Genomic DNA, 118,210 nt, shown 5'->3' on the forward strand with positions numbered 1-118,210 from the left:
TTTCCATTGATCTGGGAACTCCCTCGTCATGGCTTTAAGGGGGCACAGCAAAACCAACCACTTCCATTGTAATAACCATTTCTCTCTCAGCTCTCGGGCGCTCAAGACGCTTCACGAGCTGGGGCATCCCCTCTCCCCTGGCATCCTGTCCTGTCCATCAGTACCGCAGCCAGGGCTCACCACCCACAAGGGCGACCCGTTGCTCCGACGGGCGAGCGGTCCAAGCCCAGGGTCCCCGCTTCGGACTCCACTTCCTAAGACCATCAGTCAACACCATCAGTCTTAAGGGGGCTCCTGAGAAGCAACCATGAAACCAGGATTTATGTGCTCCCAGAGGGTGTCGCAGTTAGGGAAGTGAGACGGGACAGGAGAGGAAGCAAAGGAAAGGTGAGACCTCAAGCAAAATCCTGCAGAGATGCCTCGCTGGGATCCCACAGGCCAACTTAGGTGTAATTCACATCTCTGAGCTGTCCTGACTGGAAGGGGGAGAGCTTGGCTTGCAGCCTCCTCCCATATCTGCCTCTCATGGGGCAGAGCCACCACTGGGGAGGCACTCCTCAGGCAGGCTCAGTTCCCTGAATCCAGGGGTCAAGGGGCTCCAGCAGCCCCCCACACCCCGCTGCCGAGTCATCCAGCGAAGGAGAGTTGAGGGCGGGACTGTTGGAAGCAAAAGCTGCATAATAGCGGGCCACAAGAACGTTAAGAAGGGGATCTGAGAGCATGTGACTTGTTGAGTCTTGGAACCAAGGGGTCTCAGGGCTGGGAGGGGCCTGCTGGGCCTCACAACTCTCCTCCAAGGGGCCTCCACACCAGCACACCCGCCGCTGTCACTGCCTTCCACTCTCCTCTTGGACTGGACTGCTGCAGAGCTTGTCCTGAGGAGCTGCCAAACCCGGCCCCTTCCTTCCCAGGAGGGTTTTATCAGATTCACCCATCCCCTGCCAAGGCTCCTCAGGCTAGAAGGAAAGGCCTGAATACTAAGTTGCCTCTAGAGCAACCAGGAAAAAGTTACAGTCCCATAAAATCCAGAGGCGGGGAGTTCCTGCTGTGGCTCAGCAGAAACAAACCCGGCTAGTAGCCGTGAGGATGTGGGTTCCATCCCTGGCCTTGCTCAAGGGGTTAAGGATCCGGCATTGCCATGAGCTGTGGTGTAGGTTGGCAGTGGCAGCTTGATTCGACCCCCAGCCTGGGAAGCTCCATATGCCTTGGGTGCAGCCCTAAAAAGAAAAAGATAAATAAATAAATCCAGAGGTGAAAACACAAAGACAGGACAATGTATTTCCTCATTTTTATTGATTTTTCATTGGTGGTTTCTCACTTACCAACACATTTGTAAAAAGCGGCAGGCTGTGTTAGTAAAGGAGAAGCAGGGAGGGGAGGGGGCAGCATCTAAAGAGCCACACGTGGGGCATCAGGAGCAGGAAGCACTTGGGGCCCGAGGTGACAGGTGCCCCCCCCCCATCCTGCCTTCCCACAAGGCATCAGCAATGGCGGCTGCTCTTCCAGACCCCAGGCCTTTTCAAAACTGTCATAAATAGCATTTCTGTTGCCACCAATCCTTGTCCCCCCCATTCTCCCTCTGACCCCCCCATTCTCCCTCTGACCCCCAGCTGCTCAGGCCAGCCCTCTGCAAAGCCTGGCCCAGGAGAACCCTGGCTCGGTCCCTGGACACGCATCTGAGAGAGGAGGCCAGGGTGGGGCTCCCTGCAGCTCTTTGGGGGATGGAGGGGCCACATTTTAGGACCTCGGACAGCACTCCCAGAAGGCCCTCTCCCCAGCCACCCTGTCTTCTTCAAAACGACCTCTGGGAGCTGCTGTGGGCTTGGGAACGCTGAGGAAAAGAAGCCTAGAGCCGGCCCTGGAGGCTTGCCTGGGTGGCCCCGGAGGGAAGGTGTCACCATCACCCAGAGTGGACTTCTTGGCATTTGCACACTGACCCAGCGGACACTCTGACCCTGTGTTTACGAACACAAACATTTTAATCAGGATTATATCCACCCTGAATTTTCATTCTAGAAAGTATTTTCAAGGCAAACGCCACGGAGGACAATTTAATGCCTCGATCCGTTTTCTACGTAGTGCAGAGAAATTTCCTTTATTCTCCTATTTTTTTTCCCTTGAAATCATTTGCGCCAGGGCCAAATCCTTTTCATGTGCGTTTCACCACGGATAGTGGCTTCCCTGGTTACTGTTCGATCTGCATCGGATGCCACCAAGTGTCTCGTCTTGTCATGGGAAGGTCTCGCCTGTGGCTCTCATTTCCAGTAAGTCCAGTTTTTCCCGGGGGGAGCCTTCGGTCGACTTCTTACCTGTAGGTACCTGACCACGAATTTGAGCGCTGTGCTGTTTGTACTGATGTGCAACATCTGTGCTGTTTTAGCCTCGTCGACTTTCCCTTGGGGAACGTCTCTGAGGATGAATCCGGCCGACCACTCAGCGGACCCGAAAGACGGATGGCAGCCCTTTCCCAGCGCCTGGCCGGGGTGGCCCGGGACGCCGGGCTGGGCTCAAGACGTCCCAGCGGGCGCGGCGCGTGCCCGGTGGCGGGAGGCGGCGCCCTCCCCGACCGCAGCCCCGGTCTTCCGCCCCCGCCCCCGGCTCACGGTGCCTTGTCCGCCGCCGGCTCGGAGCGCGGGGCCCCGCCGGCGGCCGCGCGCGCGCCGCGGAGCAGGCCCAGGCCCCGGGAGCGGCCGGCGCCGTGCAGCTGGCGCTCGTGGCGGCGGATCTGCACCTTGTGGCGGAAGCGCTCGCCGCAGTCCTCGCACACGTAGGGCCGCTCGCCCGAGTGCGTGCGGCGGTGGCGCAGCAGGTTGGACGAGACGCTGAAGCGCTTGCCGCAGTCGCCGCAGGCGTAGGGCCGCTCGCCCGTGTGCGTGCGCTGGTGCTGCACGAGCGCCGAGCTCTCGCTGAAGCGCTTGGCGCAGTAGGGGCACGCGTAGGGCTTCTCGCCCGTGTGGATGCGCTGGTGCGTCACCAGGTTCGAGTGCTGCGAGAAGCTCTTGCCGCACTCGCCGCAGCGGTGGGGCCGCTCGCCCGTGTGCGTGGCCTGGTGCCGCACCAGGTCCGTGCTGCGGCTGAAGCCCTTGCCGCACTCGCCGCAGATGGTCGGCCGGTCCCGGGCGCGCCGCCGCCTCCGCTGCCGGGCCGGCATCAGGGCCGCGCTGCCCGCCGGGCCCGGGATGGCCACCACCGAGGGCGCCGACACGGCGGGCAGCACCATGAGCTCCTGCAGCACCACGTACCCCGGGGGGGCCACCACGACCGCGGCGGGCGCCCCCGGGACGGCGGCCCCGCCGCCCCCCGCGGCGGGCACCAGCTCCAGCTGCAGCTCCGGCTGCACTGGGGTCAGCTCTAGCTGAACCTCTGGCGGCGGGGCCCCCAGCTGCACCGGGGTCAGCTCCAGCTGCACCTCCTGCTGCTCCTCCAGCTGCCGCTGCTGCTGCTCCAGCTGCTTTTCCAGCTGCTGCAGCTGCTCCTGCAGTTTGAGCTGCAGCTGCCGCTGCTCTTGTTGTCTCTCCAGCTCCTGCTGCCGCTGCAGCTCCTGCCGCTGCAGCTCCTGCCGCTGCTGCTCCACTTCCTGCTCAGAACCCAGGTCCACTGGCATGAGCTCCAGCTCCACCTCTTCCTCCTCCTCTGGCTCCAGTGGCCGCGGCTGCAGCTGCTGCTGCAGCTGTTCTTGCTGCTGTTGCAACAGCTGCCGCTGCTGTAGCTGTTGCTGATGCAACAGCTGCTGCTGTAACTGTTCTTGCTGCTGCTGCAATAGCTGTAACTGTTCTTGCTGCTGCAGCAATAGCTGTTGCTGTAATTGTTCTTGCTGCTGCTGCAGCAGCCGCTGCTGCTGTAACTGTTGCTGCTGCAGCTGCTGCAATTGTTCCTGCTGCTGCAGCTGTAACTGTTGCTGCTGCAGCTGCTGCTGTAGCTGTAACTGTTGCTGCTGCAACTGTAACTGTTCGTGTGGTTGTAACTGCTGCTGCGGCTGCGGCTGTGGCTGTTCCTGCTGTTTCTGCTGTTGCATCTGCTGCGGTTGCTGTGGCAGCTGCTGTGATTGTGACTGTTCCGGCTGTTGCTGGGACAGCTGGGGCTCTTGCACTGGCTGCTCCTGTGATTGTTCCTGCTTTTGCATCTGCTGAGGCAGTGGTTTCTGCTGCTCATATTGCACAGATTGGGCCTTTCCCTGTCTTTCTTGCTGCTGTTGAGGCAGCTGCTGTTGCCCATCCTTCTGTGGCTCTAACTGTTCCTCCGGTTGCTGTGACAGCTGTTGCTCTTGCTCGTTCTGCTCTTGTAACCGTTCCCTCTGTTGCCTTGGCTGCAGCTGTGGTTTCAGTGGCTCCTGTTGCACAGACTGGGGTTTTTCCTGCAGCTCCTGCTGTGATGGAGGCGGCTGCTCTTGCCCATCTCGCTGTTGCTGCTGCTGCTGTGATGCTGGCTGATGTCCCAACACTTGGTTTCCTGGTTGTGGCTGTTGCAGCCGCTCCTGCTGTGGCTGTTGCTGCAGCTCTGGCTGCTGTTCTGATTGTTGGGGTTGCAAGTCCTGCTGTTCTGGCTGGGCTTTCTTAGCCATTTCACAGGCCCCCTTCCGGGCTGAGACTGCTGGCCGCGATGGGCTGCTGCTCCTCTCCTGCGCCTCCTCTTCCTGCTGACTCTCACTCCCACCGCTGCCACCTGTAGTGGAAATGGCAGGAAGCCAGGAGAGAAAGATCTTCAAGCAGCTGTCTGGACCAGACCCCAGGGTCTCCCCTCTTACCCAGCCCCATGGACAGTCACTCTAGGATACACTCTTGAGCTCTCAGCAAGGACCCCAAAAACACTGAACCAAGTGACAATGGCTCCAAGCTTAGGTCTCAGTGGTGACATCACCGTGGGTGCCTGGGGCTCCCCAGCACCACTCTTTGAGAAGTCCTTTGTGCTTAACCTCCATCCAGTAGGAATCAGTGAACCGGCCATTCCGACAGCTAAGCCACAAGCTGTGCTGAACTCTGACCTCCGTCAGGGTCACATCTTAAACCAATCAAACTCGCCTTCTCTGTACATGACAAAGAGTTTCGGTAAGGCCGCCTGGAAGTGTTTCCGCAGCTGCTTCTAAAAGCCAGCAAAGTGGCCGAGAGAACACGATATTTCCGAGTGGGAAGTCCTCAGTTCAGGCTAATCCTACCAGTTAGCAGCTATCCAACCACCTGCAGGCTCAGAACCCTCCTTGTCTATAAACGAGCTTAAGGAGTGAAGCAGGAAGGGCCCTGGTGTAACCCCTAGTGGGTGCTTGACAAATCCCTCTCCCTAGGGTTAGGAATTAGTTTGAAAATCAGCAAGCAGTTGGGAAATACCGAGGTTCCAACTAGCTCCATCTGAAAGAGCTTTTAGGCTGGAAGTGTTTGAGATTGTTATTCTGGACCGGAAAGGACTAACAGCCCCAAGTCATCAAGGCAACCAGTCAGCGACTTAACCTCTGGGAACCTGAGTTTCTCCATCTGCTGATGGAGATAAATCCCTTCGGGGGCAAATGTGAGACGGGCGGGGATGACCCTGCAGCCCCAGCATCGCACGCAGCGCTGTGAGCTCTGCTGGACAGGACCCACTCCATTGCTGTGTTTCACTTTCTGCACAACAGCCTCCTGTAATTTCTCACTTTGAGCATCCCTGCTGTGTTATCAGACAATCCGAAGAGGCAGTCTCCATCCCCCAGTCTGCTTTCCACATCTGTCCTTCCTACAGCATCCTATTTTCAATTTTATAATGGAAAGCAAGGGTTCGATGTATAAAAACCTTTGCCACGTTTCCAGGAACATATTGATTTAATAAAAGGTACAGCATATCCACAGGTAAATCCTTCCCTTTTAAGGCACTATTCCCAATAACCGTTGCTTAGGCTGATGGATGGGCGAATGCATTTTTCCTACGCGCACACACACCAGGCGGGAGTGTGCAGGAAATGAGACAAGAGAGCCGTGGACACCTGCCCGCTCAGCAAATCCCTTCTCCTACCACCTCTGGGAGTGGCAGGAAGGCATCACGCCTCTGTGTGCGACCTCACATCTCCAGGACAGCGCTTGGCCATATGGCCAAGCTCAACTTCTTATGGCATTTTAAATGTCAGCGACGATGTTTTAGTAAATGTATAATTAAGTGTCATCTGATGGGTCTGCCCTTGCAAGATTTTTGTCAGTTAAATATTTAAGCCGAAAGCCTCCTAGTGTAGTCCACACATCCTCGGCCAACCCCTCCGATGCTCTTGGTCCTTTTCATGCTCCGTTCAACTCTGCCCCAGCCCCTCCCTCAGCGCCCTCAAAGCACAGAGTGGGAGGCCAGCCACCAGGATAGATTCACTCAGAGTGGGTCCCAGAGAGAGAGGGGGTCTTGGAAGGTTCTGCAGGGCCACACTGGCCTCTGGGCAAGAGAGGAGAAAGATGGATGGAAGCAGAGGTCAAGGAAAAGTGGCCACGGTCAGAGGCCACAGGGAAAAGGAAAGCCACGAGGCTAATGACAAGAGGGGCCCTGGCCCCCGAATTCAATCTATAAACTGGGGTCGGGAGCCCGGGACAAGTGGGAGGACAATGAAGGCTTCCTGAGCGCTGGGGAAACAGCAGCAGGGCCCAGCCAGCGCATATCCCGGTTGGGGGCAGGAGCTGAGAATGTCCACACTGCCAGGCAGCCCCTCACCAACAAGACTGCAGCCTGACTTCCCTGCCCTGAAACCGCCAGGTGGGCGCCCCTCCAGACAGCAGGCTGCCCGCCACCCTTCAGGGCCCTCGAAGGATCCTCGCTGGGGACCTCAGGACCATCTCCCCCGTTTAGGAGGTTAGACCACCCCCCCAGCCCCTCACCTGAGGGGGTGTCAGGCCCTGGGCCCCCATCTTTAAGACACCGAAGCTCCGGCCTGAAGGTCTTGGTTGCCGGCCCCACCTCCATCCTGGCTGTCAGACTGAGATCCCCCGGAGCCGGCTGTGCTGAGAGGAAGGAAGGAAGGTGTTCAGATGGGCAGGAGTGCTGGGAGCCCCGGCCCCAGGGGCACTGACTGCCTGAGAGCCCTCCCCTCCGCCTTGGTTTCCCCCCAGAGCCGGCAGCCTCACTCCTCCTGGAAAGGAGGCTGATGCAGCCAGGACAGGGACGCGTTGCCTCCCAGGGCCCTCTGCTCTGCACAAGGGGTCCTCCCTCTGCTGACTTTCTGCAGGGCCCACATTCAGCCCCATGCCCAGGGGCAGCCTGGGCAGGTGCTTCGACCGAGAGGTGACGGTGGGAGTCGGACCTTCACCAAAGTGGACAGCTCCCACCCCAGGAGGGACATTTGGGGAAGTGTGCAGTAAACAGAGCGACCCTTGCACAGTCCCCCATCCCCACCTGCCCACATCTCCCACCCCTCAAAGCATGGACGTGTCTGTTCAGTTCCCTGGTCTCTTGCCTCCAGACTGCTCTGGGGGGTTGTCCCATCCAGACTTCCCAGGCCACCAGCAGGCCAGAGGTTCCAGGCCATGAGTGTCCGTCCAGGTGCCACCTCAGCTCCCAGGAAGGCAGGTTTCCAGAGCACCAGCCATGGACCTGGCGGACTGCCGGCCTGGCCCTGTGCCCTGGCGATCCTGAGGTCTGGAGGGTTCGCCACCTCCCTCCTGCGTCCACTCTGGCCCCTGCAGAGGTGTCCCCACACCCAGGCCTCCCTCGCCTCCTAACAGGTCCCTCTGGCCTTCAGAATCCGCTCCAAAACCTCTTAAGCGAGGCGTCTCTAGGTTCAGGCAGCTGTCCTCCTCGCCGGGCCTCACCTGGTACAGCATTTCCTGCTCCTCGCGCAGCCTCTGCGCTACGGGAGGTGTGGTCAGCAGGGGCTGCAAGGTGAAGGCCAAAGCGTTCAGCCAGCTCCTTCCCGAGGCGCCTCCATCCAGAAGGACCCGAGGAGGCGGCCGGCCGCCCGGGGACCCTTCTGGTCACTCAGGAGGGTCTGCCGCCGTCAGGGTTGTCGAGGTCGCCCTGGGCCAAAAGAAGGGGAAGAGCGGAGTTCTAGAGAAGTTGGCGCCGGCTCCCTGGGGCGAGGGCGGGAGGAGGCAGAGCCCCGAACCAGCGCCAGTTCAGGGCCGGCGGCGCGGGACCATCGCCGGCGCTGGGGCGGCCCCGAGGGCGGAGCGGGTGGGCGGCCCGGCCCGAGGTCGGCGGGGCCGGGGGACACCGCTGTCCTTTCAGCCCGGGGCCCGCCGGCGGCCACAGGTGCCCGGAGCCCGCGGCCGGGCGGGCGGCCTGCGCCGGGCGGCGCGGGGGGCGGGCGCCGCGGCCGGGCCGGGCCGGGGTCCCCGTTCGCTCGCCCGCCCGCCCGAGCGTGCGTCCGGCCGGCCGTGCGTCCGTGCGGGCAGCGGCCGGGCCGGGGGCGGGGGCGGCGGGGGCCGGCACAGGAAGTCCCCCCGGCATCCGCATCCTGTCCCCCGCCCGCCGCCCGCGCGGCCCCGCGCCCCGGCCCCCGGCGCTGCCGCCGCCGCCGCCGCTGCCGCCGCCGCTCTAGGCAGCCGTGAGCTCGGTGGGCTTAACCCTTCCTGGCCCGGCCACTCACCCCGCGCGGGGGGCGGGAGCCGGGCCGGCGGGGGCCGAGCGCAGCGCGCTCCGCCGCATCCCTGGGTGCGCGCGTCCGCGCCGGCGTTGGCGACGATCGCGGCAGGAGTGCCGGGGAAGCGAAGAGCGCCGGCCCTGCCACCCGCCCCCCGAAGGGCAGGCGCGCCTCGGGGCGCCCCGGGCCGGGGCACGGATCGGACTTAACTAGCACTCGATTAGATGACAGTCAGTTGAGGAAGCCCCGTCCCCGGCCGCCGAGCAGACCCCGAAGAAGCCCCCCTCCTCACCTTGGATCCCTCCTCCTGGACATGCCGCGGCGGGGACAGGCAGGGGACAGCAGAGTTGCTGCAGCCAGGACGGTGGGAGTAGACCCCAGAGGACCAGAAGGGGATGTCGGGGCTACCCCTCTGGCCACCCTGGCCAACTGGAGGGCTGCTAAGTTCGCCCCTCTCCGCGCCCCCTGCCTGCTTCCTCTGTGCACAAGGCCCGGTGGTCAGTCCCCCTGCGCCGCCCCCAGGCTCTGCCCTCTCCAGTCCCCTACCCAGCAGAGCGTGGCAGCAGGTTCCCTGGACCTGCCTCGCGGCTTCCTGGCTGGTCAGGGGTCCCTCCATGTCAATGTCCTCCCCTTCCTTTGCTGCACTGTTCTCTCCAACCGAGAGGAGTTCACAGTGAAATCGAGAACTCCAGATTTCTCTCGAAAAAGCCGAAAGCTGGCCCTAGAGAGCTGCTCCTGAAGTGAAGAGGGATGCCCCACTGGATGCCCCATTGGGCCCTCATGGTCACAGACCCCTCCCCCCCCTACCGTCTCCACACCCACAAAGCTGCCACACATGTGGCCCCCTAGTTCCATTTTTGCTTCCTCCTGGTCCTCAGGCAATGGAGTTTGGGGCTTCTCCTCTGGCCCAGGCCTGAAAAGCCTGTACTCTGTCTGGCAGCTTCACCCCCCCACACACACACACCCATCACCCCCCTAACCCCCGTGCCTCCCCGGGACACACGAGGAGGCCCAGAGGGCAGAGGCCGCATCTACCTCCCCAGGGGAACATGTGCAGCAAGCGCCTACCTTTGGAGGCAGAAAAATCTGGGTTCCTGGGGCGCAGGTGGGCTCTTCTAGCTGTGGGATGAGGCAGATTACTGCCTTCCACCTGCAGAGTGGTGACAGCCCCCTGCCAGCCGGGTGTCTGAGGATAAGGGATCGTCTCCCCCCTGCACAGAGTAGGTACACACCTTCCCCTCCCCCAGGAGGGCCAAGAGCAGAGCTGTCTCTGCCTCCTGGGAGGCCTCGGCCCAGAGGATCCACTCACTCCCCCTCTGCTGGTGTCTTTCCAACAGAATTTGCTCATTCTCGTGGCCCTCCCATCTTAAAAACCTGCAATCCCCTCTCTCCTGCCCTTGGTGGCCAAATTTCCTGGAGGGAGGCCCCATGGTGGTTCTCTCTCCCCACCAGCCGGTCCCTCCTCCCTCTCTGCAGCCTGGCCGTGGCCCCATCACTCCACCCAGATAGCTCCTTCTAAGGTCACCCGGGACCTCCACGGCAATAAATCTCTCAGCTTCTTCCACCTCTAGGCAACTATGGACGTTTCCCCAGTGGCTGCTGGGAGGACACCCTCAGTCCGCCCCCGCCCCCGTCTTCCCAGTCCGCTGCCTTTACAAGCTCTGCTTCCTTCCTCAGGCTCATCACTCACCTTTACGAAACGCAACCCTGCAGGAAGGTGTCTCCCCAGATCAGCGGTTTTCTCCCTATGAGCATCTTTCCTGTCCACACCTGAGCACCTGGCTCCACTGCAACCACTCTTTCTTTTTCTTCTTTTTTCCTTTAATTTTATTTTTCTTTTTAGGGCCACACCTGCGGCACGTGGACATTCCCAGGCTAGGGGTCGAGTCAGAGCTACAGCTGCCCGCCTACACCACGGCCACAGCAACACTGGATCTGGGATCTGAGCTGCGTCTGTGACCTACACCACAGCTCACAGCAACACTGGATCCTTAACCCACTGAGCGAGGCCAGGGATCAAACCCATGTCCTCATGGACACGAATCGGATTTGTTTCTGCTGCACCACAATGAGAACTCCATCCCTTTAATTTTTTTTTTTTTAATCAAGGTAACAACCATTCAAGTCGAGTTAAGTCAAATTGGTCTATGAAATCTGTAGCAATGAGAGTAATTTCTCCTCACTTCTGAGTCCACCCCATTTCTTTGGCTATCTCTTGCCATATTTCTAAATAACATGCTTAAAATACTAAGGAAGGATGTCAAGTTCCCAAATCTTCACTTGGGAAGGTGAAGATTTAACTTTTTTTTTAGGGCCACACTCGCGACATATGGAGTTTCCCAGGCTAGGGGTCTAATCAGAGCTATAGCTGCCGGCCTACACCACAGCCACAGCAACATCAGATCCTTAACCCACTGAGAGAGGCTAGGTATTGAACCAGAAACCTCATGGTTCCCAGTCAGATTCATTTCCACTGTGCCACAACGGGAACTCCATAACTCTTTTTTTTTTTTTTTTGGTCTTTTTTGCCATTTCTTGGACTGCTCGCGTGGCATATGGAGGTTCCCAGGCTAGGGGTCGAATCGGAGCTGTAGCCACCGCCTACACCAGAGCCACAGCAACTTGGTATCCGAGCCTCGTCTGCGACCTACACCACAGCTCACAGTAACGCCAGATCCTTAACCTACTGAGCAAGGCCGGGGACCGAACCCACAACCTTATGGTTCACTAGTCGGATTCGTTAACGACTGAACCACTACGGGAACTCCTCCATAACTCTTGTAATCACACAGACACATGCATACTTCCCTTCCAGCCTCCTGTTGTGCAACGCTTTGGCCTTTATCCCGTTTTCCGGGATAGGGCCTCAAACCCCTGGCATTTCCCCGGGATAGGAATGTCTTTGTTATTCCTGCTGGACCCCTGGATAGCTTCAGGATGGAGGCTAGCCTTACCTGAAAGACCAACCATGTGATGACAGGATTGAAGCTTTGAGCAAACGGTATCAACCCATCCTCAAGGGAAGAAGAGGGGGGGGTTGGAGATTAGGCCAATTTCATGGCCAATGATTCCGTCCGTCATGCCCAGTTAATGAAACCCCAACAAAAACTCTGGACACTGAGCTCACCTGAGCTTCCTGGTTGGTGCTGAACAGAGGAGAGGGATGCAATTCTGATTCCACAGAGAGAGGATACAGAAAGCTCCAGATGAGAGACTCTCCCAGACCGGGGGTCTCTTCATGTCCCCATGGCTGGTCCTGATTCGTAGACTTTATAATAAAACTGATAGTCATAAGTATAGCGCTTTCTTGAATTCTGTGAGTTGCTCTAATGCTTTATGGAACCCACGTGGGTCACAGGAACCCCTGCATTTGTAGCCGGTTGGTCAGACGTCTGGGTGGCCTGGGGACGTCAGCTGCTCAGAAGTGTGGGTGCCTGGGGACCTCCAACCCAGGCCTCGCCTCTGGTTCTCTTACTCTCTCTCTCTCTCTCTCATTGCATCACACCGTGTCTTTCTCCTTCTCATTGTAATAGAGACCCTTTGGGCTTAACAAATATTCCAAATGCTCCCCTATATTTCCGGGTCTTCCATGCAGCTACATCAGGGTCAAAGGATTACTTTGGCCAAGGGATTATGAAAGGAAGTGACACACACGACTTCTAAGCCCAAGCTCCCGAGACCTGGTGTGTCCCCTGCATCTCACTTTTCGGCCACCGTGTGGCCTTGGAGGAGATGTGTTCCAGATGCTGCAACTACAAGACAGTGGACTCTCGGTCAGCCTAAGGCCCAGAAAGTCCACTCAGGAAAACAGCAGACTTCTCAAAGTATTCAACATAACATTTAATGCAGGAAAATGGTTACCAACATGTTAAAAGGGCTTGAGTATGACTCAGAGCTTCGTACCCTCAGGGCTGGAGGAGCGAAAAGGGAAAAACAATATTTACACGGAGCTTATCACGGACGCCGGGGTGGCCACTGCTGGAACGGTGAGTCTGAAGCCCCCCCAGCCACCACTGAGGGCACCCCAGATGCGGGAGACCTGTCTCTTCCCTCCCGAATTCTGATCTCTCATTAGTGCTTCTCATTAGTAGAATCTCGCCTGAGGCCAAGACAAAGGAGCCTGGGGAATGCTGCTTGCAATCTCCCAGCAGAAAAAGAAGTACAGGGAGAGCAAACTTGGGGGGAAATCTCGTGGGCCAAAAGCTGTCATTCTCACGTGACAGAGTTCAGATGTACGGATTATGGATGGGCAACTGTTTTTTCTCCTCAGAATTTTCAAAAGACAAGGCTTCATTGGTTTTTGACTTCCCCAGTACTGCTACTGGGGATGTCCAGGGCCATTCTGACGCCTGATTCATTGCATGTAACTGGTATTTTTTTCTCTGGAAGCTGGTAAATCTTTTTTTTTTTTTTTTTTTTTTTTTTTTGGTTTGTTTGTTTTTTGTTTTTGTCTTTTTTGTCTTTTCTAGGGCCACACCCACGGCATATGGAGGTTCCCAGACTAGGGGTCTAATCGAAGCTGTAGCCACCAGCCTACACCACAGCCACAGCAACGTGGGATCCGAGCCACGTCTGTGACCTACACCTCAGCTCACGGCAACGCCAGATCCTCAACCCACTGAGCAAAGCCAGGGATCGAACCCGCAACCTCATGGTTCCTAGTCGGATTCGTTAACCACTGAGCCACGACGGGAACTCCTGGTAAATCTTTTTTAAAAAAACCTGTGTTCTTAAATTCCGTAATGGATACTCAGATGGCCAGTCTGGAAATTCATGTTTTTCCCTCTGACTTTGAGTTACTTATTTGATAGTGTCCCCCTTCCATTTCTCCCCCCTTTTCTGGAATTCCGATTCTTCAAATATTGGAGCTTCTTCTCCCACCCCTTCTCAGGGCATTTTAACTTCTCCTCCACTTGTCATCACCACACCTCTCAGGACACTTTCTAGAGCATTTTCTCTTCATTATCTTCTTCTTCTTCTTCTTTTTGTCTTTTTGCCTTTTCTAGGGCCGCTCCTGCAGCATATGGAGGTTCCCAGGCTAGGGGTCCAATTGGAGCTGTAGCCACAGGCCTACGCCAGAGCCACAACAATGAGGGATCCCAGCTGAGTCTGTAGCCCACACCACAGCTCACGGCAACGCTGGATCCTTGCTCGACCCACCGAGCAAGGCCCGGGATGGAACCCACAATGTCATGGTTCCTAGTTGGATTTGATAACCACTGTGCCACCAAGGGAACTCCTTCTCTTCATTATCTTCTAACCTTTCTGTTGAATGTTTTTATTTCTGCTCTCATGTCTTTAGTTTCCCAGAGCATCCTTATCCTCAAACTGTTGCTTTTCTTATATATGCTATTCTTGTTTCATGACTGCAATACTTGCTCTCACCTCTCTAAGGACAGTTAACTTTGCTCCTGTTCACTTTTTTTTTTTTTTCCTGCTTTTTAGGGCCACACCTGTGGCATATGGAGGGTCCCAGGCTAGGGGTTTAGTGGGAGCTACAGCTGCCGGCTTACACCACAGCCACAGCAATGCGGGATCCAGTTTGCATCTGCGACCCACACCATAGCTCACGGATCCTTAATCCACGGAATGAGGCCAGGGATTGAACCTGAAACCTCATAATTCCTAGTCAGATTTGTTTCCACTGCGCCATGAGAGGAACGCCTCCAGTTCACTTTTTTTGGTGTTTTTTTCTTGCTTCCTAGTGCCTTTTTAAAAATTAACTTATTTTTCTTATTACAGTTTATTTACAATGTTGTGCCAATTTCTGCTGTATTTTTTTTAATGGGTTTATTTCGTTTCTCCTGTGGGAGGATTTCCTACCGTGTCAGGTGACTGTGGGCTGTTCAGCCTATGACTGTGGAGTGAGTCATTTGCATACAAGGGCGGTCCTCAAACACCTGGAGAACTTCGCCGGGGAGGGATGTCTCTAACACCTGTTAGTATTTTCGCATGGGCCACTCTGTTTTTCTAGAAAGGACTTATTTCATCTCCAGCCTGGAAAAGTAACATAATCATGAGCATTCTAGGCGCCCAACAGGGAAAAGAGAGGGGAAGAGGTTTCTCATGTTACAGCAAGAAGATTTCTTTCTTTTCTTTTTTTTTTTAGGGCCACACCCTTGGCCTATGGAGGTTCCTAGGCTTGGGGTCTAAGGGGAGCTACAGCTGCCGGCCTATGCCAGAGCCACAGCGAGGCCAGATCCGAGCCCTGTCTGTGACCTACGCACCACAGCTCACAGCAATGTTGGATCCTTAACACACTGAGGGAGGCCAGGGATCGAACCTGCGTCCTCATGGATACCAGTCAGATTTGAGAAAGCAGATTTCATTAAATCCCCTGCTTTCGAGATGAACTCTCCCTGCCTTGGTCTCAGGTGTCTGCTCAGGTGGAGGAGAAGGTGTCTCCCAGCCGGATAAGAAGGGGGAAGGCAGGTCTGGGGGCCCACTGGATTCACCACTTGGTACCAGTCTTCCTGGTTTCAGCTGTCCTGGGAGCCCTGGATTCTGCAGGCTTTCTTGGGGCGGGGGAGGGTCCTGCGGAGATCAGATGGCTCCTTGGCTTCGCCCTCTGATGGCTCAGCCGTCAGATTGCTCTGCTCTGCTAAGTCAGTTCCACTGAATCATCTGTGTCCCAGTTTCTAAAATCTGGTGTGTTGGTGCTTTTCATTTTCTGTGAGAGCAACAGAGATGGTGAGCCCAAGACAGAGAGGGAGGGATGGAGGGAGAACAGGACCAGGGGGTGCAGGGGGGGTGGTGGAACGGCACAGACCCACACCAGAAGCTGCATCTCCCTCCGGGGATGATGGAGCAGGTCTGCAAACGCTCTGGGGAAGACTGACCAATGGGAGAGCGGCATGGACCGCCCAGGGTGCGGGTAAAGCCTGCAGGTCGGTGACCAGTGGGCAAATGTCAAGTGTCACTCCCCCAAGTCCACCCCCGCCCCAGCCCCAGGTTCACTCTCAGAGCCCCAGGACCTGCGACACTCTGTGTGGTTCGGAGTTGAAATCTGATGGGGGCTGGAAGTCAGCACTTCCCATGGCTGATGTTCTTGGCCACCACATTTCAACTCCTGGAAAAGGAGTTCCCTTCGTGGCTTAGTGGCTTAACGAACCCAACTAGGATCCGTAAGGATGCAGGTTCCATCCCCGGCCTTGCTCAATGGGTTAAGGAGCCCGTGTTGCCGTGAGCTGCAGTGTAGGGCACAGACGAGGCTCAGATCCTGTGTTGCTGTGGCTGTGGGGTAGGCTGGGAGCTACAGCTCCGATTCGACCCCTAGCCTGGGAACCTCCGTATGCCGAGGGAGTGGCCCTAAAACAAAGAAACCAAAAAAAGGGCAAAAATAATAAACTCCCAGGAAAGACTCCAAGCAGCCCAGCTCAGTTCCGCTGTCCAATCCACACTGCCCGGGGTACTGGGATCTCCTGACAGGGAGGCTGGGAAAAGGAATGCAGTGGTGTGTTCAGCTATCTCCTCCTCACGGTAGAAGGAGAGGATGGGTTTGGTGGACAGCTAGCATCTCAGCTCCATCAGCTTAGAGGGAGAGCTGCACCTTAGGACTCAGTGGTAACTCAGGCCTGGGGAACAGAGAGGCAGGAGTTCTCCTTTCTTTTTGTTTTTGCTTTTTTTCTGTTTTGGCCACTTCGCAGCATATGGAGTTCCTGGGCCAGGGATCAGATCCGAGCCGTAGTTGCAACCTAAGCCGCAACAATGCTGGATCCTTAACCCACTGTGCTGGGCTGGGGATCGAACTGGCGCCCCAGCGCTCCCAAGACACTGCCGATCCCGCTGTGCCACCGTGGGAACACTGGGGAGTTCTCCCTTCAAAGCCCTTAGTCAAGCTACATCTTGCAGCTTGTGCCCCATTTTGTGGCTAAAGACATCAGGGCTCAGAGGGTTTAAACTAACTCCTCCGGGGCCACCAAGGGGCCAGCTGGAGTCAGACCTCTCCACCTGACTAATTCCCAACCCAGCAGTTAATGTAAAATCCCAGGGGCTGAGGGGTGACTGAGGTCACCATGAAACTATCAGCAACTGCGTTAAACACTTCTCAATTTTTTCTTTATCTGATCACAAAGTTGATACCGCAGGTTGCAGACATTTTAAACATTATATTCATTTAACAAAGATTTGCAGGTTGGCTTTCATGTGCTCTCTATTCTAGCCCTAACAGAGGTATGATGTGAGATGCAAGCCATTTAAAAAGAATTGAACATTTTGTTTCAGTGCCACATTCAGAGGATTGAAAAGAAATAGGTGAGATTAATTTTAGTAACATATTTTATTTAACCCCATATAGCCAAAATTTCAATTTGTAATTGTCTCATTCCAATGCGTAATTGATTTTTACAATGATCAGTGAGGATGTTTATGTTCTTTTTTTTTTTTTTTTTTTTTTTGTCTTTTGTCTTTTTAGGGCTGCACCTGAGGCATATGGAGGTTCCCAGGCCAGGGGTCTAGTGGGAGCTACAGCTGTCAGCCTACACCACAGCCACAGCAACACCAGATCCAAGCCACGTCTTCGACCTACACACAACTCACGGCAACGCAGGATCCTTAACCCAGGGAGCGAGGCCAGGGATCGAACCCACAACCTCACGGTACCTAGTTGGACTGGTTTCCACTGTGCCACGAGGGGAACTCCTACCTTCTTTTTCAATGCCTTCTGCATGTACATCAGTCTCCATCTGGCCACATTTCGAGGGCTCAACCATCACACTGGCTACAGGTGACCACGTTGGCAGCAAAACCATGATTTAGAAAGGTTCACTCTCCTAAAATCCCAACCTCCAGAGACAACCACTTTTTTTGTTTGTTATTTGAGGTCCAAATCTGAGGCATATGGAGGTTCCCAGGCGAGGGGTTGAATCAGAGCTGCAGCTGCCGGCCTCTGCCACAGCCATAGACATGTGGGATCCAGATGCATCTTCAACCTACACACAGCTCACGGCACCGCCAAATCTTTAACCCACCAAGCAAGGCCAGGGATTGAACCCTCTTTGTCATGGATCCTAGCTGGGTTTGTAACTGCTGAGCCATGAAGGGAACTCCCAGAAACAATCACCCTTCACAGCTAATAACACAGTCTTCCAGAGGTTTCTTGTAAAAACCCATCAGTGTATATGTTTGTGAATTCATCAGGAATCTTTCAGTTGCATGGGAAAGAAAACCACCCTGAAATGACTTGAGGAAAAAGAGAAAGTTAGGAAGCATCTACTGACTCCTAATTTCAAAGCCCAGGGCACAGAAAGCATATGCAGTCAAGTCAAGATCCAGGGCACACGCGTCCTTGTCGGGACCTGCGACCCTTCGCTTCTCAGCTCTCCGGCGGCCTCGCGGCGCCCCAACCCCCAACTACAGCTTCAAGTGAAAAGAGAGATTCTCTGCGTTTCCATCGTGGCACAGCGGAAATGAATCTGACTAGCATCCGTGAGGACACAGGTTGGATCCCCAGCCTCGTTCAGTGGATGAAGGATCTGGCGTTGCCGTGAGCTGCAGTGTAGGTTGCAGACGAGGCTGGGATCCCGTGTTGCTGTGGCTGTGGTGTAGGCCGGTGGCTACAGCTCTGATTGGACCCCTAGCCTGGGAACCTCCGTGTGCCGCAGGTACGGCCCTAAGAAGACACACACACACACACACACACACACACACACACACACACACACACAAGAAGATGAAAGAAGGAAAAGAGAGGTTCTCTTTCCAGGGGTTCTGGCTCAAGTGTGCAACTGGGTTTCATTAGGGTTCACGGGCCCCTCTTCAGACAATCACCCTCAGCTATGCCAGGCCTGGGTCCTGAGTCCATGCCCTCTGGTGTCATGGCTGGAGCCAGGGCCTGAGGGGTGACATCAGGATGCTACCCCTCGCAGGAAAAGAGGGGTTGGGTGTGGGATGGGCCGAAACAAGAGGGGTCCGTTCTAGCCAGAAGATGGGGTCATTTATCCATAATGCGCTTACACAGATGAGACTGTAATTTGCACACTGATTTGCAACAACCTGCTCTGTAAACCCCGTCTTTCCAGTGGAGCTCCTGCTGGGGCGCAGTGGGTTAAGAACCCGACTACAGCGGCTGGGGCCTCTGAGGAGGTGCCGGTTCAATCTCTGGCCCCGTGCAGTGGGTTAAAGGATTCAGCACTGCTGCAGGTGCAGCTCAGACTCAATCCCCGGCCTGGGAATTTCCATAGGCCATGGGTGCAGCCATTGATAAAAAAAATTAAACTACATCTTTCCAGAGTTCCCTGGTGGCGCAGGGGGGTTAGGGATCCAGCGTTGTCACTACTGCGGCACGTGTTAGATCCCTGGCCTGGGCACTTCTGCGTGCTGTGAGTGTGGCCAAAACAAACCCAAAAAACAAAACCCCAAACAAACAAAACCTACACCTTTTCATGCAGGACGAATATCTTTAGGAAAAAACTTCCCCTTAGTCTCCTGTTGCGAGGATATACCTAAATTTACTTAACTGGACCCACATTGATGAATATCTACGCTGTTTCTCATCTTTTACTCCTGCAAATATGCTTCCCCATGAAATTTAGTTTAACTGTGACAGCTCTTCTGTGAGATGTATCCCTAGCTGTGTCATTACTTCTCAAGGGAAATAAGTATTGGAGTTCTTTGCTGTGGTGCAGCAGGGTGGGTGGTGTCTTGGGAGCACCTGGTTGCAGGTTCAATATCCGGCCCAGGACAGTGGGGTAAGAATCTGGCGTTACCACCACTGTGGTGTAGGTTGCGACTATGGCTCAGAGCAGATCCCTGGCCTGGGACTCCATGTGCCAAGGGATGGCCAAAAATGGGAAAAAAAGGGGGGGGGGGCGGGGGATAGATATTTAAGGGGATTTTTTTTTGGCCATTCCCACGGCATGCAGAAGTTCCCAGGCCAGGGATGGAACCTATGCTGCAGCAGTGACAAGGCTGACAACGTGACTCACTTGCTGAGCCACAAGAGAACTCTGATACTTGAGCTGTGATAGCTATTGCCCTGACAAAGTTGTATCAATTTAAACCATCCCTAGCCAGATAAAAGTGCCTGTGTCCCCACCACACTGACATATCAAGGATACCCTTAGGTCTAAATTCCAGAAATAACTGAAACTGGCTTAGAGAAGAAAACACTGTTATCTCATGGAACGAGGAGGGCAATGGTGAGAGGTTCTAGGGTGACCCATTCAGTGGTCCAAGGACACCTCGGTGACCCAGAGGAGCGGCTCCACCTCCTTCATCGCCGTGTCCAGTCAACACCAAAGCAGAGGTGTCCCCGCTCCTGCTCCCTTTGGGTTCGAGAACGTTCCAGGAAGCCATTCTCTTAGACCTGCCTCCAAACTGGCCAAATCACATCCACCTCCCAAATTCTTTTTTTTTTTTTTTTTCTTTTTCTTTTTCAGCCACCCCTGGACCAGGGATTACATCCGAGCTGGAGCTGCAACCTACACCACTGCGCTGGGCCAGGAATCAAACTGGCACCTCCCCAGACACAAGCCTGGTCGCATTAATCCACTGTGCCATGGAGGGGACATAACCAAATTCTGCCCAGCAGTGCGGAAGGACGTGCTGGTTTAGACCGATCACCATTCACTCCAAGGAGGGGCCCAGCGTCCTGGGAGCAGGTTCCGGTCAAGTATCTGCCCCAGATGAGGCTCTTTCTCAAGGAGAAGGATGGCTGGTCCGTATGGCTAATAATTCTGCCACATACACTTGCTAATAACCACACTTGCTTTTTAACAACCGACTAGGCGATGGGCCAAAATGACCTCATTGCTTTAATTTTCTTTTTTTTTTCTCTCTCTCTCTCTCTCTTTTGTCTTTTTAGGGCCGCCCCTGCGGCACATGGAGGGTCCCAGGCTAGGGGTTGAATTGGAGCTACAGCTGCCAGCCACAGCCACAGCCACAGCCACATGGGATCCGAGCCAGGTCTGCGACCTACATCACAGCTCATGGCAACGCTGGATCCTTAACCCAGCCAGGGATCGAACCCACTCCTCATGGATACTAGTCGGGTTCACTAACCACTGAGCCACGACAGGAACTCATTTGCATTTTTAAAAAATCGTGGTGATGTCCAAGAGTATTTCATAAGCGGAAGACGGCATAGGTATATCATTCACATACTATATTTTAAAGCAACTGGAAAATTTCTCATGAAGGCTGGTCGGGTTCATTAACCACTGAGGCATGACGGGAAGTCCACTAGCTTTCTTTCTGCAATCTGCCACGTAATTTACAATTCCTTCTTCCCTGTAGATAGTCTCACATTTGTCTTTTATTCCTTTAAACAAAGTGAGCATGATGGTTTCAGTCCGACCTTGACAACTGTGACACTGCAAGACTTTCTGAGCCCGTTTCTGTCACTTGCACCTGCAGGTTCCCACTCTTGGCACCTGGCTCATTGCTCACTGTGTCGCTACCAGGCGGTGTCTCGGACAATCATTTGCGGGCTGAGCCTGGGAGTGTTTGCTCCTGCTGAGGTCACAGCGGGAGGCGCCCAGGGGTAACCAGTAACGGGGGGGGGGGGGGGGGGGGGGTAACCAGTGCTGTTAAGCAGGACAGGAGTGTGTCTGTGTGTCCCTGGTCCTCATGGCTCAGGAACCAGAGGAGGGGTGTGTGCGTGTGCGTGTGCGTGTGCCTGCCCCCTCGTCCTCATGGCTCAGGAACCAGACTTTCCTTTTTTGTTTTTTTTTCCAGGCTCTGCCCAGTGCCAGGGCAACCTTCCCTGCCATCTTCTGTTCGTACTGAAGGTGCAGCCCTGGGGGTCCCAGCACAATGCAAAGAGGGTCTCCTAGCAGACCCCCCCAACTTTGAACCCTTAATCCTGGAGGTGCTCAGGGCAGAAATGCCTCAGTGCACCTGAGCTGCTCTCCCTCAGCACCTGCCCTGGCCCTTCTTTACAACCTGCCGGCTCATCAGCATATTTCTGTATTTTGTCCAGCATTTTAAATTAAGGCAGAGGGTTGGTCTGAAAAGCCTGGCCGATCACTACGAGCAACAGAAGCTCTAAAATCCACTTAAAAAAATTGACTTTTGGAGTTCCTGTTGTGGCTCAGTGGTTAATAAATCCGACTAGGAACCATGAGGTTGTGGGATCAATCCCTGGCCTTGTTCACTGGGTTAGGGATCCAGCGTTGCTGTGAGCTGTGGTGTAGATTGAAGACGCAGCTTGGATCCCGAGTTGCTGTGGCTGTGGTGTAGGCCGGCGGCTACAGCTCTAATTAGACCCCTAGTCTGGGAACCTCCTTATACCACGGGTGCAGCCCCAGAAAAGATAAAAAAAAAAAAATTGACTTTTAATTAGATAAGTAACATGTGAATATACCAGCCTTATAAAAACATAAAATAGATGCAATGTTGGCTAGTACATAATACCGACGCAGGCTTCTCTTGCTTAAGTCAGGGGCTGACTCAAGTCCTTCATTATGACTCAGAATATTTTTAAAATTAAGAATTAAAATAACCAAATGGAGACTTTCAAACTGTACAGGCAAGGCAAGGTCTCCTTGGACTGTCAGCCCACTTGCAGGACCCTCCCCAGAGGTCTCCACTGTCTTCAGCTTGGTGTCTATCATCTTCTAATGCATTTACATACACAGCCGTGGGTATATGTACCGGTGGGAAAGCTGTAGCATCATCTTGTCTGAGTTTTTATTTTTTTGTCTTTCTGCCTTTTCTAGGGCCGCTCCTGTGGCACATGGAGGTTCCCAGGCGAGGGGTCGAATCGGAGCTGTAGCTGCCGGCCTACGCCACAGCCACAGCCATGCAGGGTCTGAGTCCCGTCTGCAACCCACACCCCAGCTCCACAATGGGAACTCTTTGTCTGAGCTTTTACATTGTACCTGTGTGGCATGAGGTACTACCCTTTTTTCTTTTGGCCGCACCTGCAGCATGTAGAAATTCCTGGGCCAGGGATCGAACCCGTGCCACAGCGGGAGCCATGCCAGATCTCTAACCCGCTGTGCCACAAGGAAGTTCCGAGGCGCTACACCCCTCATAATGGTACCCAAGCTTTGACTGAGCAAAGCTTCTGGAGGATCTTTCCATGTCCGGAGCCCAACAGGCAGAAAAGGAAATCTGGTTAGTGAGTATGGTAAGGACAGCCCAAGCGGTGCTGTAGGGCTTCGTGGGGAGAAGCACCTGTTAATATAACACATGGAAAAGCACACACACCCGTGTAACCAGCCTCGTCCAAGTCACGACCCACCCTCCACCACCATCTTCATTTTGAACAGCATAGACTCTTTTCCCAACGTGGTTTTTATTTTTATTTATTTGTATTTATTTATTTATTTTTGTCTTTTTGCCTTTTCTAGGGCTGCTCCTGAGGCATATGGAGGTTCCCAGGCTAGGGGTCCAATTAGAGCCAGAGCCAGAGCCACAGCCACAGTCACAACCACGCTATATCCGAGCCGCGTCTGCGACGCACACCACAGCTCACAGCAATGCCGCATCCTTAACCCACTGAGTGAGGCCAGGGATCGAACCCGCAACCTCATGGCTCCCAGTCGGATTCGCTAACCACTGTGCCATGACGGGAACTCCCCAACATGGTTTTTAAATTAAGAAAATACAACCTTAAAAATCATACTTCCATCTTCCCCGAAAACTCAGAAGGCCTGGCAACATTCATTGTCATTAAGCCATGGTGAAGACCAGCTCTGGATGTTCTCAGAACCCAGCCTAGCACAGAACTCAGGCCTCACTGGCGTCTAATTCTGGAAGCTTCACCCACTGACGTCACCCACCTGTTCCTAGAGACGTTGCGTTTACAAGTCCTAGTTGGTCAGTCCTCGACTGATGGCTATTCAAGCTATTGTAGACTTTCCTTATCAAAAAATATAACACATCAGCAGAAACAAATCTGACGAGCATCCATGAAGATGCAGGATCGAGCCCTGGTCTCACTCAGTGGGTTAAGGATCTGGCATTGCCGTGAGCTGTGGTGAAGGTCGCAGACACAGCTTGGATCTGGCATTGCTGTGGCTGTGGTGTAGGCAGGTAGCTACAGCAATTCGACCCCTACCCTGGAAAACCTCCATATGCCGCAGGTGCAGCCCTAAAAAGACCGAAAAAGAAAAAAGAAAAAATACGACACACAGCATTTTCATATACGTGTGTACACGTATGTGTCTATCTATCTCTGTCTCTGAGGGAATCACAAATCTACGTTCACACAAACCTTGTAAACAAACATTCATAGCAGCAATATTCAGAAGAGCCAAAGGGTTCATCTGTCTTATCAACTAATAAATGGATGAACAAAATGTGGTCCATCCATCTCCTGGAACACTACCTGGCCCTCAAAACGCATGAAGAACGGATGCTTTACAAGGTGGATGAAGCTCGTACACATGATGCGAATTGAAACAAGCCAGTCACAAAAGGGCATAGAACGGTATGACTCCATTTAAAGGAAATGCCCAGAAAAGGCAAATCCATAGAGAGACCAAGTAGACGAGCGGACGCCAGCGGCTAGGAGGAGGCGGGGTTGGTGACCAGCAATGGGGACAGGCTTCTTTGGGGGGTGGTGAAGTGTCCTGAGATAGACAGGGGTGATGGCCCCGCAACTCTGTAAATAAACTGAAAAGCACTGAACTGTACGCTTTCAATGAGTGGACCGGGCATGTGAGCTCTCTCTCCCTGACGCTGTTACTTAAAAAGCAAACAACACAGCCCTGAACAGCCTGCCACACCTCTGTTTCCAGCATCACTGGGTCACAGGGTCATTTAATCTTCGCATTTCCCCAGAGGGGCTAAACCACACACCGTGACCCGTCTCTCCTAACATCTCTGGGGATCTTTTCCACTCTGTGGATTTGACGGGTAAGTGAAAAAAGGGCATCTCGCTTTGTTTCCCTGGTTACCAGTGTTAAGATCTTTTCATATTTATTGGCCGTTTGTTTGTTTTTGTCTTCTGTGCTTTTAGGCCCACACCTGAGGCATACGGAGCTTCCCAGGCTAGGGGTCGAATTGGAGCTGTAGCCACCGGCCTACACCACAGCCACAGCCACACCAGATCCGAGGTGCGTCTGCCACCTACACCACAGCTCACGGCAAGGTCGGATCCTTAACCCTCTGAGCGAGGCCAGGGATGGAACCTGCAACCTCATGGTTCCTTGTCGGATTCGTTTCCACTGCGCCACGATGGGAACTCCTATATTTTCTCTTCCGTGAATTTTCTGCTCATGTCCTTCACTCATTTTTTTTTTGTTCTCTTTACGGCCACACCTACAGCATATGGAAGTTCCTGCACCAGAGGTGGAATCTGAGCCAGAGCTGCAAGCTACGTCGCAGCAGCAGCAACGCTGGATCCTTAACCCACCGAGTGAGGCCAGGAATCGAAACTGCATCCTCACAGAGACAACGCTGGGTCTGAACCTGCTGAGCCACAATGGGAACTCTTTTCACTCATTTTTAAAATTCAAATGTCTTGATTAATATGTAGTTTTTACACATCCTTGGCAGATACATTTTACTTTATGCACTGCCTCATATTTTCTCATACATCAATTTTTTTTTTTTTGTGATCACGCCTGCGGCATGTGGAAGTTCCTGGGCCAGGGATTGAACCCTTGCCACGGCAGCAATGGGAGCCACGGCAGCAACAATGCCAGATCCTTACCCTGCGGGGCCACCAGGGAACTCCCTCTCGATGATGTATTTATTTATTTTTTGCTTTTTAGGGCCGCACCCGTGGCATACAGAGCTTCCCAGGCTAGATTCCCAATCTATAGGAATATAGATTCCCTGAACCACAGCTGCAGCAACACCAGATCCAAGCCACATCTTTGACCTATATACCACAGCTCACAGTAATACCAGATCCTTAACCCACTAAGGCCAGGGATCAAACCCATGTCCTCACGGATACTAGTCGGGTTCGTTACAGTGAGGAGGCCACGATGGGGACTCCCTCATCAATTTTTAACAAATGTAAAACACTTAGCAATTGCCTGGCACATAATCACTAAATAGGAGGTAATCAGGTTTAATAGGTTGACTGAATTGCCCACAGGCTGCTACGCACACCACAAAAGAAGTCTGTGGCTCTACTGGCTTTATCCTCTCGGTTTTTTCCCTTCTTTTTTCCCCTAAATTTGGGCACAAATCACCTTGGGCCTGAGGGAAGCTAAGCACATCTAGCCCTGAACACGGGTGGTGACGGCCACCTTCAGAGACAGAGCCAGGCTCAGAGACCCTCTCTAACCAGGAAGCCACGCGGGAGCTCCCTTTTCACCCTGGGAAACACTTGGTACCAGAGTTAAACACCAAAACCCGGCAGGTGCTCGTCTCCTTGGCTTCGTGGGTGCGTCCCGCCGAGAGGGACGGACGCAGAGACTTGACTTTGGTTCCGGTCCTGACCTCAGTAGATTTAGACATCAACAGGAAACACGAGGATAACGAAATCGAACTCCAAGAAAAGGACATTTCCTGTCTGGTGCGTGGCTCTCAAAAGCCAGTGAAAAACAGATTCCTGACCGGCTTTGCATGCGGGCCGCGGCCCACGGAAGACCTGAGGACACACGTGGTGGTGGCCCTTGACAGGGCAACCGCACATCACACACACACACACACACACACGTTTGGTCTGGTCTTCCAGGTCACAGCCCTCAGCCGGCCACAGGAGGGGAACCCACCCCCAGGTTAAATTCCATCGCAGGCCTTCACGCGCCCTGGCAGCTGTCACCAGCTCTCGCCCCTCTCGCCCAGCCTCGGGGTGCCCAGCGGGTGGTTGCTGATTCTCCTCCCTTCCCCCCCCAAACAAGAAAGTGAGAAAGAACTCAAGGGAGACACCCTCCCATCTCGAGCTAGAGAAAACGCCCCAAGCCCGAGCTTTGCTCCTGAGGGAAGAGACCACCCGTACGGAGGCAGACGGACCTGGCAGACAGACCCCCGGAGCCTGCCCGGGGCGGGTCAGCGGCGGGGCTGCGGAAGGAATGGGGAAAGCTGCTTGCCATCCTCGCAGCAGGATCACCGCCGACCGGGAGACCACCAGAGACCACTGAGGCCTGCGGTTACTGAGATTCTGAAACACATTCCAGACAGTCTATAAAACCGTTTAGAAAAAAATTTATTTGAACATACGAAAGGACAATTTAGAGACCCCAATAAAATGGCCGAGTTCCTTTCCTCGGTGACGGGGCAAGGCTCACAGGTTTCCCCGACTGGCACCCGTGCTGTGGGTAAGCTTGTGATGCCAACGCTTCGGCGTGGAGCTCCCGGGCTGTGCAAGTGGCCTGTGTTTATCGGGGCCACAGCCCGTTCGCAGGGAGGGAAGCCAGGCGGGTGGACTGCAGACGCTGCTTCCCCGTCGGTGCCCCGACAGCGCAGGCTCAGAGCGTGTGTCTGCAATGACACACCAGGAGACACACAGGCCCACAGACGCCCGCACGGCTCCGCTGATGGCTGGACGTTTTTCCTTTCATCCATCCCACCTGGACGTTTACGAACGTGGCCGGGTAGCAGGTGCCTGGTTGGCGACGTCGCAGAACTTCTGCCCCAACACAGATCTGCCAGGGAGGAGGGTCGCCTGCCGCGCCCACTCCGAGGCCCTCTTCCCCGGGAAGGCTGCCTCCAAGCCAGGCGAGAAGGCACGGGCCGCTCGGCGGTCCTCGGGTCAGCCTAGCGGATGGGCCTGAATGGAAACGTCATGCCCGAGATGAAGGTGTGCCCGGGGTGTGTGGGCAGGGCGGGGTGGGCGGCGGGGTGGGCTGGCACGGCCCCGTAGCCCAGCGGGGGCGTGTGGATGTGGGGGTAGAAGCCGGGAGGGAGCGCCGCGTGGGGCGACTGCTGCACGGGGCCCGAGATCACCAGCTGGAGCAGGCTGCAAACACAGGAGAAGGGTTAGGACACGCCGGATCCACCTGACGCGGGGCGTCGGGCGGGCCCTTGGGACCTGGTACTCAGGGAGGCGGGGGAGAGAAGGCTGGCACACCCTGGTGACCCCCCCCCGGCTCCGCAAGCGCAGGGACAGGTGCCAGATCGGGCACAGGGCAGGAAGCTTTCCAGTCGGGGCAAACTGAGCCCAGGGAAGATGGGGGGTGGCTCCTGGCCAGGCAGCAGCGAGAAAAGGTGACCTGGAGGTGGCAGGAGCAGACTGGGGCCTGGAGAAAGGGGCCAGGCTGGGAAAAGACAGGACCCGCAGGCAACAAGGGGGAGGTCACAGAAGCTCCGGACGCAGCATCAGCGTCCGCGGCACGGCGACTAGGGCAGGTCAGCATCTGATTCAGCCTTAGGTGTCTACACCTCCGAGGGTCGTGACTGAGGCACCCCAGTGAAAATGACAGAAGGCCACACTCCTCAAAGGCATTTTTTTTTTTTCCGTCCTAGGGCTGCACCTGCAGCGTGTGGAAATTCCCAGGCTGGGGTCGAATCAGAACTGCAGCTGCAACACCGGATCTGAGCTGCGTCTGCACCTACGCCACAGCTCATGGCAACGCCTGATCCTTAACCCACTGAGGGAGGGCAGGGATCAAACCCTCGTCCTCACAGACATTCCAGGTCTTCTTTTTTTTTTTTGGTCTTGTTCTAGGCCACACTCGCAGCATGTGGAGATTCCCAGATTCCCAGGATAGGGGACTAATCGGAGCTGTAGCCACCGACCTACACCACAGCCATAGCAACACGGGAACCAAGCTGCCTCTGCGACTTACACCACAGCTCACGGCAACACCAGATCCTTAACCCACTGAGCGAGGCCAAGGACTGAACCCACAACCTCATGGTTCCTAGTCGGATTCGTTACCCACTGCGCCACAACGGGAACTCCCCTCCAGGTCTATTTTAATGACCAAGTCCTAAGTGAATTCCAAGCCATATGAAAGCTGGCATTTCACAGGACCGAGCTATCAAGAATCCTGTACTGGCTTGGACCCACTTTCAGGCCCCCTCCCGTCCCCTCTGCCCCCAGGAGCCTAAGTCCCCTCCCCCCAACCCACCCCCCTTTCGCCCACCCTGTGCCCCCGCCCTCACACTCCTCTCTGAGGTTCAGGACAGGACAGCCTGCCTGCGTCTCCCAGAAGCCTTCCTGCCTCCTGATTTCAATGCCACCTCCAACGCTGGTCCCTTCTGAGACTCCCCAAAGGGTTTCCGCTTATCAGTCTCGTCCTTTCTGGCGCCACTCTCCCCTCCCGGCATGATCGGCGTGTAACTTTCTCACCACCTCTAGCTTCTCCGGACTCAGCCTGAACTTAACCAACGCCGCTGGTTACGCCCCTTCGGGACAGAAGCTCCTCCGCAGCCCGGCCCGCCCCGCTGCTCCCCCGCCCCCTGCTGCGGACGCACTGGCTCCGCCCCCCCAGCCCCACCCAGGGCCACGGCTCTGGCTGGCTTCTGCGTCTCCAGTGTCTGTGCAGGCGGATCTCCCCACATCACCGAGTCCCACCTGCGGGGTCCCATTCATGCCCGCCACTCGCCCCTCGGCCTCCTTTCCCACGCCCTGCACCTGCCCCCTGCACCTGCCCTGCACGGCCGACGACTGCAGCTCCGAGACCGGGTAGGGGCGGGGTGGGAGGGCAAGGTCTTTGGCAGAGTGACCTTCACCCTTCCCCGCCTCCAAGTACAGAATCTGGTACCCGGGGCCCCCAGGAGGGGCTCGGGCACAAAACCCAGGCCTGAAGGAAGCTGGCGCCTTTTAGTGGCTCCAAGCTCCTCTGACTCCCTTTTCACTCACGTTGCTATATTTTAACTACTCTGGGTTAAAAAGCTCAATCAAATAAGCAGGCAAACAGGTCTAAGGAGGAAGCGGTGTGCAGGTAAAGTGTAGGGCGTATGTTCATTTGAACCCGCGCCCTGCCAGAGACAGAAGGGGTTTCAGCAAGTGTCCGGTCCAGGCGGGAAGATGATTAACACAAAAGAAACTATCACAAGCCAGAGAAGTATTCCAAGCGGCCTGGGCCACGCTCCCTCCCCAGGTCAGGGCCAGTCCGTCCCGGGGGCGGGGGGGGGGGGGCAGCACAGGCTCCTGGGGGTGGGGGAGCCCTTGGGGCTGTTAGAACTTCCAGAGGATTCCATGGGGACCCCCAGTTATAAGACTACGACGATAAAGGATTGACACCCTATCACGGTGTTGATGCCCTGAAAGCAGTAAACGTGGGATAAAAGCTGTGCTCCAAGAAGGAAAACATTATGAAGGGGTCACTGCAGGGAGGGGAGAGGCGCCACTGGCACAAATGATGAGCTCAAGTGCCCGGGGCTTTCTTAGAACCCAGGGGAAAAAAAAGACAGAAAAGGAGCAGCATGGGCTCCCCAGGGCGAGGTGGCCTCTGGACAAGCCATCCACCTTGCTGCCAGAATACCTCAAGGATGACACTCAGTGCCCCCAGGAACCACCTCGCCCCCGACTCCCATCACCTACCCAGAGGCTGCCCCGAGCTGCCCTTCCCCCGGAGCCCCACGCTGAGCTCCCGGCTGCAGCTCCTCTGCCGTCAGCCTGGGAGGTAGCATCTGGCCCATTTCTTGGCCTCAAAGGATGCTCAGCCTGCCACATCCACCCACACTCCCTGGCCCACACAGGGCTGGTGGGTTGGGCTCCAGGGGCTGGGAGCACACACAGTGCCATGGGCAGGTGGGCTTGCTCACCCTTTGTCCACATGGCCTGCCAACGCCAGCCCTGGAGCCCTGTCCCTGTTAAGCGACGTGACTCTGGAGAAAGAATATCACCCGACTAACTTGGCCATTTCACTCCTGTAAACGCTGCCCATGGGCACGCAGGGCAGGGGGCATGGACCTCTGCCTTCAGTTGTAAACACTTCCTCACACAGCCCCCCCAATCCCTATTTCTAGTGGACACGCAATGTTCCCACCCGCCAACAGGTCGCCACTAATTTACTGAGCAGCCCGAGGCTACAGGACGGTTAGGTTGCTTCCAGCTTTTTGCTATAATGATACAGCATTTGCAGGAAACATTCGGAGCACAAAGTCATATCGTTTTTGGCTGCTGCTTCTTTTTCTTTTTTTTTGGAGGGGGACACACCCACAGCATATGGAAGTTCCCGGGCCAGGGATCGAATCTCAGCCGCAGCTGCAACGTACATCTCAGCAACGTTGGATTATGAACCCACTGTGCCAGACTAGAAGCTCCCTTTTTCCTTCTTCTCAGATTCAATGAAATTAAGAGAAACTCCTGGAGTGTCCCCTGCGGCCCAGCGGGATTGGCTGCGTCTCTACAGCACCAGGACACAGATCTGACCCTCGGCCGGGCACAGAGGCTTAAAGAATCTGGCACGGGCGCAGCAGGTCGCAACTGTGGCTCAGAGCCTGGCCTGGGATTTCCATGTGCCTCGGAGCGCGGCAGAAAAAAGAAGGAAAACTCCTAAGATACACAAGTATCAGTAAAAGCGACAGCAGCTGACACCACACATCACGTTTTCCAGGCGCCTTCCATCTTTTTAGTCCATTCGCTCTCACCCAGGCCTACACCTGGGGTGGGGAAGGGGCCGGGAGCCCCGAGGCGGGTGCTATTATTTTCCCGCTTTTACAGAGAAAACAGGGAGAGCGGGGGATGAGGAACCTGCCCGAGGCCGGGTGGACAGGAAGGAGCAAGGCTGGAATTACCAGAAGCTGTGACCACACAGCCCCGCTTTTTACCGCTACTGTCCCTGCGCCCCCCAGTTTATGACAATAACCACCATTTATGGAGAGGGTCCTGTGCGACCCGGATAAAGAGCTTTGCAAGCACGGCCTCGGGGAACCCTCACTGCAACCCTTGCTGTCCCCATCTTACAAGGGGGACCGAGCCTCAGTGACAGGCGAAGAGACGGCCCCGGCGTCACAGCAAACCAGACGGAACCACGCTCGGAACCCAGTCTGATACCAAGGCGATGGCCTCACCGACACGCTGTGCCCAGCGCTGGCTCTCAAGGGTCTCCCTAAGGGCCCTGCAATCGCAATGCCACCAATGACGTGGGTGCACCTCCATCAGCCCGTCACACCAGCTGACACAGCGGTGACGGACACCAGGGTTCGCTCCGGCTTCTTCCTGGCCTCCTGGCAAGAGACCGCTTTTCCCACCTCTTTGATGCCTTCTCTGCTTGGACGTCCTCTCGCGTGGGTACGCTGTCCTATTCACCCCCCCCCCCCACTTCACCGTCAGGTTCTTAGGGGGCCCCCCCATATGCAGAAGCCATAGACCCTGCAAACCAGCTCTCCCCCAGGGAGCCAGGACCGGAGGCCATCCCGCCGGGCACCCCCAACCCCACCCGACGCCGGCCCGGCCAGCAATCCCAAGAGGACACTTACTTGTTATGGGGCAGCCTGGAGCACAAGGTTCTGAGGTCATCTGAAATCAAGGAGACCAGAGTAAGGAGCAGCCTGGAGACGAGGTGAGACGGTCCCTGACGCTCAAGGACCCGGGGAAGATGTGCGCCTCACGCTGCCTCTTCCCAGCATCATTTAGACACGGGTTCCCTTTTCCTTCAATTTTTGCTTTAACGAACTAGCCGCAAACAGAAGCCATGGCTTAGGGAAGGGGGCGGCTCCGTCGGCAAGGTGCCAGTCGGCTGGGCAAGGGCCCAGAGACAGCAGATCAGACGCCCAAGGCTGAGAGGGAAACCCATCACCAGGGGCCACGGCAGGGGGCCCCAGGCAATGCCTGGGAGCCAACAGTCAAAACACAACCACAATTGTGTCATAGCGCCAGCTCATTCTCCTAGGAGACGGCGAGCATGGAAATGCAGGAGAACCAAGGAGCCCTTAACACGGGTGAAGGGAATGGTTTATGCACTTACACACGTGCATCTCACTGTATGTAAATTATGCCTCAATTAAAAAAAAAAACTGCACAGAGTTCCCCTCGTAGCTCAGGGGTGAACGAACCTGACTAGCATCCATGAGGACACGGGTTCGATCCCTGGCCTCGCTCAGTGGGTTAAGGATCCGGCGTTGCCGTGAGCTATGGTGTAGGTCACAGGTACGGCCCGGATCCCTTGCTGCTGTGGCTGTGGTGTAGACTGGCGGCTACATTCCGATTCAACCCCTAGCCCAGGAACCTCCATGTGCTGCCGGTGCGGCCCTGAAAAGAAAAAAGACAAAAGCCAAAAAAAAAAAAAAGAAAGAAAGAAAAGAAAAACCATGCAGTAAAAGAAAAGATTCCAAAGAAGAAGGCTATTAAGCCATTATTATCCACACTCTGGAGGAGCCTCCGGGCCCGAGCGAGTGCGCCAGGAGGCACAGAGCCGCCGCGGCCACCTGCGATCTGTGACTCCCGCCCTCTCCCCGTGCTCACTAAGAGGAAAGATGTCTTAAAAGCAGCAGCAAACAGCATCTGTCCAGGAGCCCCTCTTTTCTTTCCGACACGTGGTGCTCTCCCCGCCCCCCGGGAGGCCCGCCTGCCGGCCCGGGACCACCCACCTCTTGTGCACAGCAGGGCTCCGGAGGCCATGGCCACCTGCAGAGCTTGTGCCAGCCGGTCCAGGGAGAGCTCGATCTCTTGGGAGGCGTTGAGGGGGTTCAGTTCATCCGCCAATCTGTTGATCTCCTCCACCAGCGGGACCATGTGGTCAAAGAGGATGAGCCCCAGGCGCCCGTACAGGTTCTTCTCGGTCAAGTGCACCTGCAGCATCATGAGGACCTGCAGGACGCTGAGGTGGAGCTTGGAGTACAAGAGGTGGGAGTCTCTGTCCATCCCCGCCGAGTCCTTCGTGACTTTGGCGGGGACGTGGCCGTTGGCTAAGGAGGGCTTCTTCTTCCGTTTATAAGCCAGAGGGGCCTTCACACACCAGCGGATCAATCCAGTGAGCGGGGTGAGCTCCAAAAATCCTATTGGGAGGTTGGCTGCAATTGGCGTGTTCAGAAAAGTGATGAGAATCAACCGCGGGTCCTCAAAAATCCAGGTGACAATCATTTCCAGCAAGTCCAACGGGGGGATGAGCTCATCTGCAAACCGAGAGGCGTCTGGTCAGCAGGGTTTTCAGCTGCGGGGACAGGAGCCGGGCGGCTGGCGGGGAGGGCGCCGGACCTCCCAGCCCACAGCGCTCACCTCTGACACCCGGGTTGCACCCCACTGTCCTCATCTGTTCTCTCTCCTTTCCCAGAACGCCCCCTCCGAGAGGCCGGGGTCCGACTCAGAGTGCGGGCCACGGTGCCAGGACTGCCCGGCCGCGGGAGGGCTTGAAAAATGGTGGTTAAATCAATAATTCCCTAGAACTCCAGTATGCCTTGAGGATCCTATGTTAATTAAATAAAAGTCCTTTTTTTTTTTTTTTTTTTTTTTTTGTCTTTTTGTGCAGTACATGAAGGTTCCCAGGTTAGGAGCTGAATCAGAGCTGCAGCTGCCGGCCTATACCACAGCCACAGCCACAGCCACGCCAGATCCGAGCCGCGTCTGCCATCTATGCCACAGCTCATGGCAACACGGGATCCTTAACCCACTGAGCGAGGCCAGGGATCAAACCTGAGCCCTCACGGATACTAGTCAGATTCGTGAACTGCTGAGCCATGACAGGAACTTCCACTTTTTTATTTTATTTTTTTCATGGCCACATCCACAGCACATGGAAGTTCCTGGACCAGGGACTGAGTCCTAAGCCACGACTTAGACCAAGTTTCGAACTGAGCTGGGACCTATGCCAGATCCTTCGACCCGCTGTGCTGGGCCTGGGGTGGAACCTGTGCCTCTGCAGAGACCCAAGCCACTGCAGCCAGATTCTTAACCCACTGCAGCACAGTGGGAACGCCAAAAGTTTACCTTTTCTGGCTGAAACTACTAGCACACTTGCTTCCCTTGTGAGGAGGTTTTGTCCCTGTGGCTAGGGTCTCCCCCACGGCATGGTGGCAGCTGTGGTGGCTGCGGGGAGCAGCTCAGGGTCCTGTCAACATCTGTCAGCTGCCACGATCCATCCCAGCCCCAAACCTGGAACCTCTGTCTAAGCAAAGCGGGGCCGCCTGTGACCCCTGAGACCGGGCACACTCTATGGCCAGACAGAGAACATTAATGCCAAACATAAACGCTGACACGGACTCCGAGTTTACGACGTGCCAGGCACGGGCGAAGCCCTTTACCCAGATTAACTCACTTAACCCTCAAACAACCTGTCTATTACACCAACGAGGAGGAAGGCGAGGCACAGCGATGTTAGGTAATTTCCTCTAGACTCATGGAAAGTGTGCAGCGGGGAGTTCCCGCTGCGGATCAGTGGTAATGAACCCGACTGTACATCCATGAGGATGCAGCTTCAATCCCTGGCCCCACTCAGTGGGCTAAGGATCCAGCGTTGCTGTGGCTGTGGTGTAGGCCGGTGGCTGAAGCTCCGATTAGACCCCTAGCCCTGGAACCTCCATATGCCACGGGTGTGGCCATAAAAGCAAAAAAAAAAAGGCATGTGGTGGGCCCAGATCTGACCCCAGCGGCTGGGCTCTTGGGCACTAGGCTGCACGGCCACCTGGGACCAGTGCGCACTGCCCTTAGGCTGGCTGTGTGCCCGGGACTGGGTCCCCAGCCTCCCATCTCAGGGCTGTGCACCCCTCGGCTCAGCTCATAAAAGTGCTTAAGGAGGATGGAGCCCCTCTGGGCTGCTGAGGCCCAGAGCCAAACATAAGGGGGGGAGGGGGGAGCGCCGAGTCAGGGCAGGGCCCCAGCTGCTCTTTCTCAGGACACACTGGCCTTTCTCCTGAGACCGTTTGGGGCTGAACCACCCCTCTCCCTTCGCTATGAAAGGACAGTGACAGGAGGCAGAAGTTGTCTCTGAGCTTTTCCTGGGAAATTACAGTGGTGACCGTGGCCCCTCGATTCCCCGAGATGTTTCTGTGTGGGCAACGCCCGTCTCAGGCCCATTCCTCTGGCACCCAGCCCCTCCCCGCGCCACACGTCTAAGCTGAGCCTGAGGCAGCGTGTGCACACGTGCTCTGTGTCCACATGTGCTCAAGTCCTCTGCACGATTCGGGCCAGAGAGGGTGCTGCTTCGTTAGGTGAGCTTCTTCCGTCATCATCTTGGGGACACAGACGCCCGAGGCATGTGCTCCTCTCGAAGCCCCAAGAGCAGTGGCAGCGGCCACGCTGACAGTGGACTCAGACCCGCCGTCTGAGCCTCCACTGGGCAGCCAGGGATTTCCGCATCTCCAAACACATCGAGTTGTGTGTACAGACACACACGTGCCGCTATCTGTATGTCAACCGTACCTCAGGAGAGTGGTGTCAAGACGAAAAAAATAAATCGGTGACATCTCCGACTGGCGATTGACTTAAGAGAAAAACGGCACGTCTCACGTCCATCCCAGCACGGGAGCGGGGTTCTCTAAACAGTACTGCCTCCCCCCAGGTGAGTTAAGCCATTCCCAACGGCAAGACCAATTTCTGTCCTTAACTGATGGCCTGCGAGGGCACCTTCTGCTATATGGGTTTAACGGGATCCTTCCTCCGGGGAAACAAAAGGCCTGAACACAGGTCCCAGCTCTTAGCGGCTCTCAGGAAGCCGGGCCGGACAGCGCGCTGCTGCTGCTGCTGCAAAAGGCAAGTACGTGATTCCACGTGGGCACGACACAACTCGAACGATCACGCTACGTCCATGCGAACTTTCTCAGAGAAGAAAAAGGTCTAGCGGCAAGGAAGGGGTTACAGAGGGAAGGCGACTCCAATGTCAGTGGGGTGCTGGTGGGAGCCGCTGCTGAGGGCTGAGCTGTCAGACCTGTCGGCCCTCTGAGCCCCTCTGAGCCCCTCCGAGCGCAGAGAAGGAGGAACCTGAACTAAAAAGCGGGCTTTGGGTCTGCCCTGCAGGGAGCGCTGCTCGCCAGGGTAAAAGGCCTGTAACTTCCCCACATGGAAAGCAAGGGCCGCTGCCCCGGGGCAGAGGCTGCACGGGCTGTGGGGGTCACACAAGGACACAGATGTAGAGGGACTCCGTGCTTGTCTGTGTTCCCTGGAACCACCCCCGGGGGAGGAGAGTGGGTGGGAGAGCCCAATGGGTGGGCTCGGAGACCCCTGCCCAATTCAACCAGGGCTGCTCGATTTGTACCCGTTTTCTTTTTGGGGGAGTCTGCAAAAAATATTCTGAGCAGGGGGCTCAGCTGCTGGACAGGCCCAAGGGACATGGGGTCTCCCAACTGAACGTGGCCTCCCGATGACCTCTCCCGGCATCAGGCTGAGGACATGACTCAGCAGGAATGAACTCAACTAGTATCAATGAGGACATGGGTTCGATCCCTGGCCTCGCTCAGTGGGTTAAGAGTCTGGTGTTGCCATGAGCTGTGGTGTAGGTCCCAGATGTGGCTGGGATCTGACGTTCTATGGCCGTGGTGGAGGCCAGCAGCTACCGCTCAGATTCGACCCCTGGCCTGGGAACCGCCATGTGCCATGGGGGCGGCCCTAGAGAAGACAAAAAACAAAACAAAACAAACATCACCAACAGTGGAACTGACACCAACGACGCCCAAGGTCTCCTGGAGAGAGCAACACACTCGGCCCGGGTAACATTGTTGCCACAAGCGTTTAACCTGAATCTTTCTTCAGGAAACAATCAGACAAACATAAGTGGAAGCACGTTTTGCAAGGTAAACATGAACTCTCAAAATACTTCAAGGTCATAGGGACCTTTTTAAATCTATGCTAGGGACTAAACGACCCAAGTGACTCGACAACCTTCGCTGACTGCATCCCAAATTCTCCGGATCCCTCAGGGGGCGGGCGGAAGCCGAGCAGGGAGATATGAGACACACTCAAGGAAATCTGAACACCGGCTAGAGAATTCCGTCAGCAAGTAACCTCTGAGATGTGAAAACGGCATCGTGGCTACGTGGGGAAACGCTCTCGGTCTTAGGAGACACACATTTAAGTACGTGGTGCACGAGATGGGCGACAAACTCAATAGTTCAGGGAAAAATCTTTGTGTGTGCGCCTAAGTGGGGACAGAAAAGGAGGAAAAGGGCAACAGAACACACGGCAAATGGGAAGAGCTGGTGAATCTCGGTGAGAGAGGGGTCTATCAAGGTTTGGTGCAATATTCTTGCAACTCTCCTGAGCTTTTGAAATTTTTCAAAATAAAACGTGAGGGATAAAAAAACAAGTCATGGAGTTCCTGTTGTGGCGCAGCGGAAACAAATCCGACTAGGAACCATGAGGTTGCGGGTTCAATCCCTGGCCTTGCTCCGTGGGTTAAGGATCCGGCGTTGCTATGAGCTGTGGTGTAGGTCGCAGACGTGACTTGGATCTGGTGTTGCTGTGGCTGTGGTGGAGGCCAGCGGCTACAGCTCCAATTACACCCCCAGCCTGGGAACCTCCATACGCCGCAGGTGTGGCCCTAAGAAGAAAAAAAAAAAGAAGCGAGTCATGTCTAGGGAGAGAGCCACCTCTCTCCCAGCTCCCAGTCCTTTGCTGTCTATCACCTGGACCATTCTGAGTCAGGCACATGGGATTGGCTAAGGAGAGGTCCCTACAGGCAAATTCCAGAAGTCCAGGTGGCCCACCCCTTCAGCTTTCGGCCTGAAATAAGCTACACATTTCAGAGAACAAAACACCCAAGTACCTGCTGGCTGGCAGAAATACACCTGGCAACCACCTGTCTGAAGCTTACCTGACGACAGGTCGTACAGCGCAGTGACTGAAGTTATGAACTGGCAGCAGAAGCGGGGGCTGGCACTGAATATCTGCTTCAGCGTCTGCACGGATCCCGGCACCAGGCAGCAGTAGTCGTCTACCAGGGCCCTGGCCAACCTCACGCAGTAGACCACGGGCGTCCGCTGCAAAGAAGCCACAGTCCACGTAACCACAGGTGTCCTGAGCCGAAGCGACCACCAGGGGTGGGCCGGCTAAAGCCCCCCCCACGCACCACCAAATCCAACCTTCCCCCTGTTTTTCTAATTTTTTATTTATTACTTTTTTTTTCTTTTTATGGCTGCACCTGCGGCATATGGAAGTTCCCAGGCTAGGGGTCGATTCAGAGCTTCAGCTGCCGGGCTACACCACAGCCACAGGAACACTGGATCCGAGTCGTGTCGGCGACCTACACCTCAGCACACAGCAACGCCGGATCCTTAACCCATGGAGCGAGGCCAGGGATCCAACCTGCATCCTCACAGACACTATGTCAGTCTCTTAACCCGCTGAGCCACAATGGGAACTCCTGATAAATAAAGGTTTATGGAAACAGGGCCCCAAGAGTTCCCGTCACGGCTCAGCGGAAGCGAATCTGACTAGTGTCCGTGAGGACGCGGGCTCGACCCCTGGATTTGTTCAGTGGGTCAAGGATCCTTTACTTTGAAGTTTACTTGCGAAAAATCATTCCCGGATTCCAGCAAAGAAAAGACAACTTTCATAATGGTGCCGGCAAGACTCTACAGGTAAAAATTAACAGTTGCTGCACCACTTTGATGGGGTTTAGGAGAGTCTGTGAATTATCATGAGACCTAGAGCAGTACTTTCTCAACTTGGCTCTCAATCTTCTCCCAGGATGGACTCTCTTAGTACTTTTGTTCCTTTTCACGGTTGCACCTGCAACATATGGCAGTTTCTGGGCTAGGAGTCTAATCGGAGCTACAGCCACGGCAAGGCCAGATCCAAGCCATGTCTGTGACCTACACCACGTCTGCGACCTACACCACAGCTCACAGCAATGCTGGATCCTCAACCCACTGAGGGAGGCAAGGGATCGAACCTGCAACCTCCTGGTTCCTAGTCGGATTCGTTAACCCCTGCGCCACGGCGGGAACTCCCCTTAATGCTTTTGATCCCTACAACCCCATCCTCTCCTTGTCCCTTCCTGCTCAGATGGCACTCTGCAGCCACACCTAACACCTGCTCAGGATGGCTAGTTCCGGGGCTGCAGCATGGCCTGCAGGGGAAACTGCAAGGGGGCATCAGGCCAGGCTGTTCATTCAGGCACCAGACCGGAGCCCCCCACCACCTTTCTCAGGAGGAAGCTGCAGCTCCAGATCCCAGTGGGGCAAACCCTGACCCAAACCACAAGTTCCTTTCCCGCTGTTCACATCTGCTTTCACTTTGCCAAAATGCCAGCACAACAGCATCCCAAGAAAGAAAGGGAAGAGGTTCCCACTGTGGCTCAGCAGAAACAAATCTGACTAGCACCCACGAGGTTCGATCCCCGGCCTCGCTCAGTGGGTTAAGGATCCAGAGCTGTCATGAGCTGTGGTGTAGGCCGGAGGCTACGGCTCCGATTCAACCCCTCGCCTGGGATCTTCCACATGCCTTGGGTACGGCGGCCCCCAAAAATAAATAAATTAATTAAATTAAAAATGTTTAAAGTTTGGAGTTCCCGTCGTGGCTCAGTGGTTAACAAATCCGACTAGGAACCATGAGGTTGCGGGTTCGATCCCTGCCCTTGCTCAGTGGGTTAAGGAGCCAGCGTTGCCATGAGCTGTGGTGTAGGTTGCAGAAGCGGCTCGGATTCCGCGTTGCTGTGGCTCTGGCATAGGCCTGTGGCTACAGCTCCGATTCCACCCCTAGCCTGGGAACCTCCATATGCCGCAGGAGCGGCCCTAGAAAAGGCAAAAAGACAAAAAAAAAGAAAAAAAAAAGTTTAAAGTTTAAAAAAGAAAGGGAAAATTATATGATGAATTACAAGATGCTAAACTTGACTTCAGGAGGTTGTCAAAGAACAGAGGTAACCTTTTTCTCCCCCTTGATCATTTTGAATTACTATTGGTTGGAAAAATTAGATTTAGACATCAAAGAGGGAACGCTCAATTGTCGAAACCATTATCTCGACACAGTCAAGAAGGAATTCTTGGGAGGTTCCACTGTGGTGTGTTAAGGACCTGGTGCTGCAGCTGCAGCTTGGATTCAATCCCTGGCCTGGCAAACTCCATATGCTTTGGATTCAGACGGAAAAAAAAAAAAAAAAGCTTTTTTTTTTAAACATTCCTTTTTTAATATTCTTTTCCATCACGGTCTCTCCCAGGAGACTGGATATACCCCCTGTGCTACACAGGGGGACCTTACTGTTGATCCATTCTAAATGTCTAGTTTGTATCCACTAACTCCCAACTCCCCGGCCATCCCACCCTCCTGCCTCCCACCCCTTGGCAACCACAAGTTCCCTTCTCTATGTGTGCAAGTCTGTTTCCGTTTCGTCAATTGGTTTATCTGGGCCATGTTTCAGACTCTACATGTAAGGGGTATCACAGGGAGAAAAATAATCTTGAGGTTAAATACAGCCCACAAGATCAATTCGGATGCCTCAGAAATCAGAATGGGGACAATCAAGCCACAGATTTTACTGATATTTACCTGTCCACTACAAAAAACAATATATATATACATATATAGGTACATGTATATATATGTGTGTGTGTGTGTGTATGTCTATATATGTTTTTATTTCTTTTGCCTACGCCCGCACATAGTATCTGGGCCAGGGATCAAACCTGCGCTATAGCAGGTCGTTCATCTGCTGAGCCACGAGGGATCTCTCGAATAACATTTACATAAACTGAAAAAACCCAAATGATTTCAAGTCCTTGGGAATGAAGCAGGTCTGAGAAACTGAATTAGTAAATTCTGTTAGCTTAGCTGAGGATGATATTAATCAACATTTTCGGTTAATAATTACTGTAAGTGGATTATCCATTTTTCAAAGATTTTCAGTAATGAAAAAGCAAAACATCTTCCAAAAAAACTATCTAATACAAAATCTACTATAAAAGTCCATTTTTCCTTTGATATTTAAAAACACTCTAGAAGCTCTTTTTTTTTTTTTTAATCAAAGTATAGTTGATGCAAAAGGTGCCAGTAGAAGGCTCTCATGCCCTCATCCATTAGAAGAGCCATCAGCTTTGTTAATAGCACCCTGAAACAATTCACACGCTTAGTCATCTAACCATAAAAAACAAGCAAACGAGTTCCCGTCATGGCTCAGCAGTAACGAACCCAACAGGACTCCTGAGGACGTGGGTTCAATCCCTGGCCTGCTCAGTGGACTGGGGGTCCAGGGTTGCCATGAGCTGTGGTGTACGTTGCAGACGCAGCTCCAATCCCCAGTTGCTGTGGCTGTGGTGTAGGCCGGCAGCAGTAGCCTGGGAACCTAGCCTGAGAACTTGACCCCTAGCCTGGGAACTTCTATATGCCACAGCTGCAGCCCTATAAGCTAAAAGCAAAACAAACAAACAAGCAATGTCACAATCTGACATATAATGATCCTTAAAAAAAAAAATCCTTTTTTTGAGGCTGCGTGCACAGCTGTTTCCGAAATCCTACCTTATTGTTTTCAACTAAGAAAAATAATTTGTCACTTGTTCTGAAGATGGAGCCTTTTAAAATTCACCTACCATTAAGAAACTACTGTTTTCCCAAGTATGGTGCTCACCTGTGAATATAGGTCTGGGTATCAGCAAACAGGGCAGTGAATCAAGGAGCTAACATGTGGAAATGGCCCCTCTAGAAATCCAATGAAGTTAAAAATCCTGATAGTAAACCCCTCCTCAGAGACCCTCAAGAGAAGAGACTCTATTTCTAGAGAAGTACCTGGAGCCAAGAGGCTGCACACTCCAACACTGGGATTCGACACACAGCCACTGCCATGGAGACCAGTTTTCCCAACAAGCTCATCCTGTTGTCATCGGCTTTGTTCCCTTGGGGGCTGAAAAGGGATGAGAAGATAATCTGCCGGACAGAATCCTTGGTTTGCTCCTGGAAATAATTGCACATGATTTCAAGAAGTTGGAGCTCCTGAAGCGAATTCAATCTCTGCAAAACAAATCCAGGAGAAGCGATGACACATTTAGCCAATCTGTTCACACAGTAAAAACACAAAATACGCTACTTTCCCCCGGGAATTGTTCACCTCTTTGAATCCCGGGTCCCCGGAGTGGAACTCTACTGTTAATCTCAGAGAATGTCACTCTATGTCATTACGCATCATCCTGGGGTGTTTTTTAGATGACCTACTGCGGCTTAAGATTCTCCGTAACAGGTCTTTAAAGTCTCTTCCTTTCAACACCAAAGAGCCATGGCTGTCACACGCCCCGCAAAACGGAGCAAGGCCAAGCGCGAGAACGGAGCCCCTGAGAGCAAGGGAGTGTGTGGTCTGGCCGATGCATGTCACCGGGAGGGGGAAAGGGAGCCGGGGTTGCTGATCCGGCCGCCCGCCGCACCTTGGGCTGCGCGCCGCGCTCCTTGGGCACCTGGAACACGAACTCCTCGAGCAGCTCCACGGGGCCCTTGTCCACGATGGGCAGCGGCGCGCTCTGCAGCTGGCTGCTAAAGTAGATGTCCAGGTGGTACAGCACCTCCTTGGCGGCGCTGAGCGCGTCGCGGCGCAGCAGCGAGTGACGGATGTCGCTCATGGTGCGGCCGCGGCGGCCCGGGGCGCCGGGAGCGCGTCGGGACTTCCGCCCCGGGCCCCGCGGTCGCGCCCGCCGCTGCGGAGACAAAGAGGTCGCGACCCGGACTCCGCCCGCCGACCCCGTGCCTGGGCCGCGGCGCCCGCCCGCCCGCCGCCACCCGCTCGGGCTTGCTCAGGGGGCCATCGCCGGCGCCGGCGGCCAGCGGGCGCCCCGGCGGTGCGACTGCGGCGCGACCGAGAGCACTGGGAACCCGCCGCCGCTGAGCCGAACGGCGGCGGAAGACCGAGCGCGGCGACGGCGGCCCGCAGGGGCCAAGCGAAGGCGGCGGCGAGGGCCCGCCCTCGGCAGGGCGCCACCTGGCGGCGCGGCCCGCGGGCGCGGAAGGGGCCGCCCTGCGCCTGGGTTCCGCGCCGCCCCGCCGAGCTGGGGTGCCACACCCACCAGTGAGGGCCCCGGGGTCTTATCGATCCCGACTCCCGCAAGAGCCGCCCGAAGCTCCCCTGGCTTCCTCTGCCTGGGGTTCAAAGCATGTGACTGCAGCGAGCTTTTCCAAGGACAGGGATGGGCAGCAGGGCCCTGGCTCAGGCCTCAGCCACTCGTCTTAAAGGTGAAGATTGCATCTCCTCTGAACTCACAGGGCTGCAGTGACAGATAAGGCAGCCTATCACAGAGTCGCTATTCCCCAGTCCCCTCCAGAGGCCCGGCCTAGCCTGGGAGAGCCATGGGAATCAGGTGTCCTGCTCCTGAAGACTAAGACCGGAAAACCTAAAAACCCTCGGCACTTTGTATGAATCTCTTCCTGCCTTCATCCTCTGCAATCAATTCACTGGATGCTTAGCATGGGATTTTAAAAACAGGGCGGAAATTACGTGAATGTGGCCGCAAGAGGCCAGTGGAGGGCGAGCAAGAAGCCACAGGAATATGCCTTCTGTGAAAGCCCATTGTGGCCTGAGGGTGGGCCTACGTGAGGATGCTGGATGTGGTTAAGATAAAAAGAGTCTAGGGGTGGGGGGGAGCCGAGGCCTTTCCCTGGGAAAGACGGAAAGGACATCAAAGAGGGTGCAGCCAAGAGCACCTCCAAGGCACTGAGGGCCTCCGGCCTGTCAGGGGACACAGCCCTAAGGCTCCTCCTGTCCAGGAGCCCAGCAGACCAGGGTCAGCTGGAACCTCTGAGAAGCCAGTGTTGATCCCCTTGGCACCAGGACTTCAGGGATGCTCCTATCCATCTGGCTGAGTGAGCAGAGGGTAAGCAAGGGGCATTTCTGCCACAGGATTTATCAGCCTGGCACCTGGCAGGGATGGAGCCCTCAGTGGACACTAGTTTTCTCCTCCCCTCCTTAGCCACTGAAAGCCGATTCCTAAGTATAGCAGAAACGAGAAAAAAAAAAACCCAAAAACCAATGCTTAGAAAGTCAGCATACATATGTATAAATAATGTAGACTATATTTAAAAGGCAGTAACACTCTCCCACCCACCCCCCTTTTTTTTCCACTTTTCAGGGCCGCACCTGTGGCATATGGAAGTTCGCAGGCTAGGGGTCCAATCGGAGCTGTAGCCACCGGCCTACACCACAGTCACAGCAACGCCAGGTCTGAGCCGTGTCTTCAACCTACACCACAGCTCACGGCAACGCCGGATCCTTAACCCACTGAGCGAGGCCAGGGACCGAACCCACCAGCTCAGGGATGTTAGTTGGGTTCGTTAACCACTGAGCCACGAAGGGAACGCCACTCTTCCCATTCTTATTTCTTCTTTCTTTCATAATGTGCAGCAGCAGGTAGAAAGATCTCCTGAAGGTTGCTCCAAAGCCCACGGCAGTACGCGTTCCGGTAAACCCGGGGCTCTGCTGATGGGGTCTGGGCCGCGTGGGGGCAATGCTGGCACCAGGCCCGGTCGCCTCGGTACCACTCGTTAGTGGTCTGGTTGGTGGCAGCCAGGTAGAGAGCAAAGCACAGGTAGCCCCCCAGGAGGAAGCTCAGCACCAGGACAAAGCCCAAAAGGAAGACGATCCTCGGGAAGGTCAGGAACAGGTACTGGGGACGAAGAGGAAGCAGCATGTTAGGCAGCGAGGCTGTGACACGCGGCAGGGCCAGCACCCACCCGCCACGGTCTGATCCACACATCTGCTCCCCAGCTCCACCTCCGTACACATCCGACCCAGCGACCGCAAGTCAGAACCATCAACGGCCCAGCAAGAAATCCTACTACGTACAGGAGTCTCACGTGGGATAAGTGCAGTATGTACGGAGAAGGAAATGGGAAAGGCAGCATACTCAGGAGACGGTGCTCTGCCAGTTAGCTGTTTACAGAGTAAACCGAGAAATAAACGTTGATCTTAGGTCAAGCGTTAACATGAATTCCAGGTGGACAGAAGAGATCATTTTCTCTGAAAACCATCTGACCACAGAAATATGGGGACAGGGGTATTCACTGTAGCACTGATTTTGTGTGTGTGTGTGCTTTGTCTCTTTAGGGCCACACCCACGGCATTTGGAGGTTCCCAGGCTAGGGGTCCAATCAGAGCTGTAGCTGCCAGCCTACACCACGGCCACAGCAACACAGGAGCCGAGCCCAATCTGCGACCTACACCACAGCTCAGGGCAACTCTGGATCCTTAACCCATTGAGTGAGGCCAGGGATCGAACCCACAACCTCATGGATACTAGTTGGGTTCGTTAACCACAATGGGAACTCCCACTGTAGCACTGATTTTTTTTTTTTTTTTTTTTTGCCTTTTCGAGGGCCGCTTCCCGCGGCATATGGAGGTTCCTAGGCTAGGGGTCGAATCAGAGCTGTAGCCACCGGCCTACGCCAGAGCCACAGCAACATGGGATCAGAGCCGCATCTGCAACCTACACCACAGCTCAAAGCAACGCCGGATCCTTAAACCACTGAGCAAGGCCAGGGATCGAACCCGCAACCTCATGGTTCCTAGGCAGATTCGTTAACCACTGCGCCACGACGGGAACTCCTGTAGCACTGATTTTAATACTCCCTCTTTCTGAAAGAAACAAGTTTAATACCCGTCTATGGAGTGGCACCATCACGGTGCAGTGGAAATGAATCTGACTAGGAAACATGAAGTTGCAGGTTCGATCCCTGGCCTCGCTCAGTGGGTGAAGGATTCGGTGTTGCTGTGAGCTATGGTGTAGGTCACAGAGGCGGCTCAGATCCTTCATTGTTGTGGCTGTGGTGCTGGCCAGCAGCTGTAGCTCCGATTGGACCCCTAGCCTGGTAACCTCCATATGCTGCAGGTGCGGCCCTAAAAAGCAAAAAAAAAAAAAAAAAAAAAAAAAAAATCCATCCACGAGGAAGAGAAAGACGCTGGACAGTCATATGATGGAACAATAAGGAGACATTACAATGAGCTCAATGTCTATGTACTAATGTGGGAAAGATGTTGGTGATATATTGCCCAATGAGAAAGACAAGATGCAAAAAATCACCATGGAATCCTATTTATATAAAAACAAAAGAAATTCAATGAAGGCGTATGGTATATATACACAGAAGGGAAAAAGCATGAAATACACACACCAAACTATAGGAACGGTTGCCTCTGGGGAGTGAAACTGTGGGAGGGGAGAGCCATCACTCCCAGCTTTCACTTCAGTGGTTTTGCAAAATGTTTTCAAGTTTCTTTTTCCCCAGCTTTACTGAGATGTAACTGACATATAATATTGCGCAAGTTCAAGGTGTACCACATACCACATAAGGACGGTGTATCAGCTCATTAGTTAACACACCTGTCACCTTACAGAGTTACAATTTGCGTATGTGTGTCTGGTGAGAGTGCTTAGGAGCAACTGTGGAATAGACAGCAAGCGCTGGTAACTATGTTGCGGTGCTGTGAGTTACCTGCCGGGACTCCAGGACTCACTCACCTTCCCGCGGGACTCTGTCCCCTCTGACTGCCTTTACTTATTTTTCCCATTGCGCCTCCTCCCCCCCATTTCATTTTAAACTGTTCTGGACCCCTTGCTTTTTTTTTTTTTTTTTTTTTTTTTTTTTGCTTTTTAGGGCCACACTTGAGGCATATGGAGATTCCCAGGCTAGGGGTTGCATTGGAGCTACAGCTGCCAGCCTACGCCACAGCCACGGCATCAGATCCGAGCCACGTCTGAGACCTACACCACAGCTCACGGCAATGCCGGATCCTTACCCCACTGAGCGAGGCCAGGGATCGACCCGCCAGCTCACGGTTCCTAGTCAGATTCGTTTCCCCTGCACCACAATGGGAACTCCCACTTGGATTTTTACAAACCATTTTTTATGACAGACAAAATAAAGATGTTTGAAAGAGTTCAGTATTTTTTAAAGTTAGCAAAAGAAAAGCAGATATTTACCAAAATTATTTATTTATTTAGCCTTTTCTAGGGCTGCTCCCACAGCATATAGAGCTTCCCAGGCTAGGGGTCCAGTTGGAGCTGTTGCCACTGGCCTATGCCAGAGCCACAGCAACTCGGGATCCGAGCTGCGTCTGTGACCCGCACCACAACTCACGGCAATGCCAGATCCTTAACCCACTGAGCAAAGCCAGGGGTCGAACCCACAACCTCATGATTCCTAGTCGGATTTGTTAACCACTGAGCCATGACGGGAATTCCACCAAAATTCTTGATGGGGGCGTATTTTCTAACTGAAGTTACAAAGAGAAGAGATGTGATGAGGAAAAATGTCTAAATATTTTTATACAAACAAAGAGACACACAAATAGAAAACAGAACAAGAAAGAACTACCATTACAATATAGACTTTCGATCAAAAGTTATCCTAATATCAAATAGATAAACAAAAGATATAACTCATGGAGTTCCTGTCATGGCGCAGAGGTGAACGGATCCGACTAGGAACCATGAGGTTGCGGGTTCGATCCCTGGCCTTGCTCCGTGGGTTAAGGATCCGGCGTTGCCGTGAGCTGTGGTGTGGGTCACAGATGCGGCTCAGATCCCGCATTGCTGTGGCTCTGGCGTAGGCTGGCAGCTACAGCTCCGATTCAACCCCTAGCCTGGGAACCTCCATGTGCCGTGGGAGTGGCCCTAGAAAAGGCAAAAAGACAAAAAGAAAAAAAAAAGACATAACTCACAAATAAGTGACAAAGAAAGTAATCAAAAGCAAAGAAGGGAGTTCTTGCTGTGGCACAGTGGGTTAAGAATCAGGTCGCTGGTGCGGTGCAGGTTCAGTCCCTGGCCCAGTGCAGTGAGTTAAAGGATCCAGGGTTGCTGTACCGTGGTGTATGTTGCAGCTGCAGTGAGGATTCAATCCCTGGCCCAGGAAATTCCATTGTGCTGCAGGTACAGCCATTTAAAAAAAATAATAAGAGTTTTAAAAAGATGCAGGTTTTAAGACTATTGTATGTTTTCCTATATGAAGACAATATCCTTCAGTTCCTATATTCTAAGTGCTTTTCTTACAATGGGGGTTGAATTTTGTGAAAGGCTTTTTATTTTTATTTATTTATTTTATCTTTGTTTTTTGCCTTTTCTGGGGCTGCTCCTGTGGCATATGGGAGGTTCCCAGGCTAGGGGTCTAATCGGAGCTATTGCTGCCGGCCTACACCACAGCCACAGCAATGCGGGATCCTAGCTGTGTCTGCAAACCACACCACAGCTCACGGCAACGCCGGATCCTTAACCCACGGAGCGAGGCCAGGGATCGAACCCGCAACCTCATGGTTCCTAGTCGGATTCGTTCACCACTGTGCCACGGCGGGAACTCCAAGGCTCTTTAGCATCTAGAGAAACAGTCATGGCATTGTTCCTTATACTTAATAACGCTGTATAAAGTATTCAATGATTTCCCAATGCTGAACCAAACCTGCATTCAGGTAATGCATCCCAATTGCTCATTTTACTTTCTTTGAAACAAAAAAGAAACAAACAAAAAAACCACTAAAGGAGCTATATAACAAAAAGACTGCTCATAAACAACTGGCTATAAATGAAATAGAAATCTCATATCAATCAAATGAGTCTTAAAAAAAAAGGCTTCAGCTTTTACATTATGGTAAATTAATTTTTGAAAAGCTGTCAAAACAATTCAATAAGCAAAAAATAGCCTTTTCAATAAATGATACTGAAACAACTGGATATCCACAAACTAAAGAATAAAGGTGTAACCCTACCTAACACAATATGTAAAAAGTCACTCAGCATGAACAAAGACCTAAATGTAAGAGCTAAAATTATAAAACACTTTGAGAATATTTAACTGTAACTCTTCATGATCTTGGATTAAGCAATCATTTCCTGGCTATGACACTAACACAAAAGCAACAAGAAATAAACTGAACATCAAAATTAAAAATTTCTGTGTTTCAAAGAAAACTAACCAAGAAATGAAAAGACAACAAACAGAATGGGAGAAATATTTGTAAGTCACGTACCTGATAAGGGCCAAGTGTCCAGAATATAAAAAGAGCTCTTGAAGTTCCTGTCATGGTGCAGTGGAAATGAATCCAACTAGGAACCATGAAGTTGTAGGTTCAATCCCTGGCCTTGCTCAGGGGGTTGGGGATCCGGCATTGCCGTGAGCTGTGGTGTGGGTTGCAGACTCGGCTTGGATCTGGCATTGTTGTGGCTGTGGCACAGGCTGGCGGCTATAGCTCTGATTCGACCCCTAGCCTGGGAACCTCCATGTGCCGCAGGTACAGCCCTAGAAAAGACATACACACAAAAAGTGAGCTTTTTCTTCTCCAAAGAAGATATACTAACGGCCAATAAAAACAGGAAAAAAAGCTCAACATCATTAGTCATTAGGACAAATGCAGAGCAAACCACAATAAGGTATCGCTTCATGCCCATAAAATGGCTATAGTCAAAAAAAAAAAAAACCAGATAATAAGTATTGATAAGGATGTGGAGAAATTAGAACCTTCATAAATTGCTGGTGGGGATGCAAAAGATGCAAATGTTTTGGAAATCAGCCAGGTAATTCCTCAATGATTACAACGGAATATTATTTAGCCATAAAAAGGAATGTAGTACTGATTCATGCTACAACATAAATGAGCTTTGAACATATGTTAAGTGAAAGAAACCAGCTCAAAGGCTACACAGTGTATGACTCCATTTATGTAAATGCCCAGAAAAGGTAAATCCATGCAGACAGAAAGTAAATTAGTGGTTGCCAGGGTCTAGGTTAAAAGGGAGGAGGAGTGACTGACTGATAATGAAAAATAGTGTCATTTGGGGATGATAAGATGTTCTGAAATTAGGCAGTGGGGATGGTTACATGACTATGTGGATATATTAAAACCACTGAATTTTTTTTTTTAGGCCGCACTCGTGGCATATGGAAGTTCCCAGGTTAGGGACTGAATCTAAGCCTCAGCTGCAACCTACGCTACAGCTGTGGCAATGCCAGATCCTTAATCCAGTATGCCAGGCCAGGGATGGAACTGCCGCCTCTGCAGCACCATGAGCCACCACAGAGACAATACCAGGTCCTTAACCCAGCAGGCCACAGTGGGAACTCCAAAAACCACAGGATTTTATGGTATGAGAATTACATAGCAACTTTTTAAAATTATATATGAATTTTTTCTAAAGGAATGCCCTCATTTGTTTTCACTGAGAAGACAAATGTCCTTTTTCCATTTTTTTTTTCTTTTTAGGGCCACACTGCAACATATGGAAGTTTCCAAGCCAGGGTCGAACTGGAGCTGCAGCTGCCAACCTATATGACAGCCACAGCAATGGAGAACTTGAGCCGTGTCTGCGACCTACACCACAGCTCATGACAATGCCGGATCCTTAACCCACTGAGCAAGGCCAGGGATTGAACCCACGTCCTCATGGATACTAGTCAGGTTCATTAGCACTGAGCCACAACGAGAAGTCCGTTTTCCAGTTCTGAAACCTGACCTCAGAAACATACAGCCCACAACACAATTACCTGATAATTAATTACCTGAACAAGAAAGACAGTGTCGACAACCTGCGAGCGTCCGAGGTCATCGATGTAAGTCTCCAGGTACAAGTCTGACCCCATCACCAACCGGACCAGAAACACGGTGCTCACCACGGCCATGGTGGCAGCCGAGGCCGTCAATGTCAAGAGGTAGAAGAGGAAGTACCTGGTGTTCCAGGCCCCGATGCAATTGTTCACCCACACACAGTGGTGGTCAAAACGGTGCACGCACCGGTTACACACACCTGCAAAGAAACGGGGCCGGGGGCGGGGGGGGGGGGGGGAAGCTGCGAGCTGACTCCTGATAACAGCCCCAGGCAGACCTAGAGGGGGTCCCACCAACGGACACCAGCAGCACGAGCTAAGGAAACAGTGGCTGCTACCAGCACACTCTCAGAACTGCAGGGTCCAATACAGAAGCCCCAGGCCACCTGAAATGTGGCTACAAGAAAAGCCTGGACGAATACTTTGTGATATTTATAATTTCAGAGCTGTTTTTCCACGTATGTGATCCTCCAGTGAGTTCACTAACATTGAGATGACAGTAGTGAGTGAACTCACCTTGGAAGGACATAATTTTAATACTGATGCTTTTGCTTAAAGTCAAATCACTTTTTCTGACAAAGATGAACATTATGTCAATGCAGATGTGGATACTAAAGGAAAATGATCTTTCAGTACTGATTTAGCCACTGAAAAAGTTTTAAGAACGTCTAAAAGAGCTTGGTTATGTGAATCTGCTCTTCCAACTGTAAAGTGTATGCAACCTAAATACAGATCAAGTATTTCCAATAAAAACTCAGTGTCTCGGAGTTCCCGCTGTGGCGCAAGGGAAACGAATCCAACTTGTAAGCATGAGGTTGCGGGTTTGATCCCTGGCCTTGCTCAGTGGGTTGGGGATCCTGCATTGCTGTGAGCTGTGACATAGGTTACAGACACAGCCCGGATTCTGCATTGCTGTGACTGTGGTGTAGGCTGGCAGCTGTGGCTCCAATTCGACCCCTAGCCTGGGAACCTCCATATGCCGCCAGTGCAGCCCTAAAAAAGAGATAAAAAAACCCCACAGAATTTAGTGTCCTAATTGAGTTGTGCTGTAAATATAAGATACATACAGAATTTCAAGGAATTATATGAAAAAGGAATATAAACTATCCATTGAACTATATTTTTACATTGCTAATGTTAAAATGGTATTTCAAATAGGTTAAACAAAACACATAATTAAAATTAATTTTGCCTATCTTTTACTTTTGCAATGTGGCTACTCAAAAATTTTAAATCACACATGTGGCTCGTTTCTCTTGGACAGGACTAATCCAGAATCTTGTCCACTCTGCAAAGCAGTAGCCCCTAGCATGACTAAAGTCTGCAACCACAACACCCCACAGAAACATCTCTTGGGTAGCAAGCTCTCCATGTGGCCAAAGGCGGGCTGTTTGACCCAGAGCCAAAGGTTGCCCACTATACAAGAACATAAGGCTTCACCTCCAGGCACCTCAAACCACTATCTAGCCCCTACTGGCAGTGGCCGCCTCATGTCTGGGGGTCAAAGGGCCCTGCTCCTGGATTTACGTAGCATTCCCTCGCAGACAAAGCCCACGTGTCTGCCGTGCGAGGGCAGAGCTGGAGCGGCCAGAGCCGGACTCACTGCAGTGCTTGGATCGTGCTGGTTTCCTCAAATCGCAAGTAGAGCAGCTCACGTTCTTCGGGAACATCACTTCATCAAATTCGTAAACCTGAAGAAACACTGATTCATTTTCTTTTGTTACTGTACCTGCAAAAAGGAAGGACAAAAGTCAGTTCTGAGCAATACAGTGGACGGGATGTTCAAACAATCTGTCCTGGGAGTTCCCGTCGTGGCGCAGTGGTTAACGAATCCGACTAGGAACCATGAGGTTGCGGGTTCGGTCCCTGCCCTTGCTCAGTGGGTTAAGGAGCCAGCGTTGCCGTGAGCTGTGGTGTAGGTCGCAGATGCGGCTCGGATCCTGCGTTGCTGTGGCTCTGGCGTAGGCCGGTGTCTACAGCTCCATTTCGACCCCTAGCCTGGGAACCTCCATGTGCCGGGGGTGCAGCCCTAGAAAAGACCAAAAAAAAAAAAAAAAAAAAAATCTGTCAAAACACAATGACAATGGCTACATTTAATTCATTTGTTATTAAATGATTCAGCAATGCTTGCTGAATAGATTTTCTTTTTCCCATTTGATGTTCTTGCCTCCCTTGTCAAAGATTAATTGACCATAGGTGTCAGGGTTTATTTCCGGGTTCTCTATTCTGTTCCATTGGTCTGTCTGTCTGTTTTGATACCAGTACCACGCTGTTTTGATGACTGTGGCTTTGTAGTATTTCTTGAAGTCTGGGAGAGTTATGCCTCCTGCTTGGTTTTTGTTTCTCAGGATTGTTTTGGCGATTCTGGGTCTTTTGTTGTTCCATATAAATGTTTGGATTGTTTGTTCTAGTTCTGTGAAAAATGTCCTGGGTAATTTGATAGGGATTGCATTGAATCTGTAGATTGCTTTGGGTAGTATGGCCATTTTTACAATATTGATTTTCCCAATCCAGGAACATGGAATATCTTTCCATTTTTTACATCTTCCTTGATTTGATTAAAGTTTTATAGTTCTCGGCATATAGGTCCTTTACCTCCTTGGTCAGGTGTATTCCGAGGTATTTGATTTTGTGAGGTGCAATTTTAAAAGGTATCGTATTTTTGTATTCCTTTTCTAATATTTCATTGCTGGTATACAGAAATGCAACTGGCTTCTGAATGTTCATCTTATAGCCTGCTACTTTGCTGAATTTATTAATCAGTTCAAGTAGTTTTGGGGTTGAGTCCTTAGGGTTTTCTATGTATAGTATCATGTCATCTGCATACAGTGACAGTTTTATCTCTTCTCTTCCTATATGGATGCCTTTTATTTCTTTTGTTTGTCTAATTGCTGTGGCTAGGACTTCCAAAACTATGTTGAAGAGCAGTGGTGAGAGTGGGCATCCCTGTCTTGTTCCAGATTTGAGTGAGAAGGCTTTCAGTTTTTCCCCATTGAGGATTATATTTGCTGTGGGTTTCTCATAAATGGCTTTGATTATGTTCAGGAATGTTCCCTCTATACCCACTTTGGCGAGGGTCTTGATCATGAATGGATGTTGGACTTCGTCAAATGCTTTTTCTGAGTCTATTGAGATGATCATATGATTTTTGACTTTTTTTTTGTTAATGTGGTGTATGATGCTGATTGATTTGCGTATGTTGAACCATCCTCGTGAACCTGGGATGAACCCAACCTGGTCATGGCGTATGATCTTTTTGATATGTTGTTGGATTCGGTTGGCTAAGATTTTGTTGAGAATTTTTGCATCTATATTCATCAATGATATTGGCCGATAGTTTTCTTTTTTGGTGGTATCTCTGTCTGGTTTTGGAATGATTTTTTAAATCAACAACTTCATTCAGATAATATTCATAAACTCAATTCACCTATTTAGAGTGGACAGTTCAATGGTTTTTATAGTCACAGAGCTGTACAATCATCACCACCATAAGCAACCAGAGAATATTCTCATCACCCCAAAAAGAAATCCGAGCACAGTCCCTCTCCATTTCTCTCTAATCCCACAGCCCCTGGCAACCATGGGTCTCCATTCTGTCTCTCTGGATTTGCCTTTTTTGGAATACTTCTTATAAGTGGATTCATACAATATGTGGTCTTTTGTATCTGGCTTCTTTCATTCACCATAATGTTTTCAAGGCTCATCTGTGTTACAGCATTCAAAAGTACTTCATTCCTTCTTATTGCTGAATAGCGTTCCATCAAATAGGTAGATCATATTTTATCTACCTGTTCATCAATTAATGGACACTTAGTCCTTCAAGGATAGAAAAGGTCAAAAGTAAAAGGATGAAGAAAAGAAAAACAAGCAAGCATCAATCAAAAAATATGTGGAGTTCCCGTTGCGGCTTAGGGGTTAACGAGCCCAACTAGCATCCATGAGGATGCAGTTTGATCCCTGGCCTCACTCAGTGGATTAAGGATCCGGCCTCGCTGTGAGCTGTGGTGTAGGTTGCAGATGCAGCTCAGATCCCAAGTTTCTGTGGCTGTGGTGAGGCCAGCAGCTGTAGCTCCAATTGGACCCCCAGCCTAGGAACCTCCATATGCTATAGGTGCGGCCCTCAAAAAATAAAAAGACAAAAAATTTTTAAAAAGGGGTAATAAGGGAGTTCCCACTGTGGCTCAGAGGTAACGAACTCAACTAGCATCCATGAGGACGCGGTTTGATCCCTGGCCTCGCTCAGTGGGTTAAGGATCCGGAATTGCCGTGAGCTGTGATGTAGGTCGCAGACTCAGCTCAGATCCCGAGTTGCTGTGGCTGTAGTGTAGGCTGGCAGCCGCAGCTCTGATTCTACCCCTAGTCTGGGAACTTACAATGCCATCATGGGTGCAATCCTATAAAGACAAAAAAAAAAAAATAGTGTAATAATATTAACATCAGACAAAGGAGACTTAAGAGCACAGAGTATTACTAGTAATGAAGAGGCTTGCTCTATTTTGAAAAGTGACTCAAGAGATAATACTAACTCTAAACTTGAATACATCTGAGTATGTATAACTATTACACACACTCATATATGTAATAGCTTCAAAATCCATAAAGGAGAAAGTCTGTCTAATCTACCATCAGAATGAGCTCACATACCTCTCTAATTGGCCAAAAAAAACCAAAAAATTAGTATGAATGTACACGATCTGAACATAATTAACATCCTGATCTGATGGATTTATATGGTTGTCTGTACCCAAAACCTAGAAAACAGACCCTCTTCTCAAGCACATATGGATCATTTACAGAAATTGACCACACGCCAGGGCATAACGCAAATATCAGAACAATTTTACCTACTTATTTTTAGGGCCACACCCACAGCAAATGGAAGTTCCCGGGCTAGGGGTGGAATCGGACCTGCAGATGCTGGCCACAACCACAGCCACATGGGATCCGAGCCACGTCTGCAACCTATACCACAGCTCATGGCAACACCAGATCCCTGACCCACTGAGCAAGGCCAGGGATCGAATCCACATCCTCATGGATACTAGTCGGATTCTTTTCCACTTCGCCACAATGGGAACTCCTCATAACAATTTTAAAAAGAAGAGTATCAGACAGACTGCAAGCTCAGTATGTAACACAATGAAGTAAAAGTATTTAAATAGTTGTAAATAATCTGTGGCACAATGAAGAAAAAAATAAAATTGGAAAACATTCAAAACTGAAAGATCATGCAAACCCTACATATCAAGTTTTTGGCAAAGTCCTCAGAAGGATCACTACTTGACTGTAGCACTGTCAGTAAGACAGTTCTACTGTCACCTCTTTCTCTTTTTTTTTGTCTTTTTTTTGCTATTTCTTGGGTCGCTCCCGCGGCATATGGAGGTTCCCAGGCTAGGGGTCCAATCAGAGCTGTAGCCACCGGCCTACGCCAGAGCCACAGCAACGCGGGATCCGAGCCACGTCTGCAACCTACACTACAGCTCACGGCAACGCCGGATCGTCAACCCACTGAGCAAGGGCAGGGACCGAACCCGCAACCTCATGGTTCCTAGTCGGATTCGTTAACCACTGCGCCACGACGGGAACTCCTACTGTCACCTCTTTCTATACTAAGAGCCTCCACTTACCAGGGTCCGTTACGCAAGTTAGGGCAAAAAAAACCAGATTGATAATCAGCAGCAGGTAAGGCAGGAAAAGGTAGTACAAGGAGAACTCCAGCTCTTGACAGAGGCCAAATATTTCCCAGGTGTATTCAGTATAAACCATTCCTTGCAAGACGAGATGCAGGATAACAAAGGTGTGGTTTCTGAAAGGAGACAGGTACACGACTTGTCCACAGGGGCTTCTCTGTGAAGAAGTCACACCATACTACGGAAGGGAACCAAGGAACAACCACTTCCTTTGGGCTTGAGATAATAGTAAGAATTACAAAGAAATCTAGTGAAACATTTTGCATACCGCCTACAACAGAGTAAGTACTCAGCAAATGTTGTCTATTGTCATCATCCATAATCTTTGCTGGGAATTGAAGTCTCGGCATCAGTGTTTATTTCCTTCTACAGAAATGCGTGTCGATACTTTCTCATTCTTTAAATATTGCTATTTAAAATTAAATATGTCAAAAGCCTGGAGACAAAAGGCAGATTATCTGCGAGTAGAGATTCTGAACCCTGGACGCCTGATCCCTCCTGCACCCTTCCTTCCCTGTACCATGCTGGAAATCGAAATAGAAACGAGGTAATATTTAAACTCTGAAGTATAAGTACCGTGTATGGAAGAGGTAATGAAGCAATCGCAGCAAGGCTCTCTGAACGCATTCTGGAATTAGATAGGAGAATATCTGGAAAAGAAAAAATGAAAGAGTCAGTTTCATTTCTCATTCCCCCCACTCCTCAACAAATTAGATGCTTCCCTTTCAGCGGCAATACTGGAGATATTAAGGTGCATTTCTGCACAGGAGTAGAGAAGAGATTTAAGGGAGAAGAAAGAGAAGGGCTTCCCTCAGCTGGCCTTCCTGTGATGCCAACTCCTTCATTTCCATCCTGACCCCAAACAAGGCACCAAGTTGGGATCTTTAAGCAAAGGGAGGTGAGCAGAAGGGATGGATAAGGTGATGCTAATGCGAACCGTTCATGTAAACTTCCCTGCCTTGGGTTCAATCCTAGGTTCCGGAGTCCACCTCCACACCACTGGGCATTAGCCCAGACGCCTCCCAAGCCAATCCCGTCCCAAGGCTGCTCACCCCAATTCTGCTCACTTTGATCCCTGGAGGAGTGTGGGCAGCCCTGTGTTTCCTGCTCATACTACCCCCAGTTTTACCCATTGGGCCCCTCCAGGCAGACACCGCCCACAACCATGCCCAATTACAGGCATCAAAGCCACAGAAAAGCAGCCAATCGTGAGAATGCTATCTTCTCTCAAGGCATCATCAAAACATTACTTTCAACAGTAACAAAACAAAAACAGAAAGACTTTCAAATATACCACAATTCTCATAAGTGAAAGAACAAGCGAACAAATAAATAAAAATGAAAAAAATGTTTAAATCTTTTGTTGTTGTTGTTCTGACAGAAAACTGGTGAGCCTTGGAAACTGGTGGTGTTCTAGTCCCGTGGTCTCTAAGCATCACTGTTACCTGTGCTCCTCCTCTGACCAGGCCTTTCAAGCAATGGATTTTCGAGCAGATGCAAATTGTAATAACACCAATTACCAACAAAGCCAGGTAGAACAAGAAGAGAAACAAAAAGTCCATCCTGGGCTACAAAGGAATAGAGAGAGTGTGACTACTACTGAGGGCTATATTCCAACACATATTCTCAGATATCAATTTCCTAAATGGCTCCCCAAACAATTCACAAGCCTTCAAGCACACACTGTCGGGAGTTCCCGTCGTGGCTCAGTGGTTAACCAATCTAAGAACCATGAGGTCGCGGGTTCCATCCCTGGCCTTGCTCAGTGGGTTAAGGATCCGGCGTTGCCGTGAGCTGTGGTGTAGGTTGCAGACATGGCTTGGATCCTGCGTTGCTGTGGCTCTGGCATAGGCCGGTGGCTGCGGCTGCGGCTCCGATTGGACCCATAGCCTGGGGACCTCCATATGCTGCGGGAGCAGCCCCAGAAAAGGCAAAAAAAAAAAAAAAAAACCACACACTGTCAATGGGGCTTCCCAGCTGGTCCTCCTTCAAAAGTTTCCTAATCAAACCACTGCGGTCTGCTCTGCAGCATCTCCTGCCTGAAAATACCAACATTTGAGGGGAATAATATGCAAAATGCACTTGCCTCCCCTGCTCCAGCAATAAATCATTCTTTTACTTTCCCAAATATAAATATTCTCAAGGACCTTGATACAAAATGTACCCCTAAAGAATTTGCTGACGATACTATTGGAAGAAGCATCCACTAGGGGCAGTCAGGGGCCCACAGCCAGAATAAGGCATGGCGTCCCAAAAAACATCCTTCCAGGACGGTGACCACAACAACCCGGCATCACCCACAGGGACCAAGGCCAAGACACAGACCTGTGTTAATAAACTGGAAACAGTTACTTTTGGCCTTAGCAAATATTCTGGGAGGGACTTCCAACTGAGATAGCTAAACGTAAAAACTCTTCATGAGATAAGATAGGAAACAAAGAGCAGCAATTCTCACGAGGTGATTCAGGATCCCCAGCCTATATATTTATTTTGTTTGCATAGCTTTCAGCCGGCAGTTCGGACATTCCTCCTTCGAACATTCACTGAGAATTCAAATGGCATCTCCTCTTGTGCAGCGGCGTACGCCTGGCACAACAGGTGGCACCCAAAACTTCAGGAGACATGATTCCTCTAGGAGACTGGATCGGGCTGCAGAGACATCAATTCGACATTCACATAACGTGACAGGCTAGGAGTCAGGGGCTGAATACAGTGTGGAAAAGAATCTGAAAGTTGGGGGGGGGGGCGCTGTTGAGACCCCGCAAGGTGAACAGAGTTATGAGATTTCGAGTGGAAAAGCTAATTGGGAGCTTCTGGATCTCTGGTGTTTATTCCTATGCCTGAGGAGTTCCCGCTGGGGACCCAACAGAAAGGCATTTCCAAGGATACTCTTGGTCCGAAGATTCCAGCAGGTGGGCCTGGCCCGTGCTTCCCCGGGGAGCTGGAACCCGGGACGGGTGAGACAAGATTACAGGGAACACTGGAGGTGTCCGGGCGCCGGGCGGGGCGAAGGCGGAGCTGCAGCCCCACACAAAAGGGGGAAGGGCGGGTCAGACAGGGAGACCAACCCCCCTGAGCCAGCAGGGGTACCTAAAAGCTAGCAGAGGCGGACTTACCGCCGGGATCCGCCAACCGCCAACTGCACCCCGCCAGCGCCTCTAGGGCGCGTCCCCAGACTTCCGGCGGAATCGTGACGTCACACGCGACGCTGGAAGGGGGGATCTAGCCCGACTTCCGGTGGAACGCCGCGGAGGGCTGTGGGGCGGGGCCTGTCGCGTTCGTCCCGCCCCTTCGACGGTGACTGTCGCTTCCCGCTGGGGCTCCTCCAGACCGCGGTCAGGTGTGACCGCTGGGAGGTCCAGTTTTACAGAACTGTTGCTGGGAATCTTCTAGGCCTGTGTGGCCAGAACGCCGAGGTTGTGGAGCGGAAGGTGCCGCCCAGCGGCCTGGGTAGAGCCCAGTCAGAGCCCGGCTCCTAGCCGAGCAGGGGCCCCGGCGGCCCAGAGCGGGCACACTTGCGGGGCTCGGACACTGTCTTCGTGGTGAACAGCTTGCTTTGCGTTCTGCCAGTCACACCGCTGGGATCTGTCCGAACCGTCCCAGTGTCTTCACTCCTGCTGTCTCGGCACAGCTGTGAACATACTGCTCCTGGGAGCATGACAATCGCTTGACTCCAAACCTGGGGAATAAGAGAGAGGGCTGTTGAGTGATAGTTGAACCTAGAGAAGAGCTGCTTCCAAACACAGCATTGAGAAGTCCCCTGTGGGGTGTTCATTTGCCCCGAACGCCTCCGAATCTGCTGAGACCACCTATTCTCAAAGGCCTCTGAACAGCTGCTTGTCACTGAGCCAGGCCAGTCCTCCCTTTGAGAAGTAATGTCTGATCTCCAAACACGAGCATTAAAGCGCCCCGCTCTTCCTGTTTTTTTGCTGCCTACCCCAGCTTCTTAAGTCCTTTTATAAAAACATACCAACCCGGGCACCTTCTGATACATTAGGTAAAAGGCCTGCATGAACTTGTGGACACAGAACTGAAAAACAAAAAGCAAAAACCAGAAAATGTGATACCACCAGGGAACCCTGTGGTTATGGATGGAACCTCATCACCTATTCAGAGGGGCTGGATTTCGTCGTGTCTCAGCTGACTCATCACCCTGCTGGTTAATTCTGAGCTGGTGGTTAAGTATTTTGATTAACTTTCTTCCCTCATAAATGCAGAACTTTATTTTTATCCCCATTTGTTTTTCTCTGGATGGTTTCAGTTGAGCCTAACTTTAAATCTTGGTTGGTCCCCTAGGGTATTTTGTGCTGGGCCACTTTTCTTTCATTTTTAAAAACGTATGCAACCAATACGATATTATGTTATCCTGGTAAGAGTCAAACTATATGAAACAAAACCAGAAATCTCCCTTGATCATCACCCCTCCCGAATCTCAGCCCCTTGACAGAATTAATCATTTAGTGTGTATCTCCCAACACTTTTACACATTTCTATATATGTACTTATTCAAGACATGTATTTAGTACCGGTATATGCCAGGCACTCTTTTAGGCACTGGAACATAGCAATAAAACAGATAAAAATCTCTGAGCTTCAGAGCTTACATTCTTGTGTAAATATACGAATATATAATTTATTGGTTACCAAAACAGGATTATTTTATACATAGTGGTTCTACGTCTTTATTTTTTGCACCCAACAATATATCTTGGTGATCTTTCCACACCACTACATATAGATGTATGATATTGTGTTTATCTCATTATATGCATTTCAGTATTTAACTGAGCCATAACTCAGCTGTCAGGGTCCAAACTCAAGGGCCTACAGGGGATTTGCAGATAACAAACCAGCAAAGTGACAATGTGGAACAGGTGTGTTTTGTCCTAAGCGGAAGTAGATATTTATACAGACCAAAGGACTGTCCACTTGAATTCCAGTGTTTTAGGAGTATTTGAAAAATCTAGATTTTTATGACATAAATCTAATTTCCGTTGGCAACTAATTCAAGATTATGAAACACCATTCCGGTTAAACACAACACACCCGCAGGACAAATTTAGTCCATGGGCTGCCAGTTTGCAACCTTTAATATAATTTCCTATTACTAAACATTTCGGTTAATTTCAGTTTCTGCTGTCACAAACAGGGCTGCAGTGGAAATACCTCCCTGACTTCATCACCCACAAATAGGTCTATTTTTCTAGGACAGCTACAGGAAGTAGAATTTCTGGGCCACAGAATACATGGGCATTTTTAATTTTAATAAATACTACTAAATTGCGCCTCGGCTACACATATGTGAGAGAGCCCATTTCTCCAAACCCTTGCCAATATTTCATAGATCAGTTCCTTTAATACATACATTCTGATGAGTGAACTGGCATTTTATTTATTTATTTACTGAACACACACTTATGTAAGACTTGTGTTCCCCGGGTACTAAGTAGTTTAAAATATTGTTTAATCTTTATAGTAACTTTAGGGGATTATTGTTATTATACCACTCTTATAAGTGAGGAAATAGAGGCATAGAGAAGTGAAAATTTTTCGTAGGATCATAGAGTTAGAAAGTATTAGAGCCACAGGGCTTAAAAATCAGTTTTCTTGAGGGAGTTCTGGTTGTGGCTCAGCAGAAGCGAATCTGACTGGTATCCACGAGGATGCAGGTTTGATCCCTGGCCTTGCTCAGTTTGTTAAGGATCCGGTTGGGAGTTCCTGTCATGGTGCAGCGGAAACAAATCTGACTAGGAGCCATGAGCTTAAGGGTTCGATCCCTGGCCTCGCTCAGTTGCTGTGAGCTGTGGTGTAGGTTGCAGACGGGGCTCAGGTTTGGTGTTGCTGCGGCTGTCGCCTAGGCCAGCGGCTACAGCTCTGATTAGACCCCTAGCCTGGGAACCTCCAAATGCCATGGGTGTGGCCCTAAAAAGACTAAATAAGTAAAAATAAAATAAAAAAAAATAAACAAAGGATCCGGTGTTGCCATGAGCCGTGGTGTAGGTCAAAGACGCAGCTCAGATCCCATGTGGCTGTGGCTGTGGCTGTGGTGTAGGCCAGCAGCTGCATCTCCAATTTGACCCCTAGCCAGGAAACTTCTATATGTTGCAGGTGCATTCCTAAAAAGTAAAAAAAAAAAAAAAACTGTTCTAGTTTACTTTGCTGGGCTTTCTTAATTACAACTGGCTGGCTTCTGATGATGGTGAACATTTTGTGTGTCAATTGCCCAATCATCTTTCCCCTTTTGTGCATTGCTTACAGTTATCCTTTGCCATTTGTATTTGGTTTGTTTACCATCTTCCTATTGCTCTGTGGTACTTACATATTTCATGTGTTTGTTAGGGAACAGGCTTAGCTGCTTCTCTTAGTTTAGGTTCCTCAAGAGCAAATCCCAAGACAAGGATTTAGTAAAAGTTGTTTGTTGGGGGAGATAGTCCCAGAAAACATGATAAGGTTGGGGAAGTGAGAAGAAAGAGTGGAAAACCAAGAAAGCAGATGTTGGCCACGTGGGGCTCGGTCCCCCTGAGTATCCTCTGAGAGGCTCCATGGAACATGGCTTGGGAATTATGCCACTGAGGGGTAGATTGTTCCAGCTGGGATAGTCATGCAGCTTCTCCTGGGGGGGCAGTAACTCCCTAATCCCTCTGATCTGCCCACACATAGGCCGGCCCAGCCCCAAGTAGAGAGCACACCCTCAGTAGACACTCAGGAAGCCCTCAGCATGTACAGGAATGGTCTGCAGGTGACCTCCATGGGAGGCTGTGGGGTTAAGTGTCTACTGTGCTGTGATAACAGAGAGACTCCAAAACACAACAGCTTCAAGAGCAAAGAAGTGTATGTCTTTCATATGCAATAGTCCAGAAGACGTAGGCAGTTCTGCTCCAGGAGAGCCACATGTTCACACAGATGAAACCAGACAACTCATCACAGGACTTAGTGTAGTTCAGGTTCTCTTTGTCTCCGCACAGAAAGAACTGAGTGAGAGAGACTGTGATGGGTAAGAAGTAGATTCGTGAGTATAGGACACCTGGGAAGCAGAAAACAGGCAGGCAAGAGAGCTCTTTCCCCGAGAACCAAGGTGGCTACACCTTTATAATCAAAGGAAAAGTGGGGAGGGACCACCTTCTTCTTCTTCCTTTGTAAAGATGTTGTAGGAAAACGGGGCACAGAGGATGGTTGTATGGAGTGGCCCCAGTGGGGTGGTTAGTTTTGATGGCCTGGGTAACTTCAGAGGGTAATGTGTGGGAGGATTATTCCAACTATTTTGGAGGAGGGGGTGGAGATTTCCAGGAATTAGACCATCGCCCACCTTTTGGCCTTCGTGGTCCGCCTTGGAACTGTCAGGACCCCTGTGAGCAAGTCCTTTAGCGTGATGATGTATTCCAGTGAGCGGATAACGACGCTCAGCCTCCACTGAAAGTCAAATCTTGGGCCTCGCCAGTTCCAACCAGGTTTTGTTAAACCCCAAAGACTGCGCCATTCTTTTATTGTTTGTTTATTAGTTTGTTGTTTTTTCATTTTGGGTGGCTCTGAAGCATAGGGAGTTCCTGAGCCAGAGATCAGATCTGAAGCACAGTCATGACCTAAGCCACAGCTGTGGCAACGCCAGATCCTCGACCCACTGTGCCGGGCCTGGGATGGAACCCTCGTCCCAGTGCTCCCAAAAAGACACCCATCCTGTTGTCTCACAGCAGGAACTCCTGTCATTCTTTAAAGGTGGTGCCTGCCTCCTTTCTTCCTGTCTCACAAGGACCCAGATTCTTCCTAGCTAGTTGTCCCTCCACTAGGTCAAACTTTCCAAACTTTCTCTAACACCTTCAGTGACTTAGAAGTCTTTTTTCACAGAGCTTCTTGGCCAAAAGAAATATCTAACAATCTCATCTCTTAAATAATTAATCTCTGAACAACTTCATAAGTATTTATGTCCTGACGACTTAGTGGCCCTTGCACAATTTATCATACTTTAAAAACAGATTGAAAACTACCATTCTCTAGGAGTTCCCATCATGGCTCAGTGGTTAACAAATCCGACCAGGAACCACGAGGTCATGGGTTCGATCCCTGACCTTGCTCAGTGGGTTAAGGATCCAGCATTGCTGTGAACTGTGGTGTAGGTCGCAGAGGTGGCTCAGATCTGGCGTTACTGTGGCTGTGGTGTAGGCCAACAGCTACAGCTCCAATTTAACTCCTAGCCTGGGAACCTCCATGTGCCATGGGTGAGGCCCTAGAAAAAGACCAAAAAAAGAAAGAAAGAAAGAAAGGAAGGAAGGAAGGAAGGAAGCTACCATTCTCATTCCTGCTCAAAGTAGATATTAATACCAGCAGCACTTGCTTTCCAAATCCGTCTTCACCAAGATCAGGAATTTATCCATCTAATGCTGGAAATGTGCACTTAAGATAGTGTTTTAGGAGTTCCCATCGTGGCGCAGTGGTTAACGAATCCGACTAGGAACCATGAGGGTGCGGGTTCGGTCCCTGCCCTTGCTCAGTGGGTTAACGATCCGGCGTTGCCATGAGCTGTGGTGTAGGTTGCAGATGCGGCTCGGATCCCGCGTTGCTGTGGCTCTGGCGTAGGCCGGTGGCTGCAGCTCCGCTTAGACCCCTGGCCTGGGAACCTCCATATGCCGCAGGAGCGGCCCAAGAAATAGCAACAACAACAACAACAACAACAATAACAACAACAAAAGAGACAAAAAAAAAAAAAGATAGTGTTTTATGTACAACACAGTTATTACTTTGTTTCCTCTAATTTTTCAGATATCCCACAGCACACCCATGAGTTTGTTCTGGCACCCGGGGGGCACTTGGGACACAGTTTGGAACCACAGCACTAGGGTGTCGTCCTTACCCCAAGTCACTACCTCCCAGCCCCTGAGTAGGAGAAAGAAGGGAAAGAAAAGCTGTTTCCTTTCAAGAAAGGAACTTGCAAATTGCACTTAGCCTTTCCTGCTCAGATCCCATTGGCCAGAACTTATTCACATGGCCATACCTGGTTGCAAGGGATGCTGGGAAATGTAGTCTCTGGCTGTACTGCCAATGCAGCTAACACTTGGAAGGTTATTATTACTAAAAGGAAGAAATAGAAATTCTTCTCTATCACATTCTGTTTATTAATCCTTTGTCTCTGATATAAATTCCAAATATTTTCTCCTACAGGCCCTACATCTGTTAACTTTGTTTATGGTGTCTTTGTCATACAGAAGTTTTAAATTCTGAAGTACTTATATTTATCAGCCTTTTCTTTTGTGGCTTTTGTTTTTGTATTGTTTTAGGAAAATATTCTTTGCTCCAACATTTACATACACCTAAAAAAAACAACACAGCACACTACACACACACACACACACACACACACACATTCTCCAATGTTTTCTATTAGTTGATTAATACTTTTATCTCTAATTCATCTAGCGTTTCTTCCCTAATAGCTGAGATCATTTCAGAGGGGAAAGGAGATATTTGAAGTGTTTAGCCAAGGCATTATGTATCTACATATCTTCCTTGACTTATAATGGGATTACCTTCCAATAAAACTGTCATAAATTGAAAATATCATCAAGTTGAAAATGCATTTGGGGAGTTCCTGTTGTGGCTCAGCGGTAACAAACCTGACTCGTGTCTGTGAGGACACAGGTTCCATCCCTGTCCTTGCTCAGTGGGTTAAGGATCCAGTGTCGCCGTGAACTGTGGTGTAGGTTGCAGATGCAGCTCGGATCTGGCTTTGCTGTGGCTGTGGTGTAGGCCAGGGGCTGTAGCTCTGAATCAACCCCTAGCCTGGGAACTTCCATATGCCCTGGGTGTGGCACTAAAAAGACAAAAAAAAAAAATGCATTTAGGGAGCTTGGGTCACTGCTGTAGCTCAGATTTGATCCCTGGCCCAGGAACTTCCTTATGCCATGCCCTGGGTGTGGCAAAAAAAAATTCATTTAGTACATCTAATTTACCAAACATCCTAAGTTAGACTGACCTACATTAAATGCCCTCAGAACACTTAACATTAGCCTACAGTTGAGCAAAATATTCCAACATGAAGTATATTTTATAATAGTATTGAATGGTATTGAATAGCTCTTGTAATTTATTGAATACTGCACTGAAAGTGAACAACAAGATGGTGGTGTAGGTACAGTATGGTTGTAAGTATATCGAGGCTGATTGGGAGCTGCAGCTCTCTGCCACTGCCCAGCATCACGAGAGAATCAAACCGTATATTGCTAGTCCAGGAAAAGATCAAAATTGAAAATTCAACATATGATTTCTACTGAATGCATATCACTTCTGCACCATCATAAGTCGAACCATTTTAAGTCAGACTGTCTATATTAAATTTTCAGGAGTTCCCATCGTGGCTCAGTGGTTAACGAATCCGACTAGGAACCATGAGGTTGCGGGTTCGGTCCTTGCCCTTGCTCAGTGGGTTAACCATCCGGCGTTGCCGTGAGCTGTGGTGTAGGCTGCAGACGCAGCTCGGATCCTGCGTTGCTGTGGCTCTGGCGTAGGCCAGTGTCTACAGCTCCAATTCGACCCCTAGCCTGGGAAATTCCATATGCTGCGGGAGTAGCCCTAGAAAAGGCAAAAAGACATAAATAAATAAATAAATTTTCAGCTGCCTTCCAACTCACATTCCTGCTTTTCGTGACAATCTTCTGCCCACACAGAGCAGAGTGGACACTGTTGTTTCCTACCCAACAAGTCACACTCCCTACACGCTCTAGGGTAGGACTGAACTACCCCCATCTCTGGGAGTGGGTCTTATTTGGTCTCAGGCAATCAGGATAATCCTATCCTCCAACACAGTGATTTTTCAAAACAAAAGCCAACTTCTGGAATGCCGTACCAGCCTCTGGGATGCAAGTGAACCAATTAGAATGAAGGTGAAGGAGTTACCGTCGTGGTTCAGTGGTTAACGCATCTGACTGGGAACAATGAGGTTGTGGGTTTGATCCCTGGCCTTGCTCAGTGGGTTAAGAATCTGGCGTTGCCGTGAGCTGTGGTGTAGGTTGCAGACACAGCTCGGATCCCGAGTCACTGTGGCTCTGGTATAGGCTGGTGGCTACAGCTCCAATTAGACCCCTCGCCTGGGAACATCTGTATGCCACAGAAGTGGCCCTAGAAATGTCAAAAAGACTAAAAAAAAAAAAAAGAATAGAGATAGAATTCCTGCTCAATAGTCCCTCCTCTCCCTTAGATTAACTAATGCCTGTGGCTTCACTTCCCTTAACCTGGAGCTGTGAGGAAGGGCAGCCTGAGGATGAAGCCTACTACATACTAGGAAGGGAAGACCCAAGAGAGGCATGGGAAAATGAAGTTAGAGCCCTGATCAAACCGTGCCTGAAGCCTACCCCCACCTCTGGATCGGCTAGTTAATGAGCCAAAACTTCCTTTTATTTTTTTAAACTGTGCTGAGTTACATTTTCTGGAGTTCCTGTTGTGGCTCAGCAGTAGCGAACCTGACTGGTATCCATGAGGACATGGGTTTGATTCCTGGCCTCACCCAATGGGTTAAGGATCCGGCATTGCTATGGGCTATGGTGTGGTTCGAGGATGTGGCTTGGATCCCACTTGCTGTGGCTGTGGTGTAGGCCAGCAACTGCAGTTCCCATTTCAACCCCTAGCTTGGGAACTTACATATGCCTTGGGTTTTTTAAGAAAAGAAAAAAAAAAAAAAAAAGACTGTAATTTGGATTTTTTCCTTTTCTTTTTTTCTTTCTTTCTTTCTTTCTTTTTTTTTTTTTTTTTTTTTTTTTTTTTTTTTGGTCTTTTATCTTTTTAGGGCCGCATCCACAGCATATGGAGGTTCCCAGGCTAGGGGTCTAATTGGAGCTGTAGCTGCCACCCTACACCACAGCCACAGCAAAGCAGGATCCAAGCCGTGTCTGGGACCTACACCACAGCCACGATGGGGACTCCACAGCTTGTCTTTCTTACACTCACTTCCCTTTGTCATCTCCCCGTATGTCTATGTGAGCCATCTCCAGTCCTGCCTGGAATAGACAGCACCTGTCCTTAAACATGTGGAGAAGAGCCTGAGGTCTTGAGAAGTCACCCTTTCATCCCTGACACCCACTGCTCTTCCACCGGTCGTCAAGGTAGCTTTAGATGGAAACTCGGGGTGTGTGTAGAAGGATTTTGCCTTAAAAGAGCCTTTGTGTCTTTCAGCTACCCAAGTAGACTTTAGTGTGTCTGTTGAAAAGATTAAGTTCTGGAATAAAAAATATTTTGTTAGTGTCAAGGTGGGGATTTTATTTATTTATTTATTTGCTTTTTAGGGCTGCACCTGTAGCATATGGAGGTTCCCAGGCTAGGGGTCGAATTGGAGCTACAGCTGCCAGCCTACACCACAGCCACAGCATTGCTGGATCTGAGCCATGTCTGTGGCCTACACCGAAGCTCAGGGCAATGATAGCTCCTTAACCCACTGAGCGAGGCCAGGAATCGAACCCACAACCTCATTGTTCCTAGTCAGATTCTTTTCTGCTGCGCCACAACAGGAACTCCAATTTTGCTTTTTAAATTTAGCTTATCATAAATGCTTTTCCTTTATTTAGGTAATTTTAATTATTATTCAGAGGTGCAACGTAATGAATTTAATATTATCTTATTCTTAGACATTTTATTATTTCCAATTTTTTAGCATTTTAGATAGTTTTGTAAGTATTCATATTCATAGCTTTTTTTTTCAGTTGAATTATTTTCTCAGGACACATATCACAGTGACCAGTCAGTTCCTGAAACTCATGTGTTTCTGGCATTTTATTTTTTTCCCTCTGTTCTTCAAAACCTCTAAGCATGAACCTTGACACTTGTATTTTATAAATATCATATGAGAATACACACTATTTAAGCCGAAAACCAAAAATGTTAATTCAAGTATGATAGAAAGAATTGTATCACCTGTGAAACACACAGCAAAGAATCCCTCTTTGGAGCATCCCTAAGCCCTCCTGTCAGCCCCTGAAACTGGACCTGTGGTATCAGTTTTTTACCTGCTACAAGATCAGTTGACAGGATCAACCACCTTTTATGCCTCCATCCCTTGTCCCCAGGGGAATGACTGTGGCAACACTTTGGAAACGGGATAGGGGATTTCATAGGCACTCTTGCAACAGGCAAATATAGCACATGATGCATGTTCACAGCCAGTGACTTATTGGTCAGGAGGGATTTTACAATGGGGGGGGGAGAAGGAAAAAAATGTAAAGGAACATGACAAAAATATTTTTGTCGAAAGGCAAGCTTTGGGTCTGTATTTGCTTACCATTGTATCAGTAGCATCTATTTTGGTACCTGGTTCCTATGAGATGCTCAATAAAAATGTGTGGAATGAATGAAAGAGAAAGGATAATTTGTACCCAAGGAAAAATCTGTATTCTAGACAGCAACCAAAACCAAAAATTTTTCTGGCCAGTAGGTGGGGCCATAGCGTGTCACCATTAACCACCTGGAAGTAGAACATGGCTATGGCCAGATTTATACTCCCCTATTTCCACTTGGCTTTTGCCACCTTGATAGCTGCCCCTTAGGCACCTGTGTTCAGCTACCAGGTCAAAGGGATTGTCAGGGCAGAATCTCCATTTCTGAATCACTTCTGAACTGTCTTAAGCCAGGGCACTGTTCAGCTCTCCTCATCCCTAACCCCCTGAGCGAGGCCAGGGATGGAACCCGTGTCCTCATGGATGCTTGTGGTGGCCATTCACCACTGAGCCACCATGGGAACTCCCTGAACTTGTCTTAAGCTAGTACACTGTTCGGCTCTCCTCCCTCCAAATGCTCTGTGACTCTGGTCACCATACTGCAGTTCCCATTAGCTATGGTATCCCGCACATCAGGGCATAAATATACTAAGTAATTATCCATTGTTACCTGAAAGTCACATTTAACTGGGCATCTTGTATTTTTATTTGCTAGATCTGGGGGTCCTATCTCCAGCTACCTATCTTAATGCCTCCCGACAGAGACTCTGGTTTTCTTCCCCCGTTGAGACCAGGAATTAGGCTTGCAGTTGGCATCTGGTCACCCTTTGGCTGGCAGTGCTAGAGCAGAAGGAGCAGCCAGCCTTGGACATGGAGCTTAGGCTGAGCTGTCTCAGAGGGCTCTCTGACGCATTTTCAGAAAAGAGAAGCCACCTGACAACCCAAAGAAAAGGCAGACAAGCAAGAGTTCAGGCCAACTGCCGGAGGATGGTCCATTCCTTTGCATGATGTGCACAGTTTGTTCTGCACTTGTTTCATTTGTATGTGACACAGAAAGAAGACAGAGGACAAGGGATGATACTACCCGGAGCCATGGGGGAGAAATGAGGGGCACTTTTCAGTTGGGGCTCCGTAGTCAAGACTTTCTTCTTGATGCTCTCGACACCACGTGACTCAGGACTGGCATGAATATCCTTCCAGGAGGAAATTCAGAATGAAGATACTGGGTGGAATGTCATGTGGGAGTTAAGAATATGAGCTCAGAAATCTGGCTTCCTGGGGTCCAGTCCAGGATCCATCTCTTCTAGGCAAATGGTTTTTACTTAACCTCTCTGGCTCTCAGTTTCCTCATCAGTCAAGTAAGGATAAGAGACTCCACCTCAAAAGGCTGTTGTGAGAATTAAATGAGATCATGCATGAGAAGCACATTCCTTCAACACTGACCGCTCATACCGATGCAATATTCAAAGTTACCAAATATGATGGCTATAGGAGAACAGAGTGGGAATGAATTTCTGACGCAGGAGGTATGGGGTATCCGAGTTCTTTATGTTGCGAGTAATAGTAAGCCCAAGTCAATTTGGACTGAACCGCAAAGGAGGCTTCTTGGCCTCTACCAATGGAATGTCCAACAATGAGGCAGGCTTCAGGAATGGTTTGAATCAGCAGTCAGCGCCATCATCAAGGACAGTTCTTTTTGTCCTTTACCCTGTCACCTGAGTATCAGCTTCATGCTCAGATCTGCTTTCTTCCTGGTGGTGGGATGCCTGGCACCCTCACTTCCAATGAGGACAGAGTGGGGAGGTTTAGGCTGGCCTTCCAGGTGGAAGTGCTGAGACTCACCCTGGCTGGATGGAGGCACAGGCTCACTGCTGCACCAGGGACAGGGCCAGGAAAATGCAGCATGCCCTCTAGTGAGTTAAACAAGGCCCCCTTTTAAAGCTGCAGGGGAATCAGTTTCTCCCAAATTGCATGAGCTGCTCAAGGGAGAGGAAGATTCCAGATGGAGGTATGGGTAATACAAGAAAGGGACATGGATGCCTGGTAGGCACTAAGTAGGCATCTAATAAGTTGTTCTGTCTGGAATGATGGGAGCAATATGTCAAAAGTGTCCCCAATTAAGAGTGGGCCCAGGGTGAATGGAGGTGTGGCAGTGGAAACATGGGATGCAGGCGGTGTGGTGGACGCCCTTCATCTCCCGGACTCAAAGGCAAATCTGTTAATAAAATATCTTCCTGGCGGAGCTGTCTCCTGGTGTAGGTTCAAGAAAATGTGCATTCACAGGAAGAGGGAGGAAATTCTAGACTCAAAGTTGCAGTGTCGCAGCTCTGCAAGGTCACCCAGAACGGGCACAATTCCTTAGGAAGAGCAAGAGGGCGTAAAGAGAGAAGAGGCAGAGGCTCTCTGACATCTCGGGATGGCAGGAAAAGAGATGCTGGCAGAGACAGCCAGGTTGATGGTCCACCAGGAGGACCACCGTGGGAGCCAAAGAGGAGGTGTTCGCTTCTCTGCAGGAAGCCTCCAGCAGGGGAAGTGAGCGGGAGCGACCTAAAACGAGAGACCCACAGACTCCATGAAATGTGTTTGGAAAAGAGAGATTCCCCCTATCCTGGCACCAGGTTCTGATGGCTCCTCAGGTCCCCGAACCACCACAGCACCTCCTCTTGCTCTAGATGGTGCATCGCTGGCCAGGAGCACCAGAATCCACAGGATTAGCAGTTTACAAACTGCAGCCTGGAAGTGGGGCACCCAGAGCCTTCTGTCAGAAGCCAGGGGGCCAGAGGAGAGGCGTCTGGGATACACCGTGAGATTGTCACAGCAGCTGGCTTTAATCACCCTGCCCATCCCAGTCCGATGGTGTTCCCAGGGGTGGAGCAGGACATCAAGAGGGGAGTGTGGGCAGCGGAGAGCAGTTCAAATTGCCCTAGGGTCCACTGTGCCACATGCAGCCTCTGTTTCCCCATAACTGGACTGAGCTTGGCTCCTGTGACCCGTGGTCCAAATGGACAGTGTGTCTGATCCTCCAAGCCTCCCTCCTTGCCTGCTGCTCAAACTCTTATTTTTCTTGGGTGTGAAAGAGGCTCTCAGTCCTCGTGCATGGTGTCCACTCTATGGTGCAAGGCCAGGGATCGAACCCACAACCTCATGGTTCTTAGTCGGATTCGTTAACCACTGAGCCACGACGGGAACTCCCTAAATCATAAGCTTTTGCAAAAATTTTCTGCTTTTCTAAAATCGTCACCTTGGAGTTCCAACTAGGAACCATGAGGTTGTGGGTTCGATCCCTGGCCTCACTCAGTGGGTTAAGGATCTGGCGTTGCCATGAGCTGTGGTGTAGGTCGCAGACGAGGCTCGGATCCTGCGTTGCTGTGGATGTGGTGTAGGCCAGCAGCTGTAGCTCTGATTAGACCCCTAGCCTGTGAACCTCCATATGCTATAGGTGTGGCCCTGAAAAGCAAAAAAATAAAATAAAATCCCCACCTTGACACTAATAAAATATATTTTATTTCAGAATTTAATCTTTTCAACAGACATGCTGTAGTCTACTTAGGAGGTTGAAAGACAAAAAGGCTCTTTTAAGGCAAAATCCTTCTACACACACCCCGAGTTTCCATCTAAAGCTACCTTGACGACCGGCGGAAGAGCAGTGGGTATCAGGGATGAAAGGGCGACTTCTCAAGACCTCAGGCTCTTCTCCTCCACATGTTTAAGGACGGGTGCTGTCTATTCCAGGCAGGACTGGAGATGGCTCACATAGACATACGGGGAGATGACAAAGGGAAGTGAGTGTAAGAAAGACAAGCTGTGGAGTCCCCATCGTGGCTCAGCGGAAACGAATCTGACTAGCATCCATGAGGACATAGGTTCGACCCCTGGCCTTGCTCAGCAGGTTAAGGATCCGGTGTTGCTGTGACTGTGGTGTAGGCTGGCAGCTACAGCTCCAGTTCAACCCCTGGCCTGGGAACCTCCATATGCTGCCCTAAAAAGACCAAAAAAAAAGACGAGTTGTGCCAGTGGGCTGATGTCACTTCTGTCATGGAAGCAGGGGTGCTGGGAGAGGCCCCCACCAGCAGGTGGCTCACAGACCCGCTCTCACACAACTTCAGGCCAAGGCCAATGACGGGGCTGAGCAGAGAGTCAGGTCTGGACCAGGACACGACGGACAGGACGGAGACACGACGCTCATATTGCTAATGCTCCCCATGTCGCGGGGGTGGGATTTACAGTCCCAAACGCAGCTCCTCGAAACGCACACCTCTCCCCAATAAGCCACACCCTTAACGCACACCCCCTTGGTCAAGTAAGCCCCCAACATATGCCCTGTTTACTGCTAAGCCAACTCTCCTACTCTTTTCTTAGGTTGAAACCCCTGGGGCCACCAGCATCCCCGACTCCCGAGGCTGGGTCTCCACCCACCATCTTCCCCCACATCTCAACATTTGCAGGTTACGTAGGAAAACGACTGCCCTTATCTATGGGAGGAACAATGCCAGGTGCTCACCACGTGGCTTCCTCTTTCTGGGCACAAGGGAAGATGACATCTCCCAGGCTCCTTTGAAGTTTGTTCTGGGCATTGAAAGCAAGCAGAAGAAATGTAGGTCACTTCTAGACCGTGCCCTTGAAACATTCTTGCACACACCTCTGGCAACCTCGTCCCCTTCTGCAGCGACCTCTACAGAAGTGACCACAGGCTTAAGATGTGGTCACCACAAGATAAGGATCTAGAACCCCGTGTCTTCTCCTGGAGGTAGCCCCTACCCCCAGCCCAGGACAGCCACCCAACCCACGCTGGACTATGATGTAGGCAATAAATAAAACTTCACTATATATATTAAGCTGCGGAGACCGCAGGTCGTTTGGTACAGCTGTTAGCATGAGTCACCCTGACTGATGCGCTATCCAAGCTGATGACCCCGTGCCAATCATCAGTCCTGCCCTCAAAATTCCTTTACGGCCTTGGTCAACCTCAGCTCTCATGTCACGGGGATGGACGATCATCTGGACCAACCCCTCTGCCCCCCCACCAGGCTGTCCCTGACCCCACTGCCTTTGTACCCAAGGTGCTGAGGACACAGTGCAGATATACGCTGGGGCTTTGGGCAGGAGGTCATGATGGGACTGCAAGATATTCATGCCCAGTCTGGACTCTGTCTCCTCAGTCCAGAGCAGCTGGATGTGTCAGGGTAGACTTGGCGTGGAGAGAGGAAGATACCAGCCAATTCTAAACTGATGTCTAGGTCTAGCCAATCAATCCCTGTCTGCCGATGTTTGCCCTCATTGGCCAAGGCCACTTGCCCAGCTCTGAACACATCCTGAATGAAGAGCCTTTTAACTACATTCTGATGAAATCTCACTACGGCAATGCATAAGTCTGCTAGGGCTGCCGTAAAAAACATACCACAGACTGTGTGGTTTGAACAAGAGAATTTTTAAAAATTTTTTACTATAATTTTAAAATGTTGTGTCAATTTCTGTTGTACAGCAAAATGACTCAGTTATATGTACATATACATTCTTTTATTTTTAGGCAAGAAGTAGATTTATGAAGATAGGACACTTGTGAGAGATAAAGGTGGGCAGGTGAGGAGGCTCCGCCAACATTCTTTTTTTAAAAAAATGTTATTTTCCATCACGGTCTATCCCAGGAGATTTGATATAGTGCCCTGGGCTATACAGTAGGACCTTGTTTATCCACTTTAAATGTAATAGTTTGCATCCATTAACCCTAAGCTCCCAGTCTATCCCATTCCCTCCCTCACCCTTGGCCACCACAAGTCTGGTCTTTATGTCTGTAAGTCTGTTTCTGTTCTGTAGATAGGTTCATGTGTGCCATATTTTAGATTCCACATATAAGTGATATCATATGGTATATGTCTTTGTCTGACTTACTTCACTTAGTATGAAAATCTCTGATTGCATCCATGTTACTACAAATGGCATTATTTTGTTCATTTTCATGGCTGAGTAGTATTCCATTGTATATTCCATCTTCTTAATCCATTCATCTGTCGATGGACATTTAGATTGTTTCCATGTCTTGGCTATTGTGAATAGTGCTGCAATGAACATAGGGGCGCATGTATCTTTTTGAATTACGGTTTTGTCTGGGTATATGCTCAGGAGTTTGCTGGATCATATGGTAATTTTAATTTCAGTTTTCTGAGGAACCGCCATACTGTTTTCCGTAGTGGTTGTACCAACTTACCTTCCCACCGACAGGAGGGTTCCCTTTTCTCCACACCCTCTCCAGCATTTGTTATTTGTGGACTTGTTAATGATGGCCATTCTGACTGGGGCGAGGTGGTGCCTCATTGTAGTGTTGATCTACATCACTTGAAACAAGAAAAATGTATTTTTGCACCATTTCGAAGGCTGGAAAGTCTGAGAACAAGATGTTGGCATGGCTGGTTTTTCCTGAAGCCTCTGTCTTTGCCTTGAAAACAGCCACCTTCTCCTGGTGGCCTCACGTGGTCTCTCCTCTGTGCACACGCATCCCTGGTCGCTGTGTTGTGTCCAGATGTCCTTTTATAGGGACACCTGTCACATTGGATGAAGGGCCACCCTGACGGCCTCATCTTAATTTAATCACGCCTTTTAAAGACTTTATCTCTAAATACAGTCACCTTTACAGGTACTGTGGGTTAGGAATTCCACATTTGAACTTGAGAGAACACAATTCAGCCCATAAAAAATAGGACCCATTTTGTGGTCTTCACAGTCATATTTCTAAAGATTATTTAAGGAGAAAAAAGCCCCTTCTTATGGGACAAGTCAAATCACCTACAGCGTACTCTTAGCAGGGCACCGGGGTTGGGCTGGATATTTCCAAAGTTTGCTATAAGAAAAACGTTAGGAGAAAATGTACACAACCATGAGGCTGGTGATGGGCTTCTAGATACAACACCAAAAGCATAATCTTCCCTCAAAAAAAATTTTTTTTTTGGTTGGGGCCTCAGCATGTGGAAGTTCCTGGGCAAACCCGCGCCACAGCAGCGACCTAAGGCACAGTGGTGACAACACCAGATCCTTATCCCACTGAGCCACTGGGGAACTCCCCGCCCCCACATTTAATAAAGCGGACCTTATTAGAATTTAAAACTTTGCTCTGTGAACAACACTGTTAAAAGAATGAAAATACAAATTACCTACTGGAGAAAATATGTATACATCACATATCAGTTAAAGGACTTGTATGTAGAATACACACCAAACCTCGGGTGGAGACAGACAATGAAAAAGCTAAATCAAGGGAGTTCCCATTGTGGTGCAGCGGAAACAAATCCGACTAGCATCCATGAGGACACAGGTTTGATCCCTGGCCTTGCTCTGTGGGTCAGGGATCTGGCATTGCTGTGAGCTATGGTGTAGGTCACAGAGGCAGCTCAGATCCCGTGATGCTATGGCTGTGGTGTAGGCCAGCAGCTGCAGCTCTGATTCGACCCCTATCCTGGGTACTTCATATGCTGTGGGTGCGGCCCTAAAAAGCTTAAAAAAAAAAAAAAAAAAGTTGGAGTTCCCGTCGTGGCGCAGTGGTTAACGAATCCAACTAGGAACCATGAGGTTGCGGGTTCGATCCCTGCCCTTGCTCAGTGGGTTAACGATCCGGCGTTGCCGTGAGCTGTGGTGTAGGTTGCAGACGCGGCTCAGATCCCGCATTGCTGTGGCTCTGGCGTAGGCCGGTGGCTACAGCTCCGATTCAACCCCTGGCCTAGGAACCTCCATATGCCGCGGGAGCGGCCCAAGAAATAGCAACAACAACAACAAAAGACAAAAAAAAAAAAAAAAAAAAGTTACATCAATAAGCCATTCGGCCTGGCAGATGGTAAGAGTGCTAAGGGAGGGCTCATGGAACAGAGACACCTGAACAGATTCTAGGGGCAGGTGGGAGGGGCGTGTGCAGACACCTGGAGGAAGCCAATAGAGGCAGAGGAAGAGCTGGTGCAAAGGCCCTGAAGTGGGAACATGAACATGCCTGGCCCGTGAGGGCGAGAGCACGGGGTAGTGTAGCAGGGGAAAGTCAGGGATGCGGGGGGCCTGACTGGCAGGGTCCTGCAGCCCAGTGTGAGGACTTAGCAATGGGCTGGGTTTTGAGCAGAGGAGTGATGTGATCTGGCTTCCGCTTCAACAGTTCCTTCTGGCTGCTCCATGGACAAAATACTGCCAGAGACGAGGGAAGACCAGCGAGGGGTCTGAGACACCAGTCCAGGAGGGGGATGATAGTGGCTTGGACCAGAAGGGCAGCAGCGGAAGTGGAGAGAAACAGGTGGGTTTTGGTTACTTTTTTTTTTTTTTTTACTTTTTAGGGCCACACCCACAGCATATGGAAGTTTCCAGGCTAGGGATCGATTCAGAGCTACAGTTGCTGGCGTACACTACAGCCACAGCAACACAGGATCCAAGCCACGTCTGTGACCTACACCACAGCTCACGGCAACACCAGATTCTTAACCCACTGTGAACAAGGCCAGGGACTGAACCCACCACCTCATGGTTGCTAGTCGGATTCGTTTCCTCTGTGCCACAATGGGAACTCCTCTGGCTGCAATTTTAAAAGTCGAAGATAATGTCCACAGGATTTGCTGATGTCTGAGTTGGGTTGAGGTGGGGACACACAACAGAGAGTCAAGGGGGCCAGCCCGTCTCAGCAGCACCCACCAATGGTCTCCAGAGGTTGTTTTTGCAACACCTGCAGACACCCCCTCCCCGACTCCCAAGGAGCCTTGGCAAACCTGGGCCCGGCCTTCGTCCCTCCACCTGCTGGCACCCCCGCAGCTGGGCCCAAGCTTCTGAGATTGGGGGTTGGAAATGGCCGAGACACACTGTGAGCCTAGTGGGACATTCCGGGCAAAAGGAAGCAGAACACGGAGTAGCAGGGAGAAAGGATCCAGGCTGGGGGTTAATAACAGTCCCGACTTTTGGGTCCCAATCCTCAGATGAGGTAACACCTATGTGACAATTGCCGGCACAGGATGGGGTGGCTTGTGTGTGCTACTTTCCCATCCCATATCAGTTACAAGGTTTGGGAGGGAACCCCTTACGTAATTCGAGTTTCTAAAAATCAACGTCATTGAGGTAGTGATTTATACACAAAAAGTGCCTACATCGAAAGTGGACGATTCAGTGAGCTTTGACAGGCACATCCTGTGAAGTTACCAGAACGTTTCCAGCATCTGCAAAAGTTTCCCCACATCATCCCAGCCTCTGCCTCGGTCCCAGGCACCACTGATCTGCCTTCTAACGCTATAGATCGCTTTGTATGTTATAGATGTTAATCTTCGTGGAAGCGTAGCACCTTCTGTTGCCAGCTTTTTTCACCTGTCCTTGTGCTTCTGCGATGCATTTATAGTGGTGTGTGCGTCAGTTCATTTGCTGTTATTACCGAGTGGCATCTCGCAGGACAGACACACCACAGTGTTGCTCCATCTGCCAGCGGATGGCTGTTTAGATGCCTTCCAGTCTGGGCTACTGCGACTAGTGCTGCTGGAAGCATTCATGTCCCAGTCTTTGCGTAGGCACAGGCTTTCATTTCTCTGGGGCAAATACACACCTCGGAGCCGGAGCCGGACGGGTGGGTCACGTGAGAAGGGGTTAGTATGTTTACCTTTGGAAGACACTGCCCGACAGAATCCCCTAAGGGTGGTACCATTTTTCATTCCCATCAGCGGGGTCAGATAACTCCCACTTTTCTACCACGGAGAGAAACACCGGCTGTCAGTCAAGAGGACAGAAGAGCAGCCGGAGTAAAGTCTGCCAGGTGACGGCTGGGTTTCTGGCCAGTTACCACCCAGCACAACTATGCAGCCCAACAGGCCTTCAGAACTGGGCTTGAAGATGTGTTCAGGTACCACATCCGTCACTCTTCCACCAGGCTCTGGAGACACTGGTTCACTTGGTTTTTTGTTTGTTTGTTTGTTTGTTTTTCCCCAGTGAGGATATACTATAGCTCATTAGCAGAGGGTTTTCTGTTTGATTTTTTTTCAGCCACACCCGTGGCAGGTGGACGTTCCCCCGGGGGGCTCATGGGTGGAATCTGAGCCACAGATCCTTAACCCACAGCACCACAGCAGGAACGCTCCCAGCAAAGTTTTATAATGCACAGGAGACTAGAGCACACATAAATACACCTCCCTTCCTCCCTCCCTCCCTCCCTCCCTCCCTCCCTCTCTCTCTCTCTCTCTCTCTCTCTCTCTCTCTCTCTCTCTCTCTCACACACACACACACACACACACACACACACACACACACACACACACAGTAACTTGGAGCACCTTTGGGTAAAGCAAACTCTGGAAAATATCCAGCTCAATCACGGTGAGCTATTAAGAGTATCTTCTAATCTGTCCGATCCCCCACATCCTGAGAAGAGGATTTAAAAATAAACTTTTAATTTTGGGATAGTTTTAGATTTGCAGAAAGGTTAGGAAGATAGTACAGAGTTCCCTGTTACCCGGCCCCCAACGTCCCCTGTGGCTGTAACTGCACCTTATTATGGTCCATTTGTCACCACCAATGAACTGATAGTGAGCCACTGTTATTAGCTAATTCAGATTTCCTTACTTTTCACCTAAAGTACTTTCTCCATCCCACGTTGCAGGAAGTCATCAGGTCTCCTTAGCCTCTTCCAAATCTGTGACAGCTTCTCAGACTTCCCTTGTTTTTTATGACTCTGACCTTTTCAAAGAGTCAGGTATTTTCAGAAGGTCCCTCAACTTGGGCTTTGTTTTGTTTTGTCTTTTTGCCATTTCTAGGGCCGCTCCCGCGGCATATGGAGGTTCCCAGGTTAGAAGTCCTATCAGAGCTGTAGCCACCAGCCTACACCACAGCCACAGCAACGCAGGATCTGAGCCGTGTCTGCGACCTACACCACAGCTCACGGCAATGCTGGATCCTTAACCCACTGAGCAAGGCCAGGGAGCGAACCGGCAACCTCATGGTTCCCAGTGGGATTCGTCAACCACTGTGCCACGACGGGAACTCCAACTTGGGTTTGCTGAAATTTTTTCCCCATAGTTAAACTGGTTACTGGTTTGGCAGAGGAAGACCACGGAGGCACAGCGCCTTTCCCATCCCATCAAATCCAGGGCCCACACCATCAACCTGACTTGCCCCTGCTGGTGAGGACCTTGCTCACCGGACTGAGGTCGTGTCCATCGGGTGTCTCCGCTGTGAAGCGCTGTCTCCCCACCCCCGCCTCTGTCCGCTTTGGAAGAAAGTCCCCACGTGCCGCCCACTCTTAAGGGTGACGAGTTCTCCCTGAGGAGAAGTAGCTGGAATTCATATGCACCAGAGACGACTGTCTCTTTTCCTCATTTATTTAATCAATCGTCTGTTTATATCAGTGTAACCTTGTGGATAATTATTTTTTGCTTGGGGTTTCAACCCACCCCTATGCTACTTCCTGCTCAAATTGTTCCAGTTTTGGCCCTGGGGAGCCCTTCCCCTCAGCTCCTTCGACAAACCCCATCGTGTGTGTGTACGTGTGTGCAGCACTCCCTTACTCTAGAAGATACTCCAGGCTCATCGTGTCTACTCCCTGCCCCAGCCCTAGAATCCGTCACTTCTCAGAGGAGCCCGGGCTCCTTTTACTGGGGACTGAATGATACTGGAAATCAAGATCAGATGTGCTCCCGCCTTCTAAGCCCTCACAGCGGTCGGCGAGCAAACACCTGTGCAGCTGCTAACAATGTCCAGCTTATCTAGAAATATTTCTAAATGTATCCATCTGTTGCAACAGAGGCTAAGCATGAGTTCTCGCTTAGGTCCCTGACTCTAATCCACAGGGGTCCCTCTAGCGTTCCCCCCCTGTGCTTGTCTGTAACCTCCCACTCCAACAGATGGCTGCCACCATCCACCGACTTCATTGTTCAACTCCAGTGTGTGTGTATAGTATGATTTCAGAATTGCTAACCTGCCCCCCCATAGGAAACAACTTTACCCGCTACAGCACAGTGCTCTGCGCAGTTCTCTTGCCTTGCGTTTTACAGACTCCGCTCACTTCCAGTATTACTTAGGTCAGCATCTTCTCTCCCATCCAAACCTCCTTTCCTGGACTGGTTTCCCCTTCTCCTGCCAATAAACCTGGCCAGGGTGGGGTGGGGGAGCTCCGGCAGTGGAGTCCTCTGCAGGGGCTGGATCCCCACGCCCTATCGGCTCTCATCAGTCCCCTCTCATCACTGGACTGAGTGACATCCCCCTACCCCAAAACAACCCAGGTCATTCCTCTCGACTTACCTGCCAAGCTCTGTGACCTCAGGGATGGACCTGGCCCCAAGCCCAGCTCTGGTCAGTCTTAGGACTGACTCCTGTCTGAGGACCACTGTGCATCCCCCCGGGACCTCACAGCGGGGGTCAGCCGCTCTGGGCCCTGGCCAAGCTGTCCAGCCATCCTGCTGGCCCACCTGGTAACTGGGGCCTTCTCGGATTACTCAGAGGATCACTTTGCCTTAGAAACTCCAGCTGTCACCTCGGACGCATCAGTAACTGATGCCAAGGCCCTGAGCAGCAGAAGGCTGGCAACAAGCGAGTGTCCCCAGGTGTCCTGCTAGCACTGTGCTCTGTCACCGCAGCCATTGCCATCACCAGAGAAGAAGGTGAGCAAACCCAGAGGGAGGTGCGGCACCCAGCATTCTGGAATGGGGAGCCCTAGGATGCCTCCCTCCCGTGAGCCCTGTTGGGAGCCTGGATTCCTGTTGCCAGGGGAAAGTGAGGGAGGAGAGACCCAGACGGGCAGCTCTGCATGGGCGAGAGAGGGCTTAGGGCAGTCTGCAGGGGTAGGAGACACAGCTCAAAGGCCTGGGGTGGGGAGTGCGGGGGTGGGGAGTTCAAGTGCTGGCAGTCTCTTTGGCCCTGTGGGCTGCACAGGGTGGATGTTAGGCTGACGGGCAGCCCTGCCACAGGTTGCTGGTCAGAACAGGTGTCCACATGGAGGGGGAGCAAGTGCCCGGGCCCCCAATTCCGTTTCCAGCCAGCCCCTCTTTGATCAAGGAGGCGCTGACTTCTCTCACTGTACAAGAACTGATCCAGGCCACTCCAAGACATGGTGATGTCCCACCCCACCTGGGCACAGTGGACCCAAGAGTCCCAGTGCTGCCACCATGCGACAGAGTGAGTGTCCCTGAAGCTCCAAGGCAGCACCATTGCTTGCAGAGGAGGACAAGGGCCCCTGGGGTGGGCTTGGGAGTGAGCCTGCCAGCCTCAGGGTGCAGCCTCCTCCACCCCACCCAGTGTGAAGTGTTCCCACACCGTGCCCTCTGGTGGCCAGGTGACACAGGTTCTCACTGGATGTCACTCAAGGACGTTTCCTCCTAGAAGGGAACCAAAGGGAGAATGACACCCATAGGATGGGTGGGTGGGTCTCCAAGCATCTTTGGAGGGCTGAGGGCCTTCAAAACCCAACCCTGGAATTCCTGTCGTGGCTCGGTGGTTAATGAATACGACTAGGAACCGTGAGGTTGTGCGCTTGATCCCTGGCCTTGCTCAGTGGGTTAAGGATCCCGCATTGCCGTGGCTCTGGCGTAGGCCTGCAGCTGCAGTTCCAATTAGACCCCTAGCCTGGGAACCTCCATATGCCACGGGTGCGGCCCTAGAAAAGACAAAAAAAAAAAAAAAAAGACAAAAAAACCCCAAAAAACCCAAACCTCAGACGTTCTCTGAGCCAGGGTCCAGAAGTCCTCAGAACTGTGGACTCTTCCCCAGAAAACAAAGCCCTTACATCACATATAACCTACAATTTCATACTCCATCCATGGGCTCCTGCAAGGGATCCCTGCTCCAAACAGACCTACGGAATAACATAGGCCTGTCCATCCAGGACAGTCGTCCTCGCCTCCTCCTGATGTGTATGTATCTCCAGACAGACAATCCTCCGCTTTTGGAGGAGAGAAGAACCTCCCCTCCCTGAACCTGCTCTAGAGCCAAGAGCCCAGGGACCCAAATCAGCCATATTATGCTTCTTCAGGGAGGTCAATTCAAGGGGCAAACAAACCCCAAAGTCAGTGGGATCTGTGAGCTCATATCACGGGCAAGTCCTTTTGTCACATGTCAGTTGGTAAATTTCAGGTACAGAAGTTCAGCAGTTCAGAGGATGCCCTAAGAACTGATCCTCCGCAGGGAGGCAGAGAGGAAGGAGAGACTGGCACATGCCTCGAGTCTTCGGGTGGCATGTAGCCCTGCAGGCAAGACCGCAAGGAATCCCCCGAACGGTCTCTCCCCTTCTCCAGCTGCATGGCCACCACTGCCATGCCGGCCACCAACCAAGGCTGGCCGGAGGACTTCGGCTTCCGGCTGGGCGGCTCGGGTCCCTGCTTCGTCCTGGAGGTGGCCGAAGGGAGCAGCGCACACGCCGGGGGTCTGCGTCCTGGGGACCAGATTCTGGAGATAGAAGGGCTGGCCGTGGGCGGCCTGAGCCGCGAGCGCCTCGTGCGCCTAGCCCGGCGCTGCCCACGCGTGCCGCCTAGCCTGGGCGTGCTCCCCGGTCCCGACAGCTGCCCTGGCGCGGTATCCGGTTGCGGGCCCCCGACCACAGCCTGCCGGGCCTTGCGCTCAGGGCGCGGCCTCTCCCTGGGCCGGGAGCTGCTACGCCTGGCCGGCCGCAAGCGCCCAGACGCCGTGCACCGAGAGCGCAGGCGCAAGGCCCAGGATTTCAGCCGAAAGGTAGGGAGCGCAGGGCGGGGCGGGGCCCTAGGAGGAGGGGCAGTCTGGGGGTGGGGCTATAGGGGGCGGGGGTTCTGGTGGGCGGGGCGGGGCCCTAGGAGGAGGGGCAGCCTGGGGTGGGGCTATAGGGGCGGGGTTCTGGTGGGCGGGGTTCTGGTGGGCGGGGCGGGGCCCGGCCTCGTCTCAGGCCAATCATGGGCGTGGAGCTGAGGAAACTTCTAGGGACCGACAGATTTCCCGCAAATATGATACTCAAGCTTTAAAGCCCTGTACCTAATTAGTAATTTTTTGGTCCCTCGATTTGTGGGAATTGCTGTTTTTTTCTTATTGAAGTAATGCAGATGTACAAAGACGTGTATGCATTAAATGCACAGTTCAATAACTTTTATATAGGCATACACCCACCGGGATCAAAATGTAGATTAACAGAATATAGGAGTTCCCGTCGTGGCTCAGTGGTTAACGAATCCGACTAGGAACCACGAGGTTGCGGGTTCGGTCCCTGCCCTTGCTCAGTGGGTTAACGATCCGGCGTTGCCGTGAGCTGTGGTGTAGGTTGCAGACGCGGCTCGGATCCCACGTTGCTGTGGCTCTGGCGTAGGCCGGTGGCTACAGCTCCGATTCGACCCCTAGCCTGGGAATCTCCATATGCCGCGGGAGCGGCCCAAGAAATAGCAACAACAACAACAAAAAGACAAAAGACAAAAAAAAAAAAAACAAAAAAAAACCAGAATATAGATAACAATAGAATGCAGAGCATAGAATGATTCCCTCACCCCAGAGAGGCCTCATGTGCCCCTTCCCCTTTCCCTGTCTATCTGCCTCATGAAGAGGTAGCCGTTATTCTGACTTCCATCACTACAGGTGATTTTTGCCTGTTGGTAAACTTCACATAAATGGTGTTACGTAGCGTGTATTCTTTGGTGCTGGGCTCTCCATGCTCATATTCCTTTTTTTTTTTTTTTGTCTTTCTCTTTTTTCTAGGGCTGACCCCTTGGCATATGGAGGTTCCCAGGCTAGGGGGAGCTGTAGTCGCCGGCCTACACCACAGCCACAGCAACATGGGATCCGAGCCTTGTCTTCGACCTACACCACGGCTCATGGCAACGCCAGATCCTTAACCCACCGAGCGTGGACAGGGATCGAACCCACAACCTCATGGTGCCGAGTTGCATTCGTTAACCACTGCGCCACAACGGGAACTCCACCAGTTTATTTTTCACCCACACAAAGAGTCCAGGTGACTCTCCAGGGAAGCTGACCTCTACATGAAGTCCCAGCATCCCAGACTCCTCCATCAAGGTCCAAGATTCCCTATAGACCAGGAAGACAGCAGAGAAATTGTGCATCACCTGTTAGGGACTTCGTTGGGAGGAAGCGAACCACTGCACCTTCAGCCAGTGCTCATTGGGCAGAACTAGTTACACTGCTGCTCCCAAAGGATGCTGGGAAATGTAGTCTTCTGCGTGTCCAGGAAGGCGAGAGCTTCAAATACTGATGAGCCCTAGTGCCTTAATCCCTTCCAGCTGATGTAACAAACTACCACAGGTGGGGTGGCTTATAAACAACAGGAATTTATTTCTCACAGCTCTGGAAGCTGAACGGTAAGAACAGGGAGCCAGCCTGGTGGAGGGAGGGCCCTCTTTATATTGTAGACTTCTGGATTTTTCCTCATGTGCTAAAAGGCGCGAGGGAGCTCTTTCGGGCTGTTTTGGGGTTTTGTTCTTTTTTTTTTTTTTTTCGACCACACCCACAGCATGTGGAAGTTCCCAGGCCAGGGATGGGACCCTACCCACAGCAGCAACCCGAGCCCCTGCAGTGACAACACCAGCTCCTTCACCCGCTGTACCGCAGGAGACCTCCCTGGGGCTCTTTTATAAGGGCACTCATTCCTTTCATGAGACCTCCACCCTCATGACCTCATCACCTCCCAAAGGCCTGACTTCCTAATATCATCACCTTGGGTGTTAGGTTTTCTGCGTCAGACCATAGCAACCAGTAAAGCCTGCTATAATTTCAGATGACCTGGTGTAGAACCAAAGGTCTGTCCCAGCCATCCAACCCCTAGAGGGTCAGAAGGGGGCCAGGGAGAGCCCCCGGAAGGACAGGGTAGACATGCAGACTTGGCCAGGAAGCAGATGGTGACGGAGGAAGGACTCTGACTGGCTGCCCAGGTCAGCTGTGGTGCATTTTCTGGCAGGGGGTTGGGGGGGTGGTGGAGAATGTGGGTTCTGGTTAGAGCGCACCAAGCATCTCCACGAATCCCCAAAAAAGACTGCCTCCCGAAGATCAAGGGCGTCTGTGGAGCCCCCCATTGGTTTTCCACAATCGGCTCCCAGCTTCTCGCCAGCACTCTCCCTGCCCCAGTTTTTCCTCCTTGAAGAGTCTGATATTTAATAGAAAATCCATTAGTGTCCCGTGATGGCGCCTCATGCTTAGATGTAGGTTGAGAGCGTCTGGGTAATAGCTGACACCAAAACCGCTCTGTGGCAGGGGCCCCAGGAGGGAGGAGCTATTTTTTCCTCTTTCTTACATAAAATGTCTTTCCAGCTAGCCATGATCTCCGCTGAATCAGGCTGCCGCTGACTTTGATTTCAAAACCACCAACCTGGTGGGTTCCGGGGGGTGGGGGGGTGCCTGGTACTGCAAGCCTGCCCCACTCACCGAGAGGGAAAGAAAGGTCGGCGGGGACACAGGCTGGCCACTGGCAGCTCTTTGGTTGGGTTCCATAAACGCTTGTGAGGGCCTACTGTGCGCCAGGCCCTGTGCTTGGGGCTAGACAGGGGCCGGACCTCAGGTCTGGGTCCCGGGCCATGATGTCTGGCGAAGGAGAGCATGACACAGACTTAGGATGTGCAGATGCTAGGTTTCAGGCACACACAGAATGCAGATGCCCTGGGAGCGCCCCCTGATGCCCACTCCTCTATGGTGTCACTGTCTCCAGAGAGCCTTCCATAATCCCTTGTGCTACCATGTAGGAAGCTGTTGGATACACAGTTCTGAAGTTCAGGAGCAAGCTCTAGGAGTCACCATTTGGGGTCCTTGGCCTGAGCAGTATCGTGGAGTGCTGCTGGCCAGTGGGGGCTGGATCGTAGTGGGTAAGGACAGTTGTATGGAACTAGGAAGTGTAGACAGCTGTGGGAGTACAGAGAGGGTAATAAGGTTGCAGGGTCAGGGAGGACTTGACTTATTTATTTATAGGTTGGGGGAGATGGGCACATGGGCGTGAGCTGAAGGGAAGAAGGCAGTGAAGACCCTGAAATGCACACACGTGGCAGTTATTGACTCGGGCCCTCTGACGGCCAAGGGCTGGGGGAAGAGCCGCGAACAGGTCCAGAGAGGAGCCGGCTCTCAAGTCCCTGACTTTCCCGTGGGGAACAGACAATGAACAAGCGGACAGATCCATGGACAGGCTATTTCAGATGAGGATCAACGAGGGGGCAAATGCCCATGGAGACAAGGGCCCCTGGAGCAGGGTGGTCAGGAAACGCTCGCCAAGAGCTGAGTGACAAGTAGGTGGCGGGAAAAGAGGGGGACTGGGGGTGCAGGGGAATGCGTGTGGCCTGGTGGGTTGGCCTTGCCTGGGAAGGGCTCCTCATCCTCCCAGGGTGCCCCGGCGAGTACCCACTCATCCTCTGTGCAGAGGAAAGGCGAGGGGCGTGTTGAGGAGTTTGGGGGTGGGTGGCAGGCGAAAGATGGGTCCTAAGAGCCCCGGTTCTGGCTGAAGTTGCCCCCACACGGCCCTGAGAGACACGAGTGCATAGCAAACGCCCTGCTCCCACAGCCACCCAGCCTCCCCGCTTCAGGGCCTGCTCAGGGCGGCAGTGCCCAGAGGCACCCCCAGACCCTCAGTTGACAAGGCAGGGGTCTCCTTGTCAATTAACACAGACAGACCATGTTCATTGCTGCGTCTGAAAAAGTAACAGTGCCAGACACAAAAGCCCACACAGGATATGGTTTTAGTCATAAAAAATATTGGGCATAAGCAAATCCATAGAGAAAGAAGAGTAATGGTTGCCCAGGGCTGGGGAAGTGGGGAATGGAGAGTGACTGCTTAATGGGCACAGGGTTTCCATTTAGGGTGGTGAGAAGGTTCTGGAACTAGAGAGTTCTGCTGGTCACACCACACTGTGAATGTCCTTCATGCCACTGAATTGTACATATTAAAATGGGTGCAGGAGTTCCCGTCGTGACACAGCTGAAATGAATCCGACTAGGAACCATGAGGTTGCAGGTTGGATCCCTGGCCTCCCTCTGTGGGTTAAGGATCCAGTGTTGCCGTGAGCTGTGGTGTAGGTCGCAGATGCGGCTCACATCCCGCGTGGCTGTGGCTGTGGCGAAGGCCAGAGGCTACAGCTCCAATTAGACCCCTAGCCTGGGAACCTCCCTATGCTGCGGGCACGGCCCTAAAAAGACAAAAGACAAAATAAAATGGGTGAAGGGGTAAGTTTTACGTTATGTACATTTTTACCACGGTAAAAAATAGCAAAAAATGGAGCAGTGATAACATGCCTTCCTTTTCCTGACTGTATAAATCATATAAGCCTACTGGAAATTGAACCCATGCCTCCACAGTGAACCAAGCTGCAGCAGTCAGGTTCTTAACCCACAGTGTCACAGCAGGAACTCCAGCTCACTGTTAAAAAATGGAAACCATTAGCATTCCCATTGTGGTTCAGAGGGTTATAAACTCAACTAGTATCCATGAGGATTCGGGGTCAGTCCCTGGCCTCCCTCAGTGGGTTAAGGATCCAGCGTTGCTGTGGCTGTGGTGAACCTGGCAGCTGAAGCTCCAGTTGGACCCCTAGCCTGGGAACTTCCATATGCCGCAGGTGTGGCCCTAAAAAAAAAGAAAGAAAAGAAACCGTTGATATAAAAATTACCAAAATCACTAGAAGATTTAGTGCATATTCCCTATGCAGACGTATGTATAGGTATCTACGATAAAAATGTAATGCTGTGTGTTCCATTTGATAACCTTTTTTCACTTGCCTGTTTATCACATACATTTTCACTTTTTTTTTTCCAGTTTTTGAAGGCCACACCTGTGGCATATGGAAGTTTCCAGGCTAGGGGTCGAATAGGAGTTGCAGCTGCTGGCCTACACCACAGCCACAGCAACACGGGATCCCAGCTGCGTCTGTGACCTACACCACAGCTCAAAGCAACGCTGAATCCTTAACCCACTGAGCAAGGCCAGGGATTGAACCTGCATCCTCATTGATACTAGTCAGATTCATTTCCACTGAGCCACAACGGGAACTCGTGGTTTTTGTTTTGTTTTGTTTTGACTGACGGCTGCAAGTGGAAGTTCCTAGGCCAGGGATTGAACCCGCGCCACAATGGTAACCTAAGCCATAGCAGTGATGCCAGATCCTTAACCTGCTGAGCCACTACTCCTCTCATGTATTTTATAACAGCTTTATTGAGATGTATTTACATACTGTAAATTTATTCATTTACTTGTACAGTTCAGGAATTACAACTGTGGCTCCGCAGGTTAAGAACCCGACTAGTATCCATGAGGACGCAGGTCCAATCCCTGGCCCTGCTCAGTGGGCTAAGGATCCGGCATTGCTGTGAGCTGTGGTGTAAGCCGGCAGCTGTAGCTCCAACCTGACCCCTAGCCTGGGAACCTCCATGTGCTGTGGGTGTGGCCCTAAAAAAGTAATTAAAGTGAACTGACCCATGGCTTTCAGTAATACTTACACAGCAGTGCAGCCGTCGCCACATATTTTTTTTCCTTTTTACGGAGTTCACAGAATCAGCGTTGGAGATCTAAGTGTAGGACCAAGAAAGGCTGGGTAACCCAGAGCACAGCATCCTAAACCCCCTTCAGAATGAGTCTGCTCAGGGTGCACCCAGGGACCTGCCTCTGCCCTGAACAAATTCTACCTCCACATATCTCTGCGCAGTCCTTCAGCAGCCAAAGCAAGCCCTGGGCTAGAGCCTCTGATTGCCTGAGGCTGCAACATAAGGACCAGGGTTTTGCCTCTCCGCCTGGTTTGAGGGGGTTCCTCCTTTCCAGGCTGCACAGCTAAGGGAGTACAAATTCCCCCAAATGGAGGTGCCACAGTGATTTAGCTCATGACCTGAGATGGTTAGGCTGCTTCCGCCGTCTCCGTATCATAACCCACGCAGAGGTGAACCTGTTCGCTCCCACAGCATCGCGCCCTTGTCAGGCCGTGTCAAAGATACATCCCTAGAAGCAAGATCTTTGGGTAAAATGAGGGGTGCATTTGGACGCTCCTATCAAGCTTTCATGTCCAAGGATCGCACTGGCTCCTTTGAGTACATGTGTCTCGATAAGCATCAGCTGGTTTATACACAAAGGTGAAGAAAACAGTAGTCGGGAGGGATCCGTGATGGACCCAGATTCGGGTGAGGCTCCAGCTCCAGGGCTTTTTTGTGGAGCCGGAACGTTCTCTGTGGGATCCCTCCGCAAACAGTGCGGTGGGCGGGGTTATAGTATTACAATAATAGTAACTGGTAATTACCCAGTGCCTGGCACATGTTTAAGGCCTCGTATTGATTTCTCTGATCCTCCCAGTATTCAGAGGAAGGGCGCTCTCTGGATGTGAGTCCTGACCCCGTGGCCTTGGGCAAGTCACCTCACCTCCGGCCGCCTCAGTTTCCTGAGATATCACTTTATAAGAATTTTATAATGAAGATACCGGCCATGACCACCTGGGAGGGCCGCTGTGAGGTCTGAAATGCCAGGGTCGGGGTGAGAACTCACATCAGGACCCAAGCGATGCTCCCTCCCATCAGCGGTCCTCGGCAGGTCAACTGAGGGAGGAAGGCAGGGAGGTGACTGAGTGCCTGAGAGCCTGTGGCCATTCATCAGACCCTTCCCCGCAGGTGGACGAAATCTTGGGGGACCAGCCGGCTGCCAAGGAGCAGGTGTTCACGGCACTGAAGCAGTTCGCGGCTGAGCAGCGGGTAGACACCCTGGTGTGGGCGCTCACCCTGGCACTGCCCCCTGAGGCCTGTGGGCCCCTCCTGGAGAACCTCAGGTACCTCCCTTGAGGGTGGGATGGACAGGCAGGGTGTCCACCCTCCCACCATCACCTGAGGCACTGCTGCTGCGTGGCCCACTCCTGAACTGAACCCCAGCATCCCTTCAGCCCCCGAATAAGGGCGGGCCAGTGACCCTGGAAAGGGCTGCTGTTGGCTCTGCTGGCTGCCAGGGCATCACTCTGAGAAGGAAAGGGCTGCTGGGCTGGGACGGGCTGTAGACAAGACCCACCTCCTGACCTGAAGTCACAGCCTGACCCGCTCTGTCCCCAAACCCAGTTCACAGAAATCTCCAGCACAATACCAAGATATCCCCATTTCTTCACTGAGAGGGGTAAAGGCACGGAGTGAAGGCAGGGAAGCCTGGGGCCAGGCTGTGTCCATCCCGGGCACCCCCATCCTACAGTGTGCTCTCTCTGCCCTTTGATGATGCCAGCTGTGTGCCTAGAACCCCACCAGGGCCCGAGAGGAGCCCTCTTTCACTGAATCCCACCAGCACTATTATTATCCCCACTCCACAGAAGTGGACTGAGGCTCAGGGAAGTTAAGGCACTGGCCCAAAGTCACACAGCAAATAATAGCAGTCACAGGAAGATCAACTGACCAGCTGTGCACTTTCTGCTCAGCTTTGGCCCCTCTGAATTCATCCTTGGGGGGCGCCGGTGGGGGGGGATCCCCTAGTAGGTCCATACCTGGAATGGCCTGAGAATGTCCTCAGTCCCCCCACCCCCATCCTGCCAGGGCCACTGCCCTGGCACTGCGCAGCTTTGATCAGGACCCCCTGGGTCTGAGTGATCCTGCGGGGCTGCCTCCAGGGCCCGTGACTGCTCCCCCACCACCCTTCCCCTCCCCTTTCCTGGGCTCAGCCGGCCCCCTCCCCTCGCTGCCATTCACCCCGCAGCCTGCCCCTCCCTCTGGGCCTGGCCAATGTCAGGGACCGGGCTGGCCACCCCCACTCCCCAAGCCTGGGGCGCAGCGTCTCAGCTCTGCAGCGGAGCACAGAAGGCCACCGAAAGAGGCCACCATGAGCTGCCTGGGGTGAGTTAGGGGCCTGCCCCTTGCTGGGAAAATTCGGAGAGAAAAGAAAAGTTATTTCTAGAGCCAAATTTGCAGTGAGATCATGCGCTGGCGCTGAGGGCCCCCTGGGGAGGTGATGGATCTGCAGACCCCCACCCCGCCCCTCCGCACCAGAGCTGGGCCAGGGGCAGGGCGGCCAGGCTGTCCCCTGGGAAGTTGGCCCGCACCTCTCAAGGCTGCCAACAGCCGGACTCAGCTGGAGGCCCCTCTTGGTCCCCCTCGCCTCGCCTCGGCGCTGCCCGGGCTTCCGTCCCTGCCGCCTCTGCCCGGCCGGCCGGCCAGTCCGCCTCCGGGACAGCCCCCATGCGTGCCTTTTCCATCCGCAGCTCGTTCCCAAGCGACCCGCAGCGGGTCCGGAAGAGCCGGGGTGGAGGCGGCACCCCTTGGGCCGACTCCATTTAGAGCCTGGGAAGCGGGAACCCTGGACACCTGGGGGTGCCCGGTCCCCGCCGCTTCCCCGGGGCGCTGCCGGGGAGAATGAAACAGCAGCCTCTGTTGTCAGCGCGTGTCAAGTGCGACAGGAAAATTGGGGAGGCTGCTGGAGGAGGGGGCGGTGCCCAGCTGGGCTCTGCAGGGAGAGAGGTGCCCTGGCAGCGGGGCTTCAGCCACCCATCCCCCCACCGCCCCACCCCCACCCCCAGGCTCCTGTGGCCCATGTTCTGGGTTTCAGGGTCGCAGTGGTGATCCCCACGTGGCACCTCCCCAAGGGCTCAGAAAAGGCATGGAGATATCACAGACACAGATTTCTGTGGTTCCGAGGGCTGAGCACCAGCCGAGAGGCAGCCAAGGGCGAACTCAGCCCAGGGCAGTCAGGGCAGGCTCCTCGGAGGAGGCAGCAGATTCCAGTGCCGCAGCTCAGTGACCAGTGGGATCTGGTGGTGTGCCCTGTGGACATGAGAAGCCAGGCGTCTGACCACAGAGGTGGGTCCCAGAGGGCCAAGGTGAGGGTGGTCATACAGAACCCAACCCTGGGTACCCAACCACCCTGCCTTGTTAGGGAGCCATGAGGGGCTCTGGCGCTGGGACCCTTGATTAACAGGAGACAAACTTTAACCGAGAGGTACAGCAGCAAAGGGGCGGTAAAGACACAGGTGTGCCCCCACCCACATCCCCTTGTGGCCTCCGAGGGGTGGCCCCAGTGGCCCCAGTTTCTGCCTTGGGGACAAAAGAGAAGGAGCAGTGAGACCCTGAAGCTGGGCCATCCATCACTGTAGCCGCCAGCCACATAAAATTAAATTTTAAATTTTATGTCGCTCTTTAAAATGAAATTTAAAGACTATAAAATACAATTGAAAATTCAGCCTCAGTCTCAGCAGCCACATTTCAAGGGCTCAGCAGCCGCGTGTGGCCCGTGGCTGCCGTATAGGACGGCACACACACAGGACATGTCCTTCCTCACCTTCCGTCATTTTGGACCCCGTGTCCTCGTGGACTTAGCGTGGCCGTGGCGGTGAGATCTGGGTCAGTGGCGACGTGGAAAGTCAAGGGTCTCATCTTTCTTTACAACGGCAGTTACTCCTGTGGCTCAGAGCCGAATGTGGGTCTGTCCCCAAAGGGATGAAGTGATAAAATGACTTTCTAATTAGGACAGGCCAGGCAGTTTGGAAAGTGTGACGTGGTTAGGAAGGAACAGGAAGGCAAAGCCAGCTTCGGGTTCTGCTAGCATTTCTGGAAATATGCAAAGAAGGGAAGGGGGGGCGGGGACCAGGAGGGAGGTAGGTGAGGTGGTGGAGGAAGCCTGGTTTTAAATCCTGGTAGACCCTGTTTGAACCCCCAGTCCCTTCCCTGGCTTGTGTGTCCTTGAGCCGGTGAATGAACCTCCATAGTTTATCCGTACAAGTGGGGGTGACCGTTTCTGCGTGTTCCCAGCAGGGTTCTTGGTGGGGAGCTCTGCCAAGGGCAAGCAGAAAAGCATCTGGGGACAGGATGTGAGTACCTCCTCCACCCTCTTCTGTTTTAATGACAAGTGTCAGAGACACCGAAATGCGAAGTTAGAGGGAGGATTCTATGACACTGTGTAGGTGGGAGTGCCAGACACGTAGTATGTGCTCAATTAAAGCCGTTCCCACTAGGGAAGGTCTCTTTCGCCCTACAGAGCTTTGGGGCCCCGTGATTCTCTGCTGTCGGGCTGGCCTGTAAATTGCAGGACGTTTAGTGACCCCCTGGCCTCCATGCAGCAGATGCCAGTAACACATCCTCCTCCCACTTGCCATCCTGGGACCCCCAAAACTGTCTCCAGACAGTGCCAAACGTCCTCTGGAGGCCAATTGAGAAACACTGCCCAGTGCAATCTGCCTTGGTGACACCCTCTTTCTGGGGCAGATACTTCGGCAAAGACCAGCCTGGCCCACACCACGCTGCCTTGGGTCTTCTGGACAGATGTCCCAGTTGCTGGCCCTTCTGGCACCTTCACGGGGCTGGAGTGATGGGTGGGGAACCTGGCCCAAAGGAGCATGTACACTGCTGGCTAGGTCTGGGTTCAGGCAGAAGCATCTGCTCCGGGGTCCCGTCTCCACTGTGCACGGCCACCTGCAGTTTTCAGCCTTTGGGCCGGTCTGGTTCTGGATGCTGGGCTGTTGCAGCTGCTACAAAACAATCAGAAATGGCTCCCTCATAACGGGACAGCTGTGGCTCTGGGATGTCGGGGAGCTGTGCTCAGCGTGAGGGTTTTCAGACATTTCTCCCCTGGCAGGGCTGAGGCCAGGCCTGCGGAGGACACTGAATGAGAATGGGCTCTGGCCTCCTGCTGCTACAGGGGAGAAAGGCAGCCCTGAGAGGTCAGGCCCGGGTGGTGGCCTCGCCGGGGCCAGGCATGGGGGCTGAAGTGAGTTGGGCAGCATGAGAGTACAGAGACTGACCGTCAGGTCCACAGGACCTCCCTGGGATGGGCTGCAGGAGCCCGCAGCCAGGACCATGTACGACGTTCCTCCCAAAGACAGACAGAGGCAAAGTCCCCGGGGGTCCTGCCTCCATGTCCAGCCTGTCGGGATGGTGGCCGCCTCCTGGTGGGAGAGAGCCTCCTGCTGACCCCCCTCCCCCCACCATGAGGCTGTCCCCCAGAAGGGCCTCCGCGGCATGCCATGGGCTGGCTCCCTGGCATCTATCCTTTGGTCCTCAGAACTCAGATTCTTGCCCTTTCCTGCCTGAAGCCAGGGCTCTGATCTGCAAGAAATGACCATGCAGTGGGGTCCCCGGGGCTGGCTCCTGCTCTGATTTCCAGGCAATGGTGAGCCCAGAGCCAGAGGGAGCAACCAGACCCCCTTTCCCGTTGTCTCTGTCTCCTCCGCTTGGCTGGTCCTCCCCTCTCCCCTCCCACTAGGACATGTCCTCTGGTCCTTGCTTCCCCCCTTACCTGGGACTTGCCCCCTCCTGGCTGTCCCTTCTCACTTCCGCTCACTCACCAGGTCTTATTAACTCCATTTCCTGCGTTTTAGAATCTGGTGCTCCTTCCCAGCACCCCTTCCTGTTCCCCTCCTGGCATCACCCCTCCCCTGGAGTACCAAAACCTTTGCCCCAAACCCTCGGCCTCCCCTTACGCGCCTAGACTCCCGGGGCTCCTCCCTGTCCTCACAGGGGCAGGCTTAGCTGCGACCTTGGCATTCAAGGCCTCCCTCTCTAGCCTCTCCATGGGAGCTTCCCCTGGGTGGAGAGGGAGGGTCTTTCTGGCCGACACCTGCGGACCCCTGGAGTGCCAGGCAAAGGCCACCTCTCCAGAAAGCCTTCCCAGGCTCCGCACAAGGCAGTCGGAGCTTCCTCTGAACGGCCGGGTTCGGTCTCGAGCAGCCGAGGGTCGGGAACTCTCTGGGGCGCCACGGCCCGAGCGGGGAGGTCGGAGGCGAGGCGCCTGGGGAGGGCGAACGGTGGGGGACAAGAGGTGGCAGCGTGACGGCCTCGAACTGCTCCAGCTCGGCGACCACTAGCCGAAGGGTCCCCCGGAGCGGAGGGGCGGGGCGGGGCGGGGCGGGGCGGGGCGGGGCCACCGCGAGGGGGCGGGCGCGGGGCCGCGGGCCCAGGCCGCGCGGGAGGGGCCGAGCGCGCTGGCCCCGCAGAGGCGCGTGGAGTCGCGGCGCCCTCGCTCTGCTCGCGGGCTCCGCGGTCCTCTGGCCATCCGCACCTGCCGCGCCGCCGCCGCCCCCGCCGCCGCCTCCAGATGGGGAAGGACCAGGGCTTCTCTCGGCACTTTCGGTAGTTCCTCCCCCACCCTTCGCCCCGCGCCCCCGGGAACCGCGCGCTCTGGTGCTACAGACCCGCCTCCGGCTGACCTGAAAAGGGGTGGGGCTGGGGCACTGAGGGGCTTCCCTGCGGTGGGTGGGCACCCACCGAGCTTGGCTGGGTGGGCATACACCAGAAGGGTAGAAAGGGGCGAGTTCGCCGCGTTGGGCACCCGGAACCCGCCCCGGGCCCTAGAGGTCTGGATGGAGGTCGCAAGGACCAAGGCCTGGGATCGAAGAGCCCCTTTCCTTCCTACAACCGACCGGACTGATGGAGGGATCTGGACAGAAAAGGAGGCGGGGAATGTGGTGGGAAAAAAGGACCCTATGGGAGCCCTTGGTAGGAATCTGGAGTTGGGTTTAGACCTGACACCCCGCCCCCCTCAGAGTACAGAACGGACTCGGAGTGCAAGGTCATCGTGTGGCCCGGGAAAGAGCCCCTCCGCCACTACGAAGCCGGTTGGCATAGCAGGGACCTGGGAGTCCTGGGGCAGCCATAGGCAGGCTCTCAGGTCAGAGGGGCATTGGTCGATCGGCCACAGTGGCCCATGAGGCCACAGTGCACCTGAGTCTGTTGGTTGGTCAATTCAGAGCAGACTCAGGGCTGGGGTGCATGGGCTGGACAGTGCCGCATGGAGGGCGACACCAGCCAGGAAGGGCGTCTGGCACACCAGGTAGCCTTAGCTCTGTTTCAGCTCCAAGAACACCGATGAGGGAATAGGCCACCCAACCTTCTCCCACCTGTGCAGTTGGCGACTCCCCCTGTTCCCACTGGGTGGAGGGAGGGAGAGGCCTCTTCTGATAGCTGCTAGGGATGGCAGGTTGACCTAGGGGCTCGAGGCATTAGGCTGATACCTTCTGGCTCCTGGGCTGGAGCCCAGAGTGCAAGGTAGCCCGTCACTGGCTTGTGGTCTCTGCTTCGCCTGGTCCTGAGGCGTGTGAGGAATGTGCAGGCCAGGCGGATGGAGATGTCAGGCTCTGCAGACCTTGACTGGCCATCTGGGCATGTGGCAGAGGTTCTAGATTTTCGGGAATCGCCGGGGGTGGGCACGGATGAGTGTATCAGGCGATGACTCTCCTGGCAGAGTTGAGTAGGCCATCATTCTAGCCTCCTGGTTGCCTGGAACATCCAGATCTGAAGCAGAGCTCTCTGGGGGGAGGGGAGCAGGCCCTGACGCACCCTCCTCCCCAAGGACCCACATCCCTTGCCTCCCACCAGGCTGCTTAGTCTGCCCACCTGCCCTTATTGAGCCTACCCACGGAGGTCAGGGGAAATGAGTGGGGGCCACTGGGCGGCATCAGAGGGGTTGTATTTCAGCTGGCCGCAAGGTCACTGCTTCCCCCATCATGCCCTTGGCAGTGGCTCCTGGTAGAAAGAACAGGGAAGGGAGTCTTGGGATGGAGCCAGAGAGGCCTCACTAGCAATCAGACCATCAGGGGCCCTTGACAGAGCTTTGCCACAGTGCTGAGACCCAGAGGCTGGCCTTCCATCTCAGCCGTGCAACCCTAGAACATTATGGATCTTCTCTGAGCCTCAGAACCCTCTGCCATGGGCCAGGGAGTCCACCAGGATATTAACTCACAGGTGTGGGTGGGTCACTGGTGTGCCCCTGTTTACTGAGTCCCAGCCATGTGCAGAGCCCTGGCTGCTCACCGTGGCTCACAGTGAAGCCTTCAGAGAGCCTCCAGCCTTGCAGAGGAGACCTTCAGGCACCAAGGAAATATTCCAGGGTGTAGACCGCAGCAGAGGAGCACGGGAGCCTCCCCGCTGCCTCTCATCAGGGCGACTTCCAGGGCGACTCCCTGGAGAGCAGGAAGCACAGCGCCTTCAGCTTTGAAGCCTCGCGCCTGGCTGGCACAGATAGCAGGGACCTCCTCAAACATGTTGGGCTAAACCGAAGGCCAGTGTTGGATGCTGAAGGGCAAACCCCGCTCAGCTAAGATCAGAAAGTATACTGGGCAGGGGCGACAGCCCGAGCCAAAGCCAAAGCCTACAGGACTGGATGTGGTGGTTCTGGCACATGCTGTAGAGAGAGCTGGCAGAGAAACAAGCTGGGAGACTAGGAATCTGATGAGAGTCTGGGGGAAGTCAGAGCGAATGGGGACTTGTGTTCTCCAGCCATGCTGCCTGGAATCAAGTAGGGAGAAGGCAGGTGGTGGGGATCCCTGGCGGGGACTTGGCCTGGCTGGGGCCACAGGGCATGAGATGAGGGAGTGTGGGAGAGGCCCGAGAGAGGACGGGAGAGGCCCGAGAGGGGACGATAGAGGCAAAAGGAAGGACAAGTCCATGGACAGGCGCTGAGGGCGCTGAAACCCCGGAGGCCAGGGTAATGGGGACCGTGGAAGCGAGACTTTCCCCACATGGAGCGATTAGGGTGCTGTGGTCCTCGTGTGGCCCGGGTCTGTCGGGCCACAAGTCCAGGCACCGACTGGGCACGCTGGGATGTGGGCTGCGGATTCCCCCGCCACCCAAGGGTGGCGGGGACAGCGGGGGGCGGCGCCCACGAAAAGGGTTGGGGGCGTGATCAGGGGGCGCGCCCTGACTCTGCGGTCCCCGCCGGCAGGATCTTCATCCCCAAGAAGCACAGGGCGCGCTTCGACGAGGTGGTGTCGCAGGGTCTCCTGGGCAAGCTGTGCCGCGCCCGGCGAGCGCAGGGCGCTCAGCGGCTGCGCCGGAGCCGCAGCGAGGAGCGGCCGGAGCGCCTCCTGGTGTCCACGCGCGCCAGCGCCGCCCCGCGCCGCCCCGACGAGCCGCCCCCGCGCAAGGCCGCCTCTCTGCCGGGCGGTCGCCCCGGCCCCGGGGGCGCGCGCAGGTACCCGGGACGCGCGGGCACGGGCTGAAGACGCCTTTGATCGGTGGGGCTCGGGGTGGAGGGCAGAGGGCGCGGGGGACGGGGGGCAAAGCGAGAACACTTGGGGATTTGGGACCAGGAGAGATTAACAAGAGGGAGACCTCGGCATCCCCTGCACCACCAGCTTCCTCTCCCCGGGGAAAGGCCTGCTGCCCCCCCCCGCCCCGCCCCCCGCCGCCACCCAGTCCCTTCTGTCTCCCCAGGACGGTCCGAGTCTACAAGGGCAACAAGAGCTTCGGCTTCACGCTGCGCGGCCACGGACCTGTCTGGATCGAGTCTGTCCTGCCTGGTGAGGGGTGGGTGGGTTGCGCAGGATGGGGTGAAGGACTCTGCTAGGCTGATGCTCAGCAACCCCTCGCCCCTTCGGGGACCAACCTCAAGTAGCCTCTGTGCTCTGAATGTCCCAGAGCAGCAGATCCAAATTCCATCTTCTCTAGGCGGGGCAAACCCCCTTCAAGTTCAAGGTCACCCCTGAGCCAAGTGAGCCAAGTTCTCCATCCAGACCTTTTCTATGTCCACAGGAAGGACTAGGCACTGCCTGAGACACTGGGCCATCCAGGACCGAGCTGGGGCCCACCCAGGCTGAGCCCCAAACAACATTCCCTATTCCGGCTGCCCAGTGTGAACTGGACACTCGGGCAGCCCCCACTCAGAGGCAGCAGGGCTTCAGGGCCTGCTCCCCAGCCCCCAAGCCCCCCAAATCTGGACTCTCCTCCTCCTCCCATCTGGCCTTCCCCTTCTTGCTCCTAGAATGTGGCATCTTAAAGGCAGAGCCTTCTCAGTGAAGGAATTCCTCCTTCCTGCCCCTCCAGTGAGGAGTTGGGGGGAAGGGAAGAAACTTATTTCCTGTAGAGGCAGCCCATTCCATTCTGGGAGGTCTCTGTGGGCAGAGATACCTCCTGTGCTGAACTGAGCTCCCCCTTGGTCCTGCACCCATCCCCTCCCAGCACCATGGTGCTCCTAGTGATATATCCCCATCAGAGCCTCTGCGGATGCCACGTTCTTTCTGCCCTTCAGCAGCCCACATCTCTAGTGCATGGGTTTGTCAGAAGGGCTCTTCTGATCCCTGGGAAAGTGCCTCAGTGCCTTTGCATCACTGTTGCAGCCATTGAATCATTCTGAGACCCAGTCCTTCTTGGATTTGGGCATCCCTAAGCTATGGACCCTTGTGGAGGCTAGACATAGCCAATCTCTCCTCTTTGGATCTGTCCCTTTCAGCTCTTCTGTCCCCGCCCCCCCGGCCCCACCCCCACCTCCCAGCCTCTCCCTCACATGTAGCCTGAGATGCTGTTCTCCCCAACCCAGCCCCAGGCTGGTAACTTCATGCCTCCCTTGTCATAGGAAACCAAATGGGTGCTTTGATGGGAGCTTTTACACATGGGGAAACTGAGGTCTGGAGAGACTCTGGCACATCAAGGACCAGAATCTAGGGTCTCCTGACTCCTGGTCCCGTGATCTTTAAGCCTTGCTACTACTCTGCTGGCCTTCCTACCCCAGGCCAGCCCAAGCCTCCAGAGAGGCCATGTTGGATTCATCAGCATCACCCTTCCCTCCCCCCATTTCAGTCCCAGGAAAAGGACCCCCTCCAGCCCCTCTCTCCCAGGAAGCCCTCCGTGATCATGGCCCTCCCTCTCCTGACAGTCCCCACAGCCTCAGGAAAGGACCAGCCCTTCACAGTCTGAGAGTGTATCCCATTGAGGCATCTATCCTTTCCACATCAGATTTAGCGTGATGACTAACGATAGGGGCAGAAAGAAAATCTATATCCGCAGGAGCAAACTTACCGGCTCCCCCGTCTCCAGGTACCTGGTACTGGGTCGGGCCCTATGGGCCATTAAGGCAAAGAGCAAGAATTAGCTGCTCCCATGGGCTGAAAATGTGGGTTTTATTCAGGTAAGTCACCAGATCAGGAGATGACTGCTATTAAAACGATGGTGTGTTACCCACAGTTCCCAAAAGGAAGGGGCATGTGCCATGCCCCAGAGGGCCACACAGCGTAGCACCAGGGTCGGTCAGGAGGCAGAGGAAGGGGAGAACATGGACACAGCCTTTATCGGGTTTGCTTGTTTTTGCAGGAAGGAATGGCAGGGTGAACCAACTAAGCAGGTTTAGGATCAACTAGTGTTTTTTGTTTTAACTCTATTAATAGTGTCAGAGACAGTGTTGTTGAGAACAAATTCCAACAGAAAAGCATACAAGGCATTCCCATCGTGGCTTAGGGGTAACAAACCTGACTGGTATCCCTGAGGATTTGGGTTTGATCCATGGCTTCACTCAGTGGGTTTAGGATCTGGTGTTGCCGTGAACTGTAGTGTAGGTTGCAGACATGGCTTGGATCCCACATTGCTGTGGCTGTGGCATAGGCTGGCAGCTGCAGCTCCATTTCCGCCCCTAGCCTGGAAACTTCCCTATGCTGCAAGTACAGCCCTAAAAAGCAAAAAAAAAAAAAAAAAAAACAATGCAAAGGGGTGTTGTAATACACTTGACAGACTATTAATACTGCTTCTTATACAATAGTAACTTTTGAGCCTGGTGTAAAAATTGCCCTGCTCTAAATCATTTTACGGTACAAATTAGGATCACCTATTTTGAATGAGTTCAGAGGGACCATAAAGCCTGTCCCTAACTGTCTGGCACCTGGCCCTGGGGCGATGAAGGCTGCGGGATGGTGAGAGCCCTGTGGAGGAGTGGGCGGGGTGTTGGGCTTAGGATCGGCTCCTCTGCCCACGAAAGGTGCACTGGCAGACCAGTCCCGTCCCGTCTCTAGAGACTGGCTGGCCCTCCCGTGTCAGCAAGGCGCCAAGATGCCAAAGCATCGAAAACACGATTAATTCATCATGTTTCCCAGCCTGAGGGAGGAGCCTGCCTCCCTCCAGACAGACACATTTTCTCCTAGTGACAAAGGGACAGAGGACTCTGCAATGTGGACCTTTGTATGAGGGTCCGAGAATAGAGTATGAAGTGGGATCCCCGGTGGGTGCACAGGTGCTGTGGAAATATTGCTCACCTTCCTTTAGGAGTTCCCCGGTGGCCTAGTGGTTGGGGAGCTGGCATTATCACTGCTGTGGCATGCGTCACTGCTGACCCGTGGTCCATGTCGCACCCTGGGCGCACCCACCCTCGTCGGGGATCACTCCCTGCTTAGAGCAGCTGGGAGCAGAGAGGCACTGGCTCTAATGTGGGCACTGCTGGCTTGACTCTGGCTCTCCTCTGCCACCCACCCCATATCTCGCCTGAAAAACAGGAGAATGACATGGGGGCGGGGCTGCTCTGCCGACCACACCCTCCCTCCTTGCTTCCAGGGAGCCCAGCTGACAATGCTTCCCTCAAGTCAGGTGACCGGATCCTCTTCCTCAACGGACTGGACATGAGGTCAGAGGCTATTGGGGACACCAGAGCTTGGTGGCAAACAGTCCTCCTTATTCTTGGGACACAGGCCATGGTCCCCAGAGTCAGCATCTGTCCCTCTTCCCATGGAAAGTCTTGAACCCCACCCTCTCCAGGAGGTCAGTTTGTCTTTCTTTTTTGTTTTTTGGCCCCACCCATGGTGTGTGGAACTTCCCGGGCCAGGGATTGAACCTGAGCCACAGCACTGACCATGCCTGATCCTTAACCACTTGGCCACCAGGGAACTCCCAGTTAATCCCTCTAACCGGGAAATACCCTACCTCCATGGAGCAGACACAGACTTGGATGGATCGTGTGTGTCTTGCCCTTAAGGGGGGGGGGGGCCTTCCCAAGGGTGCCATGAGCACGACCTCTTCTGTACCCAGAAGTATCCAGCTGGCCCTGGGCCTGTCATTCCCCCATGTCATTCTCTTCATTCATGCAGAAGAGATTGGTGAGCAGCTGGGCTTCGAGTCCTGGCCCAGCTGTGGACTTGCCGTGTGGCCTGTACCATCAGGAGGGCGAGGTGTGGCAGGTGGCCGTGGGTGGGGCTCATCCCTGTCAGGCCCTTCTGGGCCGTCTCTGCTTGGCAGGAACTGCTCCCACGACAAGGTGGTGTCCATGCTGCAGGGCAGCGGGGCCATGCCCACGCTCGTGGTGGAGGAGGGGCTCGTCCCATTCGCCAGCGGTGAGACACCCCCTGCCCCTGCTGGGGTGGCCACAGGTGGGCTTTATGAGTCTACAGAAGACACTTCTTTCCCTCCAGTCTGCAGCTTCCATCCCCAGTGGTGCTGTAACCCCAAAGGGGCAGCCTCAGGGATGCTGCCCCGGCTCTCCCTCCATCCTGGTCTGCCTCCCAACACCTGGCACTCACCCCAGCTCAGGCGGCCCTGACCCCACCTGCCAGGGAAACTGCTCCTGGCCTGGGGGCGCTGGGTCACCCGTGCCTCTCCTTCCTGTGGCCCCTGCAGACTCTGACTCTATGGATTCGCCCAACCCGTCGTCGGCACTCACCTCCCTGCAGTGGGTGGCGGAGATCCTGCCGTCCAGCATCCGGGTCCAAGGGAGGACCTTCAGCCAGCAGCTGGAGCACCTGCTCACGCCTCCTGAACGCTACGGCGTCTGCCGGGCCCTGGAGAGCTTCTTCCAGCACAGGTGGCCAGGCCAGAGGGGTGGTGGGGACGTGCCCCGAGTGGACCCCGGATCCTCCCCAGACTCACCATCCAGGTCTCCTGAGGGAGGCTCAAAGGGGCCCCAGGGTGGGGGGCCATCGGGCTGCCTGAGCACAAACCCCGACTCTGAAACCTCCTAGCCACGTGACCCGGGCAAGTCACAGCCTTTGTAAAGTGAAGCAGACAGCGGCCCCCTGCAGCGTCGTTGGTGAGACCCTCACCTGGCTGTGGCCATTCGCCACCAGCCCAGCCCTGGTAGAGCTGGTTCAGCGTCTCTCTTGTTGCATCTCAGCAGCAGCCTTTATCACACTTCTCAGCCCAGAGGGGCATCATTATGGTCCATTCAAAGCCAATCACCTGTTCATTCTCTTTTTTGTTTGTTTATATTTGTTGAAATATAATTCACATACCATATAATCCATCCACGTAAGTGCACAGCTCACTGGTTTTTAGTATATTCACATCAATTTTAGAACATTTTCATCACCTCAAAAAGAAGCCCTAGGAGTTCCCACTGTGGGTCAGCAGGTTAAAAACCCAACTAGTGTCCATGAGGACGTGGGTTCGATCCCTGGCCCCACTCAGTGGATTAAGGATCTGGCGTTGCTGCGAGCTTTGGTGTAGGTCGCAGACGCGGTTCAGATCCCGCGTTGCTGTGGCCGTGGTGTAGGGCCAGGTATTGAATCTGAGCCACGGCTGCAGCCACGCTGGATCTTCTAACCCCACTGCGCTGGGCTGGGGATTGAACCCACACCTCTGCAGAGACCGAAGCCACTACAGTCAGATTTTTAACCCACTGTACCACAGCGGAAACTCCTGCTAGATGCTATTTTTACATCCCAGTTTACAGAGGAGGAAACTGAGACAGGGAATCAGTAACTTGAGAAAGGTCACTTGGCTGGTAAGTGGCAGAGCCGGGATGTGAATCCGGGCAGCCTGTGTGCCCAGCCTGCCTTCCTGCCCATGTCTCTGTCTTGGGAAGAGGGGAAGGGTATGAGGCTGACTCCTATGGCCTGGAAGCGCCCCCTTGGCCCCCCCCCGGCCCCCTGTGCTGGACCCCTGGGTCCTGAGCCCCCTGCCCCTGCCCCCGCCCCCCAGGACCATTGACACCCTCATCGTCGACGTCTACCCGGTGCTCGACACGCCCGCCAAGCAGGTCCTTTGGCAGTTCATCTACCAGCTGCTGACTTACGAGGAGCAGGAGCTCTGCCAGGAGAAAATCGCCTGCTTCCTGGGCTACACGGCCATGACCGGTGAGCGGCCTCGCCCCCTGCCCAGCCACCGGCTGAGGAGACCCCCCCCCCCGCCTGTCCCACCCACAGACCCGCCCACTGACCCTGGTCCTCAGACCAGATCCCGCAGTTTGTTGGAGAGGGTTGAGGGTTTGCGTTCAGGGCGCGGGCTGGGCAGCAGATGCCCTGACCGGGAACCTTCCAGCTCACCCCACAAGCCCCCATGGGCAGCAGTGCCTGGCTGTTGAGACCTTGGAATCCTGGGGTCCTAGGCTCTCATCTTGAGAAAGGGCCCTGGGGGGTGTGGCCACCTCTGCCAGGCCTCCCGCGTCAGGCTTGCACCAGCCCCTGCTCCCCTTGTGCCCGGCGCCCGGTTTCTCACCCCAGGCTTCCCGCTGGCCAGCCGTCCTAGAGCCACGCGGGGCGGGGGCTCCCTGATCGCTGCCCTCCCCCTCCCGGCATCGGGCTGAGAGATAAGGGGCCCACCTCCCTTCGTGTCCCACAGCAGAGCCGGAGCCCGAACTGGACCTGGAGCCGGAGCCGGAGCCGGTGCCCGAGCCCCAGCCGCGGAGCTCCCTGAGGGCCTCCTCCATGTGCCGCCGCAGCCTGCGGTCCCAGGGCCTGGAGGCCAGCCTCGGCTGTGGTGAGGCCCTGACCGAAAGGCTGGAGGGGGCGGGAGGGTGAGAGCAGGGCTCAGTTTTCCCATCTGCGAAATGGACTTGGTGAGGAGAGAAATCCCCCGGGGGTGGGCTGAGCGGTGGCCCCCAAGTTTGCAGGGCTTTCTCCTTCCTCTGGGCCAGGGGCCTGAGCCTTTGAGCTCAGCGGCAGTCACTAGAGCCCCCCTCCTGATTCCCGCAGGTCCCAGCGACTGCCCGGACATGCCCCTTCCTCTGATCCCAGGCGAGCGCCAGGCGGGCGACGGCACATCCCTCCCCGAGACCCCCAACCCCAAGATGGTGAGACTTTCTCTCTGTCTTGCTTTTGGTGTCACTGGGGGGCTGGGAGTGGGGATCCCTATTGCTGGGGCAGATCCCCGCCTTCCAGGCCACCAGGCCTGGCCTCCGAGGCTGTGTCAGGGCCCTGTGGGGACGGTGAGGCAGGCTGGACTCATCCCTGCCTCCTCTCCCCAAAGATGTCGGCTGTCTATGCAGAGCTGGAGTCCCGACTGAGCAGCAGCTTCAAAGGGAAGATGGGGACAACCTCCAGATCCCGAGCCTCCCCGCCGGTGCCCAGCACGGCGGGCACAGCAGGTAGGGCTCACCAGCCGGGGCTCCTGAGGGCAGCACTGACCTCTGGCCTCCTGTCTGGGCATTCCCCACCTCCAGGCATACCCCTGGAACCCTCCTTTTTGCTCCCAGCCCATGGGCCTTAATGGTGGGGAACCCCAGCAGCCTCCACGGCTAGGGACCATCAAGGTCAGGTTGTCCTGCCCCCTCCCCATGTCCCCTGTGATGTCATCAGTGCTGTGGATTTAGAAAAGCAGAGGTCCGCCTCCACAGAAGTCCCCAAGTTAGTACGTAGTTGTTGGATAAACTGTCAAGTGCATGCCTTGCTCTGTGAATGGCACAGCTGGGAAGATGGTTGCTCTCAGACACACATGACGATTTCTCTGCCATTTAGAAGCCAGCTGGGTGATGCTCCCAAGAGCCAAGAGTCTGCTGGGTGTGGAAGGTGCCCTGTGACCTTTGGTCTGGGGTCTGGAAACCCCTCACCCTTGATTTGTGTTCACAGGGTCCCGTGTGGGACCCTGGTAGCCTTTCCAAGATGAGCTGGGGTCTGCCTGTCCTGGGGCTGAGCAGGGCTTGCACCTGCTCACTCTGGCCTTCGGACACCCTGGGGAGGCAGAGACACCCAGAGTCTTACTTCGCTGTGTCCAGAGCGGAAAAGAAAGGTGCCCGGGGACCCAGAGCCAACCTGCCCCGGGCCCCCGCCAGCCTACAGCTGGACCCAGGCACTGCCTGAGGAGGGGGCCTCATGCTCCGCCCTCTCCCCCCAGGGCCCAGGAACCTGTCCAGCGTCTCATGGCCCAGTGAGCAGCTCCTGCCCTCCCCCTGCTACTACCCGCTGTGCTCAGAGGGCCTGGCCTCCCCCAGCAGCTCCGAGTCCCACCCCTACGCCAGCCTGGACAGCAGCAGGGCGCCCTCCCCACAGCCGGGCCCCGGGCCTGTCTGCTCCGACAGCCCCCCGAGCCCAGACCCTGGCCGCCCTCCCAGCCGCAGGAAGCTCTTCACCTTCTCCCGCCCGGTGCGGAGCCGGGATACTGACCGCTTCCTGGACGCGCTGAGTGAGCAGCTGGGCCCCCGGGTCACCATCGTGGACGATTTTCTGAGCCCCGAGAATGACTACGAAGAGGTGGGCGTGCCGGCAGGGCGGAGGGCGTGGGGGCCTACGCGAGGCCTGCCGCCCTGCGTGTCTGCCCTGGGCTCCCCCTCCCAGCCCCAGTCCATCCTGGGACCTGTCCCAGGATCCCCCACCGCCTGGCCTGAGCTCTCCCACCCTTGGCTCTCCTCCCCCAGGCCACCCCGTACGCCCTGTCTCAAGGTTCCCCCCTGCTCCCGCCCCAGGCTGTCCCCTCTTCCCCACCCTGCATTCGGTCTCCCTGGCCCCTGGCCCCCCTCACCTTGCTCTGTCTGCACAGATGAGCTTCCATGACGACCAGGGCAGCTTTGTCACCAACGAGAGGAGCAGTGCCAGCGAGTGTATCAGCAGCAGCGAAGAAGGCAGCTCCCTGACCTACTCCTCCATCTCCGACCACATCCCCCCGCCCCCGCTCAGCCCCCCACCCCCCCCACCCCTGCCCTTCCATGACCCCAAGCCCAGCTCCCGCACCCCCGACGGCCCCCGGGGCCCCGCTCCGACACTGGCCAAGCCCCTCACCCAGCTCAGTCACCCAGTCCCTCCACCGCCCCCACCACCCCTGCCCCCACCTGTCCCCTGTGCACCCCCCATGCTGTCCCGGGGCCTGGGCCACCGCCGCAGTGAGACCAGCCACATGAGCGTCAAGCGCCTGCGGTGGGAGCAGGTGGAGAACTCAGAAGGCACCATCTGGGGTCAGGTAGGTGACCTGGGGACTGGGAGTGCTGCGCACTGGGGAAATGGCTTGGGCAGCAGCGGCGAGGAGCAAACCCATCTGCAGGCCTCTTCCAACTTCAGCTCCCATCCTTTGGTCCTCCCCGTCCCGGGCAGAGGATGAATGAAGGCCCGGCCCATGGACACAGCCAGCCTTGGCATCGAAGCCCAGTCTGAGTCCCTCAGGCAATGACAGGCTGGGGACACCCAGAAATCGCACCACTCTCACCTGTGAAACCTATCATTTCTGAGATTTTAATAGTTCCCTTAAGCTCTTAGGGCCGAGAGAAGGACCTATGGTTCAAGAATCCAGGCCTTTGAAGTGTCTGACATTCTACCATAGTTTATTCACAGGATCCAAGACCCAAAGATTCTTCAAAGGGCAACTGATCCAAACCCCTGCACACCAGCCCCCACCCTGTCACTTTGACGCTTGAATTTCCTCCCACACAACACTGCCCATGTACACTTGAACCCCGCCAGCGAAGGGCATTGCTTTCCTCACTAGACAGTTTTTCATCATCCATCCTTATACTGCTCCGAAATCTTGCCTCGCCAAGATTCCCACGCCCGCTTTCTGTCCTGCCCTTTGGAACCAGGCAGAGCAAGTTTATCTCCTCATCTACAGACCAACCAGCCTGTCAGAGGAGCCGTGTTCACCTGTTCTTTAGGTCATTTCCCCAGGATGTAGTTTCTAGCCCCACCGTCTGTCAAAGGGCAGGCCCCCAATGGAACTCCCAGTGGGGCTTCATCAGCTCAGAGGAGAAAACAGGGCTCTCATCTCCTTTGACCTGCAAGTCATACTCCTTGTAATATGGCCTGGGAACGCTCCACTTCCGGAGCGGCCCTTCTCAGTGCTCACTCCCACTTCATCCTCCACCCTCGTCCCTTCCTTTGCTTGGGACCAATAGCATGGCCTCCCATGTAGCCACACTCTGTTGGGGCATGCTTGCCATTTGTTCCCATTGCCACCTCCTGGGTCCCGTTTCTGTCTCCTGCCTTCCCAGGCAAGTTGGCGTCAGCCTGCACCTCCAGGGAACCTTCCCCCGGTTCTAGGCTGCTGAGAAGGATGCTGGGCAGGATAAAGGCACAAACAAGGACCCACTGGGTCCCTGGACACCTCACTCCCACCAGCCTCAGATAGGCTTTCAAGCCTTGCTCTCCAGAGGGGTCCTTCTGAAGGTGGACTCAGGGACAGAGGTCACACATCTGGCCAAGTCCAAGTCCACACCAGGTGTCTCTGCCCTGCAGCCACGTTATGACATTTTGTTTCTCCGCCTGTCCTTCCCCTTGGGATCTCTTTGCAGCAGCCACCCCACCCTCACCCCCTGTCCACGCCCCACGTGGCCCTTCTTGATTGTCCTCTCCCATCTGGAACATTCGTCACAGCCAGTGGCCCAGTTCCTAGCCTCTGGCATTTGCCTGCTTCAGTTTCCCCAGCATCGGGGACCCCGGGTAGCTCTGGTGAACTCGATCCCAGCAAAGGACACCTCAAAACAGACCCAGTCCCCTCCTTGGTTGGCTGCAGCCCCTTTCCAGCCCCTCTGCCCCCTGCGCCAACGCGACCTGCTGGCTTCTGCACAGAGCGGGTCCAAGTGTGTGTGTTGTTGGCCGCAAGCAGAGCCAATAACCTGGATGATCTAGCTTCTCCTGCAGTCTCCTCCCTCCCCGGGTTTATCCCAGGGCCAGAAGGAGGCTCTCCCTCCGGGAGCTCCCAGGGCAGCCCTTAGAGGGGGAGGGGGAGGGGAGGGCAGTCCGCCTGCCAGCGCTCGTCCTCACCCTGAACCTGGCCCTCCCCTGCAGCTTGGGGAAGACTCTGACTACGATAAGCTGAGCGACATGGTGAAGTACCTCGACCTGGAGCTCCACTTTGGCACCCAGAAACCTGCAAGTGAGTGGCCTGAGGGCCCTGGGGGAACCCAGATACCAGGTCCTCTGCGGTGTCCCAGGGCTTGGGTCCCCGAGGTCTGCATGGACTGCCCTTGACTTACCGTGTTCCTGAGTTATTTAACTTCTTAGAGCCTCGGTTTTCCCACCCCAAAATGGAGCTAATACTAGCTGGCATTGGCTGCACGCTTGCCAAATGCCAGAGATCCTTGTTTCTCAGTCAGTCCATGACAGCCCTATAAAGCGGGCACTGTGAGTGTCCAGCCTCCTGCAGAGGAAGCACAGAGAGGCTAGGCAATTTGCTCAGTCACACGACCAGAATAAGGTGGACGGAATAAAGCAGATACCCTTCCAGTCTCTCCCCTTGACCCTTTCTGAGTATCTCTCTGTGGTTGTTGGGGGGCGGTGCCCAGGCAGCCAGGGATAGATGGAGGAGAAAGGCCATTGTCCATCCAGAAAACTTCTTCGGGGTCCAGAGGTGGTTGGTTCTCCTTTCGGGGCAGCTCAGAGAAGAGAGGACAGGGACGGACACACGCACACGCCGCACACAGTGTGGGAGCCTGGACCCCAGACTCCATGAGTAGGAGGCTGAGGAGTGAGGGGAGTTTGGACACCTGGAGCTGACTCAGTCGCGTCCATGGGCAGGGGGCCCTGGCCACACACCCCTCCTAGGCCAGCACCACAGCCATAGCCTAGCCTCCCCTCATTAAACCATCAGTTTTCCTTCCAGAGCCGGTGCCCGGGCCTGAACCCTTCAGGAAGAAGGAGGTTGTGGAGATCCTTTCCCACAAGAAGGCCTACAACACCTGTGAGGGGCTGGGGATGTCCAGGGGTTGTGGGGGGCAGGACGCGACCCTTCCTCTGGGTGGCAGAGCCTCGGATCCCCCCTGGTGGTTGATGGCGATTAGGCCTTGGGAACCTCCAACACCCAGCCAGGCCGGGCCCACGTGCAGGCCTTGGCTCCACCCCCAGTCTCAGCCCTCGTGCTGTAATTGGCTCCGCAGTTCTGGCCCCGCCTCCGGCCGCATCCTCTATTCGCCCCCTCTCAGGACTCCTCCCAGTTCCCCGGCCCCGCCTCCGCAGGCCCCACTCCGTTCTAGGTCTGTGGCTTCCAGAACCTTTCCCTCGCCCTTTAATTGGCCGCAGGGAGGACCCTCTCCACCTCCGGGCTGGCTCCTGCCCCGCCCCGGTTCCTTGCCACCCCAGGCCGCGTCTCCACCCTACGGTAGCCCGGCTGGACCTCGAGGCCACGCCCCCTCTCCGCCCGGGCCCCGCCCCGGCTCACCCTCGCCACCCCCCCACCCCCCCCGCAGCCATCCTGCTGGCGCATCTGAAGCTGAGCCCCGCGGAGCTGCGGCAGGTGCTCATGAGCATGGAGCCCCGGCGCCTGGAGCCCGCGCACTTGGCGCAGCTGCTGCTCTTCGCGCCCGACGCCGACGAAGAGCAACGCTACCAGGCCTTCCGCGAGGCGCCCGGCCGCCTCAGCGAGCCGGACCAGTTCGTCCTGCAGGTGCTGCGGCCGTGACCCCTGCGCGGGGTCGGGGACCGCTGACCCCCGGCCTCGGCCTCCTCTTTCAGGCTCTCGCTTCGTGCGTGGGTCTAGCTCTCCTCCCGCCACCGCGCTCACACCTGAGTCCCGGTTTTACACCTTTAACGGCCGATTCTCACTCGAGGTCCGAGGTAGACAGGATGAGGGTGCCCCCTAGAGGTTGTGCTTCTTTTTCCTGAGGGAATACCGGGCAGCCCACTGACCCCTACCCGCGGCTGCCCTGGCGCAGTGGGTCTCCCGGCGGGATGGGTGAATCCCGGCTCTGCCTTTGTGGCAGATGCTCTCGGTTCCCGAATACAAGACCCGCCTGCGCAGCCTCCACTTCCAGGCCACCCTGCAGGAGAAGACGGAAGAGATCCGGGGCAGCCTGGAATGCTTGCGGCAGGCCTCCCTCGAGCTCAAGAACAGCCGGAAGCTCGCCAAGATCCTGGAGGTCAGGGCCACTCTACCTGCCCCTCTGTCCCCTGGGGCTTCCAGCCTGGAAGCCCATCCTGAGAGTGGGGTAGGACCTGGAAGGGACCTGTCCACTTTTCTCTCCACAGTTTGTGTTGGCCATGGGCAACTATCTCAACGATGGGCAGCCCAAAACCAACAAGACCACGGGCTTCAAGATCAACTTCCTGACGGAGGTGAGGGGGCCAGTGCGGCAGTAATCGGTTCCTTTGTTCCACCACTGAGGCCCTTCCCCCAGGAGGAAGAGCTGGCTGCCCGCAGACCAGGATATAACAGAAGCAAAGTGTGGGTATTGAGGGGTTAGGGGGGCAAGATGACTTCTCCAAGCCAAGCCTCAAGATCTGGGAACATGGAGTGGTGGGCGAGGGGGAGGGCAGGCAGGGGAGGCTCCAGCAGGAAGGGGAGAGTCCCAGCTGCTAGGTACCTTCTGTGCCCTCAGCACCAGCACTACTGTCAGGCCAGTCCTACCCCAGGAAGGTCTGGGATCAGAGAAAGCCCAGCTCAAATACGCGGCCTTCCCCCAGTGTTTCTGGGACTTTTCCTTGGGACACCTTTGGTCGCTTTTAAAAGGAAGAATAACTCCAACTGTCAATATGAGTGGTTTAGGATGTCTGAGGCTCAGATGGGCCACAGGTGGTTCCAGAAAACCACAAAAGGGAAGCTCTGTGGGTGATGCTCCCCTCTGGGGTTAGAGAATCGGGGCTCTATCTGCTGACTAGGGTAAACTCACAAGGACGGAAAAACCCCGAGGCCCCCCCTAGCCGGGGGCTGGGAGCTTGGTTCCTGAGGTCTCAAGGGTCTGAGCCAGGGGTCGGGCCTGTGGCATCCCAGCAGAGAAGAGCTTCAAAGGAAGGAATGCTAGCCCTTGGTTCATGCGCTTTGGAGCTGGAGAGTGTCGGGGGTGGGGATTGACCCCACGGCCCAGGGGAAGCCGGCCTGAGGGTACCTGAGCCTGTGTGACCTGCCGTGTGATGGGGTCCTTGAGGAGGGTGTGTGTCGGCCTTGCAGCTGAACTCCACCAAGACAGTGGACGGGAAGTCCACCTTCCTGCACATCCTTGCCAAATCGCTGAGCCAGCACTTCCCCGAACTCCTGGGCTTTGCTCAGGACCTGCCCACCGTGCCCCTGGCTGCCAAAGGTAGGCTGGGTGGACGGGTGGGGGGCAGAGGCACCGCCATCCCGGCTGCGAAGGCAGCCCCATGAGGCGCTGTCACCGTCCCTACAGTGAACCAGCGGGCCCTGACCAGTGACCTGGCGGACCTCCATGGCACCATCGGTGAGATACAGGCCGCCTGCCAGAGCATGTCCCCCTCCAGCGAGGACAAGTTTGCCGTGGTCATGGCGGTATCCTCCGGGCAGCCTGTCCCAGCACCACAGTGGACCCTGTGGTGGTCAGGGAGAGCTGGCTAGCGCTCTAGTGGCCAGTGCAGATCCCGCCGTGTCCCAGTGGAGATTCTGGGCAGAGGCTGCTGTGGGTCCAGAGGTTCTGGAAGAGGATCCATCTTGGGTCATTTAGAATCCAAGCACTTATGCCTAGTCTGTGCGCAGTGGAGGAGGTCTTTTGTTTGGTCTTTGCCCCATCTGTCCTCAGGGGCAGAAGAGCCAAGACTTAAATCACCAGATACAAGGAGAGGCCGGTCAGGCCTGGCCAGCCAAAGGCAGTCAGGAGAGGGCAGTATCCCCACGGAGCACAGAGAGTGACAGATGCTATAGAAAGGGGGAGAGGCCTGGAGAGTGAAGAGGGGCTCCTCTGGGGAAGAGAGGGTGTCGGCATCTGAGCGGAGCTGGGTGAGAAGAGAGGGCTGCCCTGCAGAGGAGCAAGTGAAAGGCCTGAGGCCGGGCTGTGACAGGTTCAGACCGGGCTTGGAGGGCAGTGGCTGGGTCCCGGGTGGGCAGAGGTCCTGGGGCAGACTGGAGTGGGGCAGACCGTCTTGGGTCACCGCCCGGGGACCTGGTGCAGGTTCCTTAACAGAGGCCCTCCAGTCCTTCCTGGAGACGGCCCAGCCGGTGCTGCGGGCGCTGGACGGGCTGCAGCACGAGGCCATGGAGGAGCTGGGCAAAGCGCTGGCCTTCTTTGGAGAGGACTCCAAAGCCACCACTTCCGAGGCCTTCTTCGGCATCTTTGCAGAGTTCATGAGCAAGTTCGAGGTGAGCCATGGTGGGAGCCCAAACGGGCCCCCAGCTGAGGGCAGGGCTCGAAGTCAAATGAGGGGGTCCTCGGTGAAGCCAGGGGTAGGAAAGGGGCCCCAGCGAGTGACATGTTCCCCGCCGTGGTCTCTGCCCTGGTGATTGAGGTGGGGAAGGGAGACAGGCCAGGAGGGGGTGGGGGCTCCCAGGACCACTGACCGAGCCCCTCCGCACGTGTTCCTCCCTCCCCAGCGAGCACTCAGCGACCTGCAGGCTGGGGAGGGCATGCGCAGCTCGGGGATGGTTTCGCCCCTGGCCTGGTGACGGTGGTGGCCTCGAGTCCTCTGTGGCCTGAGCGCGGAGACGGACTCCGAAGGCTGCGCCCCAGAGGGTCGCCCAGGCCCAGAGCAGCCCGGATGCGGGAGAGGGGCCCAGCCATGCAGGCATCTCCAGCTACCTCAGCCGGCAAGCTTTGACCGCGATGGTGTGGGGATCTGCTGGGGTCCCCTTCTCGGGGCCAAGCCAGGGCCTCTGAGCATTGGGGGCACAGGGTGGGAGCCAATGCACCCACTCCCCGGAAGTGCGAACCACACGCCACCTAGCCCTTCCTGCGCCCTGCCCCTCCCCCCTCACACCCAGGAGCCCTTCACACCCAGGACACCCAGGGGTCCCAGGGAGGGGGCTCTCCCACCAGTGGGTGGATTGCGATGTGACCAGAGTGTGCCTGGCCCCCAGGAAGGATGTCCGAACCTTCCCTGAGCCGGCTGGGAGTGGGCCCAGGAGACACCCGTGGGACTCAAACCTACAGACCTCGGACCCTGGGGGAGGCAGCAAACGCCCTTGAACATGCCACAGCGCTGGGCACGATAAGGCCGGGGGCGGGGGGTCTCTCACCCAGCTGGGGCCTCCGGGGGCTGTTTGGAAGAACACAAGAAGGCTGGAAGAAGAGACCCAAAGACAGGGACCTGGGGGCGGGGCAGGGGGTGGGCCATCCCTTAGGCTGGGTCTTGGAAACTGGAAAAAACTTGTGTTTGCTGCGGCCCAGAAGCAAGGCAGGAGGAGAGAAGCTGGGCAGAGGTATAGGAAGGATCAAGAGGAACCCTCTATGCCCCATGGCAGAACTGAGGTTTTTATTCCAGCAGAAAAACTTAAACCCAGTTTAGAAGTGATCACTTAAAAGTGGGGAGTCTGGGGAGTTCCCGTCGTGGCTCAGTGGTTAGCGAATCCGACTAGGAACCATGAGGTTTTGGGTTCGATCCCTGGCCTTGCTCAGTGGGTTAAAAGATCCGGCGTTGCCGTGAGCTGTGGTGTAGGTTGCAGACGCGGCTCGGATCCCGTGTTGCTGTGGCTGTGGCGTAGGCCGGTGGCTATGGCTCCGATTCGACCCCTAGCCTGGGAACCTCCATATGCCATGGGAGCGGCCCAAGAAATGGCAACAAGACAAAAAAATAAATAAATAAATAAAAAAGTGGGGAGTCTGGGAGTTCCCGTCATGGCTCAGTGGTTAATGAATCCGACTAGGAACCATGAGGTTGTGGGTTCGATCCCTGGCCTTGCTCAGTGGGTTAAGGATCCTGAGTTTCTATGAGCTGTGGTGTAGGTTGCAGATATGGCTCAGATCCCGCGTCGCTGTGGCTCTGGCGTAGGCCAGTGGCTACAGCTCCGATTGGACCCCTAGCCTGGGAACCTCCATATGCCATGAGAGCGGCCCTAGAAATTGCAAAAAGACAAAAAAAAAAAAAAAAGGTGGGGAGTCTGGGAGTGGGATGGGGGACATCAAGGCAGAGGGACCAGGGAGACGTTTAGGTGGTGGATGAGCAGGATTTGGTGGCTGGGGGCCGGGTTTGTCCCCCGTGTGGGTGGTGATGACTCCCCTGGAACAGAAAGTTTGAGCAGGGCAGGCTTAGGGCCAGTAACACAATCTGGGACACACTTGGGATCCCAGAATCAGTTTTACACGTGTCTGGAGCCCCTGGTGAGGGTAGGGGAGAGATGAGTGAGTCACCTGGATACAGAGCAGGGGGGACGCTGGGGGCATCCCGCCTCTTGGTTTCATCCTTTTCCTTCTCCAGGTGACAAACCCTGGATTAGGTGGCTTCCAGTTGCCTCTTCCCTTCCCTTTCTTCCAGAGACATCTGCAGTGGGCTTTAGAGCCCATCTTTTGGGTTATTGTTCCAATAGGCAGAGTTGCTCCTGGACAGTATTTGGGACCCATTCCGTTCTCCCCAGTCTCCCACAAGTCCTCTTTAAGGCCATTTATGTTCTTAACGTTGTTCCCCACGCAGCCACCTTATAAAAATGTCCAGACCAATTTGTGTAATTCGGGTAGGGGAAATGTACCCAGATGTGGCTACTGGTGGCCATTCCTCCTTGCAGCTCACACTGGATAATTTCCATAAGTTCCCAGGAACTTGTAGCTTTTGTCTATGAGAAACGTGTCAGAAGGTCCATTAAAATCCCCATGTGAGGAGTTCCCTGGTGGCCTAGCAGCTAAGGGCTTAGGCTTGTCACTGCTGTGGCTCAAGTTACTGTTGTGGCTCGGGTTGGATCCCTGGCCCAGGAACTTGCACATGCCACGGGTGTGACCAAAAAAAAATCCCATGTGAGCTCTGTAGAGATTATAGACTCCACCAGCTGTGAACAGGCGTGACCCCACCCCTGCCCCAGCCCCAGGTGGCCCGTATAGCATCTTCCCACAAATTAGAAACACACTCTCTCCAGAAAGATCCAGCTCCACACCAGGGGACCCAGGCTGGCAAGCCAGTCTCTAGCTGGGTTTTTTCCTTGTAATAGCCTTGTAACTGTTACCTATTGCTCAGACAATGCTAGGTAACAAACTGTCCCCAAACTCAGTGACTTAAAATGGCAGCCGTTACCGCTCTTGAGTCCTTGGGTCACGTGGGCCGTTGTGATCTGAGCCGGGCTCAGTGGATTCACCCATGGGGTCTGCAGTCGCCTGTGGGTCCGCTGGGCAGCTTTGCTCATCGGGCAGGGCTCTCTCCACATCTTGGCCTTGGCAGGACAGTTGGGATGGCTTCCTGCAGCCTCTTATCCTCCAGCCAAAGAGCAGGGGCCCAAGAGAAGCAAAGGGTCGAAAAAGCCCTGGAAGTCTAACCTCAGAATCGTCGCACCATGTCTTCTGCCACATTTCGTTGTCCAAGCAAGTGACAAGGCCAGCTCAGATTCTTGGGGAAGGGAAAAGACACCCCTGGGTTTTTTTTGGTGGTGGTGGTGGTTTTTGTTGTTGTTGTTGTTTTTTGTTTTTTTTACTTTGCCCTCAGTCTGTGGACATTCCTGGGCCAGGGATTGAATCCACGCCACAGCAGTGACCCGAGCCCCTCTGATGATGACACTGGATCCTTAACCCGCTGTGCCACAATGGGAACTCCCTAGGCTCCCTTCTTGATGAGAAATGCTTTAAAACCACACGGCAGAGGGTGTGGGTTCAGGGCTGGGTAGAGAGTCAGGGCCATTTTTGCCATCAGTCTGCCACATGCTTCCTTGGCCAGACGCCTTGGTGCCCATCCCAGCCTCCTTAAAATCCTCAGTGTCCCCAGTCCTCCCTGGACCCAGCACAGCTCTGATTTCCCATCCTCATCTGTCCCTCAGGTACCATGCTTTTCCTTCTCTCTTTCCCAGTCACCCCGAGTGACCTGACTCCTGTCCAGATATACTCAGTCCAGGGACAGAAGTGGTCTCTGCCTGCACCTGCTTAGCAGCCAGTCTCCTTTCTGCTGGGGAAAGTTCCCTGCTTTTTCCTTTGGGAAATAATCCCTCCCCTGCCCCCAGTCCTTGGAGTGGTGCTGATTGGCTAAGAATGGTTTTATGACTGACTGGGTGGCTCAGAGTCAATTCAAGGCTCGAGTTAGAACTGTTTGGAAAAGGAGGTTCCTTGCTTCTGAATGAATTGTTGGGTGTAGATAGGTTGGAATCCTGGAGGCAGCTGCCAGGACTGCCACAA

General features: G+C 53.6%; 3 protein-coding genes and 1 long non-coding RNA gene across 33 annotated transcripts; 1 reads left to right on the forward strand and 3 right to left on the reverse strand.

The window, feature by feature from the left end:
* Positions 1-1,274: 1,274 nt before the first annotated feature.
* On the reverse strand, positions 1,275-7,912 carry ZNF853 (zinc finger protein 853). 2 transcript variants are annotated; one of them, XM_021086072.2, is made up of 3 exons: positions 7,749-7,912; positions 6,819-6,936; positions 1,275-4,662 (listed from the first exon to the last, which is right to left on the reverse strand). In XM_021086072.2, exons 1-3 carry the CDS (start codon positions 7,758-7,760, stop codon positions 2,600-2,602), a joined length of 2,193 nt encoding a protein of 730 aa, XP_020941731.2. In that variant the 5' UTR covers positions 7,761-7,912; the 3' UTR covers positions 1,275-2,599. The 2 variants fall into 2 exon arrangements, with proteins under 2 accessions (XP_020941731.2, XP_084872635.1); XM_085016509.1 differs by having other exon boundaries at positions 6,819-6,941; positions 7,749-7,884.
* An 18,641-nt stretch (positions 7,913-26,553) lies between these two features.
* On the reverse strand, positions 26,554-44,690 carry INTS15 (integrator complex subunit 15). 4 transcript variants are annotated; one of them, XM_085016553.1, is made up of 6 exons: positions 44,236-44,690; positions 41,907-42,128; positions 38,002-38,167; positions 32,849-33,373; positions 31,739-31,778; positions 26,554-27,323 (listed from the first exon to the last, which is right to left on the reverse strand). In XM_085016553.1, exons 1-6 carry the CDS (start codon positions 44,242-44,244, stop codon positions 27,122-27,124), a joined length of 1,164 nt encoding a protein of 387 aa, XP_084872679.1. In that variant the 5' UTR covers positions 44,245-44,690; the 3' UTR covers positions 26,554-27,121. The 4 variants fall into 4 exon arrangements, with proteins under 4 accessions (XP_084872679.1, XP_020941732.2, XP_020941733.2 ...); XM_021086073.2 differs by lacking the exon at positions 44,236-44,690 and adding an exon at positions 42,536-43,017; XM_021086074.2 differs by lacking the exon at positions 44,236-44,690 and adding an exon at positions 42,226-42,806.
* LOC102164641 (zDHHC palmitoyltransferase 4) lies at positions 44,150-59,547 on the reverse strand. 21 transcript variants are annotated; one of them, XR_014840070.1, is made up of 9 exons: positions 59,491-59,547; positions 58,830-59,023; positions 57,820-57,942; positions 56,951-57,024; positions 56,312-56,490; positions 52,288-52,413; positions 50,640-50,884; positions 44,941-45,027; positions 44,150-44,761 (listed from the first exon to the last, which is right to left on the reverse strand). It is a non-coding gene; the product is annotated as a zDHHC palmitoyltransferase 4 (long non-coding RNA). The 21 variants fall into 21 exon arrangements; XR_014840069.1 differs by having other exon boundaries at positions 58,700-59,023; XR_014840089.1 differs by lacking the exon at positions 44,941-45,027 and having other exon boundaries at positions 58,852-59,023.
* A 101-nt stretch (positions 59,548-59,648) lies between these two features.
* Positions 59,649-115,732, forward strand: GRID2IP (Grid2 interacting protein). Of its 6 annotated transcripts, XM_021086075.2 has the most exons (27): positions 59,649-60,551; positions 77,693-77,827; positions 79,227-79,405; positions 82,012-82,154; positions 82,549-82,668; positions 83,784-84,216; positions 91,078-91,232; positions 99,086-99,334; positions 99,577-99,662; positions 102,676-102,745; positions 103,354-103,448; positions 103,732-103,915; positions 105,031-105,185; positions 105,670-105,807; positions 106,023-106,120; positions 106,297-106,414; positions 107,161-107,516; positions 107,803-108,219; positions 110,037-110,124; positions 110,851-110,928; positions 111,434-111,630; positions 111,947-112,102; positions 112,212-112,298; positions 113,131-113,260; positions 113,348-113,466; positions 114,106-114,270; positions 114,502-115,732. In XM_021086075.2, the coding sequence occupies exons 5-27, from the start codon at positions 82,601-82,603 to the stop codon at positions 114,571-114,573; spliced, it is 3,714 nt and encodes a 1,237-aa protein (XP_020941734.2). In that variant the 5' UTR covers positions 59,649-60,551; positions 77,693-77,827; positions 79,227-79,405; positions 82,012-82,154; positions 82,549-82,600; the 3' UTR covers positions 114,574-115,732. The 6 variants fall into 6 exon arrangements, with proteins under 6 accessions (XP_020941734.2, XP_084872577.1, XP_084872578.1 ...); XM_085016451.1 differs by lacking the exons at positions 59,649-60,551; positions 77,693-77,827; positions 79,227-79,405; ... (2 more) ...; positions 83,784-84,216; positions 91,078-91,232 and adding an exon at positions 92,224-92,271 and having other exon boundaries at positions 105,673-105,807; XM_085016448.1 differs by lacking the exons at positions 59,649-60,551; positions 77,693-77,827; positions 79,227-79,405; ... (2 more) ...; positions 83,784-84,216; positions 91,078-91,232 and adding an exon at positions 96,356-96,495 and having other exon boundaries at positions 110,839-110,928.
* Positions 115,733-118,210: the final 2,478 nt, after the last annotated feature.

This window comes from Sus scrofa, chromosome 3 (genome assembly GCF_054392235.1).
Source record: "Sus scrofa isolate SSC_HxYL_T2T_F1_AM1 chromosome 3, Sscrofa_HxYL_maternal_Yorkshire_Landrace_v2.0, whole genome shotgun sequence".
Lineage (NCBI taxonomy): Eukaryota > Metazoa > Chordata > Mammalia > Artiodactyla > Suidae > Sus > Sus scrofa.

Coding starts and splice junctions, on each gene's coding strand:
- ZNF853 (XM_021086072.2), bottom strand. Junction 4,663..6,818: donor AGGGCCTGACACCCCCTCAG/GTGAGGGGCTGG, acceptor TTTCCACTACAG/GTGGCAGCGGTGGGAGTGAG.
- INTS15 (XM_021086073.2), bottom strand. CDS start 42,727: ATGAGCGACATCCGTCACTCGCTGCTGCGCCGCGACGCGCTCAGCGCC. Junction 31,779..32,848: donor AGCCCTGCTGTGCACAAGAG/GTGGGTGGTCCC, acceptor CCTTGATTTCAG/ATGACCTCAGAACCTTGTGC. Junction 27,324..31,738: donor TCCAGGCTGCCCCATAACAA/GTAAGTGTCCTC, acceptor CTGTGTTTGCAG/CCTGCTCCAGCTGGTGATCT.
- GRID2IP (XM_021086075.2), top strand. CDS start 82,601: ATGGTGATGTCCCACCCCACCTGGGCACAGTGGACCCAAGAGTCCCAG. Junction 99,663..102,675: donor GATCGAGTCTGTCCTGCCTG/GTGAGGGGTGGG, acceptor CCTTGCTTCCAG/GGAGCCCAGCTGACAATGCT. Junction 106,121..106,296: donor AGACCCCCAACCCCAAGATG/GTGAGACTTTCT, acceptor CTCTCCCCAAAG/ATGTCGGCTGTCTATGCAGA.